The 136,662-nt window shown below is 39.8% G+C and overlaps 6 protein-coding genes across 6 annotated transcripts in view; 4 read left to right on the plus strand and 2 right to left on the minus strand.

Annotated features, from left to right (window-relative positions):
- The window catches only part of ADGRV1 (adhesion G protein-coupled receptor V1), a gene marked incomplete at both ends in the record, with an annotated part of 263,072 nt that extends 228,931 nt beyond the window's left edge, over window positions 1–34,141 (minus strand). The window contains 18 exons of the mRNA XM_080362309.1: window positions 1,273–1,399; window positions 3,976–4,242; window positions 5,533–5,656; window positions 6,243–6,406; window positions 6,984–7,164; window positions 8,048–8,233; window positions 8,320–8,446; window positions 10,131–10,163; window positions 16,521–16,744; window positions 17,807–17,983; window positions 21,301–21,630; window positions 22,409–22,679; window positions 23,955–24,520; window positions 27,697–27,810; window positions 29,416–29,520; window positions 31,535–31,630; window positions 31,995–32,144; window positions 33,959–34,141. Coding sequence (XP_080218435.1) covers window positions 1,273–1,399; window positions 3,976–4,242; window positions 5,533–5,656; window positions 6,243–6,406; window positions 6,984–7,164; window positions 8,048–8,233; window positions 8,320–8,446; window positions 10,131–10,163; window positions 16,521–16,744; window positions 17,807–17,983; window positions 21,301–21,630; window positions 22,409–22,679; window positions 23,955–24,520; window positions 27,697–27,810; window positions 29,416–29,520; window positions 31,535–31,630; window positions 31,995–32,144; window positions 33,959–34,141 — 3,425 coding nt within the window. The remainder of the gene's footprint in view (window positions 1–1,272; window positions 1,400–3,975; window positions 4,243–5,532; window positions 5,657–6,242; window positions 6,407–6,983; window positions 7,165–8,047; window positions 8,234–8,319; window positions 8,447–10,130; window positions 10,164–16,520; window positions 16,745–17,806; window positions 17,984–21,300; window positions 21,631–22,408; window positions 22,680–23,954; window positions 24,521–27,696; window positions 27,811–29,415; window positions 29,521–31,534; window positions 31,631–31,994; window positions 32,145–33,958) is intronic.
- A 27,108-nt stretch (window positions 34,142–61,249) lies between these two features.
- Window positions 61,250–66,294, plus strand: LYSMD3 (LysM domain containing 3). Its single transcript, XM_080362914.1, has 3 exons — window positions 61,250–61,282; window positions 61,398–61,676; window positions 64,421–66,294. The coding sequence occupies exons 2-3, from the start codon at window positions 61,413–61,415 to the stop codon at window positions 65,027–65,029; spliced, it is 873 nt and encodes a 290-aa protein (XP_080219040.1). The 5' UTR covers window positions 61,250–61,282; window positions 61,398–61,412; the 3' UTR covers window positions 65,030–66,294.
- A 2,034-nt stretch (window positions 66,295–68,328) lies between these two features.
- Window positions 68,329–83,112, minus strand: POLR3G (RNA polymerase III subunit G). Its single transcript, XM_080362915.1, has 7 exons — window positions 82,596–83,112; window positions 80,419–80,548; window positions 76,330–76,386; window positions 75,873–75,923; window positions 72,508–72,578; window positions 71,532–71,660; window positions 68,329–71,075 (listed from the first exon to the last, which is right to left on the minus strand). Exons 1-7 carry the CDS (start codon window positions 82,713–82,715, stop codon window positions 70,989–70,991), a joined length of 645 nt encoding a protein of 214 aa, XP_080219041.1. The 5' UTR covers window positions 82,716–83,112; the 3' UTR covers window positions 68,329–70,988.
- Window positions 83,113–87,625: 4,513 nt separating this feature from the next.
- Window positions 87,626–95,734, plus strand: MBLAC2 (metallo-beta-lactamase domain containing 2). The gene is made up of 2 exons (XM_080362399.1): window positions 87,626–88,120; window positions 92,208–95,734. The coding sequence occupies exons 1-2, from the start codon at window positions 87,676–87,678 to the stop codon at window positions 92,588–92,590; spliced, it is 828 nt and encodes a 275-aa protein (XP_080218525.1). The 5' UTR covers window positions 87,626–87,675; the 3' UTR covers window positions 92,591–95,734.
- An 8,095-nt stretch (window positions 95,735–103,829) lies between these two features.
- On the plus strand, window positions 103,830–115,851 carry CETN3 (centrin 3). Its single transcript, XM_080362571.1, has 5 exons — window positions 103,830–103,954; window positions 106,436–106,571; window positions 108,323–108,437; window positions 110,142–110,333; window positions 114,731–115,851. Exons 1-5 carry the CDS (start codon window positions 103,938–103,940, stop codon window positions 114,772–114,774), a joined length of 504 nt encoding a protein of 167 aa, XP_080218697.1. The 5' UTR covers window positions 103,830–103,937; the 3' UTR covers window positions 114,775–115,851.
- On the plus strand, window positions 115,473–121,204 carry LOC308051621 (uncharacterized protein; the record flags this gene model as incomplete). Its single annotated transcript, XM_080362180.1, has 6 exons — window positions 115,473–115,492; window positions 117,085–117,218; window positions 117,991–118,169; window positions 118,683–118,806; window positions 119,409–120,445; window positions 121,111–121,204. The coding sequence occupies 5 exons, from the start codon at window positions 115,473–115,475 to the stop codon at window positions 120,206–120,208; spliced, it is 1,257 nt and encodes a 418-aa protein (XP_080218306.1). The 3' UTR covers window positions 120,209–120,445; window positions 121,111–121,204.
- Window positions 121,205–136,662: the final 15,458 nt, after the last annotated feature.

A 136,662-nucleotide genomic window follows, 5' to 3' on the forward strand; every position in this document is an offset into this window, starting at 1 on the left:
AGCGACTCATCTACATTTAACCACAAACATTTCTCCCTTTAGCCACCAAACCTCCTTAAAGTTTTTCTTATATTGGTATTAAATTTGGGTTATGGTCTAAGTCCTTCAGAAATTTGTGGGTATTCCAGATTAAGGATGTAGTAAATGAAAGCAAGATTTTATTTTTTGTATGGCTAACTGGTAAATCTAGTAAATCTATTCCATCAGTGAGGACTGAGCAAGGTTGTTAGATGTTGGTGATCTTGGTATCATGTGCTTCCATAAAGAATTTGTATATAAACATGTTTAGTTCAAATTATCATTCTTCACCACATCAAATCAAAAAGATTTATCCTGCAAATAAGATTATAAAGGACAAGCATAACAAAACAAAAGACACAATGTATTTAACATCCTCTTTTCTCCAGGTTTTCCGTTCTTTAGATATTTAACACAAGCATAAAGGCCTAATTCACACTCATAAGTAGCTGCTTATAGTACTTAAACAAACAAAAATATAAAAAATAAACAAATATCCCTAACTATTCACACTATCACCTTTATTGTGATCTAACTTCTCTTTATATCCTGTCTAGAGGTTTTCTAATAAAAAAAAAAAAAACAGTATCTCTGTCAAATTATAACCTCATCCTGACTTTATGGAACATAACAAGTAAAGATGCCAGGCAAATTCATTTATTAACCCTTCCTATTCTTGAATACCTCCCAGTGGCTGGAAGGAAAATACTTTCAGAGTTCAGACTAGGGAAGAATATTTTCAGTCTAGAAGACTTTGAGTATAGACTTCCATCTGTTATCAACAGATAGGAGAAAAACAAACTATCAGAAAAAATACAGTAATATAAGTTGTTTGTAGAGGAAGGCTTCAATTTAGGTTGTAAAAAGAACAACCACATAGTCATTTTTAGCTGTATTTTGAGAAGACTTTTTCTTCTCAGTTTGTCCAGGTCATATTCTGCTCAATCATCAAGACTCCTCTGTATCTAAAGTATACTGAGAATATAACAAAACAGCAATGTAGTAGTCTTCTTTATTTACATTTTCACATTCATTTATGTATACATTTTAATATGCACAGTCTACTCGAAAATAAAACAGTTGATGCCTTCAACATGTTCACAAATCATTTAGTCCAAAATTTAGTAAAGCTATTTTCCTTTAACACATTTTTATCAATGCAAATTCATACAGGATTACATGAAAGTTCTATTCACAATGTACCATCTGCATCAGTTCAAAAAATGTGTCAAGTACTGTTTTAAAGTTACTTACAAAAAATTGTTACTTTTCCCTTCTTCCACTTGCTTCTCTAAAGTCTCCAGGGAGAAAATTCCATTAGGATCATCATTTGCTTCAATAATAACTGTAGCCACGCCAGCCTTAAAGATGACAGTGTCCCCTAAAAAGAGGGTGATGAATTTTATCAAAATTCAGAAATTGATGTAACTCTAAAACCAAAGGTGGTTCCTTCTCACATCAACGGCTTTTATGCACACAAAGAAACGAACAGCAATAAAACAATCAGTGAAAACCAATATTTGATATATTCACTAAGGGGCAAATCAGAGTAAAAATACTTAAGTAGTATCTCATGCAGAGAGCAAAACAGAAGACCTGCAGGAAAAAATACATGTGACTTGACCTGAGAAGATGTCATTTTGAGCAGAAAGTATTGTGTGAGAGGTAGTACTTCATGTTTGATCAATTGGTTGTCAAAAGAAAAAAAAATGTGTATTCAAGGCCTCCAGCTCTTCTTTAGGCCTAGAATTGAAATATTGCACTTAAATGGAATACAAGAACAGTCTAAGAGTTTATTCATATCCATATCACAGCCTGTCTGGAAGGAAAAAACATAAGATTCCTGTGAAGTAGAGGGAAAGACAGTAGGATTTCTGTGCTTATTTTAGCACTGTAGGGGTATTCCAGCACTCTTCATATGTCCATAGACATACATTATGTTTACACCTCCATCCTATTTTTCACACTATTTAAGAGCATTATACAAGCTTTTGTTCCAAACTAAAAAATATGTTCACTGCTTTACCTTCATATACCTCTACCTATATGTTCTCTGAGGTGCAACAGTTCAACACAATTTTCAAGAGAGATGTAATAATCAAAGCAAATATATGCAACATATCATTTTTTTTTCTTTTAAGAATACGTATAGAAATATTATATATTATTAATGATTCTAGAGAGGCTGCATGATGCTGCGATCCTTCTTTGAGAAACAAAGGGAGCCTGGAGCCACCCATTCTTGTAGGACCAGTGTGCCAGAAGGAAAGCCATTATATGTTCCCAACAGAGTAGTAAGAGGAAATAACAGTAGAGAGAAGTAGAAAGAAATCACCAAAGGGAATATTTAACAAGAGAGAAGAATGGTTTTCTTCGATCCTTTCCATGAGGAAATGTTCTGGTGCTCTGCAGGAGACCTGAGTATCAGGGTGAATGCAAGCTGACCTCCAGAAACTCATAAACTACCTTATGCTCAAATAATTGCTAAAATTTCCCCAATAATTCTCTGGCTGCCTGCTACCAATGTCTAGGGCAGGATTCAGCTCAAGATTAATAAAGCCTGTGAGCAACTCATAGGCCAGCCACAGGATGGCCACTTTTGTGTAGTCTGACACACTTTCTTAATCTCATTGATGGTGAATCAGATAATTAAAGACTGCAATGAGGGCTAAGACACTTAGTATGTACATCTAAATGAAGAAATCCAATTTTAGATTTCCTTATCTTCGATGGAATACCTGGTAGGCATTTTATTTTGTGAATCTACAACACAATATAATGTGAAGGTAAAGTCTGATGGTTAATTGTGATAGTTTTCCGCTTCTTTATTAAATTACAGTCTTAGTCCTTGTTTTGATGGATTATTCAATTCAGTTTTGGTTTGCATTGTAAAGATATGCAGCCTGTTCACAGCCTGTTATGACCTCTCATCTAAAGAAAAATAACACCTGAAGGACAGTAAATCATTAAAATTTGCTAACACAGTGGTAAATGACTTTCTCACTACCTCTTTGAGTTTTGGCAGGGTTAGGCAGGGGGACAGTCTTTATTAAGCAGGCAGAACCCAGGCAAATTTACCTGTTTCTTATCTTTAATTTAAATTTTCTCATCAACATTACAATGCACTGATGACTTATTCTAGAAGACACCTATTTCAAAAATAGAAATATGCTGAATAAATTTGTATCATTTCCAGCTAAGAGGAAACTTCTCTTAAAAAAAAAAAAAATATATATATATATATATACACACATATGTGTATATCTATATATACATATGTCTATAGAGATATATAAATACATATGTCTCTCTCCTACATATATATATATATATATATATATACAAACAGTGTTATTTCTAAGATAGTAAAACTATCCTCTACTGGTGGTACACTGAGTAATTTCTAACACACATTTTTCTGCAGATTAAGCCTTGTAAAACTATCATGTTAGTCTGAAAAAAAAAAGATATGCATACATTATCCTACTACAAAAATAAAACAGAGACCAATTTACATGTTTTTCTCTAAAATAAGGCAGTTCTGTTTGTTTTTAGAAAAAACAGTCCGTTGTGTTGTATACACTGGAGCATGACAAAAAGTCTAGAAGTATCCCTTTTTCCTTAATACTGTTGCAGTACTAACATTCTTTGGCCTCATGTTTCTGTAGTCAAGTCAAAACCTCATCTAATTTGAAGCATTTACATTTGAAAAGAGACTTTCACTCCAGTTGTTTTTTGCTGGAAAGGTTTTAGCTGTATCACTTGATGTTTGTTTCCAATTAAACAATTCAGGATGAAAATCCAAACACATTGCGTACAGTAATCCTATAGAAATGCTAAAGCACACCTTATTCATATAACATTTGGCATTTGTATATTGACTTTGATAACATCAACCTGGTAAAAAATAGCAGCAAGGGAAGAGCTACTATACATGCATCAAATCATTACTTTTACCTGTAGAATTCATAAGGAAGATATAAAATGTTTCATCAGTTTCAGGGGTGTCATCGTCATTAATATACACAGATAAGTCCTGCTCTCTTTCTCCAACATCAAACAAAATAACACTGCTCTTTCCACTAGGAACAAAGTCTCCCTCTTCAGCCGTTGCGTCTCCATTAACAGTAATATACTGGACAGCAACAGCAACATCAGCAGATCCGTTCCTTACGACTGTGAAGTTTGCAACGCTTCCTTCTTTAACGCTCACTGTCACAGGCTCTGAAAATACACAAGCAACAAATCCACATGAGTTCAAGCTTGAGCTCCTGGCACATGGCCTATTTTCTTGATCCTCCCCAAGAAAATCCTCCTCCTCAGTGAAAGACAAGGCATATGTGGTAAAAGCATGGAAATACTTGCAGGTACAAGACAATATTGTTGTACTTAGCCATCTAACCAACCCCAGAATCAACAAAGAGAATAATGAAAGATAATTAGGGGAGGTTATGAATGAAACAAATACAAATTCAAGACAATAAAAACATGAGTATTTCATATGAGCTCTATTGGATTTAGGATTTCTCAATAATCTGTTTTGTCAATTAAATATGTTTGTGATAGTATACCGTAGAATCACAGAATGGTTTGGATTGGAAGAGACCTTCCCAGCTCCCCCAGTGCCACCTCTGTCATGAGCAGGGACATCTTCACCAGCTCAGGTTGCTCAGAGCCCCATCCAGCCTGGCCTGGGATGTCTCCAGGGATGGGGCATCCAACACCTCTCTGCCCAACCTGGGACAGGGTCTTCTTCCCTCATGGGGAATAATTTCTTCCTTATATCTAATCTAAATCTCCCCTCCTTTAGTTTAAAGCCATCATCCCTTGTGCTATCACTACATGCCCTTGTAAAACGCCTCCAGCTTTCTCGTAGGTCTGATTTAGGCGCTGGAAGGCTGCTGGAAGGTCTCCCCGGAGCTTCTCTTCTCCAGCTGAACAGCCCAACTCTCTCAGCCTGTCCCCCAGCAGAGCTGTTCCAGCCTCAGGTCATTCCTGTGGCTCCTCTGGCCCCTCTCCAGCAGGTCCATGTGTGTCCTGTGCTGAGGACCCAGAGCTGGACCAGCACTGCAGGGGGGTCTCACCAGAGCGGAGCAGAGGGGCAGAATCCCCCCAAACTTGCTGGTCACACTCCTTTTGTTGCAGCCCAGGTTACCATTGGTTTTACGGGCTGCAAACACACATTCATGGCTCATGTTGAGCTTCTCATCAACCAACACCCCCAAGCTCTTCTCCCCAGGCTGCTCTCAATCCATTCTCTGCCCAGCCTGTATTTGCGTTTGGAATTGCCCTGACCCATGTTTAGGACCTGGCACTTGATCTTTATGAGGTCCACATGGGCCCACCTCTCCAGGCTGTCCAGGTCCCTGTGGCTGACATCCCTTCCCTCCAGCATGTTGGCCACACCATAGAGCTTGGTGTCATCAATAAACTTGCTGAGAGTGCACTCAGTCCCACTGTCTGTGTTGCTGACAAAAATAATTTAGTCTACACTTAAAACCAAAGATACCTAACCTGCAAAATAAATGGGATCATCATTCCTTGTAATTTGTAAAATTGCACTCGTTATATTGCCCAGCCTGGCTCCACCAGTAGCATTGACTAAGGTGATGACAAATACTTCCATCTCTTCAGGTATCTGAAAGAGAAAGTATTACAAAATCAATTTCTTGCACACAAAACAATGAAGAAATTAAAATGATCAGCTGAAGGGATTGAACACCAGAGATTTCTGAGTGTTTTGTTTTGGTTTTTTTTTAATTATTGATTTTCAAGTGTGTCAAGGAGGATGACAAATGACAGTTCATATAGTTACACAGAAATCATCATCAACCTACAATCCCTGTTAAATAAGTCCCCTCATATTAACTGTTACACAGATGACCCAAAAGTTATCTTGCAGTTTCTTGCTTCTGATACAAATAACTTATTTTTTCAACTTCATTTATTTATTATTACTTATTCCAATCATTTCTCATATTACTTCTAATATATCAACATGAAAAATAAAAATTAGGATACCTGCTATCAAAACAATGGTTTTATTCAAATGAACTTTTCTTTAATTTAACCACATTCAATTACTCTGAGCTTGGAACTTTTTTTTTAGAGGTACACACAGCTTCTCAAATTCTTTTATGATTTGCTGAAGCAATCAGAGTTTTACCTAAGTATTTTATTCTTTGTCCCAAATACTCACACAAAAATCCTGTAAAAATGTTTACCTCATCTGGCAGTGAGTAAATGGTGATATTTTTTGAAAACTCCAGATTATCAAAGAAAACAGTCCCTTGTTCTGGATAGATGTCATTGGTACATGCTGGGTCAACAACCCAAGACACACTAACATTGCCATAGTTCCCTTGGTTCCGTACAACGCTGTAAGCAGCTAAAAACGCAAATATATACAGTCAGTGTGCATCTTCAGAACAATACAAATCAAAAAGAAGAAGGTCAGCAAAACTGAAACAAAGAAAAAAGAAATTACATGCAAATTCACTTATTGCAAAACTAATAATACATGAAAGCACTACTGAAAGGACATACAAAGATTCACCACGAAAACAGTTCAAATTTGCTAGTTTTTGCCTGTAAAAGCACTTGATAATTGAATAGAAACAGATCAGTTGAAGTCACCCATATGAGGATTTACTGCTATACTTCTCTCACATAGCACCCTACTCTTCGTGCTACTACCTACTCCTGGAGCTACTACCTCCAGCTTGCACTTTGCACATACATCAACACTGCATCCCTCCTGTCCGGAATATTTTCGAGCCATTTCTTTACTGGATGGGTCCCTCTGGTTTTCCAAGCCCATCCTGCTCCACTGCTTATCTTGCTGGCACTGAACCACTCTAGACCTGAGCGGAGACTTAAGTCAGATTTTGTCCTAGAAATGTGAATGGGGAGCAGCAGCCTTGCAGGGGCAGAGAGCAGATGAACTCTAATAACAAAAGAATTACCAGTGTAGATGATTTCTCCTTTACTTTCCTTTATTGTTACTGACAGTTCGCCAGGTAGAAACTGAATGACACCATGTGGATCATCATTCTTCAGAATGGTTATATTGACTGTTGTGGCATTCCCCATCTTGCCTGGCATTTCGCTGTAGCTACTGAGTACCACAGAATAGAGCTCATCCAGCTGGAAGAGGGAAACTCAGTTCAGAATAAAAATACGTGTTCAGTATTCATATCCAAAACAGATGGGCAAACACACACAGTCCCTAGTCAGGCAGAAAGAGATACAAGTTTAAACAGAAGAAAATCACACACACTTGCTACATGCACAGTGTGCTGGTACTTTGCCATCAGAACACAAAAACAATTAGATATTTCTGTCTCTGATAGGACCATTTTCTCCAAAATTCATTGCAGATATGAATTAACTTTGTGTACTTAACTTAGAATCACATCAATTCACTATCACAATATATATTTGTAATTCTCCCTGAAAGCTAAGGGTTTATTATAATTTCTGGCTTTGTAACAGGGAAAGCAAAGTTTTTAAAACCATTAACAGCACACTAATTTAGAAAGAATGTAACAACTTGTTTTATTAATCTAAAGGGACTTTGTCGTTATATGTTTCTTGAAAAAAGTTCATAGTTAATGATTCAAGGAACACTAAAACAAGTATTGTGTCTACGTATCCATAAGGCAGATATTAGTCTAGACTGGAGAGCACTGAGTGAAGCTAGCAGTTGATTACCAGGAAAAAGAAAGGAAAATGGTTCTTCAGTTAAACTATAATAGTCTAATCTACAGAATGTCATGGACGTTAAAAACTTACATGGATTCAAAGCATAACTGTTTACATTCACAGAAAAAAAATCACTGAGGACTACTGAACCCAAATACACCTGCTATTTATCCAGGCATTTGTGGTTTGGAGGCTGGAAAGACATTCTGGAGAAAAGTCATCACACACTGGTTCTGCTGTTATATATTTGCCTATGTTTTGATAAATGACATATTAATATGTCTAAACAAATACAATCTGAAGACAGAAGAATAGTAATTTTTACCTCTGGAATCCCATCCATCCTTGTCAGAAGAGTAATTAAGATCTCTCTCTCACCAGGTTTAAACTCCAGAATTCCTGTGCTTCCATAAAACTCATTATTGTCCCTTGGTTCTACAGTGTAGCGCAGAAACTGCCTGACAAGGCTTCCTCTGCTGCGGACAATCTGCAGTTCGACTGACTCCCCTTCCTGCAAAAAAGAAAATCCAGCTTATTTCTCTACCACTGCGCTTAAACTAAGTTGTCTGTAATGATTAAGAGAAATAACTCAGCTACCTTGATACTGTAAGGACCTCTGGAAGAAGGAGAAAATTCGAATACTCCTCCAGGATCATCATTTTCTAAAATAATTATTTCACAAGTAGTAAACCCGTATTTCAGTATTTGATTTTCCACGCTGACCCTGGGAAAGGAAGGCAAGAGGGTTTTTTAAGTGATAATTCTACTTGGCAAGTAAATCTGCACCTGCGTGAAGGACATCAGAATACTGATGAATTTTATTAATAAATTATGAAAAGAAACAATTACCTGCAAAGAATCAAATTAATTAAGAAAGACTTATAAGTATGCTTTATCCATTTGTAAAGAAAAAAAAAAGCAGCTTTGCTTCTGAAGTTACTCTGTTTTCTAATTAGTTTTTGTAGTTAGAGATCTGGGGTTTTTTTAGGCACATGCACACACCACACAGGAAAAGAAACAGAATTGTGCAATAAAAGACGAATATCCACTACTACTATTCATTTGGATCAAAAACCTAAAGGATAATCCAAAATCATTTAAACAAATAGAAATTACATTGATGAATATGTATTCTTATCCTCTTCCGCAAAACTTACTACTGATACAAGTAGGAAGAGACTTGCCCTTGAGATGTTTAAAAGACACGTAGATGAGGTTCTTAGGGACATGGTTTAGAGGTGGACTTGCCAGTGTTGTGTTAGTGGTTGGACTCGGTGACCTTAAAGGTCTTTTCCAACCAAAACGATTCTATGAATAGTGTGGGTTTCATCCTCATCTATGCATTAACCTGCCTTCTGTAGGATGTGGACCCTACCTGTAGGATCCAGTTTTGCTCTGGTGAGTGTTGAACCTACTCTTAGTAGCTCAGACTTAATTCTCTTTCTCCTCTCTTACTCACAAACCTGCTGCCTAAAGGCATTTAGTGAATGATGCTGCACATTTCTCATTAATTTCCTCAGATTTAATTTTCAAAGCCACTGATATAGTTCAGTTCATTATATTAAAAATGCCAGAAAATATACTACTGAAGGATTCATCAGGAACACAGCTTGTTTGTGGTTTATGGCTCATTACATGGAGCTTTGTGTATTTAGATTCCTGTGCTTCTTCCATGTTTCCTGGAAGGAAATTTCAACAAAATCTTTGTCCAACATATTGTAAATATTCTTATGGTTTCACTCCACTACAACCCAGACTTCATCAAACACTTTTTTATGTAGAAAGAAAATGTGATCTGTTATATTCAATATTCAAAATCAGTTTCAGAGCTGTTTACACAAACACTTCATAAATAATTGGGATGCCCCAGCTTACAAAAAAAAATGGATAGCAATGTATCTTTTAGCAAAGTCTACAGGCAGGATACTAGATGTAAACCAGGAAATATCTGTTTAATTGAATAATGTGACATGTTTATTGCACATTAAAAAAATACGTCAGCAGACACAATAACTCGTGTCAACAGATCTAAATGTAGGTTATTCAAAAACAAGATAACCGCTCATATTTGACCACAGAAAACTTCTTCTCTACAATTCAAGTGAGTTCAGTCATTTAGTTGCAGCAAATCATAATTGTGGGAGTTTAAAACAGCTACTCCATTTCTGCATCAAATGCTCAATTATCAAACACTGAACCATACATTTCTAACTTTCAACATTCAACAGATCCTGATTAAAGAAATGGCTTCAAGCCAGAGCCTCGTGCCATCAAATTAAACACCAAAGGGCAAGCGTGCATGCAGAAAATGTGATTCCTAAGAAGAAATGACAGATTCTGTCCAAACCAACCACTTGCAAAACAGAGCAGTGATTCACTGAAGACAAAGCAGAGCTTGCTGCACTTACCCAAAGTACACGACAAACCTTTCTGTCTCTACCCTGTCAGCACGGAAAGAAAGAAAAAATGGCATGGGGGAAGGAATGAAAGTGCAACTTGCTAGAATTCAATAGTATAAACTTAGAAAATAAAAATATAATTTAAAAAAAATATATATTAAAAATAAAAATGCTTTATTTCTCCTTTCCAAAAGCTTATAATGTTCTTTTTTATGGGACCTCTAACCGCTTGGCATTTTCCTGTTGACAAATGCTAGCTAGTGGGCAGTTCCTAGTTAGGAGAAATGACCTGAGGACCAATTCAGTGTGTCAAGACCTGTTCATAACCCACTCTGCCCAGCCCTTCCCCAAGAACTCAGTTGCTGCCAACCTTTGTACCTATTCACAACTGCATCAGCAGCCTTAATTTATAAACAGCCCTTCAATTAAAACAAACAAACAACAACAACAAAAAACAACCTACATGCTTCTGTAATGTGTTATTTCATCAATTTGCCAAAGTAATGATAAAAACAAGTAAGTATGGTGGGAATTACAACGGGTACATATCAACAACTACTTTGTCAGAAAATCATATCAAACTTCATTTTTGTCAGTTTTTTGGTTAACCAGATTACCAAAGTTAAATACCAATAGAAAAATATAACAAATAAAAATATCAAAATAAGAAAAGGGTATTTGCTAATCTTTTAATAGTTACGTTTTGGTCAAGCACTTACAACAAAACTATCGTATCAAGTCAGAAGAAAGGACAGTAATCTGCAATGATAATCACGCATTTTGACTTTCTTGATCTAAAATAAGTATACATGAAATATAAACCTGTATCTCCTATCAAAATACCATAAACAGATTACCGCCGCATTTATAAAGCAAAATTCTGACTTCATTAATCTCAAAAACAACTCAGATCCAGAATTCACGATGAGAAAAGTTTGCTCAAAAGTTTGAGAAAATAAAGGAAAATACATTATTTCAAATAGGCAATCTGAGCTAATATAAATTTCTCACTGATTTCCAGTGAGGCTACATTTTAAATACTATATATTGAGTCATTCTGTTTCCCTTCAGAAACATATGCAGAAGTGTTCCAAAGCCATCAAGGTGTTAACGCAATGAAAACATCAAGAAGAAAATTCCAAGGTTGGTAATGCTAAAATATAATTACATCGCTAAGCTGTTGGTAATACAATTTATAACAGATAACGCAAGTGAACCACTATGTCAAGGGAGTTTTTTGAATGTATGTACAAGCTTAAGTAGTTAAGACATAATAATTCATCGGAAAGTGAAAAGTCATGTAAGAAATAAAATCTCTTTCAGCCTCATGGAGTTAAAACACATGAGTCCAAACACAGCTCAACCAAAAACGGTTGTTTAAGGTGAATTGAAGAGTTGTGGTAGAATATAATATTGCGCTGTGATGCACAAGGGCACAGAAATCTGAGGAGGGCAGCAGACGTGCAAAGGCCATGAAGAATCATAAGAGGAGCATCTTGGGCATCTCCAGGTGTTCTTCGAAAGGACAAGACTGTCAATGCTTTATTACTTTAAAACAGTGACAGTGTAAGTCAGACCGGAATCTAGAAGTTAGGAAGCAACTAGTCAGATTCAGCCCATCCACTTCTAAAGGAAACAACTGTTTGGGAGGTTTCTGCACCCAAGGCCCATTTCTAACACTAGAATCACTTGATTGATTCATTGGTTGATTGATCTGACCATTTTTTCTCTGCACGACTGGCCAGACTGCTATTCACTGCTCTGACATAGTAAATATTGGTCACTATTCAAAAAAGGCATAAAATAGCCTAGGTGATTGTCCTACTCTGTGCTGGTGCAGCCTCACCTGGACCATTCACTGTATGCAGGGCTGAGGAACAGGATAAAGGAGATAAAGCTACTGGAGAGTGTCCAGAGGAGGCTACAAAGTTGGTGAAGGGTTTGGAGGGGAAGCCGTATGAGGAGCATCTGGAGTCCCTGGGTTTGCTCAGCTGGAGCAGAGCAGACTGAGGGCAGAGCTCATGGGCTGCAGGTTCCTCAGCAGGAGCAGGAGGGGCAGGGTGAGCTCTGCTCTGTGACAGTGACAGAGCCCAGGGATGGCAGAAGATGTGCCAGGGAGAGTCAGTGGGACGTGAGGAAAAGGTTCTTCACCCAGGGGGTGCTGGACACTGAACAGGCTCCCCAGGGAGGTGTCACGGCCCCAACCTGACAGTGTTCAAGAAGAGACTGGACAACGTCCTCAAACACATGGTGTGACCTGTGGGGTTGTCATTGTAGGGACAGGAGTTGGGCTCCATGATCCTTGTGATCCTCAGAACATTGATTCCATGACTTCATGTAAACAGAAGCACCTAGGTTTAGGTTTCCAACACAGAGGTGTTGTTATTAATACATAAGCAACAAACAGTTTACATAACAAGATCCCTTGTGTCTATGCTCTGAGGTACACACACATACATTCTCATAACATCCCTGGACCAGGACCCACTTGGAGACTTCTTGGTTCAACCTTGGATTTGTGTCCTGGCTGTGGACCTGCCTGGCAATCGCTGGGCTATGCCTAACCATAGTGACCATCACCTGCCCTAAACCAGACATGTCCTCCTGGCTTGACCTGCCCCATTGCCATGACCTTGCCTGATGCCCTGGACTTCAGGTTGCCCCGTTACCTGTCCCACTGGCCACATTATCAGGCTGAATTCCTGGCTCTACACCACCATACAGCCCCCAGGCCACCAGCCATCAGCCCTCACTGCGTGTCTTGACAACAGTCAAGAACAACATTGTGTTCATCTACGGTCCTTTCATCACAGAGTTGAGAAGCCCAAACTGCCACTCGGTACACAGGATCAGTTCAGTCCTGTTTCTCTCTTCACGGCATGTGAAACAAGTCACAGAATCACAGAATGTCAGGGGTTGGAGGGCCCTGGAAAGCTCATCCAGTGCAATCCCCCCATGGAGCAGGAACACCCAGATGAGGTTACACAGGAAGGTGTCCAGGCGGGTTGGAATGTCTGCACAGAAGGAGACTCCACAACTCCCCTGGGCAGCCTGGGCCAGGCTCTGACACCCTCACTGAGAAGAAGATTCTTCTCAAATTTAAGTGGAACCTCTTGTGTTCCAGTTTGTACCCATTACCCCTTGTCCTGTCCCTGGTTGTCACCAGAAGAGCCTGGCTCCATCCTCCTGACACTGCCCCTTTCCATCTTGATCCCCAGGAATGAGTCCCCCCTCAGTCTCCTCTTGTCCAGCTCCAGAGCCCCAGTTCCCTCAGCCTTTCCTCACACGGGAGATGCTCCACTCCCTTCAGCATCTTGGTGGCTGCGCTGGACTCTCTGCAGCAGTTCCCTGTCCTGCTGGAGCTGAGGGGCCACAACTGGACACAATAATCCAGATGTAGTCTCATCAGGGCAGAGCAGAGGGGCAGGAGAACCTCTCTGACCTACTGACCACCCCCTTCTAACCCACCCCAGGATGCCAAAACAGTCATCTGTTCATATATTATCACTTCAACAGATCAAAATGAATTTATCAGCATATGGGTGTTCGCAGATCCCAAAGCCAGCAGGTTCTCAGACTCACCCCCACATATTTAAGAGTTGCAAACACAACCCGCACACCCTGGAGGTCCTGAACACCAACTTGTGCCAATTGCCAAACGGTGATAGTTGTGTATCTGCACATTACTGAGGGGATAACAGCTGCCAGCAGGAGAATTCATTGTGCAGAAGGGAAAAAACAACAATCGGATTTTTAAAAATCTTATTTCTGTTTGTGCTTACCAGGTAAAATGAACAGCCCTAGTATGTATACAGCTTTCACAAAGCATACACACAATTTCCGTGGCCTGTTCCACCTACATTCATCAAGAAGACCAAGACCTTTTCTTTTTCATACAGATTGCACTACAGACATCTGCCTTTATTTATGCTTGGTCTCAATTCAGGCCTATTCAGATATGGTCAGGCACTCAACCTGAAGCTGCTCCTAAAAAATGAAAATATGAAGAAGCTTCAGCAGGTACAAGATTGACTTGCTTCTTTGTTACTCATCTATCTTATCTGGAAGCATATTCTTTGTGATATACATTGGCCTCCATTTTGTGGTCATAATTCAGAGATGTTTTTAATATCTACAGCCCATAGACAGAAATCATAGAACAAGGAAAGAAAATACTATTTTAAATGGCTTGGAAAGTTTCTCTCATAGTTATGGATGCTATTAAAGCTTGTTTAAAATGTTAGCTGTCTAAACTACACCACTGAGTTGTAAATAATACATCCTTGTTAGAACTAATTATTTTTATTATTTTATGCATGTTATTACTAATTACAATAAATAGAATGCTTATGAATGTATTTCTATGTCTATAGTTTCAGTAAGTTATTACAAGCTCTATTTTCCCACTGACTTATGCTACAATTTATAGAACAGAACAAGCATATCCACAGCACAGTGCATCTTTGTTTTTATGCCAATTCGCTACTGCTGTGGGGTGCTGGCTGCCAGCCTTGGAAACTGGAACCTTCTCTTCATCCAGAAAATACAAACTATGTATAAAGCAACACTACAAGCTTACACACATCACCCTGCCAGAATCCTTCAACCCTGATTTGAAGAGTCATCTCCAGTACTGAAAGAATGATCTTTGCAGTCATTTCATTCTTGGCTTCTGCTAATGTCATGGTTGCCAAATGTCACTCATAGCCTTTGGGGACAGCATCCAGGTCTAGAGAAAAGTTAAGATTTTATATCCTTCTTGTTTACTTCTTTTTCCATGCCAGAGCACCTGTTCCTTACTTCACTCTCTGACCTTGCCAAGTCTGGGAAAGCTGCTTACGGCTCACATGCTTTTTTGGTGACCAGCAGAGCCGGCTGCTCCCACCACACATCGTAACAGCAGAACAGTGGTCACGTTTGTCCAGCTGCCAGTTCAATCCTCATTGCAGCCATCAGCTCCAAGGCACAGCACCGGGTTACTACTCAGAATAAACGGCAGACAGCTGTAGTTCCGTACACCTGTCGAACCGTCAACTCAAAAAAGTCAACCTTTCACACCATCCGCTTCCTCTATCTACTTATTTATTTCTTATCCTTCCACCCCTATTTTTTGGCCACCTTACACAATCCCTTGACAACTTTCATCGTCATTTATAATCTTATTATAGTTTCACTCTTTGTGCCAGAGACGCTAATGAATTCCTTGAGATGAACCAGGAAAGCAGAGAAATACATGTAATACTCTCCCTTTATTTCTGTCTTGAACAGGATTGTCTTTCAATGTAGTGAGTAGCAAAGGTAGAATTAAAGATCTCATTCTGCACTAGATGCTTTCACAGAAGCAAGTAATTCTGCAATGGAATAACAGCTTTCCTGTGTGACAGAATATTGTTAAAAAACCTGATTTTCGGAAACAGGATCAGCAACAGCTTCAGGAGCTGGTTGCTGGTTTCTAGAGAGAAATCACCTTAGGTATTTGGTGTTGAAGCTCCCAAGAGCTATTTTGCACTTCCTATATAGGACAAAAATACGTCTGCATGGGGTAAGGACTGTGTAAATAGCAAATGTGGACATCGTTGCTGGCAGATTCCTATTAGTATATTTCCAGAAAAAGTGGAAAATTGTACCTTAGACTAGTAGGAGATAGTAGAAGTGGCGGTATTTCTAAACCATATATACAATTAAGTTGCTGGAAGCAGGGCAGGGAATACACTCCTCAATATGAACTATTTCAAGTATTGTGAGTAGTGTTCACATGGAGACAATAGCATCTCCTGAGATCCCTTAAGGTTTTAATTATCCTGTAACCCTGATATTGTGCAGGAGGGAGACTACAACGCTGTGCTTCAGAAACACCGTTTCTGTCTCTGTAGACAAAGAGTGTGGTAATGGTAACACCGGGCAATTTTTGAAGCCAGAAAGTATCTAATTATCAAGAGCAAGCAGTACAGAACGCACAGATCAAACAAAGAAAAAGCTGATCTAATTCTGCAATGACACACTAGCTATAAACCTCTTTCTGATAGAAAAAACAGTTATGTATTACTGTCTACTCTTCATTATGGTTTTCCCAATTGCCTCAGTAAATATTACTTTTCTGAAAAGATGTATGTTATGACCAAGAGCTATACCTAAAGATCAAAGCTGAAAGAACTTTATAAATAGCATATATTATTTTCATGAAACAAAATTAAGTCATTTGATGATAAACACAACACTGTTTCTTCCATTGATCTCCAAAGAAGAATCCATACATAGTCTGAATCAAGGGCCTAATACTCCATCAGGCACTTATCAACACAATATAGGCAATACCTCCTAATTAATGTTGTGCTAACTTGTTATACATCAATTGAGTATTGCAAACAACACATATGAATAGAGATTAGGGTACAATACCTGTCCAAGGTTAATAACACAGTTTCATTCATCTCAGGTATATCATCGGCTTTAATAGTAATGTTGATTGTAGTATCACTTTGTCCAGATAAGAAAACAACGGAGCCATTAAAAGGACTTATATCATCGTGTGTTACTGCCTTTTGATTGACACCAGATGGTTTCAAACTCCAAAATACAGTTGCTTGACCATCAGTCCCATCCCGATGCAACGCAATGGAAACCTATGAAACACATGAATCTGTTGTGACTTGTAAAACCAGATGCAGAAACAACTACCCCTTGCAAATTACCATTTGAATATGAGCCTCAAAATGTTCAGCTTGTTTTTTTACTCGTAACTGTGTATATGATATGAAATCAAAGACACTGCATCCATGCCAATATATACTGAATCTTAACCTCTTAACCACTTATCAGTTGCATACCTTGGCAGCGGAGATGACAGATTAATTCTATCACAAATCGCTACGCAATGGAGATGACAGATTCTTTATATTACAAACCATTAAACAATCATAAACATAAAAAGAATGTACAATTGATTAAACCAATTTAGTCAAGACACAACCCAGAATTTAAATATAACTTCTATAATTTTACTCTGGTACAGTGCAACGTCTACTCTCCTTAAGCTAACTAGCGGTTCTAGTCTAAGAATGAGAAACAAGCAATCTGATCCAGGATTTGTGGGGAGATTTCAGTGAACCCTGGAAAAAAGTAAAAAAGTATGAAAAAACATTTTTCCATGTAGGACTACAGCACTTGGATGGATGGCAATACTTTTGAAAATAACTCTTTGTGTTCTCAGAAACCTAAAAAGCACAATTGTTGGAAATAACGCCCAGCAAGCCAAAAAAATACATTCATGTGTAAGTCAGTCAACTGGAAAATATACAGATATTTACATGAAATGTAAGAGTGATATCAGCACTACTTTACACTAGTGACTTTGCAGTTGTTAAGAGATTAAAACTGTCTGCCACATCTTTTGTTCTGAGTGAACAAGAAGACATAAATGGTTTTAGATGCTTACAGAGGAAACAAACACCAAGCTCACTTTTCTGATAGTGACTAGCACATTATTCCAGACCTTAGTTTTACAAGCACATTTTGGTTTTGTTTTTGTTGTTTTTTTTGAAGCAAGGCAATATTTGGGATTAGATAGAACTTAGAGGAAGAATTTTCCTAACATTAACTTTCAAATGTTACAACAAACATAGCAAACTTCGCTTTCTCCAAATAATTTTTCCATATTAAAGGACAATACAAAAAGGTGTACTTACCACTGTAGCAGGAGAATCTTCTGGCTCAGAAACAATAATTGGAAGGTTGCTGATAAAGCCTATTTCTCCGTTTGCAATATCTGGAGTAATCCTTAGAGAAATATTTCGAATCTCACCTAATCTAGGGCTAACAGGTGGGATCAGTGGAATTCTATTCACCAGCTCAACTTTTTCAAGCTGTAGGAAAATGTAAGGAAAAGTTGAGAAATAAGAAACCTTAGTATGAAATTGGAACAATTCTGACATTCCAGAGTAAGTTTAACACGGAGGGACCAAAACATCTGCACAACAAATTTCTCTTACTGGCAATATTATTGTTACAAAGATGTGCAAATAGATATGTGAAAGAAATGAAGTGGATATCATTGAGCTTTAAATGGTCTGCCTCTCAGACAAATCATGTTTGTGTACACAACTAAATGTATGTAGAGGGAGAATGAACCTTCTAGATCAGTTGATTCATTGCTACACCTATGAATAATAGTATTGATTTGACACGTGGCTCAGGCTACTGTCCTAAGTTCATTTTTTGTCATACATTGACAAAAATCTGCTGAAGTCACAGCCTCTAATAATTTACAGCCTCTGATGAAGCCAAAGAATGATCCAACCTTCTTTCTCTTCTTATATGACTTTAAGGACTTTTCTGTTTAAAATAACTAATACATTAGTATTGCACTTGGAATTGAAAATCAGTATAGTATTTTAAACCAGTCCTATGTTGGGTGGTTTATTGATACTAAGAAGAAATATAAAAATGTTCACCCTTTCTTTGAGTGGGAGATATCACTCACTAACCACACTAGCAGTGCTGATGTAGTAAAACCAGTAGGACTTGCTTGTATAAATATCTCTTTCAAGCATAATTTATACCACACAATTTTGTCTACATTCATCATAAACGTTTCCATGGCTGATTTGCAAATAGTTCTGCAAACATTTCACTGGGACATGAACCTCCAATGACAATCATCTTTAACTCCCACAAGGGTGTTTTTTGCTTCGAGTTATCAGATGATATCATACAGTAAAGTTTTATTGAAGGAGGGGAAAGCTGCCTTATTGAAATCTATACAGTGATCATGAATCACCATTTTAACTGGTGATATTAAAAGTCCTTCAGTTCTTAAAACCAATCTGTATAAAATACTTGTGTGGCATCATACTTTTCTCCACTATTACTTGAGTAATAAAAATATTCATGCACATTTTATTTATGATAGATGGAACTGTTCTACAAATGATGTCTTCAGTAACTGATTCTCAACCATACTAGTTATTTATGGAGAACATGAGGAACAGATGGTGGGACTCTTTGCTTTGCTTGTTTTCTAAGCTTTCTTTTAAAGTCGGATCTGATCCTGCAATTAACAGTACACAGGTGGACCATTGTGTGGTTGTTAGCTCAATAAAGCTTCTGAAATACTACACAGCTGAAACAATTCACTTTGCTAAGTGCTTCTGGTCCCAGATAGTAACTTTGAGATTAAAGTAATAATTAACAAAGATTTTTTTTTTTGTTTTTCTTTCAGTGTTTCCTCTTAAAACAAATCAGTTCATAAGGAGAGAATACTGCATTGTGAATGGAATGATAATGACAACTAGTTTATTAAATTAGATAATCTTCCTGTCCAGACTAAAAACTGCACCTCAGACTACAACAGGTTATTTAATTGAAGATGTCACAGACAATGTTAATCTCCCTTTTCCAGTTCCTCTACCCAGTCTCCAGTCGTGTTTAAGCTTCCTTTCTTCCCCCTCTCCTCCTCCCCCAATTCCTGAGCTGATCCTTTATTGTGCCTCGTACAAACTCCGCAATCTTCTCATTCTAAACATGTTCGCTGTGATTATCGTTTATTCACAAAGTAGAAGGATTGTCATAGTGATAAATAGGGGTATTTTTCTTCCTTCTCTATGAGTTTCTAAATGAATTTCCTATGCTGGAAAGCCCCTCTCATTTTGTTTATTCAAACAAAAAGATTTTTATGGTTCATGGAGAAAGTACAGAACGTTGACCTCCCGCTGCCTCCCTGGAATCTGCAGTTTGAAAAGCCAGGCAAAGCGCCTGCATTTTTAAATACTCATCATATGTGTGTCTGGTCCACAGAACACACCGCAATGTTATTTACAGTGCATCTTTTAACAGGGGCTTGGAATTAAATATTTTAATTCTGTAGATCTTTCAGATCTTGTGTAGATGTAAAACCCACTAGACTGTTCTGCCATTCCAGAAGGCAATTCCCTGTCTAACTGCGTTCACAAAAGATTGCATATTAGTAAAACAATAATATGATTCTGGCAATTATTCAATTTTCTTTTTCTCTCTTTTACTTTTTAAGAGAATTGTTGGAGAACACAGTGAAACAAATAAATCTTTTCAAGATCACAGAAGTCATGGAAACACCTTTGGTAGAATATAAGTTAAAGACAAAACCTGGCAAGTTTAAATCTATGGGTTTAACATTAACATCTCCACTCAAAAACTCTGAAGATCTCCAATTTAAAATCTAAAGATTAATTAATTTAAAGGAACTGAGACATGTGTCTCTGATTCATGCTTTGGATGCACCAAGTAATCCCTCTCTCTATGTACCAAGATCGCTACCTGAGCTCTTCATCCCATTGGACCAGAGTGCAGTAGTTAATCACAAGAAATAGAGATTATGGAGTAGTCTCAACTGCAGATGAGAAAATAACCAGAATGAATACTGATAACAATGCCCAGGATCCTTCACGGGAGAATATCTTGCTAAAATGTAAGCAAACTTGGTTTTCTCCAGTGAAAAATGAAAGCATTCGTTGGAAAGTGGAAATTCTTTCTTTAAAGATTATTGCTAAGAGTCCAGTTTTCTGCCAAAGATATAGTTTTAGTGATTTTTTCCCAGCCAATTTTAATTAGCAATCATAGATGTTTCCATCTTACAAATTCACATATGAAAAAAAGGAAAAAGAAAGGAAAAACCCCAAAGGGCCTATATAGGGAAAAGTAGAAAAAAAATACTCTTCGAGTTCTTTGGCCAAATTTATACATACATGAAATATAATAGATCTTTGACTATATTCCATTTACATTTACTTGTTTGCAGTTTCTAAAACTCTTCATGCTTCTGTAATTTAGTTTGAAGAACCCTAAATTGGTTAAACTGAAAGCCAAGGGATAGGCAAATAAACATAACTTAAAAAGTAATGATCTTCTGCAACGCTGATTTCATTTTGTTAAATTATATGATTAATACCTGAATCCTGTTATAACAGTCATTTTTTTATTTTTTAATAGTCTAAGTAGTAAATAAGGATTAGGAATAAAGCTCTTAATGTCATATTTTGGAAGCTGTCTCCAAGTTTCCATAGCTGCAGAGCTAATAACTTCGTGGTTTTTCACTTTTTAAAAGGTAGGGTCATTTTAATTACATTAATAGGGAAAGAACCACTATTAAATTATGTATTTTGTATTACACAGAATAAAAACACACCGCAAAACACAACTGAGATACCTGTACGAGGAAATGAGCACCATTTTGAAGAAATGCATCATTTCTTATTGGCATATTTAAAGTATCTTGTGTTTTTCCTTCTGGAAACATGAGGATACTTCTTCTAGACATATTTAGAATGCCATCTTTTGCTCTGTCGGGATCCAGAGCTCCAGCTGGAATATACAGTGCTGTATAAACCAACTGCACATCTCCAACTGTTCCTCTCTCCCTTGCAAAACTCAGGGATAAAAAGCGTCCCATCGGATTGCTTTCAATCTTCTGATTCTCCAAAGGGTAAAACTTTATTAGGCCATAAACATCATCGCTGTCCTGAATGTAAAACAGAAGCTGCAAAACAGAAAACAGCATCACTTACTCTATGCTACAGTTACCGTACACCACATTTTTCATGCTTTCACAGAAGCACGTCCTGACTGTCACCATAAATTTTTGTCCTTAGTGTGTTGGCACTAAAGAAAATCAGATTGACAGCCCCAAAATATTCTTTGTACACAAGCAAAGCAACACTGACAGTGGCAATGTTCCCACTACGCATCTTCTGTGTGCCAGAATGAGCCCTGAATAACTGATTTTTTGGTTCAGCAGCCAAAGTGAATAACTTTAAAATGTTTCAGATTGTGAAAAATTTCATTTTATTCACCAAGTTGATTCCAGGCATTTTTGAGAAGGACAAAGTAGGGACTTGACTCACGAAACTGTCAGCAATGCTGGCCACCCTTTATTTAATGGTTCAGAGGTTACAGTCTTAATCACCAACCCCTCCTCTTGAAGTTGTTACTCGGTGCGAAACATTCCAATAATCATTAAGACAGCAAATGAGCAAGTGAAAATAACTTTCCTGCCTTCCCCTAGCAGGCGGTCATCTATGCGATGCTATGTACGTTGGGAATAATCTACTGTATTAAAATGTATTTTAGTATAGTATACAAAGCCAAATACTTTGTGTATGGCTCTATAGGCTAAGATTATATGAAGTATTAATTTGATTTATATTCAAGCCCAAACCCTTAAGCCAGTTTAGCCAATCGATGTTATCGAAAACAGTGAAGCCCCTAATTATTACATTTTAGTGCCTTCTTCAAAATAATTCTAAAAGCGAACTTACCTCAGATGGCTCACCGACTTCTGCACCTCCCTGTATTGTGTGAGCTAAGAGTTTCAGCAGGTAGGGTTCTGCCTCTTCTGGCATATCGTCATCAATAATGTCCAGAGGAAGCGTCACCAGCATCTGCCCTTGATCAAAACGTATCTCCCCAGTCTCCGGAGTGAGGTCTGTGGTCACAGGTGAGGGGTCGCTGCTGTTTCGGATTATAATCCAGGTAACAGAAACATTCCCATGTGTTCCACCGTTTCTTACAATCGTAATCCCTTCAAACCTGTGGTTTTCAATGAAAATAAAAACCCACAATATGAAATTACAATTGAGATTGGCTTGCTTAGTTCTCACTTAATTTACACTGACAAAACACTTAATTTACACTGACTTAAATGAAATAGATGTTAACTGCAGTGATTGACATTTGAGTCAGGGCTTGATGTTTGTGAAATCGTAATGCACATGTAATATTTTTCTTAGAGTGCTTACTCACGAGCTTTCTGTAATGTCCCTGCAGATATTTGTTAGGACTTATTTTGTTTACAGAGAGAAAGATACTGACAAGAGAAGACTAGGCATGTTTCACATCTGTCTTCTGCAATGCAAGTCAAATTTCAGATAACTTTTTCTCTATTAATTTCTACAGCATTTTATAAATTATGTCAAAATACAGTTGACAGGCATGAACACTTAAATAATGATTCTGAATGAACTATTTGCCTCTGTGCTGAAATATTAAGTTATCAATATTTCTGATACTGGACATGTCATGTGTTCTGCATCTGACAAGCACTATACTACAACAAAATATCTGGGAATCATTACTTACAAACATTTAGAAAGCGAGATTTATTTCTTTACTGTATATAAGACAGATTAATACTGAACTGCTGGGCTCTACATACTATAAAATATTCTTTTGAAATTGTTCATAATATGACAGCTGGATGCATTATTTCTCAGGGTGAAATACCATCAATAGTGAGCAGTGGACATTTTTATTGAGACTGTCAATATTGTTCATCAGTCCTGCCCATAAAATTTGTACAGAGCTTTGATTTTAATCTCTCTGTAAAATTACAAATATTTAAATTATTGTTAAGCTTAAGGCAAATATTTCAGGGGAGACATACAAGACCTTTTTTTTTTTTTCACAAGAGACTGATTTTATATATAGTAACCACAAAGATTTACCAGGGAAAGAAACCAGAAATCTATTTCCCAGTTGTATGAACTGGTGTGTGGGAGCACCACAACTTTATTGATCCTGCCTTCAGATTAATAGTTTTGCAGTGTTCCGATAATGTGATTAAATATTTACAGGTTTTATATAGAGTTCATAAATAATAAAATATTTCCTGTATAATCAGACATTCTCACTCCCTTGAAATCATTGTAGATATAGTTGATAATAACAATACCACACTAGGTGATTTCTACATAAAATTTTCAGTAGTGTTTTTACGATTATTTTCAATGAAATTCTAAGGATGCTTAACAATACAAAACAAATCTCTTAAACTGACTAGATACTAGGTTTGAAGATCTGTAGTACCTTGAAATTTGGTCTTCATCAATGATAACAGTCTGAGCAAACAGCATACTGTTGATTGATAGCACTCCATAGGGTTTATCATTCGGCTGGATGGTGACGTGAACAACATATGGATTAACCAAAACAGCGTCTCCCTGCAAAGTGTCCTTAAGAAGCACAATCTGAAAAGTCTCAGCAATTTCTGGTATGGCATCATCAAGGATCTTAAATTTCATATATGTTTCATGAACTAGAGGTGGGAAAACAATAGTTGTATTTGGCTGTAGATCTAGGAAGTCTACGTTAAGCTGTGCGTGTGCTGTAGTATCCCCAGTTACGATGGCATAAGTGACAGAGACTTTACATTCATCAGGTCCAATTAATTTTCCACTGTCGTCCTTACCACGAACCACTTGAATTGTCAGCACATCAGCTTCCTCAGGCACCATATAGGCACTCTGAACAAACCGCACAGGGCTGTCATTTTTCTTAATAATTATCTGAACGGAACTTTTTGTGTGGTTGATTTCAGCCCCTCCCTCCACGCTCCTCAGACGAACAACAAACAATTCATCATTTTCAGGTATCTGGAAAATAAATTTAAACAAATACATTAGCAAGTGGATGTAAGTCACATTTCAAATGCATGCAGAACACACTGAGGAGTGTGTTTTACATATTTTGCAGAAAAGGGAAATAATACAAGCTTGACAGCCCATTTGATATTAAAACAAACAGGTGAGAAGTCTTTTAGCTTTGGCTGAAATCCCTTCTCAAAACTGAGTATTTCCATTTCCTGCAACATACTTCTGTGCTCTGGCAGTATGACAAACAAAACGAAACCAAGAACCAGGCAATAGTCATTAAACAATTGACCTTTCCAGCTATGAGACTATGAGGAAATCCAAACTCTACTGTTGGAGGCCACCTCTATTCGGAAACAAGTGTTCCCCCTGTTATTTAGATTTATCTCTTGATTTCCTGATGTTGACACCAATTAACCTTTGTGCATGCCTGAGGGAATACAGGAACAACTTATGAACACAACCTACCTTGGCCCGTCTATTCCTATACACTGGAAAAGGAACACAACCTACATTCAGACACAGCCATGTCCCTAGAGAATATTTCAGTCACAGATCAAAGTGTTTTCTGGTGCTTAGCAATTGATTAATCTCTGCAATTTTGACAAGATGGCTGTTTAAAACTACATTTTACTTTTGACTGTTTCTTCTGCAATAACTGGTGTGGCAGACAACAAAGAATGGTTTGTAAACCACGAATTGCAGAACTTAAGGATGAGCTTTTTGCTTTATATTACTACATTTTATTGCGCAATTCTTGATCTGCTAAACCTATTTAACAGAAAAATAGGGCTGATTTATTAGTACCTACAGGTGAAAGGTAAATCTTTAAAAATTAGTTATGACCTCTGCATCTCATCCTTCCTGTTGATGGATGTTTCCCTCCTGGAAACTAGTCATATTTGCTTTTGAGAGGAATTCCAGGACAAAACTACTTATTTTTTGCTAATAGTTAATACTCTGCAATAAAGTTGACAAATCCTTTTCATGCACTTTTGTTTACTGAGCTAAAAAAGCTCTGAAAACCCCACTGTCCAATACTTCTTCTCTTTCACACTCATTTGTTAATTGGCCACCCTCAGATCCTTTTCTAGGGCTCAGACATCGGGCATGCAGCTGCTTTTATAGCTGATGCCAAATCTGTCCCATTTTCAGCTCTTGGCACTTAAACTTGCGTAGTGGTGTTGACTGATGCAGGATTGTTTTGTCAATGTGCGATTTGGAAGCTTTCAGTCACCTCTCTCCTATACTGAGATGCAACGGTTATTTTACCATATCAGAAGAGATGCTAACTTACGTTTCATTCCATTCACTAATTAATATGCCATAAAAATATGCATTTAAGAGACAGACAAAGTGTATGCGCAATCACAGTTGTAGTTTACATCTTAATATCTCGTGTCAATGGTGCATTCTGGAGTTCTTAATGGCACCATGGTTGACCAATACAAGAAACAGTCAAACTTCAAAGACAACGTTATAAAGGATTTCCAGTGCTGCCTTGTCTCTTTCATTTTCTCTTAACAAAGCCTCCATTATTTCTTGCTAAATAATGAAATGCATACAGTGAAATTACTATAAACATAGTACTGTAGAGATCAGATCTGAAGCCCCCTAATTTCACTAGGAAAAACGCTAGTCAATTCAGACAAATACTGGTTCTGTTGTTCTTCCTAACTTCAGATCTTAAAAGCTCAGACTAAGTTTTGAGGGTAACATTGGATTCCTATGAATTGCACCATCATCATCATCAACAACAAAGGCATTTTACACAAAATTCAGCTTCCATGAATGCTTGTGAAAGACTTTCACTGAGTGGACCAGCCACACCTGTACAAATCAAACTCTGAGAAATGCAACTTCAAGAGCATTTCTCAGAGGAAAACAAAACACACATGCTCTTAAAAAGCCGAACTGTTTCATTCTGTGCTTAGGTCACAGAAATATTACATCTAGTCTGCAAGAGATGCTTCTATACATCAGTTTGGCACAATCTCTTAACACAAAAAACATATGTAAAAAATTTGCTTTAGAGTTGCTCACTTCTGAGACATGCACTTTATCCCTATGATTTTTGTGTGTGTTAATTTCCTTATTAAGCTGCTCTGCATTGTCTTTAATTGTGTAGGTGCTTCTATTTTCCATCTTATCGTCATTATAAATAAAAATAAACAATAAAATAAAATAAAATAAAATATAACATGAAATAAAATAAAGTAAAATAAAACCATGTATAAGAAAAATTAAAATCTCAAAAAAAAAGTAGAAGAAAATGTTTTGTTTACTCTGAAATAAGGAGCATACTTTTTTTGAAGACCAATCCAAAACCTCAATTTTTTTAATTATCACCCAGTGTTCACGCTCTTCAGTGGATTGCATTTTTTTTAGGAATCTTATATATTTTTAGAATTATTATTTAAAATATGTTTCTACCCAGAAACATGTCTGCATAAAAACACACACATTTTTTTCAATCTATCTTTTCTCTGTGAATATTCGATGTGTTATATTCTTTCTTTAGTGGCAAACAAAACATGTCTGCTCTTCACATGAGTGAGAGGCTTTTAACAAAGAATAAACTGGATTCTTGTGCACTGAAGACAGAGGAGCTGCACTGGTATCGCTGAGAAGGTAATCACAAATTCATTGTGTAAGCAATGTTATAATCAGGTTCCTTTTGCCTAAACAATTAATAAAGACAAAAAGGAGAGCCTGAGTTCATTACGCAAGCATAGTTTGATTTGCAAGGCAGACAATTAGGGAAAAGCAGAGCACATTTAAAAAGAAATAGAGAAAAGTTAAATATGGGAGGGATAGTCTAAGAGATAAACCTACATATAGTTCACAAACATCATCCTTGGCCATACAACAAGGACCTCATTATTAAGTATAATGCTTTCCTGATTATTCATACACTTACTGCAGTAGCACCTAAAAGGGCTACGCAGAGCAGCCAGGATATATCCAGGAACTAAAAATATTCACTGATGAGAATTACAGAGGTCGCATTAGAAGGAGTAAAAATGAGAGCTCACAGATTTAACATCACTTTATTAAGCAGAAGCACTTTTAACCCTCTTTAAGCCAAGCATTTTTGTAACTTAGTACTCTAAGTCTCTCCCGAAAAGCAGTTACCCTTCTGCACATCCAAACCGAAAATGAAGTCAGCTTTTTCTTACCTGATCATCAAGCACGGTTAAATTATAAATCAGTACCGATCGCCCAGGGGCAAATGTAATATTTCCCCTGGCTGGACTGAAATCTTCTTCAGCTGGGTTTGGTCCATCTTCTATCTGCAAAGAATTGATTTGTACAATAAGAAATACATGAAACAGGAACACAAACGTAGTGCAAGTGCAATAATCAACATACAGTGTGTGACATGCATAACAAATTACTACCTATTCAGTCATCTCCTGCTCACAGGCACAGATTCCATTGTGAAAATCTGCCTTTTTTTGGCAGATGGAGTAAATCAGAGTAACCACTCTGAAAAAATTATGTATCGCCAGAAAAAGAGGAAGAAAACTATTCCATATAGGTCTATGAGGACTCTTTGGAGGACTCTACTGAAGCATAATTGACTCTTTTACATTACAGAAAGGAAATTCATTATTATTTAATTTAAATCACTAGTATTTCATAATAACTTCCAAGACAAAATAATAGTTGTTTCTGATCTTGTGTATTTTTTATCTTGATATGTGTTATGAAGGATATTACGTTTAATAGTAAAAGCTAAAAGACTAGGAAGCCACTTAGAGGCAATATGGTGATTTTTTTTTAGAAAATCTTGTTAATATTTTTCAACATATAAACTACACTGTGAGATCTATCTGATTGATTAAGCAGATAGCAACATTTAAGAGACCTTAAAATAAATAGATCTGAAATAAATTACACAGATAATAATCTCATTCTGTACTTTAACTATACATGCTATATTTAGTGTGCAATAAAATCCAGCATAAACCTTTCCAGATTTTGACAGGCCTAGATTAAACCCTTGATGATGTATAAAACTAGACAAATGATAGAGAAATAACCATATGAAAGAATTTGTATATAAGTTTAAAGTATGTAGTACAATCAGAGCTAGATAAGAATAGATAGATAGATAGATAGATAGATAGATAGATAGACAGATAGATAGACAGACAGACAGATACATAGATGGATAGATAGATGATAGATAGATGGATGGATGGATAGATAGATAGATAGATAGATAGATAGATAGATGAAGGCAATAACTGTATCACATTCAAATCAGGTACATAAATAATGGCCTAAATATTCAACATGAGTGGTTTCATTTCTGGGGATTCAAACTGCATTCTTGCAGATACAGAATTTCACTAAATACAGAGCTGTTATACTTACACGTTCAAAGGTGGCACAAGCATCAAAGACTCTCTCAGATGTTTAGTTGTAAAATATAGATAAAGTTTGAAGGAATATTAAATAAGACATTTCTTACAAACTTAATACACATGGGGTTTTGGTAACAACAACTAATGCTGCCTCAAATATCTTCCTATATGACAGAGAACACTCAGTTTTCTCTTGTACATCCTAATTTTCTCTTAATTAAACAGTCAGATAATTACAGTATTTTCCATTTCACGGGTAGTATCTTTGCATTTTATGAAACAGATTTTGCAAAAGTAGACAAAGGTATTTTCCCTCTCTTTTATGAACACCTCGATAAGTTATGATTTTGGCTTTACAGTTTAATCTAACAGATGAAGGTATGAAGCTTTTGTATATAAGTTATTGTATATATAAGTTTTATATATATATATATATATATATATATATATAAGTTTTATATATATATATATATATATATATATATATATATATATATATATAAGTTATTTTGTATATAAACTCACCTCAAAAGTTACGATGACCGTCCCATACGTTCCCCTCTCCCTAATTAGAGTGAGAGGCACAAATTCATTTCTGCCCCTGGGCTCATTCACTGTGATTAAGTCAGACTAATGAGGAAGAAAAGAGACAGGCAATCAGGCACAGATCAAATATCACAGCACAAGGAAGAAACTGTTGCCATAGAAATACCAAACTCCCACAGACAAATTAATCCAATCTGCAAACCAGTCGACTGATGGCATAGATTTCCTAGCAACCAATTAGTTCAGCTAATAAAAAGTTTCAAATGTTTTAGTTTAAAAAATTATCATAAATTGCACAAGTAGAGTGTTGTGTTTTTGGGTAGGGTTTTTTGGTAAATTAACACAGTCAATATACACGAAGCACTGGCATATTGGCACTGGCATTTATAGGAGTTGCTAACCCCATTAAAAATAGGTTTTCTCCATTAAAAAGTCATTTATTGGATAACTAGCTATAAATGGAATCTGCCTATCAAACTGTTGTAGCTGGGAGGTTTCAAAGAATGGCGCTAGTTCAGGGAGCAACATGGCTTAGTGCTGGAGTGCTAAAATTTCTCATGTTCTTGTGCTTTTTCAGGAAATTCACAGTATCACAGTATCACAGTATGTTTGGGATTGGAAGGGACCTCAAAAGATCATCCAGTCCAATCCCCCTGCTGGAGCAGGAACACCTGGGTGAGGTCGCACAGGAACATGTCCAGGCGGGTTTTGAATGTCTCCAGAGAAGGAGACTCCACAACCCCCCTGGGCAGCCTGGTCCAGGCTCTGACACCCTCACTGAGAAGAAGTTTCTTCTCAAATTTAAGTGGAACCTCTTGTGTTCCCGCTTGATCCCATTGCCCCTTGTCCTATCATTGTTTGCCGCTGAGAAGAGCCTGGCTCCATCCTCATGGCACTCCCCCTTTCCATACTGATCCCCAGGAATGAGTCACCCCTCAGTCTCCTCTTCTCCAGACTAAAGAGCCCCAGCTCCCTCAGCCTTTCCTCACACGGGAGATGCTCCACTCCCTTAATCATCTTGGTTGCCCTACGCTGGACCCCCTCCAGCAGTTCCCTGTCCTTCTGGAACTGAGGGGCCCAGAACTGGACACAATATTCCAGGTGTGGTCTCCCCAGGGCAGAGCAGAGGGGCAGGAGAACCTCTCTGACCTACTGACCACCCCCTTCTAACCCACCCCAGGTACCATTGGCTTCCTGGCCACAAGGGCCCAGTGCTGGCTCATGGTCATCCTGTTGTCCCCAGGACCGCCAGGTCCCTTTCCCCTACACTGCTCTCTAATATGTAATTTCCCAACCTATACTGGAACCTGGGGCTGTTCCTGCCCAGATGCAGGACTCTACACTTTCCCTTGTTAAATTTCATGAGGTTATTCTCCGCCCAACTCTCCAGCCTGTCCAGGTCTCTGATGGCAGCACAGCTTCCAGTGTCACCCACTCCTCCCAGCTTGGTGTCATCAGCAAACTTGCTGATAGTGCACTCTATTCCCTCACCTAAATCGTTAATGAATATATTGAATAATATATTCCTCGACAAAGATTAAATCATCATAATTCTGGCAATGAGGCACAGTTTCTCTTTCTACGAACATAAATTCTGTTTTATTGCAAATATCCTCCACACCACTAGAGTCACACCAGGGTCTTCTGCAGAAGGTGCTTTACAATGTTTATATCATGATACTGTCCTCTCAGTTTGAGAAGTACATATGACATTGCTCACTGACAATGGGAAATGTATATATTCTCAAGATTTCCAAAACGCATCTTTAAGTTTCCTACGGTGTTACTCCTTACTTCTTCCCCACTGTGTTTCGATCTTATAGAAGAGAGACAGTGGGACCAAATAACTTTTAAAAGTTTTATATTTAAGATAAGCCATATCAATATTCATCCAAGTGTGAAGGTGTCAGACTACATCTCAAAACCTAAAAAAGTCTAGAAGTATTAAAGCTGCATATATGTATTAATTACATGCATACGCATGAATTACCTTAGAAACAGTTCTCAAGGGATTTAGTTGAATAACTAACCAGCATCTTTGAAAATTTCACCTTTGTGTTTTCTAATATTTTCATCAGTATCATATAAAAAGCCATACCATGTTAAAAGAAATTATTCCAAAGGCATTGTCATTTGATAAGATTGTTACAGTGACAGACTTGGGTGAGCCAAGCTTTATCCTTGCAGATGGTTTCTAAAATTAAAACAAACAAACAAGATATTAAATATGGTGATGGGCAAAACCCACACATTTCGATTATAATGTCTTTTAAGGGTGTAGCCTAAAATTGTAGGTCTTTTTATTATATATTACAATGAAAATCATTTAAGCCAATAGAATATATCAAAATAATTCTTAATTATTAAGGAAAGGTGATGTACACAGCCAACAACAAGGTGCTTGAAGTAAACTTTGTAAATGATCACTCATAGTTTGGCAATCTGTTAATGACACAATAGCAATGGGGAACACATTGAAAGCTATGGAATGCCACTCATTTAGGCCAGATTACCCATCATTTTCCAAGAAACAGATAAATTGAAAGATTGAGACTTACTGGTAGTGTCAAGTAAAATGTGAATGTCTCATCAGCCTCTGGAAGATCATCATCACAGACAGAGATATACACTGTTCGGTTTGTTTCTGTGTCGGGTATAAATGCAGCTGCATATGTGTCGAAAAAGTCTCCTGTGTTTTCCCCATCAATCTGCAATAAATACACAACTAAATGCCATCTCCTTCTTCCTCACTGTCTTCCATAATATTTTTCTGGACTCATTTAACATACTTCTTTGGTCAGAATTCTTCCTGCAATTGCCCCTGTTGTCATACAGCTATTTTCTGGACAGAAGGTACAGATAATAACCCCTTGTATCCAAGCTGAGTTACCAGGATGAAAAAGGAAAAAAAAAACAAAGCAAAACAAAACAACCACAATACTTTATTCGGAATAATTTATGATGTCCTGCCTTGCAACTGGTTATCTTTTGCATACTGCATCATAAGATCAGGTTTTTAATGGAAAAGCTAGTCCTAGCACAGATCTGTACACTTCATAGTACCCTACTTGAATTAAATTTACCTTAAGATGTAACGCCCTCTGCTTTGCCATCTAAGTCTAGGGACTAGAGGCATCCTAGGCTTTTAACCTAAATTAACATTTTGATTGCCAAATCTGGCAAGATGATTCTTCTATAATGAGCATCCCTGCTTTTATTTAAATCAACAAAAGGAAATCCCACTGATTCCACTGTAAGAAGGTAGTTTGAGGTGAGATTACAAAGGCAGCAGTGTCAGGACAGCAAAGCGTCTGGGTTAAGTTCACAGCTGGAATTTGAGACTAAATGGGAAGATACAACTCAACCAGAACATCTGGCACACCTGAAACTACTGTCACACAAAATCACAGAATCACAGAATCTTAGGGATTCCTCAGTCACTATAGGTTTTAGTGAACCATTGTGAATAAGGCTATTCCTCATTTGAGAACAGTGAAATTAGAAGTTCAGTGAAGAGGAAGAAAAGTAGGGAAGGTATTTTTGTGGCTCTCACCTACCACTGGACATACTGGTAACTACATTTATGTATCATCTGATACAACACCAGACTTAACAAAAAGCCCTTAAAAAAGCAGGCTATAAACATCTTCCTAAAAAGTTGCTCAAAATACATTAGAAACAAATCTTGAAATTTCAGGTCCTTAATACGGAAACTAAATTACTCTGCTTGTTACAGCAATAAAGAGCATTAGTTTAAAAGTATGGTCACATTTTCTCAAGGTTTGCTCCTCAGATGTTCACAAAGTGTGAAATCCTTACAGATCAACCTCTGTTCCTTGTAATTTCTAAGGCCTATGGGGTTTTTTTCATATTTAGTTACAGCTGAATAAAATGTTGTGTGGGAACATAGATAATTTCTTATGTTTACAGACTGTAGAAATTCATAAGCAGTGCATCTCCTCTGGGACACTGGTGTGTTCTCATGCACTACTCGCACCACATAGCATCTTACTCCATACACATATAGGATAGCGCACTCTAGGGAGTTTAAACTTTTAAAAGTAATTACGGCTAATAGCAGCTAAGAAATAGAGGAAATAATATAAAAACAGTAACTCCGATGTCCAAATGAATTGAACAATGAAATTTTTTAAATTCAAAATGAAAGCTGACTCAGTGGAGCAGCTATCAAATTGCAGGTTCTATAGCAATCTGGAAAAGGGAAAATTGTTGTATATCCACATTTTCAGCATGAGCTCACAGACACAATAAAAATCAAGCAAGTATATCAGCTTGGACATGTACCTGAGCTGTAGGATATATTTATACCATTATTTTGAAGCTGTTGATGCCGCTGGCTAGAATTTACTCAGTTACAGAAATTGGGTGATGCTGCTTCTAAGTGAATCATTGTCCCAATGAACTACAACCCTCCTGCTCATTGGCTTGACAAAAACCACCAATATTAAAAACTTCAGAAATATATTAATATTTACCAAGAAAAAAAGGCATAGTTTCTTACCGACACAATTGCTGTGATGTTAGCAGGCTTCCCTGTCCGTTCAATTACAAGACGTATGACAGTTGTACTTGTTTCATTAACTACAAATTCTGTTTGCCCGCTGAACCTCACTTCTGTTTCCCCAGATGTGAAATGGATGAGTAACGCTAAAAGCAAGTAAACTAATAGAGAAGTAGAGGGCATCCCTGTAGAAAAAAAATAAAAGAATACTTAATAAATTTTGAATCTGAAATACATTAAACATTCCCAGTCGACATTACCAATCCAGTCAACCCTTCTCAACCTTTTAAATACCGTGATTATCTTGTGAGCTTCAGAAATTAGATGAAAACATGCACAAGTCTCAGCTATAATCAACTTAGATAACATAGTTATCATCTATATTTAATTCTATTTTAACCTAGTGATTTTCTAGACTTTTTTGAAGTGGAGGAATAAGTAACTTATTTAAGAAAAAATAATCATGTTGCCACAACTGTTTTCATTTCCAGCCAACAAATAATTAGCTTCAAGGTTGGCAGTTCTATTCCCACTCTTGATATTCTTTAGAAACAAACATGAACCGGCAGGACGGGTAAAGGGATATTTGCAGCCATCTCATAGACCATCTTCTGATATCTGGTGGACCACGAAATGTTCTTAAACATTTGCATATTTACTTGAGATTCTTTTCACTGCTTCTCTTACTCCATGATTCTTTCATGTTTTCTTGTCACAGAGAATCACTGTGGCACATTTTAATGCCATTGCGACCATTGTATGGCCAGATCTTGATTTTCATTTGTTTCTGCACTGTGTCTAGTTTTCTTTTCTTGTTAAGAGAAGACAATTTAACACTAAGGTGGTTTATTTCTCTTTACATTGGAGTCTAACTTTTTTAATGTAAAATACAAGTTTAAGTTCCAGTGAAGTCATCAGGTGTCAATACTGTGAAAGACACATTTTTAAGAGGTTCTGGAGCAACAAATTGGAAGCAGCTGCTATGTTATGGATATTGTACTGTGCTGACCGGAGCTGAGAACTTGGGTGCTTGATGGAGCAAATTTCTGTCATTTCTGAGCAATTTTTGAACAAACCAAGAGAAAAAAGTTGTGCCCTAAACACCAAAAAGCTTTACAGTGTGGGTCTTTAATGGAATTGGTTTATTTCAGCGGGTTTCTTTCACTATTTTACAATGTTACTTAAAAAAAAATCTCTACAAAAGACACAATGTTATGTAATTACACATATAAATAAAATTTCACTTTGCTTAAAATTATGCTTCGAGATGTTATGCTTATCACACAAACCTGGTCAATGATGGCTGGATAAACTGTGCAGAATATATTACTTTAGTATTTGCATATCAATAATATTTAAGCTCTGCCATGTTTGCAAAGCACTTGTTTCCATTGTTTATGACTGGCAGTAAATGAATATTCAGTCACAAGTGGTCACTGAAACATAAAATGCTATGCATTTATTGAACTGTAAAGTGCGGATCAAATTTGTAATCAGAATATATCTGAGGTTCAGTGTAGATTCTGAGTGTTTTCTGTACACAGTCAGGCAGCTTTAATCTTGCAACAAACAGAGAATAAAATAGGCTTCAGTCCACTAAAATTAACACACACTAGAAAGACTTCAAGACTTTGATTCATCTTACAATAAATTCTGTCTGGGCAAGGGCCAAATTTATATTGTGTAGACTTGGAATAAACTATTTTGAAGCAAAAATTATCCAGAGACGTGCCATATTAAATAAGATGAAAGTACAGTCAAGAAAACTACCAGTGTCTCTCAGAATTCCTATAAGCAAAGGCTGCTGAGATGACAAAATTAGCCAGTTTTAATTACTTATAATAAAATATTTACCTAGCCTTACTCAACACCACAGAGGAAACAGGGGAGCAATGTGAGTAAGTGCAAAAAATCAGGACTAAACATTTTCCCTATCAAAACAACTAACCATTATACAACCTCTTTGGACAGCGCTTCATTATTTCCAACAAAAATGACACACAGTAAAATAATTTCGCTGCAGAACTTCTCATTGCTATAAACTTTTATAACCATGATCACAGCCCTGCAAGGTATCCATGGCCCTTGTTGAGAACTCAATGCATAAGAGATTTTCAGAAACAATGCTTGATTCCTATGTATCTATCTATTTAGTCATTCTAGTGCAGAAAAAACTTAAAGTAAGAAGCAGAGATTATAGATAGATAGATAGATAGATAGATAGATAGATCGATAGATAGACAGACAGACAGATAGATATAGATATACACAAAACCCCTGGGATCTATAATTGTCAGTATTCCAAAGTTGACTGCACTAATGTGCAAGATGCCTTTGTTGTTTTATATGTAGAACTGTTCTGAAATTACGCTGCCCATAGATCCAGGAATCGTCGTACTAAACTGAGGAATTTGTTGACCTTTTAGCTTCAGCTGTTACCTTGTCATAGACTTCACAAATATCTTCCCACGGTACATGCTTCTAGTAAATAATACTGAAAACATGATCCTTGAGGGCAAATTACAAAGTTTAGAATTACTTGAATTCTATTACTTCTACGAGAGAGCCTTCTAAAACTATAGGATTACCCTTGTGGAACAAGAGAGGTTTCACAATCATACCATCAATTATTCAGCTGGTGTGTATTCTTCCTTGTTACATTATTTGTACTAAAATTTACTTTGTGCAGCCTGCCAAAAGTAGTTTTTATGCTGTTTGTACAAACCTAACTTTGATGAGCATTATTGTTTTTAAAAATTGACATAAGATGGTAAAAATAGCATAAATTAATAGTTAGAGAATGCAGAACAAATTTATTCAAATAGATGAAAAGACATCATTGGTCACAGTATTTTACTTTATTAAATATGAACTCACTTTGTCTGAGTTCAGTTCTCTCAATCCAGGATATTCAGTCAGGCTTTAAAATAAGGAGTCAAAGTCATGTAACTATTTTTGAAACAAGAAGCAATGGGATATTATACAATTGCAGAGTACATACAAATCAATGGGACAACTATTCTGTCACTATGTTCTGACTAAAGCCATTTCAACCAACGATTTGTAGTATCACTGGTAGTTTAAAGAAATGCTACATACTGAGGCCTAAATTATGTTTTCAAGGGATTTATAATACGCGTTTCTGGCATCAAAACCAAAGGAAACTACCTCTCGAAAATTATCTAGACATCGTAATGGTATTTAAGAACCTTAAAAGCTGAAAAATTACATTCTTCAACCATTATTTTTTTTTTTAAATAAATGTAACGCTGAATTCTGAGACATGATATCTAACTAATATTTTCTTTTAGTCTGCATTTTATGGCACTTTTTGAAGTATACTTGTGTTTCCCCCAAAAACACAGGATCCTAGTGTACTCAGCAAAGCACGTGCTGATTCCACACAGCTATTTCCACAGTAATATCATAAATTATGTGAGGAATACCATTTCGACCCATTGCCCAGCGGGAGCCAAGGAGAGGTAGGTTTGTGAAACTGGCTTTTCTTGTAAATGATAAATCACCAGGATTTCTTTTCCCCCCTCAGCTTCTGAAACAAATTTCACATTAAGATTTTAAAGTTTATAAAGCATGTGTGGTCTTTCATGCAGACTTCTATAGCGAATTAGAAGTCTTTATCTACAGATTTTTATACTGGCTTCTGTGCTCAATCAATCAAAATCCTTCAGAATTAAAAGATATGGGTTGTGTTTTTTTCATTGAATGGTGGTGGAACTTGTGGAGAAATCAAAGGTTAAATGAAAGATTCCAAATCTGAAATGAAATGAGCGTAAAATGTCAGATATGGAATGGGGAATAGCAAAATTAAGCAGAGCTCACTAACAGATAAACAGGATTGAGTACATTGTACCCCAGTTGCTGGTCAGCAGAAGTAATGAGTGATTATGCTGGAGCAGCTACAACTTGGTTACTACTGCTCATCACCTACAACTCATTGTAAATTACTAAGGTCCACGGACGCGGCGCAGCAAAGCAAACGCGCTTCTCACTGCCCGTCCTTGTCTCTTCTCCCTGTGATTACAAACACCCAGACAAGCAGAACATTCGGAAACGGGCAAGCCCTGCACTTTGCATGGAGCACAGCACTGCAGCCATCAATGGTTGCCAGAGAGAAGTCTGTTCACAGCGGAGATGTCAGTGCCCAGCAGCATCTTTGGCTGGATACAATGGCAGGGAGATGCGTGTGCTCTTTCATATGTAAAGAGGGGATTCTCTGCAGCGCGCAGGAACAGCACACAGCAAGAAGTTCCACAGGGTCATTGCTCTTGCTGCACCTGTTGTAGAAACATACTAAAAACGTGTATATTTTCAGCATTTTTTATTTTAGGCGTTCTCAAAACCACCGTTATTTACAACAGTACTGGAGAAGGAACTAGGAAAGTAATAGGATTTATAACAACTTTGATTTACTAAACTTCTATGTTGCCATGATCCTGAATTAACAGAGAAATGCTTTATTTCAGGCTGGGGTTTTCTTTGCCTCAAAGTTTCCACAGTTCACACGTACACAAAGGAGGACACAACAGCTGTGTCCGCAAAATCTATAATTTGTATAGCGGGTATTGCCCAAGTCTGCTGTGTTGGTTGTTGTTTCTTTTTTATTTCCATTTTGCTTTTTTAGATGTGGGATAAGTGTCTCACTCTATTAAAGACTGGAAAAGAGGTGCAATTTCAAAATAATATCTTCCTATATCCCTTTTTTGCCTTCGACCCATTTCAAGGTGGATAAAGCCTGAGAATCACAAGTCACAGCAACAGCTTTTTCTGCATCCCAGGACTGCACTAATATTGCAGCATTTGGGGCAAGAGTCTCATCCATTTCCATGCACATTATTGAGTATCACCGATGCCTTTGCTTCCAATTCTTCTCCAGGGTCTCCTGTCTTTCTCTTTTCTGCAAAGATATTTCAGGTGCCTGCAAATCGTCCCCCTCATTACTAACATTGGAATGTGGTAGCCAAAGCACGAATGCAGAGTACCAGGTGCTGGAAATGCCTTGATCAGCTTTCACTGATCAAGTTTTTGGGCTCAGCTGCTTGCTTACATGTTCACGACTGCTGCTGTGACAAAACAGCAACACAGCACCAGCCCCAGCTGCTCAGATGTGTATCTGCATTTGAGATTAATGACACTGACACAGATCAACAACTCTCCTGATAATTTGCTTTACAACAGTTGCAATATTTTTTTCAAAAAATAAAAACTGTATTATCCATGACCATGTGTGTCACCAGGAATGGTCAATTTAATGTAACCTGAGCAACATCTCCATAAGAAAATTCTTGCCCATTCAGTTGTGTTCCGTTGAAAAAGGCAGATGCCCCGTAACATAGACAGCTTATCCTAAGGAAGAAAAGATGCTTATGCTGCCTACCCTTGTATTTTCACTTACTAGTCAGGAAGGTAAATGTACCACCACAGCCAGGAAACAGTACTGGAGGTGGTAAACCTGCAAGCAGAGGCCTGAAGAGAAATCCAAATCATGACGTCCCATTTTCAGAGGTCACTGAGTGGTAAAAACTGTAATAATCCCAGAGCACTCCCTGTAGGTTTTCTGGCAGCTTTTCACTTCCTCAGAAGACTGTGAGTAGATCTAAATCATATCCTTAAACTTTAAGTTCTAAAGCATGTAATCATCATTGGAGAACCAAGTTTTATCTCTTAAGCCCGGTATTGCCAGAGGATTTCTGAGGTAACCGCCTGCTCTGCTGTTCTCACTCTGGGCAGGGAATAAAGGCCAAAACTCTCAAGCAGTGCTGAATCCACTATTTCTGTTTGCTAGCGACAAGCAGAGAGAGCGCAAACCTCTTCTACAAACATTTGCAGTTACCTTATAATTTGCTGGTCAAACAGAGAACCAGACAATAATTTTGACTAGCTGTAAGATCCAGATTACTCTTACCCAGAGCTCCTCCAGTGAAATGACTTGGATTACTTCATATTTAGAAAAGAGACCAGAGTCTAATGTAAAATCTAATCTTTGGCTGAAATTTGCTAGTTAGCAATGTTAAGAAATACATCAGTAGGAATCAGGAATTGTCCTCATTTGTACAAACAAAACAACACTGATTTCAGCTGCAGAAACTCTAACTTATCTCATGCAATTGACAAGACTCTATTGTTATCTAGTTCTAACTATATACTGTAAAAAAAACCCACAAGATATTATTTTTTATATAGTATAGGTTTATGCAAAAGGTAAATACAGTTTTCAGCACCACACTGGAAATCTCTCTTCACCTATACAGTTCTAATGAAAGCAGCAGACACCTTTCACTAATAGAAACTATCTTACAGGGTTTTCTAGAAGCAGGGTCTAGCTTTTTACCTTTTTGCCCCAGGTGGAGACACTGTAAGTATTCATACTCTATTTCAAACAATTGCTTAAACAAAAAAAAAGCAAGTAGATTAAAAAAAAAAAGTTAAATTAGAATGATATTGAGCTTGCCACAGGACCAGGCTGTTGCACATGAAGAAATCCAGATCAGGAAGATCCGCAGTCTTTAGTGAAGAACACTCACTTATTCTACCTCAGTAGTTTCACAATAATTTCCATTTGTAGCTCTACTTTGGAGGTTTCTCTCAGGTCCTCAACACTTCATTATTTAACCTATTTTCAGAACCTATGAGCTGAGGACAAAACTACGATGGCTTCAAAAATCTGGTATTATGGCCTGAATGAATAGCATATATCAGGAAAAATAATCATGGGTTTCTGCAGTATAGTAGTTATTTTTCTCAAAACCAAAAATTTAACAACCCGTTTTACAATAGTGCTTCACACATAGTAATTTCACAGTACAGAAAAAAACAATCTGTAAGGTATAGAACAGTAAATTATGGCCCTATAGTGGGGATTAGGTGGCATTATTTCAGGTAAGCTGACAGAAGAATTACAGTGGATTCCTGCAAGTTAATATGCATGTATGAGCCAAACAGAATGTTAATGTATTGCCTAATTATTAGAATAATTGCTTCAGTGAGTTATACTTGAGTTAATAAAAGTTAATTATTTAACACAAAAATCTGTATCAACTATGTATGTCAAATTGAAGGCATATATCAAAACAAGTTTCATTTCTACAGTTAAATGTATGCATTTTCAACTAGTTTGCAGCTAAGAATGTTGGTTTTATTATAGATCTGTATTTTACAAAGCCACCCCGAAGACTTCTTTCTGCAGAAGTAAAAATATATTTGAGTCCTTTTGAGAAGATAAGCGTGTGGGCCTCACTCTAATCTACACCGTGAATTAATTTATTTAATCTGGGAAGTCCGTTTTTAAATAAAACATAAGATAAAGCATTTGTGTGGTGAAGAGAAATCCTCAAGCAAAATTTGTTTGGATTCAAAGACATCTCCCACTACCTTTATCATGTATTGTGCTTTCCTTGTCTTTCTAAACCTTTTAACCTATGCCACAATTTAATAATCACTATTTAATAATTATAATCATTCCCTTATTAACTGGGCATTTCTTTTCGTTCTCCTAAGGCACCCCGTAGCTCAAGACAAGGAAATCTCTTTGTTGATTAGTTATTTAAGACCAGCAACAATAACTAGGCTGGAAAGAAAGTTGCTTTGAGAGGATTACACAGAGCTAGTTCTCAACAGCACCAAGCCGAGAGCAGCAAATTACAAACCCAAGGACTTCATTGCATGTAACCAAATTGGCTGGTTGAAATGCTAATTGCCTTTCAGCGAAGCCAAAGGCAGACGGGGGACCCTGTGCTTCAGAGAATGACATGCATTTTTTACCCCACTTCTGCACCATTGTCTTGCTGAGAATTATTCAAAATCTATTCATAAAGGTAGCTCTTTTCCTAACCTTTAAAAATGTGGGAAATTTCTAAAGCTCTGACCGATACCTCGGATCTGCTGGTCTGCCAAACCCATAACAGATGGCTGAATTAAGGCCATGTTAAATCCTTAATGAAGCGAAGCTTAAAACGGTTCAGAGCGGTAACATATTGGACCAGTTCAGGGCAAGTGACTGAGAAGAAGGATGTTTCTTCTGCCATCTGAAAACGAGAATAATAACTGTAGCCTAACTAATAAATCTGTACTATATACAAAATGAGATATCAAAACAAAAAAATCTATTGCTATATGAAAAGATATTGTTATAACCTTCTAGAGGGAATTCTGTCTTCAATTAATTGGAAAACACACGCACAGAAGCTGCAATGAACATGGAAAGCATCTTCTCCGTTGTTTAATTTTGACAGCGAAATTTAGCCCATCAAACAATCCTGTTTAAATAAGTACAACTTTATCCCCACAGCAACCTTGGTTCAGACTTTCAAATTGTTTCTGTAGAAGGAATTTAAACAACTTTAATTAGTGTTATAGAAAATAGTCATAAGCCTATCTATGAAACAATGTTTTTCATACTATACGCGTACTTCAGAACTCCCATTTTCCAAATTCTTCCTGCAAACAACCACAAGTTCTCATGTATGGAGTAAACTCAATCTTTAAAATGTTTATTTACAGCAAGTATTTTCCAGTGAGGTTATTCACTCAGAGAGTGACTTAGGCAAAAGAGGCTTTACAGAATTAGTGTAATTTATGATTCGGTAACTTTTTTTAGACTAAAAATAGTTACAGTGGGTTCACCTGGAATAAGATAAATGGCCTTTAACATTGACTCCACCTGTCAATATATATGTATTTTTTTTCCTAGGAAACAGTAATACAGCTGCTATTAGACATAATTCTTAAATTTCTGGAACTACAGCAAATACCTACAATCGACAGCAATAGTTCTGTAAGCTTAGATTTGATGATAGTGATGTTAAATACCATCTGTGTCTTAATATGCATTGAAAAATGTATTCAGATACTATGCATTATAATTTATAGTGAGGATAAGTGTAATATTTAGTGTTATACACAACAGTGACTACGACTAAATTGGCCAGTCTTGCAGTGCTGAAATGCAAGCACAATTTCTTCAAATGAGTAAAATCAATCAATAGGATTACACATGTAAAAACAGTTACATATGTGACTACACCTTTAGGAGGTCAAGCTGTAATACTCCCTGAGCAAAGAATTTCAGCATATCCTTTGTATTTTCTCTAGCCTACCTACAATTTTGTATTTCTTAGTGAACAACTGAAAAGACCCAGTACCAATAACACACTGGAAGGGGCTGACCAAGAAAGACAGAAAAAGACAGACAGCAGGGTTGTCCAGCAGGAAAATGCGGCTAAATTGCATCAGATACCCTATCTCAAATAATAGGAAGAGGCATTCTACCATTTTGGTGCTTCCAAAAACACCTTAGGCTAAAAAACTTCAGATGTAGTTGAGACAAATTTTATTTCTCCCTTTCTTTGAAGAGTGATGCAAAGACATATACTTCCATCAGGTTTTCAATGAAACAATCCAAAATTAAAGTTTTGTTAAGCTTGTAGACTATCGGTATGTACTTTCACAGATATAATTAATAATCACCTCATTGTTACCATGCTGTATTTCCGAACAATTATGGTAGTAGCATAACAATGATGATGATGGTCTGTGGGTCATAAAAATTTTTCTCCCAAATTGCCATAAATTGTTTGTACCCCATGACTGAGATCCTTACACACCTCTGTAGTGGTATTCTTCTTTAGTGCTATACATTAAAGGCATATGCTTTCATAGCTTTCCCAATAGTTCTGTTTCAGTTATCAGATTCACAGGTTAAGTAAGACACGCACATAAGCATTTTCAGACTTAAGCACTCTTATTTTTAATGGAATTCCAAAAGGAAATAAAAAACCCTGCAAGACAATAAGCTTAAATAACAAAATTCCCTGTATATTAGAGGTTTCAGTAACAGGTTATGATTGAGACCGATTCTGAAACTTTCATTCAAATAGAGATCAGAACAATTTCCAAGGGAAGCATTAAACCTCAGCTTTGAATGCAATAGGACCAATCTCATTCACTAGTATCAACTCTTTAAAACTCACCCAGTATTATTTTTCAGCCTTAAAAATGCCAACAGCACAAATAAAGTGCTCAGCACTAGTTCTCACAAAAGCAAATATCATTTTTCCCATTGACTTCCATGTGAGCAAGACATGGACCACAACTACAAGCTAATAAGCATGTGCTTCCATTATCAATGTTAATTAGTTCACTCAGATGTAAATTTAGTAAGTACCATTGATTTCCTCATGTAAAACTATGAAAACAAAAGTATTTTAGGAAGCTAATAAAGCACAAAACAGCCTGTTAGAAATCAAGAACAACATAAATATTAGTAATAACAAATAAGAAATTAAAAACTGTACAACATTGAAATACATTAGCTTTTACATTATCAAATGTTTGGTGATTTCAATTCTAAGCCTAATAAGCCATAAGTTATTTTATTTCCATGGGGATCTGGTTCTTCTTTCCACATAGAAACACTGAATACATGTAGTAGGAAAAGGCTTAAGGGATAGATAGACTAAATATATAACACTCTACCTTCAGTTATTAAACTGTCCTCATGGCAGATTCTTAAACTGCTTAGTATGTAACTAAAAGATTCATTTTAGAAGGTGTGTGTGAATTATTACTAAAACAAAACAAAACACTTTTGGCTTCTATATAATAAGAATTTTTAAAAATCACATCTTATTTCACATCTGCACTGTAAAGCATTTATAGGCTCATTAAAAGAGAATGATTGATGTTTGGCAAGCAGTTCCGTATGCAGTTGATCTTAACTTTATCTGGGCTAGCCAGAGTGCATTATGCAACGTCTTATACAGAATCAGCATATCGAAAGCAAGAAGGATGAGCAATACTGCCAAACACTCACACGTCAGATTTTAATATTTAACACATTTAAAACTCATTCCTTATCAGATGATGATTCGAAAAACTCATGCTTGTATCTCACTCTCCCTCACAACACACAATGCACACGCAGCTCCTCCAGTTTGATTTGCACCTAATTTAAGCAGCCAAATTGACGTTTTGTGCATTTTTAAGTTAGAAACTGCCAGCTAGGACACTTTAGACTGAGTTCTGTGCTGACATGATCCCCTGCGAGCAGGATTTTCCATTGGAAAGACTATTGTCTGCACCTGTCCTGCTCCGCGGAGCAGAAAGAGGAGCTGCTGGAACAAGGGAAACCTTATCAGACTCTCACCACCCAGCAGCCACTCCGGGGTGAGTCCGAACCCTCTCCCCACCGCAACAGGTGTTGCTGGAAGAACCCTCCATCCCGACGGCCAGCACCTCTGCAGCTGATACAGGATGCTCCCCAAGCAACCACCACAACAACAACCACAACAAGCCTACCTAGAGCCGGGGACATGGACATCAGCGTCTCCTGGACCCAGCCAGCCGCCTGCACGCTCTCTGTCACTCACGCATTATGCATTCCCCTCTGCTACTCCTCCCTCCGCCCTGCGCAGCGTCCAGCTCTCTCCTCCCTCTCCCGGCCCCCGCCGCCTTCCCGCTGCTGCCGAGATAAAAGGGGGTGGAATTGAAGAGGGGAAAGTGTTTTCAGACCCCTGCAATTGCTCCGGCGCTGCTGTAGTTGAGACAGAGCGAGCCCCTCCGGGCTCTGCCTCGGCAGCTCTTCCCCTTCCACACGGGTGGACACTTATTTCTTGGAGGTAGCAAAACTGGTAGGGCTTATCACCGAATTATGACAGGTTTTGGGTTCGTGTCCTCGGCTGCACCAGGACACTCGGTCCTCAGCAAGGAGAAACAATTTCCAGTCCTAGATCAAGCGTTCTGCCTCAGTAGTTTCTCTGATTAACATCAAATTCACATTTTCTGGTCACCGCCGTTCCAAGCAAATCCTGAGATAAAAGACACAAAGGTGGCACTCGGGTGTTGGCTCCAAAATCATACCCATTCTCCCATTTAGTGTTAAACAAGAATCAAAATTCATACTTATCTAATAAATGCTGATGTGTGTAACCCCCAAAATGTAGAAAACAGTGAATTTTTATGGAATTTTATTTAGTCCCATTTACACACTCCTCACTACACTCCCATAAACTGTGAGATAACTACTAGATCTTAAAAAGTGGAAATACTATTGGAAACGAATGCAGCAGCAGCACAATTTAATGTATCTGCATCCCATTAGATCCATTGACAACCTCACACTCTCTGCATCTCTCCTACAAATTGAAATCATTTGATCAAATTTTTAAAACAGCATCAATTCCAACTCCGAGGAAAATCAACTCCCAATAAACTCCTAATCTACAAGAGTACAAAACCACATAGTAGTTACGTATAGCTTGCTGAATCCTTTTTCCTTTGTCCCAAAACTTTAGATTGTTCTCTCAAAACAGTACTTCTATCTAGCTCTAAAAATCACGCATCTGACACAACTCATTGCAAAATGAATGTCACAACCAACATGCACCTAATGTGATGTTTGAAAGACTCATTTTTTAAAATCCTGTATTGCTTATTAGTGTTGGATACACAGAATCTATTGTAAATGGCTATTTTAATACATATTAGCATATAAGTATTTAGAAACAAATCCAGATATAACTCTAGCCTAATTTTAGATATAATACTCACAGCTTTAGTGCATAGAAAGGCCAGATGGAAATGCTAAGAACAAAATAGGATTCTGCCCTGAATGAAAGCAGAACTACTTTTACCCTTGCTATAGTTTACTGAGAAGTCATGCATTTCAAATGAGCTTCTTTTGCTTTGTTTTTAATTTGTTTGGAGTATATGGAAAAAGCAATCACTGATAGAAACCATAGAGAGAGGAAGCACTGATTCTGCTAAGACTAATACAATGTTTGCACGTGGAAGGAAAGAACACAGCACACAAGTATTAGGGCCAAATAAATGACAAGATTAGGACGCTGCCTTCTGATGGCATTAGCCATGTCACGACATCAACACCGTCTTATGGAGATCACAATTCGGGAGTGATGTGAACAAATCGGAAAAGGCAAAGGAGGTGCTTTAGAACGATGAAAGGCTTTAAAAGTTTATTAGTAAAAGACAAGGAGACCTCAAGAAGTATTTTGCTTATAAAAGCGATGTTTCAAAGTAGAAAGATTTCCACCTAACATAAACCATCCAGTCTAACGTAGTCCTGTAGTAGCATGGGATGAACTGCCTCTAAGAGGGGCTTATTTCTGTCCTCTGAGTATCTTAGACTACCGCCTAACTTTTTGATAACGACACTAGGTTAATGTTAGGGATTAAGCTCTGCGTTTAGTCTGTAAACAGCAACAGGGAAAGTGAACGTTGATAAATAATAATCTGTAGTGCAACTGATACAGGTATAGATGATCTAATATGCAGACACAAAAGTAGACATAATAATAAGAGAAAACTCCCATTCAGAGGAGTGAATGGAAAAAAACACTAGAATGACTCACCAAACATTATAATAAAATTTATCTTTAAAAAACCCACACGGTCTATTTTTTTCTTTTTTTTTTCTTTTTTTCTTTTTTTTTTTTTTTAATAAAAAGCTATATTGTACACCCAAAAGGAATTCAGCTGGATGTGTATGATAATATGTGCCATATACCAAATCACTCCTTGCAGCAGCCCACATGGTTTTATTTATGGCTATATTTTTGATCAGTACTTTATTATACGTTATTCCCATGCAGCAGTTCCAGTTCTTCTGTACTGAAAAGGGAGCAAGCAGTCCTTCAAAGGCCTGTACTATCAGCTTTGCATTGGACAGAAAATCTATGAGGATAAGGGACAAGTTGTATGTTTTTCAATACCGTATCATTATTAATTTCCTATCTCAGCCTCACAATCTAGATCCCATATTGTTTTCCCTCGCTGGATCAACAGGTGGAAAGGATACTTGAGGTATAAAATTGCTTTTATATTTTATTCTATAATGTTTTTCAGCTTATATAAATTACTTCCTGTTGTCCTTTTGTTGTCCGGTTTCTGTGGGAAGTTTGGCTCCCACCAAGCTGCTCAGTATCAGAGGGGCTGCCTTAATAGCCATCAGTTCTCAATTACAGCATACCCGAGCACATTAAATGTTGTTAATTACTGAGCTGGAAAACACAAGAAGAGCGAGAACTCAACACTAATTCGCATGGCTACTTCCACGGAGTCTTTAAAAAAACAAACCTGCATTCAAATCCAAAGCAAGTGTAGCTTTGGCTCCTGTCTCCCAATCAATGCGTGGAACTCCAGGTTTTCTCCCCATACCTGACATTTTCTCGATTACTGTTTTATTTCATTGTACCGCTTCAAAAACATGCACTTCCCTTTGTTGCACATGAGACAGAGCTCCCACAGGATTTTGTCAGCGTTAGTGCACAACCAGCTGGAAGGTTGTTGGTGATGGACAAGCGATGCTCTACATGCACTTTTAACAATTCTGCACACTGCCCACTCCAAACAATCCAGCCTGGTACTGGACCTACACTCTGGCATTGCGCAGAACTACGCTTCCATGTCAGCCTTAATTTCTCTTTTTCAATAAAAGCAGTAAATAAGGTGCAGTAAATACACCCCTCAATTCCTCATTTGTTTGGATTTCCTTTGTTTCGGATCCATTAAAACTCTGCAAGTTAGAAATGGCTCTGCTGAGACTAAACCAATATTGAAAGCAGCAACAAGAGAATCAATGGACTCTAGTTTGTTTGTTTGTTTTGAAATCTTGCCTTTTCCCTTTATTGGCATCATCTGAAAGGAAAGACCAGAGAAGAGGGAGTTAGAAGATGAAACAAATCCTTAAGAAGGAAAGCAGGACTTAAAGGAACAAGAAGGAAAAAAAATCCAAACAAGGGCTTTCAGAAGACAGTATTTTATCTTCTTGTTTGCATTTTTGTTTCTATTAAGGAAGATTTTTGTGTTGTGTGAAGGCCATTTGGTTTTCAGTCACAGGTATTGCAATCTTAATCTACTAATATTAGAAATCAAAAATCAATGCTGATGATACATTTTTCTGAATATCTATAAATGCCACTAAAATCAAGATTTGTTTTCACCTGTGGCATCGAAGCTTTGAAGTTCTAGGCTGAGCACTTATTTGGGTACAAGTAGCAAATACGGAGATTCTGAGAATTTTGAAATTTTGGATAATGACACTAGGTTAATGTTAGGCAAGATTAAGCTCTGCATTTAGTCTGTAAACAGCTACAGGGAAAGTGAATGCTAATAAATAATAATCTGAAGTGCAACTGACAGAGGTATAGACCATATAATATGCAGAGATTACCACATTGCTCTGTCATTCAGCTTTTCTGCTGCTTCAGCTGAAGCAGAATGAATTATTCAGAATGAGGAGTAATGTGCATAGCTGCTTCATAGATTGAATTAAATTAATTAAAATATACCAGACATAAGTTTCTTGTTTCTTAACAAATTATATCCCACATGACAAAACATTTCAAAAATACATAACATTGACCACTGTTCTGATTAGTTCCAGTGTATAGGCAGAATATGAAGGCTGATCTTGCTCCTCTCTTCACAGAATAATTGGCAAGATACAGATTATTTCATTGAAAGAAATTAACTTTGTTTTGATGGCCCGACTTTTTTTGAAAAGTGGATTTTCCTTGAGGTGGTGAAGATTTCTGCAAGATAGAAGAAGTGTGCTCAGCTCAGAGCCTGACTACTCTGTCTCACCGGGCTTATGATTAAGCTTGTGTTGTCTGTTCTTCAAAATGTGGAATGAGGTTTCTAATCACTTTCCTGCACTCCCTGGAGAGTCCAATCCAGGTACTCCATACCGAGGAAATGCACCACAGCCATCAGGTATTACCCGATGTCTCTTTAGCAGTACCAGGCACTTGCGCTGTTCTCTTTCCTGAACTGCTCCGCATCCTTCTTGATGGGCTGGGAATGTTTTAATATTAAAATCTTGATTTTACTGCCTGCTTTCCTGATGAATAAACAAACACACACAAGAAAAAGCGCAGAGCAAATACAAATGGTACTAATAATCTGAGAAGACCGAATGACAACACTTGAGTATTACGCTTCTGACCCAACAGTTTATGCTGGACTGGTATATCTGCAGATGGATGTAGATAAATTCAGGTTCTGATTTTCTGTTTTTCAGAGATGTCCAAGATTTAGGAAACTGAAAAATTACAACTTGCAAGCAAGTTATGCTCTTTTTCAAATGGACAAACATTAATTTGTTTATGTCTCCTGTGATCGGCTTGGCAAAGATTAACCTTTTTTATGGCACAGTTCCATACTGATAAAGCACACTCATGCTAACATTTAAAAGGAGCTTTTAACTGAAAAAAAATTGAAGTATTCCTATTATCAGGAAAAAAAGTAATTCCCCGGCACCTGTTCGTGGGAGGTTGCTATATTTTAACACACATTACAGCAGAAATGCTATTTCTATAATCACAAGATATTTATTACTGAACATAGTTACAAATATGACCAGACGTTCAGGAAAAAATATATGACTTTTAGAAAATGTTAATTTTAGTGTGTTCAAGTGCAAAAAAACCCCCAAACAATTAATGAGAAAACAACTTTGTTTCAATTTACTGTGTCTCAGATTTGGATGATCAAGGCATGTAATTTTGACACAATTTCTCCCATTTTGTGTCATTATAATGACACAACAACTTTTGTGTCATTATAACGACACAAAAAGAATGTCATGTCTGAAGAGACAGTTTGGTCTTACAATATTCAGTGGCTTCTTTCCAACTACAGTGGATGCTTTACTGGCTTGTAGGTCACATGGAGGAACAGCAAGATGAGAACTTGGCAAGAATTATCCGCCTGCTCCTCTTGAGCGATTATTGTTGCTAAATAAAGTTGCAGCCTTGTTTCTCCCAATGTGTCCAGCTCTTCATTTGCATCGTGCCACTGATAATTTAGATAGTACGCGGCAAATCAGAAGCTTTCTCAAAAACATCCATCAAACTACCGAAAGCACTCAACTTCAAACCGTGTCAAGCACTAGACTGCAAATTCAAACAGAATTATGACTGCAAGTGCATTTTTCTGAGGGTAAAACGTAATAAAAATATTAAAAACTCTCCATAATGTCTTGCATCTAGACTGCTCTTGATTTCAAAGTCCTCCAAAAGTATTTCAGGCTAACAAAGATAAAAGAAAAAGGGTTTCAGCTGCTCCATACGACTTCGCTTGCCTTCACAGTTCACAGGTAAGTATTTTGTTTGCTTCCATTCAAATGAGGAAAAAAACAACTTGGAAACACAAATGGCTTATGTTTTTCAACTTAAGAGCTGACTCTTATCTGAAATTCTTTATCTGTTGCTTACTTTACCCGCTTGAGATCAAAACAACACTACTCAAGTAAATGCGAAATTAAGTACCTACAACAAGTGTAAGCTTCCAGAGGAAAGCCATAAGGCTGGAATTTCTGTCTCAGAGTCACCATCCTCCTTGTTTATGAGTTTATTTTCCTGGCTGTGGGGAACCCTGGCATCCATCCTCGCTGTAAAGTTGTGTCTACAAAGGGGCACTGGAACACCTCAGCATTCTGATGCTGAGATAATGATTCTGGGGACTGTCAAGCATGCAGAGCAAACAAAAACCTAGCAGATACTAATGCAGAGGATAATGAGCTTTTTCAGAACTGGCCTGCAAGGGAAAAAAGATGCAACTAATGTTGAGACATCTGCTTCAGTTTAATTTACACTTTATCCTGAACAAAACCTAAGGCCTTCAGGATTTCGTTCTCTGAATGTAATACCTGACCCACAATATGCCATTTTTATTTAGTTTTAAGCTAACTGTATGCCATTACTTTTTCCTTTTTTATGTTTTTTAAATGAGACATCTATGAAGTTACATGTGATCTCCCTCTTCCTTGTGACACCTGAGATTTGAGTACATTAGATGCAAGGAGACAGAAAATCAAACCACTTAATTATGTTAAATTACTGCAAAGCACACTAAAACAAATGCACATAAAAGTTCTGTGCTATACCTGTTTCATTATTGATTGTCTATGTAGTGCAGAAGCCCACAATGATGCAGCAGAATCACTTGATATAAAAATACTCCTTGAAAAACATAACCCATGTAACACTACCATAAAACACACTTTCACAAAACCTTTTAATTGATGACTTTGCAAATCGAAAGTGAGAGGTGGTTCAGACAAGAAATAAAAATGTTCCATGAGAAAGTGATATATGAAGGAGAAAGTACTGAAATGTATGTTTAAGGTATATGGTATGAATCAATAAAACCCATATTGTTTAAAATCTGTGCAAGATCAGCTAACTTGATCTTCTAAAGTTGTTCCCAGCCTACGCCCACCATGTGTGGTACTTCCCTGTGGTTTGTTATTTTACTTCAGAGGCAGAGGGAGGAAACCAACAAAGCTCGGTGACCATACTGCATAGCACAATGTAACCATGGAAGCATTTGTCCACTTGTCAGAGCCTCTCCAGAATGATTCAGCCATTCATTTCATTGAATCAATATTGAAGCTTTTAAGATTTATTACTTGAGGGTGGAGGAAAAACTAATAAAACAAATTCCTTGCTGCTTCCCATTAAATACATCTTGTCACAGTGGGCATATTAATACCTTGTAAACACTTTACTGATGTTGGGTGGGCTGTGTTACTGTCTCTTCTTACGGAGGGATTACTCATAACGTATTTGCATTAACATGCCTGATACTCAGTGAAAGAACTTAAAGCTTTCTGATGCATTCTGCTGTCCTGCATAGAAGCTGAATCGAATAGAAAGACAAATGTTGTAAGAAAACAGGGGCGGTGGGAATCTGTTTTAAAATTCATGAAAATCCTCCCGTCAAACAGTTTCTGTGTCTACTAGATCACAATCTTACTTATGCCATAAACTGCACATTTGTAATCATACTTCAAATGCTCAAAAAAGTTGAAGGGGATTATTTATTTTACTTCCATACTTGTTAAAATATGCTGTAGTTATCTAAAACTGACACACAAAGATAAAGGCAAATCTGAAACCAGCAGGCTTTGTGTGAGAAACGACCATTTATTCAGCTCTCTGCTTATAAGTATTCTAGATTACAATAGCTATACTACATGGCAATTTTTTTGGTTTTTAAAAATCAACTTTATACCGAAAATTTGAAAGAAAGGATAGCAAGTTATTTCAGTACCATTATTATTAGTAACATCAGGACCAGAGAGCATTAATTCAACAGTTTAATTTACACTGGCCTGCTTTTATAGGTGAAAACCAAAGGCACCTCAACTATTTATCAATATAGCTGGTTTTGAGCGCCACACCTGCTCGTATAGTAAAGCTTTTCAAGACTCTGAATCAGATCCTTTACCATGAGATCGTCTCCGTGCTCCTGCTCTAACTCCCTTCTGCTGTTCCCTCTCCCCATTGTAAAAGCTGTTCAGCATTCCCCACGATTCCAGCCACGAGGAGCTTAAAACAAAGGATGAAAGTGATGCGTAAGGGCACTTTCCCACTCAGTGGAGTGACATCAAAGGACTGTTTGCCAGTAAAAGCTTTTCTCGGTTGTAGGTAGCAATGTGCCAATACAGAATATATCTGCAGTGAAAAACTTGTGTGCCGGAGGGCTTGTAACCGGGGAAAAGTCCGTACCGATAAAGATGCAACCATTCCAACACAGCAGTGGCACCAGTAAGAGTGAATTATCAGTACCACGGAGGCCAAAGAAAGCTCCAGCCACAGCTGAAATCCCATATAACACTCAACTCCTTCCTGTGTGGGAAAAATAATCAAAATCGTTAAGCTTTTTATTTTCCAAACGAAGAATAAGATTTTACTAGAGTGACAAAAAGCCAGTATTCTACGGTCAAGAAAAAACATTTGAATAAGTATGCATCTTGGTGAAATACTATAGCAAAAATTCATTCAGAAACAAAAAATAATAAGTATACAGGCTATGGAAAAAGGGACTAGAGATAAGGCATTTTAAATTACACTGTATAAATTATAGAAGATTAAAGATATAAGGGAAAAACACTGGGCTGGCAAGACAACAAGCTTAATAACCATATTTGAGATGTACCTAACAACCAATTCCAAAGATATAAAAGGAAGTTTAGACTATAAATGCAGCCTGACAGCAAACCTAGCCAAAATAACGTAAAGGCTGATATGGGATTTCACTTATTAGAAGGAAAAAGAAAGGAATGGAATAAATATGTGATATTATACAAACAGTGTGATTTGGGTTACAAATTTGAATGACAGTAATTGTGGTGACAGAACTGAATAATTTGAGGACTTTTTAATCACATTACCATCTGATAAAGACACGGTACAATGCTAATAAGCACTGCAATGCTGTGAAATGGATTAAAAACTAGCTGGTAGACCTCAAAAAGCATTCTTCAGAAAGAGATTATCACCAAAATACAGATTTAATTATAAACAAATAAAAATAATTCTGTTATGTACTTCAACAGGGATTACAAATAGATCTCCTTCTCCTCCACCCTCTCTCCCTGTAAATAGAAAAATCAATGTTTGCGATGTCAGTATTAGCAGAAAGGAAATGAGAGTATTATAGTGATATGGCTCACCTGGTAAGCTGGTTCTGTTAAAATGAGTCATGCTAACTTTACTGAATACTTTCAAAATCAAAATATAGGTTATACCTTACAAATGGTCTCCCGAATCACTTTCATCTGAAGAAACCAGCTGAGAAGCTCACCACAAGTGTAAAATCTAATGTTGTGAGAAGGAAGAAAAAACAGTTAGTTTGATTTTCAGATATATCGATAGTATATTAGTGACAACAGTTGGGGCTGGGGTATCATTTACCTTTGTTTGTAGCACTGGTGAGGTGGATACTTGAAAGTTCATAAAGTTCTGGTGCCCACATTTTAAAAACACTGAAAGTCACAGAGGATGCAAACAAAGCAAATTCCCCAAAAATAGAGAGCTAGAGAAAGCAGAGAGCAAAAGTTAACAATCTCTGAACGTTAAATTAATTGAAAGAAAAGCAGGAAAAATAAATAAATAAACAAACAAACAAACAAACAAACCCACTCAACTACAGTGCAAAAAATCCCTCAGGGAAAAAACAAGCTGAGCACGGAAACAGTTCCTTAGTTTATTCAGGGAAATCATGTGATAAAGTAACAGCTATTCCTGGACTTAACTACAGATTCATCCAGCTAAAACTGGAAATAATCTACGACAATCTAAACAAACAAACAAACAAACAAGCAAGACAAACCAACCAAATAAACACTTTACTTGTCATGCTGCATGTCTTATTCATCAATATTAGTAGGAATTCAGAATCTTATAGCAAAATGTCTGTGAATAATTTGAAATAAATTTTCAAAAGTATGTTCTCCATTCTTGCATGCTGTCTTATCATAACTCAATGGCTTCACTGGTAGATTTTCTTATTTAGAGGAGACCTGAGCTAAGCAAAGTGAAATGTAAATCAGAAGCAATTATGCAGCTCTTTAAAGATTCTTGAAAACTAAATATCAAACAACCAATGCACTCTACTGGCTGTGTTATGGAAGGTACACAGCACATTTCTACTATGAATGCATATTAAATTTAAATAAAAGTAACTAAAAGGTCGTGGCAGTCAGACCCACGCCTATAAGTTCCAGAGCTTTCAACATCACAGAATCCCAGAATGTCAGGGGTTGGAAGGGCCCTGGAAAGCTCATCCAGTGCAATCCCCCCATGGAGCAGGAACACCCAGATGAGGTTACACAGGAAGGTGTCCAGGCAGGTTGGAATGTCTGCACAGAAAGAGACTCCACAACCCTCCTGGGCAGCCTGGGCCAGGCTCTGACACCCTCACCCCCAACAAGTTTCTTCTCATATTTAAGTGGAACCTCCTGTGTTCCAGTTTGCACCCACTGCCCCTTGTCATACCCTTGGTTGTCACCGAGAATGGCCTGGCTGCATCCTCCTGACACTGCCCCTTTCCATATTGATCCCCATGAATGAGTCCCCCCTCAGTGTCCTCTTGTCCAGCTCCAGAGCCTCAGCTCCCTCAGCCTTTCCTCACACGGGAGATGCTCCACTCCCTTATGGCAGCTCTTTTCTCCTCTCACACTCCACCATGGACAGGGTCCTCAACCAAGGAGGTGCCCCAGGCCCAGAGAAGCCTCTGGACCATGTCCATAGATGCCCACGTCCATGAATGCCCACAGCCAGATCTAACAAGGCTACAAACGGGGCCCCTGCTGAAGACCCTCAGAGCAGCAGGACTGTGATCGGAGCCCTCCCCTTAAAGAGGGATGCCGTTCAAGGAGACTTCCCAGAATTAAGAGCCCTCACCTCCTCCTTGGTGAGAAAGTACTTCTTCTGGATATATCCTTGACTGACCGCTTGCCTCCTGCCCCAGCAAGCAATTATTTCTTCTGGGCACTCTTGAGTGAGAGCAGTTTCTATTTCAGTGAGTGTGTGCAGGCTCTGGATCATCATTCTCATGTGGTTGTGTGGTAATAATATCCCCAACTAGAAAACCTGAAGTTTATTACATATCGTTGGAGTGATTTTAGATTAACCCCCTGCTTACACTGCTTTCTGTCATTTCGTTTCAGTCTATCATTTGGCTTCGGTTCCAAATTAAAGTTGGTTTAGGCTTATTATTTGCTTGGAGTAATTTTGGGGTGTTTCTGTGACAAAAGTAAGCAGCAAATACAAGAAATTTGAAACTGGGAAATCAGAGTCTCAATCCAAAGATAAATTTGCATTTATTCTTATTAAAACCACAACAATACTTAATTAAAAAAATACATGTGGTGGTCATTTTTAACACATTTTAAAGTGAAATTGTTGGAACCTCACTAACTAAAAAGGGTTTCTGCTAATTTTGAGGATCTAGGTCTAGATTATGATACTTAGAGGGTTAAATGTATATGTGCAAATATTTCCCCTAGAGAACAGACTATTCTGCAAGTGTCTGCAGATATAGCATTACTTGCATGCATGCTTTTATAGTTCTTAAATAGCTTCTCTTAATGCATCTGACACATCTTTCAGTCAGACACTGCTTAATAACTTCGGATTTTGTTTAGATTCCTTTGGAGCTTCAGATCTACCTTGACATTACTATTTCCTACAATTTTAGTACGATCTGTAAGTAGTAAGCAGGGAAGCAGAGACAAACAAAGGCTGCCCATTTATTTCTGTGTGAATCTTTTAATGAGTCACAGCTTATCATGTCATTAAAACATCCACTGAGATACTTGGCACTAACTATCTAAATGTAAACCCAGCCCTGTGGTTCCAAATCGTAAAATGACTTAAAAACTTACAAAAACAGTGGTGGCACATGACACACAAGTAATTTCCAGACAGAAAGAAAATGCGGGGCTCTTTTTGTGTGTGGTGTTGTGCGTTTGTTTTGTTTTGTTTTGTTTAAAAATTAAAAATTACTAACAAGTTCTATCAGCCCTCCAACATCTCATTTATAGTTCCTTTCTATTAATTCCTTAAGATCTTTTTAATATTCCTACTCACATACTTCCTAGCTCTGACCAAGGCACAGCAGATATAACATGATCAAGGGGGATACGGTAGAGATCTCTGCAGTTGCTCTTGTAATGCTACGGAGTGATTAACGCTGACCCTGTCGCTCACGGAGAATGCACTATTAGGATATGCAAAGTAACTTACACGAGGATGGAGAAAGGCTGTATTCCTATTAGCATTCATGGGAGCTATGCAGCTACAGTCTTGTTCATCAAGTTTGGAATATACCCTTTTGTTATTGATGGGAAAATGTCACTAGTTACAAATGGTTACACACAGGGGTGTAGCAGGGTCAAAGCAAACTCCAATACTTTCTTTCCCTCTCTCAGGCAGAGTGCTGCTTCAGCAGTTCTTTTTTGACCTGATAGTACACCTCTTTGGATAAAAGAAATGGTGAAATTCCCTGCCCTGACCTTTTTGCGCAGCCTCCCCACCCAAAGTTTAAAGAAAACCTCCAAAAGGATATGCCATCAGCGGCATATGATGGGACAATCATCAGATGCCGCTGCGGGCATCGCTGCCTATGAAGTCTGCCTTCAGACTTCTCTCCAGGTCCACCCACAGCTCTGACCGGCCTCATAAAACAGTCTTTCAACAGCATGAATAGGGTCTGAGTCATCAGTTTCCCAGCTACAGACAACTACAGTTGCTTCACTTCTATTCCTGAAAGCTTCCTTTAAAAAACAAAACAAAACTGGTTGGAGCTGCAGATATTCTTTGCCAGATGTGGCATGACACCTCTGAATGGGTGGAATTCTCATTCACTAAGTTATAATTACTTCTTGTCAACTTGAGATCCCACGAGAAAGCTTAGGGTTTTAGGGGAAATTAATTCAACTTTGTCACCTCCAATATCGTTCTTGCTAGAAATAGTTGGTGGAAGAGTCAATCTACTTATATTTTGCCATCCACAGAAACACAAAATCAATCTGGGACCCCTACGAGATGTTCGTACATTTGCCATGTAATCTGACAATCCAAACTTCTCTTTGTGGCATTGCGGATTCTATGTAAGGCAGTATCTAAAGCTTCCAGAGCAGCGATGATAATTAGCACAAACTGTGCATTTGGCTCATAATAAATATAGAAGGCTTATTTCTGAGCAGGCTTTGACTGGGAAGATGCTATGAAATGCTTTAGAAATAGTCTCCAGACTCAGAAGAAACTTTGGCTGGAGGGAATTCTAATTACACTTGGCATCTACGGCAAGATCTTAACAATTTCAAAATAAGAAAGCCTGCAAATTAGCTTTTACTAACTGTGCCCAACTTTGTGTTTACACGTTAGTACCGTTCCACGCTCCTCCACCAAGGGCAGCAATCAGACATGCCTAATCAGAGCAGCTCATATTTTACACCTACTGACGACTTCTGCACCCAAAATTATTTATATTCTTTCATGCAAAGTTTCTTTTACTTATCACATGGAACTTCTATGCTCTTGGCAGAACACCTATGCTGAAATATATTATTTTTCTTGTTGATGTTATTTACCAGAAAGTACTCAGACAGCCTTAGGAATACTTCAGTTTTACCTGATCCACAACAGAGCACTACTGTAAGGTAGATATTGAAAAATAGATACATTTAGTCTTTAAAACGAGACACAAAACCAAACTGCACCTTGGTAGCTTATTTTACAATGCCTAGAAATGTGTCTTCACAGTTCTTTAGCTCCCGTGGGTGTCAAGGGTGACTGTCAATAGAGCTACATGATCATTTGCTCTTACGTTTATGTCTTCAAACTCATTTAGTTTTCAAAACTATGGTCATAGAAGAATTCTGCCTTTGTTAACAGCAAACACATTTCTAACCTCTTCACTTGCTCAGGGAAGTCTGAAAACACCGTATAACAAGGCTCTAAAAACAAAAGAAAGATAAATTCCTTACGTAAAATTACTTTCAAGGTTAGATTTAATCTGTTGAAGAACCAGACTCGAAACTGCATTTGTCTTCAGCAACGAGGCAATCATTTGTTACAACATGTTCAACATAACCTTAGAGCTGCCAGCTTCTGTAAGAAATACTGTACTTGCTCCTGCTCTAATAAAAAACTTCCTTCTAAGGCCGTGTCAGAAGGAACCCACATTAGATTAAATTCACTAGTTACACTCGTAGGTCTCCCTACCACTGCCCATTGCCCCAGCAACTGCAACAGCTGCCAAGAGTTAATGGCGAAAATGGCTCTATTAGGGAAGGAAAAGTTCAAATAACAACAGGGCTTAATTTATGGTTTCTCTCTTGTGAAGAAAAAATACATTAGCACAGGCTGAACACCTGTATCTCTGCAGTACTAGTCCTGAGGGGGGGGGGAGGCATGAAGGGGTAAAAATAAATTGCCTGGGAACTTCTCAAGTTTTAGATCCTTATGGCTGACAAGAGGGAAACAGAAGATTAATGTACCCATTGCCCCTTGTCCTATCATTAGTTGTCACTGAGAAGAGCTTGGCCACACATTGTTTAGAAGCAGAGTGCTTAGTTTATATTCAACTAATAATTAGTAGATATATTGTAAGTGAGAAACTAAACAATTATAACTAACATCAACAATTAATTCTTAGTATAGATATATGTAAAAATTTTCAAAAATTGTAATCATAAGTAATAATTACGTGAATATAAGCAATGCAAGAGCATCCAGTCTTAGGAGCACTCATGGAGGATGATCCCCAGTGTTCTCCAGTGCTGATAAAGAATGCCGCTTAACAGTATAATTTGCTCTGCTGTTTATTTCTGCTTCATAAACACCTTTTAAACCCCTCCAGGGATGGTGACTCCAGCACTGCCCTGGGCAGCCTGTTCAATGCCCCACAGCCCTCTGGGGAAGAAATTGTTCCCCAGATCCAACCTCAACCTCCCCTGGCGCAACTTGAGGCCGTTTCCTCTGCTCCTGGCGCTTGTTCCTGGGGAGCAGAGCCCGACCCCCCTGGCTCCAAGCTCCTTTCAGGCAGTTCAGAGATCAGAAGGTCTCCCCTCAGCTCCTGTTCTCCAGCTGAACCCCCAGGTCCCTCAGCCGCTCCATCACACTTGTGCTCCAGCCCCTCACCAGCTTCATCACCTCCTCTGCACTCTCTCTGGAGACAGCAGGGTGACCATGAGCCAGCACTGGGCCCTTGTGGCCAGGAAGCCAATGGTACCTGGGGTGGGTTAGAAGGGGGTGGTCAGTAGGTCAGAGAGGTTCTCCTGCCCCTCTGCTCTGCCCTGGGGAGACCACACCTGGAATCTTGTGTCCAGCTGTGGCCCCTCAGTTCCAGCAGGACAGGGAACTGCTGGAGAGAGTCCAGCGCAGCCACCAAGATGCTGAAGGGAGTGGAGCATCTCCCGTGTGAGGAAAGGCTGAGGGAGCTGGGGCTCTGGAGCTGGACAAGAGGACACTGAGGGGGGACTCGTTCATGGGATCAAGATGGAAAGGGGCAGTGTCAGGAGGATGGAGCCAGGCTCTTCTGGTGACAACCAGTGACAGGACAAGGGGCAGTGGGTGCAAACTGGAACACAGGAGGTTCCACTTAAATTTGAGAAGACACTTGTTTGGGGTGAGGGTGTCAGAGCCTGGCCCAGGCTGCCCAGGGGGGTTGTGGAGTCTCCTTCTGTGCAGACATTCCAACCCGCCTGGACACCTTCCTGTGTAACCTCATCTGGGTGTTCCTGCTCCATGGGGGGATTGCACTGGGTGAAATTTCCAGGGCCCTTCCAGCCCCTGACAGTCTGTGACCCCGCGTGTGACCCCGCGTGTGACCCCGCGTGTGACCCCGCGTGTGACCCCCGCGCTCTCTCCCCGCAGCAGCCGCCCCCGCGTGAAGCGCCGCGCGGCCCCTTTAAGCGCGGGCGGGGGGGGCGGGGCCGCCCTGCGGACGTGGCGGCGCGGCCGCCATTGCGGCGGCCATGAGGAGCGGCGGCAGGTAGGGCCGCGGCCCGGGCGCTCCCCGCGGCGGCGGGTTGGAAGCCGGGTCGGGGTTTGGCTGGTTCGCGGGAAGCTCCCGCGGAGGGTGTCACGCCTGCGGTCTGTTCCCACAGAGCCCCCCGCGGAGAATGGCGGGCAGGGGCGCCGGCCGCGGCCTGCAGCCGCCTGCGGTGTCGCCGCCGCCTGTCAGCGGGCACCTGTTCCCCTTCGTGAGCGCGGCGGAGGGCGAAGGCCCGGAGGAGGAGGGCGAGGTGTCGGAGCTGCGGCCCCGAGGCCGGGAGAAGGTGCGGAGGAGCGCGTCGAGGGACCGGCTGGACGACATCGTGCTGCTGAGCAGGGATATCCAGGAGGGGGACACGCTGAACGCCATCGCGCTGCAGTTCTGCTGCTCGGTGAGTCCCGGGCGCTGCCCCGCTCCGCTCCGCCCGCCGGCGGGATGGGGCTCCCGGGGCTCTGCCTGCCAGCGGGGCCGGTGCCGTGGCGGGCTGGGTGGCTGCAGGTGTTTACTGTGGAGACAGCGAATCAGAAGCGCCATTCGTAGAATCGCAGAGTCATTTTGGCTGGGGGAGACTCTCGGGATGAGTGAGTCCAACCATAACCCGCCGCTGTCACTGCCCCATGTCCTCAGAACCTCATCTCTGTGTCCAGCTCCTCCAGGGATGGTGACTCCAGCACTGCCCTGGGCAGCCTGTTCAATGCCCCACAGCCCCTTGGGGAAGAAATTGTTCCCCAGATCCAACCTCAACCTCCCCTGGCGCAACTTGAGGCCGTTTCCTCTGCTCCTGGCGCTTGTTCCTGGGGAGCAGAGCCCGACCCCCCTGGCTCCAAGCTCCTTTCAGGCAGTTCAGAGATCAGAAGGTCTCCCCTCAGCTCCTGTTCTCCAGCTGAACCCCCCAGGTCCCTCAGCTGCTCCCATCACACTTGTGCTCCAGCCCCTCACCAGCTCCGTTCCCTTCTCTCAACTTGCTCCAGCACCTCAAGGTTTATGTTGGTGTGAGAGGCCCAAAATTGCCCCCATGATTCGACGTTTGGCTTCCCCAGTGCCCAGCACAGGGACGTTCCCTGCCCTGGGCCTGCTGGCCATACCAGTGCTGGTTCAAGCCACAGTGCTGGTGGCCTCTTGGCCACGTGGACAAATGCTGGATCATGTTCAACTGCTGTTGATCAACACCCTCAGATCTTTTTCTACCAGGAAGCTTTCCAGCCGCTCTTCCCTGAACGTGTAGCACTGCTAGGGCTTCAGAAGTTCAGAGTAAGCTGGCATTCCAGTTCCATAGACTTCTGTGGATACATGGATACATGGGTTTGTTTGTGGCAGCGTCTCTTGAAGCGTACATTCTATGGTAAAAGTGACATTCCTGCATATTCACATGTGGATGCTTCTCCTAGCGCTGTCTCTGCTGTCAGAGTTAGTCATGAGAAGGGTATTGCTGGACTACTCTCGTGGTTTTTATGCAGCCTTAACTCCTTTAAGGGAGAGTGAAAAAAAGAGAAAAAGTTGTAGTTGCCTTTTAATTCTGCTAAGTTGCCTGTGTATTTGTCAGCACCAGGACGTTGTACTGCTGGGAGGTCTCTGTCCACATGCCCCACGCTTTCCTTTCTGGTGCTCAGACCTCATGACTTCTAGTTAAGAGCTCTTAAATTAGTCTGGTGAGTGTCCTTCCTACCCGGTACTTCTGTCTGGCCAGTGCTAATTAAGGCAGAGACTTCTGTCTCAGTTGATGTTGGCCTTTGCATCTGTGCAGTTTTAACAGGAAATCAGCTGTGTGTGCTGGTGGACTGACTGCCAAATGTGTAGTTTTCAAGAGGTCAAATTTAGCCAAATTCAGAATCCTTATTTACGGAAGTCTTGCTGTTACCCAGTTCTTCAGGCAGAAACAAAATGAGGGGCCTCCTATCAGGAGCTTAGGTATCAAAGTCTTGACATAGCAATTTCATAATCATGACAGACCTTGGCCTCATTAACCAAGTCTTGGCTTCAGAACCCACCACAATTCGGTATTTTGAGCAGCCTTACTAGATCAAGCCTCAAATAAGAAATAGACAGTAGCTTGCTATCTTTGTTGGAATTCATGGAAATTCGCTAATCACTGGGGCAAAGGCTGCATTTGGCAGTCTTTTATGCTTATCTGATTTATTGAGCACAGTACACATAACAAGTACAGCGTCACAGGAACTGAAACACTTTTCCATGTTATGAGGTTAGTGCAGGCAGTAGGCACTGGTGGCCCTAAGTTAATTTTTGTGGCCACGTCTGTTTTGTAAGTGAACAGTCTGAGCAAAGAGGGTCCTTGACTACTTTGTTTTCTGTCTGTAACTCCTCCTGAGGTAATTTCCTCCCAGTGAGGACAGGAAGGATCTGAACTCAGGTACTGTGCATCTTGAAAAGGACGCAATTCCTGTGTGCTTACCAGGTGCTGCAAAAAAGTACTGATTTTTAAGTACTTCATTATGGCGAGGTTTCTGGCTGGGCCTTCCATGCTGAGGGACTTACTGTCTCAGAGTGAAGCCTCCAATTCTCCAAGGGCACTTAAATGCTTGCAGAGTATTTCACCTTAAATTTAGGTTCTGAATTTACTGAGAGCAAAATGAGATTAATTTTGAGCAAGAATAAGGAAAGGGGAGAGCTGACTTGAGGTAGGATGGCAGTTTGAAGTTAGTTAGTTTTTGCCTTATTCCCCAGAAGTAGAAAGAGTATCCAAACCACTGCTGCGGCTAGATGAATTGGAAGCTTCTAATTTTTAATATTCCTTACTCAGAAGTCTTCAAATTAATTAGGAACTCACAGTAATGTACTTCATTTGAAAACACCGAGGTGAAGTCCCATTCATTTCAGATAGTTGCGACTGGTAGATGAATGTACCTGAAGTGTGTGTGTGTGAAGTGACTTTCAGTCTTATGAAGTGAGGAGGTTTGCTACTTCGTAATTACCTTCTTGCTTTAATATTGTTCAGACTTGGTCTTTGACCTCACTTCATACTGTTTGAATGGGTATTGGTTTTAAAAAAAGGTGAAACAGGCTCTGCCTTTGTTTCATTAGGGAAGAATCGTATTTCTCAAGGATGTAGTGATCTCAAAGAGTTTCACTTCAATGGAGCTCTGATATTTAAACTTTTTTTATTATTGTTATTTTTAGGTTGCAGATATCAAGAGAGTTAACAATCTTATCAATGATCAAGACTTTTTTGCCCTGAGATCTATCAAAATTCCAGTGAAAAAGTTCAGTGTGTTGACCGAAACACATGTCACTCCAAAAGGAAGACCAGTCCTTCGGCCTGCTCACTGTTCCCCGGAAGTGCAGGAAGCGTCACCTTCTGATAAATTCTCTGCTAATGAGACTGCTGGCAACTTCTTAAAAGAACTGGATCGAGATATAGAAGAAATAGTGAAGTGTAATGATACAAAGAGAGAGAATCTTAATGAAGTTGTTTCTGCCTTAGCAGCCCAGCAGATCTGCTTTGAAACTGATGGTAAAACTAAAAAATGCAAGGATCCTTACTATGGAGCAGATTGGGGTATAGGATGGTGGACAGCTGTTGTGATTATGTTGATTATTGGCATAGTAACTCCAGTTTTTTATCTCCTGTATTACGAAGTTCTAGTGAAAGCAGATGTCAGTCACCATTCGACAATGGAATCTTCCAACGTGTTTGTCACAGCAGCATCGCATCCGAAACAAATAGAAAATGGAATTAATCCGGCGAGTATTATAAATGTTGATAATCAAGGAGACCTTCAGCCTTAACAATGGTAAACCCCAGGCAACCGTTATCCATAGACACATAACCTAGCATTAGATAAAGGGGAAACCACAGAACGCAAAATACGTATGGAAAGCGGAGAAAACGTGTACTCACACACTTGCCTTTTTGGGTAGTGTTCCACTTCAAGGATATTTCTGTGGATCATGTAATCTCTGAATATGCCTGACACAGGAGATTTTAATGCAAGATTGGGATATCAAGGTATAAAATTGTCTCTGAAGCTTTGCACTTTTTTCTATTTTGATAGGCATATGTTTTTTTAATTAATGATGAGATGAAAAAATGCAGTTTGAACTAACAGATGAAGAGTCTCACTGTACCTTTTACAGCCCTAAAATGGGCATTTGGGGATATCTAACTTTTAAACATCTTGAAGTATTTATAGATTGCATAGCACACTTGACATTTTAATATCGGGTTTACAGTTGTCAGTTAAAACTGCGTTTTCATAATGCTATCTTTTGTATAGAGTAAGATTTTTTTAAAACCAAATCATTCCATAATTAATTGCCACTGCGAAGTTCTTTTTTAAAAGTGACTTTTATAGAGGCAGTAGCTACTACTTAAGCTGGAATCTTCAAATCTTGTGCCTGTGGTTTATTCATTTTTCAGTACTTTTCAGTATAGGCAGTAGGATAATTTGTGACACTGTGCCTCAGCACAGTCCAGCTGAGAGTCTTGCTGATCCTTCCATGGCATCCTACTGAAAACTGACTGGGCTGCACTTCTCACCTGGTCAGCTGTGTATAGAATGAAAGAAGTGCAGATGTGTGGCACTTTGCTGTGATGGCTTCAGTAGTCTTTATTTTATGCTAGAGGATTATTTTTTCCACCTCCAGTTAATCTCAGTTCAGGACCAACTGATTCTTCAGGCAGCAGTTCCGTGGGTACTAACTGTGCTAATGGTTTTGTGCCCATTAACCTCAAACACTAACTTTTTCCTGGAATCTCCTAGAGAACTTCAAATGAGATTTAATGACTGCTAGCAACAAACTTAAATTGCAGCAGAACAGACCAGGTGGAGCTTTAGACTTGGTTCTTTATGCAGTAGTGTATTCATTAACCACTCTGTTCTTGGATGTTTCACTTGGGCTTTCCTGAACAACTTTGTTTTTCCTTTCTTTTCCTGACCTGAAAATGCTACAAGATAAACAAACAAACAAAAACCTGGACTTCTCCTACAGAAAAAATGAGGTACTTGTGTACTCAGAATATTTTTAAATAAAAACTGAGATGCTGCCTGCTTTTTTTTTTTGTTTGCCTTGTGTAGTAAGATTTACAATGCCCTGTTCAAAATACCAGTTGTTATCAAAGCCTAAGATAATAGAATACAACTTATAGAGAGAAATGGGAAAACAATCAGTGCCCTTTAAACTATTATAAGCTTTCCTTTGAGTGTCTTGACTAAGTATATTCCTTATGAAGAAATCTGATAAAGTGAATGTTTTGTAACTATTTGAGCTATTCCAAAGTGCTTTATTAACTTAGATTTTAAAAGACTTGTGCCCCATCTATTGCCTCAAGAAGTGGGGTAAATACTCTTCACTGCCATGCCAGTGTATGAACATGAATTAGATAACTTTTAATGTATTCTATAGAAATTGAAGCAGGCCAAAGCTTGAAGGGAAATGCTGTACTTGGATCTGGGATCTATGATCTGTGGCTCTTGAACCCTTTGATCAAAGTGGCATCTGTGGAGACAGTGAGACTGCTCATAGTTTCCACATAGGGATTGCAAACAGGCATGAACGTCATGTTTCACTTAACGCTTGCTTTCAGAGTCTTTTAAAATATTAGTTCTTCCCATTAAAAGAACATGCCAATAACAGAGGCATGAATACTGAAGTACCAGTTCTGCCTAAGGCTGTATGACAAACTGCATTGCAAAATACTTTATGGTGGCTAATGTGAAACCACTTCTGTGGCTTGAACTTTAAAAGGTGACTTGCTCTAGTCCAGATAACAGAGTTTTGGCACATAAACAAATTATTTTTATGTAGGATTGAAACTTGGTACATAAGGCATCAGGTTTTTGCTGCAAGCTTGTTCCTGATTTGCTTCTTTCCCTTTCTGTTTCCGAAGCCTCAACATTTTTAATATTTATCCTTCCATTTCTTACGAAGTTCTGAAAGAACATGAAATTAGCTATTGTGATGATGCAACATAAGCCTAATTTACTGTAGATACCTGAACTGATGGGTATTAAATTGCAATCGGTACAGAATTGAACTCAACGTCAGCTGTGGTTTGACTTGGTCAGGAAGGTCTCTGCTGTTGATGTACGAGTAAAGAGATCAATGGTTAACAGCTGGTTTTTGTCCTGTGGTGGTACAGCCAGATAGTTCTTCAGTGTTATCTCAGGCTCTGGGCTTTCACAGCATTGGATGGCCTGTGGCTTATTGTCACAGAGTTAAGCCTACGGGCCTTTATTTAGTCATGAGAAAAACACAAAGGGATAGCAGTTTTATTGTACCATGTTATACTCTATCCAAGAGCCCTGCGTGCTTCTATCATTTTATGATGTAGCATATTTTATACAGCTTGTTTTTAATCTAGAGAGCTGATTTATCTGAAGATACAGTAGGTCTCTTTCCAAGATTGTAGGACTGCCAGTACTGGTAATCTACAGGCATCAGCTGCTTGGCTTTCTGCAGGATGCAGGGATCTTTACTGTTTTCTTCTGAAATCCAACACAGCTGGCAATGCATCATCATATGTCAGCCCTGAATAAACATGGTAACTGCTCTGTATGGAACTTAAATCCGATCTAAATTAAAAATCTGTAAAGTTAATCTTTTAGAAACTGACTTGTTTATAACAAAACAAACAAACAAAAAAACCAAACAGAACTGAGTGGTAAATCATGTTTTAGATGAATTACAACACATTGTTGATCAGGAAGTTGGTTTTCAATTGAAGTGCATATTGCACTGTTGGATCATATAAAATGTAAATGTGTTAAATCTGCTATATTTTGGGCTATGTTGTCACAAATAGTCTTTGTATGACTACTTTATAAAGGCTGAAAATGTAACTTTGTAAAATAATCCTGAATGAGGACGCAAGTCTTATTTTAAATACTTCTGCTCCTCTGCTTTTAGAAGAACTTAAGTAATATAAGTAAAATAAAGATTTTATTTTAGACTGCAGTGGAAGTGGTGCATATAATGTACTCTTAGCTCTATATACTTTGCATGTTTTCTTACAGGAGGCCCCTACTTGTATTTATTTTGGCTAGTTTTTATGTGTTATCTAAAATAAAAATCCTTGGCCAGCAAGTACTTTGTTGGCAGTATCTGCATATAACATTCACATCTAGCATACCATAACTGGAGCCTTAATGGTTTATCCTGTGCACACCCTGTAGAACTTGGAACTTTTCTGTGAAAGTTAGTTCTGTGAAATGAAGATTAAGAAATAGGCATAAAAAATTAAGGTGGTGATCAGTGAAGTCGTTAAGTGGTGATGTTTCTATGCACTGAAAGCCATGCCACCTTGTATGAAGCAGTGATGTTTTTCTGCTAGGCTGTTAAGATACGATTTGAACATAGACCTGTTGAAACCTGAAGTTTGCTGAGACCCAAAGAGCAGTCTAAGTTTTATCAGTGTTATGGTCTTGGAATAAATTCTAAGCAGTTGGAAAATCAGCTTAGAAACAGCTGCAACTGTTGTTCCGCTGGAACAGCACAATCTCATTTTGTTTCAGAAGTTCCTTTGCACAGAGTTGCATCAGTGCAGAACTCTGTGTGTTCATAGGCATTTGCCTTAATTGCCATTGTTAAACTAGAGGGCCTTAGATGTTCCATCCTAAACTCTGCAGTTCCCTCTGGAGGACAGAGGTGACCACAGTTCAACTTTTTAAGGTCTGAAAAAGACCTTTTTTCTTCCAGAGTAGTATTTTTCAACAGTACAGTCTCTCCCATTAGCAGTATGATGACTGAAGAGTCATTGGTCCCCAAGAATTAGTGTCTGTTACAAAATCAGGTATTGTACCTGTTCAGGCAAGGCGCAGCTTGTGCCCAAATGGTAACTCCGGCAGTAATACTTTTCCAGTGTTGGTTCCTTAGTTCTGTCTTTGGCAGAAGCCATCTATTTGCATTCCTTGTGTGAGAGGCAATGAGCCTTGTTTACCTTGCACAGGGGGAAACAGCTAGTAGGAGATAATACTAGCTATACTTGAGGCAAGCACATTTAATTTTCAACATGCTTACCTTGTTCACGTCTTCTGGTTTTCTCTTGTATATCACATGCCAGAAACAGGCACACCTGTTCAAGAAACAGCTGCTGGCATGTGTGACGTTAGAAGAAAATGATCAGATGAAATCCGTTTCCTATGCAATGCAGCAGAGTGTTTATTAAACTTTATTTGTATAGCTATGAACACTTCAAAATAAAATTGGTATGCCTCTGAGGTGTGACCTGCATAGCATTTTAGTTTCACTTCCTTTACATCTGATAGGAATTTTATCAGAACACTTGAAAGCTACACCTTAAGGAACAAATTCTTATTGCACACAGAAGTTTATAGAATAATACAATATTATTTTCCAGTCAGCGTTGAGGTAAAGCACTGCTTGACAAAATGCCAAACTTGCAAGGAAAACTTTTGTACTTTCCTTTGCTGATAAAATAATTTGTTTTAAAACTCATCTTTCATTAGATCTGATAACAGCATTAGTTATCAGTAACAAAGTGCTTTAAAAAAGTAAATAAAAAAATCAACCCTGATCAATAGTAATAACACTGATCAATAATAACACTAATCAATAAAATTTTGTATCATCAAGGGACAATGGGACACAGAGAATGCTCTATTATTTCCTCAAGTTTCTAATCTCAGGAATAAGTTTTCTACACTTCAGCTGTTGGTTCTTAAATAAAATTAATGTTTCCAAACATCCTGGTTTTGCTATTCTCAGTATTCTTGCCTTGTTTTCCTAATTAAAACCTCAAGCATCAAAATACTTCACCACATTTATTTTTCTACGTTTTTGAGGTTTTTTGTATTGATTGTTAGGTTTTGGTCTTGTTTGTTATGTAGGAAAGTAAATAAATGCATTAACAATTCAATGGATAACTATCATCTGCCATCTCAACAGCTCTGTGAGGAAAGTTAGTATCACCTTAAGAGGCAGCGAAACTCAGACAACTAAAATTCTTGTCACTAATCCGTGTGCCACTAGTGAAAACGAGGATTCCACAATTTTTCAGTCTTAAATTCTACCATATATTCTTTCTAAATGAAATTAACCTTTAATTATTACTTACACTGGTTCATAATGGTAAACACATGGTTAAATATTACAGTTCCTTCTTACAAAGATATTAAAAAAAATGAGTTCAAGTAGAATAATAGCTCTTCAAAATGCTCTCATTATGTTGTTTGTCCATTTTACTAAGGTCCTTTCAAGTCAGTTTATATTAAAGTGCTTAGTGGTCAATTATTTTCAGTCACCTGAATTCAGAAGGTACGTAAATTTCTTCAGAGGCATCAGATGCCAAATACGAGCAGCTTATGTCCATAAAGGCCATATATCTTTTTGCTGCACTCATCCAGGAGCTTCACTATTCTTTTCAAGATTTGACTGCTAAAGCATAGAACTGGCTAGTGCAAATGCTTAGGCACAATTTTGATTAAAATGCATACATTCTTCTTCTGTGCAATACAATGGCATATATAAGCTTATTCCATCAGTAGGCTTTCCAGAGAACCTTAGAAAGGTGCGTGTCCACAAAACATTTGGCAAAAGAACAAAACAAAGGATCCCATATCCTGTTTTACAGCATAGTACAATCAATAACAATTGCTTAACCTTTTCTTTGGAGAGTATACTTAAAACCAACAGAGCTAAAGCATTAGTTCTGTTGATACTCAGCCTACCTCCGGAATTCTGCTTCAAGTAGTGTAAGGCTTGAGCAGTGTAGACCTAGCAGCAATAGCTAATATGTTGCTTCATCCATATTGTCATCACTGCCAGCACCGAAGTCATCTCCATCTTCAAAATATGAAGAAATATAGTCATTTTCCTAAACAAAACAAAACAAAAATCTATCACTGTATTTGTGGAGGAGACAATTTATGAAGGAAACATGCTTTAAACTGCACCCACGTTTTGAAAGAGTAATAGGAGTTTCCCCTTCCTTATTTTCTGGGAAAGAAGGAAAATACTGTCATGAAGTTCTATTATCTATGAAAAGAAGAGGCATCACTTTTTCAATGATGAAAATTAATGACTGCATGTATTGGTTCTGGCAGGACACATTCCTGCTTAAGAGATCTTTTTTCAAAGCTCTTTGGTAGTAACAAGTCTAAAACACCCACTTAAATGAACTACAACACATTGTAGTGCAACAAGAAAAACTAATGCAGTACAACAGTCCCTCAGTGTCAGAAAAGCTAGGGACACTTCTTTGGTTGGCAGCCAGCACACTACTCAATGAGTACGATCTGACTTAGTGTAAATAGGAAAACTAACATCATACCTCTTCATGCTCCTCTTCATCATATTCCTCTGGTTCTTCTGCTTCGTCATCATCTTCACCTTCTTTGTCTTTCGTTTTGTCTTTCTCATCTTCAGATTTTTCTTCTTCATCGTCCTTCTTTTCCAGCTCCTGTCACAAGGCAATCTCCTTTACAAGGTAATCCCGTGTTAAAGCAACAGCATATCCTCCATGCTACTAAAGCATTATGCTGCATTTAACGGCAAGACAACTCACATAACGATACTGTGCAAATGTTTTTTGTCAATATTTAAAATATGACGTGAAGCGCGAGAACTTCATAAGGGCTTTATTTGATCAAGCATTAGCCATCGAACTTGAAGTCTAAAAGTATGTCTTGTGTAATAAATTGAGGTGATTTCTCTTTACTATCCACTGTTGGAGTTCCTGACAGGTAGATATGTCATACTTGATAAAGCAATACCACATACTGTATATAATAATGTACCTGCAGTGAACTGATGGATCACCAACAAAAATACAACACTGTTTCACCTTTTATCTTCCCATTCCCACATGGTGGGTAGTTGCCTCCAAACCTGAGGTCACTTTCTTCCAAAGTTTCTCTTTCTGTGTGTTGCTTCCCTCTCAACTTATTAAACTGCTTAATTTCCAACACCAGCAGATTGGAAAACAGCAATAGATTAAAAAGCTCTGGCACCAATTTCTCCTCCAATAAGCTCTACTAGTAGCTCTGCTGTTCACAGTGAGACTACATCGCTACTTAGTTAAGAACAATTGGTCGTTGTGTTCAAACAGGAGCAAAGAAAACAGTTTCCCCACAGCCAGGCTCTATTATTATCCTCTTCCTTGTGCTAGCACATTGCAGAACAGTTGTCTGTCAGAGTAACAAGACAAGGCCAGAAAAAAGGCCATTTGTGGCAAAAAACATACAAAAGGTTTCATTTTCCTTCAGCAATTTCTAATGTACAATTTAGGAAGAGTAGGCACATCTTACCTCAATTTTTTTCAACACATCCAGATTACTTTTAGGCTCAGAGCTTTTTGCCTTATTTGGTTTTGCACCTGCTGAAATAAAATACATCACTGTTTTTATTTTTAATATGGAAGAACATATGGTTTTACTTGCTCTTAAGAGCTTATATCTTGAGTATGCCATGGAAACACAATACTTTCTGTATTAAAATTACCTTAGACTTTGAGCTACATCATTCATGGAGGCGTAAATGCTTGACTTACGTAAGTGATGCCTACAGGGCCAGTCTGAAATTCACTTTGAACACACAGTTAACCAAAGGTTTGGCCAAAGTATGACATGCAGCTTCACAAAATACTTTTCATCTACATGCTCACAATATGTTAAGAAACTAGAACAAAATCTAAGTTTTTGGTTTTTAACATCTTGAAAGATAAAACTTCATTAGTGTTACTAATTTATGCAGCACATTAATGACAGCTGGGTGTGTCAAATAGCTAAAAAAAGGCAGACAGCAGTTTATCATCTCCAACACAGCAGGTGTGGTTACTGCAGCTACGTGGCTTTTGGACAACTGGCTCTTGTCTAATGAGTCCACAGGGCATATTTCCACCTGCTCCCTTGACTCACAAACATCATCTTTATCAAGTTACTCCCTACAATCAAACCCCATTATGCTACTTAACTATACGGTGGAGTGAACGTCAAAAATAGCACTCATACAGCCCAGGAAGAGCTACCTGAATTGCAGCACCCTAAACTGAGGTGAGCAGGAGTGCAATTTCACCACTAGATGAGGAGAAACAAAAATGTTTCAGAGAGACAGAGATGTTGCAGCATTTAGAGAGCTTTGTGAGCCATCCCGTTTCCACAACATAACTGTCTTTTGTCCCTTCTGCTATATTCAGCACGACCACATAAAACTTACAACACAGGGCTGTACCTAACACGGATTAGCTCTTCTCAGCAGAGTAAAACTGCCTGTGTAAAATGCAATATTGGTGTAGCTACATGGCTGCAGATGGACAAGGCAGCTTCACACAAGCTAGCTTAAGTAACTTATATCTTTTTTATGCTAGACTGTATTAAGTGGTATCAGAAAGAAAAATTTATTCATTGATGGAGGGGATATCCTTTCTGGAGCAGAGAGTGTCCCAATATGGTTATACATTTTATCTGGTCTAACACCTAAGGAAGCAGAACACTAAGAGCTGTTAAGAAGACAGCCATATTTTGTCAAAAGCATTTGTCATAAATAACATTTTCATTTCAGTGCTTAGCCTAGGTTTGTGATATAGCGTAGATTGTGTGACTAAAGCACTGCACAGAGCTGAAGGAAGTCAAGCGGCTCTGTAATAACATATGAACAGCGTCAAAGCAAATACATCCAGAATGAAGCAGGCTTTCAATGAAAATAAGTGGAAAGTGAGATTCACAATTACCACGTTTGCAGAAACCCCTGCAGACTTTGAGAGATAATGCCTATAGAACAGCCTGGAAATGAAAACAAACATGCAAGATCTTTCCTTAAATGCTGGGCCTCTCTGGAGCTTATAACATTAGAGACACTGACCCATCGTCAGTAGAACGTGAAGCAAAATAGCCCTTTAGATCCACGTAGATTAGAGGTGCAATGGAATACAATCTAATCTTTTCAAATATCTGTTCTCACAGTGTTTGGGCTTAAATGCATACATCTGATTGCTATATACATATGCATATAGCTGACCTACAAGAGCTGGACCTAGTCAATCTTAGGGCTTTTTTTGGCAGGTAGTGCTGGTATTTAGGACACTGTGTTCCACAGCCCAGGTTAAGTGTGGGGGAGATGTGGAATTCTACCCTAAGTTTTGTCACTAAGAGGGCAGGTGGTCAGGTCTTGGGTTAAAACATTCGCGGAAAACAGGAAGGAGGAGGGAGAGGTGTGTAAAAATGCAGCCATCCCTGCAGATTTAACTGTGTAGGGATTCCCAAAACACTCCTGCAATCTAGCCCCCAGAAGGGCTAATGTTTCACGGATCAGCTATTTACAAACCTGAGTCATTAAGACTTTTGTGGGGCCTCTCTGTCATCAGGATTGCCCCAAAACCTCCTAAACCCACAATTTTTGCTTTTAGAAAAATGTATTTTTTTTAAATAAAATCAAATTCTGAGGTCAGCTGATCTTTGTCATTAAAACTAAGTAAGAAAATATACTTTTAAGAGCAAACAGAGAAACTGGGACAAAAGGAAGGAAAAATTCTGCACAGTGAGCAGTGATTCTTTCTTGTTTATAATAATCAAATTATTGTAACAAGAAATAATAAATTGGCGTTTATGATTTAATTGGATCTTGGGGAGGTAATAATTGCATCTAGGCTCATAAAAGCCAATGCAGTTTGTTCTTTGCTTTTTTTCTTTTTTTTTTAAGGAAAAAAAGGAGGTATGTACTCATTTATTCTTTAGAGATTTTGCAAATAAGTCTTTAATTTTCAGTTGAATCTTGCAGTCTACCTTTAGTACCGTGCTTCTCTATTACACTCTTAAAAGGAACAAAGCTTTCAGCTGAGCCGGTATCCATGACTACTGCACATTGCCTTTTCTTTTTCTATTTTATCCTTGAACTGAAAAATGATACATGAAGGACTTTGACAAAGAGAACAATAAAGTAAACGATTATACATAGACAGATACAGGAGGCCAAGTGTCATTTCACATCAACAGAGCAACAGACTTCTACAGAGAACTGAAAATAACAGTCATGCATACTAGAAGACACTTTTAAAAACAAATACACATATGATACTGTGTAATAAAGGAAGTTTTTTTCCTGTAAGAACAACCAATACCAGCTCTAACTGCTGTTGAAGAATCTGGTTCACAATTCTGCAGAAGAAAGCTGAAAATAAAGAAAAAAATAAACCCATGGAAAATAGAAAAAAAACCTACATTAAATCACACATGAAAGGCTTGAAAAATGCAAAATTCAACCAAATCATGAATAAGATAATTGAGAAACCCAGGGCAAAAGGAAATCTAAAGAGCTAGCTATTCATTGAATAGAAGGGTGAGTGTTGATTAAAGATACAAGCTTTCAAAACAAAAAGTTTTGCATTTTTTTTTAATCTTTCACTGTTATATATCACATATGTTAATATGGTACATCAGGGAAGGAAGCAGGAAAGGAAGATAAATATGCTCCAGTAAGTTAAAACATCCTACAGAAGCAAGGCAAAAGCCACAAAAGACAGGCAGACTAGTAAATTATTTACAAAAAGTCTGCCTAAAGCCCTAATTATTCACACTAATTAACATTTCCACCATTTATTTTCCCTAACTAGCTCCAGTATTTCTTCTATCACTGAACTAGTATGTACTGAACGCTCCTTAAAAAATATTCAACCTACCTTTCTTGGTCTTCTTCCTTGGCTTCATCTCTCTTGGGAGTCTTCTCCAATCTGTACAGAAAATAGCTTTAATATATATGAATGATGATTTAGAGCAGTAATCCTCCTCCTGCCACCCACCAAGGAAAGGCAGGAGCCTCTGTTATGCTTGATCCTACTTCCTCAGAGTTTTACCACACAACAGTTTTATTGAATTCTAGATGCACTTTAAATTGAGGAACTAGAGTGAGGAATGGCATTTCACCCACTTAACAACAATTGGCTTTTTTTTTGACAAAACAATACTTGGCCTTGATCTGAAAACACTGAAAGGGCATAACACTCAACAAGGACTACATGACTTGCTAAGGATTTGCATACTTTTTTATTGCTTGAAAAATAATGAATCAAACATTTAAAAGAGCAGAACACTTCATAGGTTAATAAAGAATTAGCCTTTGATAATCTCAGATATTACCTGGGGTCCACACTGCATGCTTCTTTTCACTGTACTTTTTACTGTACCTCTCAATTGCTATAGAGAAGGATATAAAGAGTTATTAAATTCAGTTAATTAAAAAAGGCAATCCCAAAATTGTCCTTGTATTTTCCTATAACTAAACATACTGTGTATTTTTTTATCCCACATTGAATACTTTCTTGGGCTGTTGTTGAACAGTTTAATACCACTGCTATGAGCAGTTCTTATGCTAATTCACAGGATTAATAATTTGTTAAGTACTTACAAGATCTGGATTTTATATCCCCCCAAAAAAGCAAACCCACCAAATATTGCTTTGCATTTTTGGGATATCTCATTTCAATCAACACACTTCTATCAACACATTCCTCCCTATTCCCCTCCCCCAAACAAACAAACAAGTAAGCAAACCAAACACAAAACTTGAAAACTGTTATCATTTATACTTCTATCCTTGGAAAGCATGAAAACAGAAAATGCAGATATAGTCAGGGAAACAATGCTTAAACATGAAATGCATGCCAACTTTACTACTCTTCAACAGTTTCACAAACCTTTGCTACAAAACAAGCCAGTGACATTTATCACCACAGTGCTAATCAAAAAGAGTTATCTAGAATTCCCGGGTCTCAGAAAGCCACATCTCAGACTGATCAGCTCCCAAGACTTTAAGGACTTCTGCAATGGCAAAATTTCACAGTGTAACTGAGATGTGTCCAAAGCAGCAGCAACATATTTTAGTCCACTTAACCTCTTTCCAGGCACACGAACTAAACTGAGAAGTGCATTGTAAATAATGAAATAGTTATATCGTGAAAGTACATCCAAAAAAAACTTCCTTGTACAATCTCCAGTGACAAAAGTAACATCAAAACTTGAGAGTTTTTAAATCGGTTCCGTTTTTTCTTACCAAAGTACCATGCCCAACAGCAAAATTCACTCAATGCAAAGTTACTGATTCTGATTGCACTAATAACTCATTAACCAAACATGGATATTTTTTGTGAGTATTGCACAAAAAATGGTAACAAAGAGAGACTGTGACCTTTATAGTCACTTCTAACATACCCATCAGAGAAAAGGAAGGGGAAGAAAGACATCAGAAATGAAGCTCCGTTTCAAACTTAGTTATGAAGAGGACAAGCGGAAGACCTACTTAAAACTGTGCAACACAGAGCTTGCATTTATATTGAGAGTGTCTCAAGGGGCATTTAATGCAGGTGGCCTTCACAGATGCTGTAGGAAACTGTTGGCACAGCAAGGGAAAGAAACTAGTAGTTTTGAGTTCAGCTCAAGGCAATTCAGGGAAGAACTATTTGCTGATGTCACCAGTAAAAAAATATGTCTAACAGGCTCTCGCCACTCACAGTTAATGAATTAATTACAAACCACTGCCAAGGTGACAATCACCCAGTCACAGCATATTTACCTACAGGAAAAATATTAATGATTCATAGCTTATGAAGTGAGGAAAACAGAAAACTTACTCTAGAATTTGCTTGCTACTCACTCAAAGTGAGCGTTGAAATGAATGATGAAAATCTGCTCTGTATGGCACACTAATGCATCAGAACTCCCAGGTAGTATTAGACGTGGCTTTCATTTACTACCTGATTAATGAAAGAAAGATAGCTAGCTATGTCCTAACTAATTACAATGTTTCTCTTCTCACACTTCAAAGGACCATTTGGCTCACAGATGCTATGCTGAGGATTTAGAACAATCCATTTGTTCTTGTAGCAAAGCCAATTGGAGAAGTTCTTGCACACAGTCCCCCGCTTGACAGAAGTTTTGATGAAATAAAGGGGAGAAAAGGGTTGTAAACCAGAAACCAGAAAAGATCAGTTAAAAGTAATCTATCTGGGGGTGAAGAAAGGGATTTTCTTAAAGCACTTCTGCCACATAAGGCAGGCCCAGAGACAACTTCATACTGTGACTGAGATGAAAGCAAGCTTTTTAAACTCCAGAGTACCACTGATGTAATTATACCCCACCCCTCAGATTAGGCACTTTTGTACAACTAAAGGTCCAGAAAAAGTTACCTCAACTTACCAATTTACCCTTAAGGAGACGATGAGAACATCAGAAGCATTATTTGAGTCTATCAAGTAGCTGTCTGCCTGCTTTCCCTGCAACTGCCAGTTTTTGTAGAAAAACAGTCTTCAAAGCTGGAAGTTCTTTTAAGAAGCACACTCAGCAACAGAGAGAGATCGCTCCAACTCAGAAAGAAGGCTGCAGAAACAAAGGCGATTTTGAGGTGAACACTAAGAATGATCACGTGAGGTGAAGTTGGTAAAGAGAGAGAATATGTTCTCATGAAGTGACTGGTTCCTTGGAAATAACCCTGACCCACTCTCAGGCAGAGCCATTTCCTTTTCTGTGCCTCGAACGGAAACAGCAAACTTCAAGTCTGACAAAGATTAAGAGCATGGCAAGCCTCTGCTGAGACAAGAATCCAAAGAGACTGAAATTTGTTTACTCAGAAGATGAAAGAGGAGATGTGATAAAAGAGCCATTTGAAACTCTTCTACCACCACAAAGGGATGTAGAAATGAAGATCAGATCTGTTCTCCTTGCCTCATAACCAAGGTTTTGCCTGGCCACAGCGTCAGGGTCCAACCTGGGCTGTAAGCTTGTCCTGCTTGCCAGCTGCTCCTGCTGCAAGTTGGAGGAAATACTCTGCTTTTTGTGAGCCACAATGTCTGTTCAGCAGCGTGTTCGCTGCTTACACTGCAAAGTGCTGCTCCATTTTAAACAGTGCTTTACAACAAGTGGACAATCAATAAGGTGTGTTAATCAGTGTTACATTCAAAACCTAATTAAAAAAAAAAAATGCACGCAGTCTCAAAAACCTTTAGAATTCACCACTACACCATGAACAAAAATTACTAAAAATTCAGAGGGGATTGGACTATGTACCTGTATTGTATCAGCATCATGAATATTCAATCAGAAAACATTTGGATGGATTTATGCTGGAAATATAACCTCATGTTTTTGAGTTCAAGTCAGCTCCCATTATCCAAAACCAGCACAAGATAGCAAGGAAAAGATTATGCAGTGTTTTGCCACTTTGGATTTCTGAAACATTTTTATAAAGCTTTTTAGTGACTGCCTGTTGCACTGACTGGGACTAACACATGTAGCAGTTCCTAAAATGTTGTATTTCTTATTTATACTATTCAGAACAAGCACTCAGGAGGTTGATAGCACTTGGCAAAAATCACAAACAAAAAGAAGTACTCCCTACAGTAATAACCTCCTGTGACTGCTAGATTTACAGCAACCCCACAGCAAGGTAAACAGACATTGAAACCTTCCTACACTGCTCCACTTCTTTCCCAGTAGCTCAGTTTTCTGCATGTCAAGTACAGCAGAGCGTTTATGGTTATCAAACAATAACAAAGCTGTTATTTTTTAATTACATGTAAGCAAAAGACATTCTTAGGTCAAGAAGAATACGATCAGGCTTTGGCTTTTAACTTAGCTCTGCTTCTGATGTACACCTTAGTAAATCACTCAGCTCTATCTTCATATTTCAGGTGATTTGCCATTAATACTTACTGATCCTTCCTTAATTGACTTAAGTGGAGCGGGGAGGGGAGTGGAAACTAGTACCTTTTAGAATGTCAAGCTATTACATATAACATTGATTATTTTAAGTATGTCTTTACACAATTTAAATGCAAGCTAAATTTCAACAATGGTATTTACTATGTATTTATTTGCTCCAATGCAAAAATTTCAGGGTATTCTAACATGCAGAAATATCTATTTTGCTTGTATTTGTTAGCATAGAATTGAAAGGACTGCATATAGTTGGTGTGTTTCTTACTGTATATCAAATGGCATAGATGTTTGATACCTCTTTTTTCACAAAGTAGTTGCTTTCCAGTTACAGCACTTGTAGGTGTAACCTACAACTACAGTAAAAGCAGAAAAATTACCTGTTATCTTCACCTGCCAATTTTTATTCCTCATTATCAGTACAAAACACATCTTCCATACATGCATTTCACTACATCATCCTTCACGGAATAATATCTACTGAAGATACAAATAAAAATAAAAAGCACACAAACAAACCTTCACAATCTTCTTCTACTGCCAAAAAATAAGGCATTCTTTTCATAGTTCCTCTAAGATCTTGTTTTAAGGCCAACATGTAATCTTCATCTTCTCCTGTTTTCAGAGGCACTGGCTTATTATCTGTACTCTGTACAAATTATGTTTATTATTTATGAGGTCTTGATATCCATCGAATATACAGGAACACTAATTAAAGCTCCAATAAACACAGCTAATCATAGAAGAGTGCAACTATGCATTATGCTACTTCACAAGTATATTGCATTCTGACATGCATGACTATGTTTACAACTAAATTTATACCTTTTATGACTTTGCTGTGTCTTTCTGCAAAAATGTATAAAGAAATCAAGAAAAGACAATTATTAAAATGGTGAATTAGTAATTCAGAGTCACATTAAGCTCTTAATTGCCAAAAGCACTCTTTCATACCAGTCTAGCTTACTCAGAAACCATTGTTTGTCTGTTCAGGGTAGCACTGGTCTTAACCTTTTTTAGAACAGTGTTTTAACTACATTAAGTATGATTACTCTGAATAACGTGGACAACCTTTCCATGATTATTGTCACAGACACAAGCTGTGTTGTCATACAACCAGGTAGCGCAAGGCCCTCACACAATTTAGTTCCTGTCAATTGAATTAAAATTAATTGTTAAAGTTTATTTTTTTTAACTATGAATTTTGAAAATGGGAAAGATAAATAAGTGAAAACAGTTTTTAAAATATACAGAAAACCAGAGCCAGAGACAGAATTACAGAATGGATGTTGGTGCGCAATCAATATCTTAGCAGTCAGTTGCAAAGCACAAAGTGCCCTCACAAGTCCCAAAGCTGGATCATGAAAGGAGTTTACTGCTTCCAGCTGTATTTTCTAGCTGCCCAACACTTCATATCGTTAATGTTGCTGATGGTAAGCTGATGCTCCTTAATTAGGTTTCTAATTGCATTTACAAGAAATTTGTAAGAACTCACAATGTGCCTATTAGAAATATGCAACGGCAACAATTCACTGCTTAAAATAATTTCACTCTAAGTCAGTCAACATCTGTAATACATTTTTGGTTACTGCCCGATCACTAAATGTAACTCCGGAAATTTTTACCTATCCTAGTTATGGGTTAACTATGATTTTTTTGGAATGGCACTAGATCTCCCCTGACAAGTTTAACTTAGTTCTAAAATGTTTTTCACAGGAGGAAGAAAGCATATTTAATTTTTCACTGTATACATTAGATACACCAGGGCTAGTAATTCTCCTACAGGGCTGCTCCACTGCTGACTGTAGCTGCAGAAGCTGTAGTTCACACAGAATTCAGTGTCCTCCTGCTAACAAGCACACTGCAACATTCACATTAGGAATAGTTACAAATGGCTTTGTACCAATGAAATCATGCAACCTAATTGTAAAGGTGGACTAAGAGGATATATAACATCTCGTTCGGTAAGTTAAAACCATGGATGAAGTAATTATCCAGAGAAATCTCAGCACAGCACCAATTACATGCCAAACTTGCAAGTTCTGTCTGCATTGTAACACGTGAGATTGAGAAAAAAAATCATGCACCTGGATCAAATCCTGACGTAACTGGGAAGTTCTCTTATGTAACACTTCAATGTTGTAAGACTATTTTTCCACCGCAAAATTGTCGAAGCTTCCCTGAACAGCAAAACACGGTCAGAAAATGCTCTTTCTTCCTCTTAAGTTTTCAAATACATCCCAAAGTCAAATCTCAGTTCAGTTTCCTTAATTACATAAAATATCTTTCAGTTATATGCAAATTATTTTCAAATGTTGGCTTCTGAGGTACAAGATGATCATATCTTATGTTTGCATCAACCGTAAATTTCTAAAATCAGCAAATCCATTCACAGCTTCAAAGACTAGCGTAGCTTCATTTCAAACAAATTCAGATATCCAGTTTTTCTGTTATTCATGATGAGGACTTAAGGAACGAACACCTTGCAAGCTATCTAGTTAAATATGGGATACAAGAGTTGGCAAAGGGACAGGCAGTGATAATAAAAAACCACACAATTATTTACATTAAATAGTTCAGAACTGTCCTGAAGTGTTTAGGGTTGTTCATATATTTAATTACATTACTCAAACATGAGAGTGAATACACTGGATCTGAATACAGAGAGTGCTCTCTCAGAGACCTGCTGTACTTACAGGGAATGGCGGTGGAGGCTGACAGACGACATCGGGTAAAGCTGCACCTTTAGAAAAGCCAATAGCCCCAATGTCGAAGGTAAAGGCAGCACGTCCTCTTCCTCGACCTGACCCGGCCATGTGCAACTACTGAAAGCATTACTGAGTTTTAAAGATTTATTTTTACTACATATATCAAATGCATGCATATACTACCTGTAAAATAAACATCCAACAAAGATTGCAATGATGTTAAAACCACTCTCAAAGATAATTTTAAATTGCAAGCCATTTTTAATGCCCACCTTAGGTTCTTCCACATACTATAAATTGGGTACATGCCTAAAATCAAATGCATTCCCTTATTTCTGTCAGCCTGAAATGACCTCCTAACCTAGGAATTTTAAACTTCCTTCTTCTAAACCTGAGATACTCTGAGTTGAGTTCAATCGGAGTAGAAGAACCAGAAACACGATAATGAGGGAAAAAAAAAAACAAAACACACAAAAAACCCCACAAACAAACCAACCAAAATCGTTCAAGGACCTCGAACTTTCTGTGAATACATTTTGCAGTTTCTTAATTATTCTTCAAAATGCAGTTTGTGTTTTTCACTTGTGGCTTCTTTGTCCCTTCATTTTTTTTTTTTCTTTATATTTGTAAATAGTTTGGGGTACTGATAAAGAGCCAAAAGCAAAGAGGCTCAAAGTAAACGCATCAAAGGACTCCAGGATGTCTGCAAGCTAACTGTGGATAAAACGAGGTTGTTTCTCGCTAAAATATTTCACTAAGGATAAAGAAAAACAGCCTACAAAACTACACTTCCAGTAACATCTCACCGCCTTCACTGTTAGGCCACTCTTCATCTCAAGACTGTATGACCCATGTGTCAGCAAGCAAAGATGAGTGAAACACATTTTTTGCAGGGGAAGATGTCAAAAAAAGGGACCCAAGAGAAGCCCGGCTGATGCAATGTGCTTCTGTGCGCTCCCCAAATCACATAAAAATACATTCAAGGTCCCAGCCCAGAAATCTCATATTCTGTTTGACAATAATTGCAAGGTTATGGTATTGCACCCTGCTTGGAAAGAATGTGTGTGCTGCAGACTTACTGCTATACCTGATTCATCACATCTATTCCCACCATTAGCGTGTGGGTGGGATAATTAGCTCAAACAGGAAATAAGAAGCAGCACAATACCTACACTTGCCTAAAGTAACACAGAATTCAGAGGAGAATTATTATAAAGGAGCAAAGAAATGCATTCTTGAGATTACGATCTTTTATGATTCCCCTCAATTGAAGCAATGGCCTTTCTATTAAATGCTAGAAACGGGTTGATGCAAGTATTTTCCTACTTATTGTCTTCAACACAAATAAGCTCTGCTTGGATAAAACAAAATCACATTACATATTGCCACATCACTCATCAGCACAGAAAACTGTCTAAAAATAAGCAGAGAGACCTAAATAAATCATTTTAAGAAAGACAACAAAGCAAAAGCTAAGCCTGACTATTAAATTAACTGGAAATAAACAAACAAACTAAACTAAACAAAAAAAGAAAAAGAAAAAGAAAACTCATTTGAAAACAAGATTAAAAAAAACAAGATGAAAAGCAATATGTGAGCCTGGCAGAATGAAGAAAGATAAAAGATACTGTAAAGCCTCAAACATGAGCAATTATTTTATCTAGATGTGAAAAAAGGGAACTAAAACTAGAAGAAAAAAAGTTAGGGAGATGTCCAGCTAGGAAGGAAAGACACATTATTTGCATTAAATTTAGTTAATATAAATCTCCATTTTAAAAATGCTGCTTTAATATTTACTCTCGGTAAGATTCTCTTGAAATAGCACATTAGTCTGATGAGCAGCAACAAGATTTCAAATCAGTGGCGTTTCAACTCCACGGTTTTACTGAAACTCATTATTTTTTCAAGCATACTAGCTTAGAAGGTTTATGTCTACTGACATCAGAAAGTGAGAGATGATCAGAGAAATCACGAAGGAGAAGTTGAGTTGTACAACGAAGTCACCAGAGGTGACAAAGTTGCCAGGACAACTAGTGTTTTAGCTGCCACAAGGGATGGCCGATAGAGCAGCTGGATGCATTTTTGTGTTTATGGATAGTTTCTGTGCCATTTACACTACAAATGTGATGGTGAATTTCAGAATTAAGCTTTTACAATTCTTTTGAAACTACGTACGCTGTTGCTCAGGCAGTCAGTCAGGCAAAGGCTGCAGCAGTCTTCGTGATGGAATGACCTGTGGAAATGCGGTCCCTGCTGGCTGCAATGGAGGTGAGACAGTGATGGGTGTGAGGAGGTTCTTGTGTGTCTCTTCCTCAGAAAACTCTTGATTGTATTCAGATCCTTGATTTTCAGACGCAGGTGCAATCAGTGGAAGCGAAGAGCAGATAAAGGACTGAAATTTAAAATCACACAATCAGAGAATCATTTTGGTTGGAAAAGACCCTCGAGATCATCGAGTCCAACCATTAGTTTAACATTGGCACTGAACCGTGTCCCTAAGAACCTCATCTCGATCTGTTCAACCCCTCTTGGGACGGTGACTCCATCACTGCCCTGGGCAGCCTGTTCCAATGCCCCACAGCCCTTTCCAGGCAGAAATTCACAGAATCACACAGAATCACAGAATGTTAGGGATTGGAAGGGACCTCAAAAGATCACCTAGTCCAATACCCCTGCTGGAGCAGGAACACACAGATGAGGCTACACAGGAAGATGTCCAGGCAGGTCTTGAATGCCTCCAGAGTAGGAGACTCCACAACCTCCCTGGGCAGCCTGGTCCAGTGTCTGTTACCCTCACTGAAAAGAAGTTTGTTCTCAAATTTAAGTGCAACGTCTTGTGTTCCAGTTTGAATCCACTACCCCTTTTCCTACCATTGGCTGTCACCAAGAAGAGCCTGGCTCCATCTTCATTACACCCTTTACATATTGATAACCTTAATAAGGTCACACCTCAGCCTCCTATTCTTCAAACTAAAGAGCCCCAACTCCCTCAGCCTTTCCTCATAAGGGAGATGTTCCACTCCCTTAATCATCTTTGTTGCCTTGCAGTGGACTCTCTCCAGCAGTTCCCTGTCCTTCTGGAACTGAGGGGCCCAGAACTGGACACAATATTCCAGGTGTGGTCTCACCAGGGCAGTGTAGAGGGGAAGGAGAACCCAAGATCCAACCTCAACCTCCCCTGGTGCAACTTGAGGCCGTTTTCTCTGGTCCTATTATTTGTTACTTTGGAAATGGGACCAATACCCCTCCATGCTCCAACCTCCCTTCAGGCCATTCAGAGATCAGAAGGTCTCTCCTCAGCTCCTGTTCTTCAGGCTGAACCCCCTAGGTTTCTCAGCCACTCCCATCACACTTGTGCTCCAGCTTCTTCCCCAGTACTGAGATTTTGTGTTTATTTTGACCCCCGCCGTGGTCAAATATCCCCCTGGTCTCCTCCCCCTCCCTCTCCCCTCTAGCTGCACCGCCACCCCAGCCCTGAGCTGCCAACACCCCGGAGAGTCCCCCTGCTCTGCTCCCCACTCTTTAGTCCCTGCTCAGTAGACAGATCCCGGCGGCCTGCCTGGCACCGCCCGGCCCTGTCACGACAGAGAAGGGGGTTTCATTCCCACGCCCCTACCCACCCTCTCATGAAGTGGCTGAGACCCCCTGGTCCCCTCAAGGCTTCCTCACCTGCCCTTCAGGGGTCCCTCCCCTCAGGGGTCCACACACCAACCCCTCAGGGCTCCTTCACCTGCCCTTCAGGACGTCCCTCAGGTATCCTTCCCTGCAGGGGTCCCCTATTCCCCCCAGGGCTCCCTCACCCGTTGCTCAGGGCTCCCTTACCCACCCTTCAGGACACCTCTTAGGTACCCTGAGGTTATAGGTCCCGACCTATAGGTCCCCTATTCCCCCCAGGGCTCCCTCACCCAGCCCTCAGGGCTCCTTTCAGGGATCCCTCTCCCGCATCTCAGGGCACCCGTCAGCAATCCCACCCTTCAGGGCTCCTTCACCTTCCCTTCAGGACGCCCCTTAGGTATCCTGAGGCTATAGGTCCTGACCTATAGGTCCCCTATTCCCCTCAGGGCTCCCTCACCCAGCCCTCAGGGCTCGCCTCAGAGCTCCCTCACCTGCCCCTCTGGGCTTCTTTCAGGGCTCCCTCACCCAGCCCTCAGGGCACCCATCAGGGATCTCACTCCTCAGGGGTCCCCTCACCCACCTCTCAGGGCTCCTTCACCCGCCCTTCAGGACGCCCCTCAGGTACCCTGAGGTTATAGGTCCTGACCTATAGGTCCCCTATTCCCCCCAGGGCTCCCTCACCCAGCCCTCAGGGCTCCTTTCAGGGATCCCTCTCCTGCACCTCAGGGCATCCGTCAGCGATCCCACCCCTCAGGGCTCCCTCACCTGCCCTCAGGGCTCCTTCACTTTCCCTTCAGGATGCCCCTTAGGTATCCCGAGGCTATAGGTCCTGACCTATAGGTCCCCTATTCCCTTCAGGGCTCCCTCACCCAGCCCTTAGGGCTCGCCTCAGAGCTCCCTCATCCGCCCCTCAGAGATCCCCCCCGCTTGGGGCTCCCTGACCCACCCCTCAGGGCTCCCCTCAGAGCTCCCTCACCTGCCCCTCTGGGCTTCTTTCAGGGTTCCCTCACCCAGCCCTCAGGGCACCCATCAGGGATCCCACTCCTCAGGGGTCCCCTCACCCACCTCTCAGGGCTCCTTCACCCGCCCTTCAGGACGCCCCTTAGGTATTCTGAGGCTATAGGTCCTGACCTATAGGTCCCCAGGGCTCCCTCACCCAGCCCCCAGGGCTGCCCTCAGAGCTCCCTCACCCGCCCCTCAGAGATCCCCCCTTTCACGGCTCCCTCACCCGCCTCTCACGGCTCCCTCACCCGCCCCTCAGGGCTCCCCTCAAAGCTCCCTCACCTGTCCCTCAGTGATCCCCCTTCAGAGCTCCCTCACCCGCCCTCCGGGCTCCCCCGCTCGCCGTCCCTCCCGCCGCTGCCGCAGTGGGCCGGGCCTGTGTCCGCCCCGCCCGCCGCGGCGCCGTGCAGCGGGGGGGGGGCTCGTCGTCTCCGGAGTGGCGGCCCGGGCCATGTCTGCGCTGGAGTGGTTCGCTCACAAGCCCCTGGGCGACGGCATTTTCTGGATCCAAGAGCGTTTCTACGAATCGAGCAACCGGGCCAACATCTGGCTGGTGCGGGGCTCGCAGCGGGACGTGGTGATCGACGCGGGGCTGGGGCTGCGCAGCCTCCCCGACTACCTGCGCGCCGCCGGGCTGCTGGCGCCGGCCGACGGGGCCGGGCCGCGGCCGCTCATGGCCGTGGCCACCCACGTCCACTTCGACCACTCGGGCGGGCTGCAGCACTTCGAGGAGGTGGCGGTGCACAGCGCCGAGGCGGCGGCGCTGCTGCGGGGCGATAACTACGAGGCCGTCACTTGGCTGTCGGACCGGGAGGTGTCGCGACAGCCGCGACCCGGCTGGCGGGCGCGACAGTTCCGCGTCCCGCCCGTGCGGCCCACCCGGCTGCTGCAGGAGGGTAAGGGCGGCCCGGGCTGCGCTCCACGCCGAAATTACTGTTCATGTGAATGCCTGGGCTGAAGCGATTTAAAATATATATATGTATGTTTTGAGTTCTGTGTCGCGGAGTAACGCCTTGCTTCTGTTTTCGTGTGGCTTTACGGGTCTCCTTTTAAACGGTGTTTTTTCACTTTGTAGCAGAAGTTAAAGGGTGGATGTCTGACAGGCAGGTGACACCTTTTGCAGAGGACTTGTTTTCTTCTTGTCTGTTTTAGATGTGAGAGAATTGGGGTGTTGAGCCTGCAGAAGAGAAGGCTCCGAGGAGACCTTATTGCAGCCTTTCCATACTTAAAAGGGGCTGATAATAAAGTTGGGGACAGACCTTTTAGTAGAGGCTGTTGCGGTAGTGTTGCCCCAAAAATCAGGGTTCTTTTACCCGGTGTGCAAAAAGCAGGACAGCACACAGAGTGGAGATACTTATTTCATGTCTATGCTGGGTGGTACCTCCCCAAAGCTAGCACACTGGCTATCACACAGTTAACATGTATACATCCTGGGCAAGAGTTACCAGCACTTTTCACGGGCCTCCTTTTAACGGTGTTTTTTCACTTGTATTCACTTCTGCAACCCACTTTTCGTAATCTACAAGCCATCCCCAATGTGGTGGCTCAATTCTTAGAAAGTTTGATGTTACGTTTAGCCTTTAAGGATTTATATTGTGTAGAAAAACTTGCTATACATTCATAAGTAAAGTGTGACTTCCTTTAAGAGCACAACAGGAAGACAAATGAGAAACTTGGGGTTTTAGTGACCAATAAATCCTGCAAGAGAAACTGTAAAAATGGATAGGAGAGGAACATCCTGCCACAAAAAGAATTAACAAGCAGGATGATTGCCGAGAAGTATTGAATCAGCAGTAACTAGGGGAAGGGTAAAGATGGTAGGGGGTCGCAAGATGGGACAAAATAGATATATAATGAGTTAAATTCCAGTTTCTGCCAGTTTTGGAAGTATTGACAGGGACTGAGAAACATGTAAAAATGCCCTGGGCTTGCCTGATCTGTTTCCCTGTTGATACAGGATTTTTTTGTTTTTTCCTTAGAATCGCTCAGTGGTAATTTGAGTGACTGACTAATATAGCACCCTGGGTTTAGCCTTGGGCTTCTAACAGTGTGTCATCATGTCAGTCAGTTCTGGCATCTGGTGACCTGTATTATTTATAAACTATCGAGGCATAGCGATGTAAGAACAAAGCAATTTATTGAAATATGTACTGCCAAGAATTAGGATATTGTTTTACAGAATGTACATAAATGTAACTTTTACCGAAGTGGCTTGTTACAGGTAAAAATTTCCACTTAGTCTCTCATAGGCGACAATGGCTGGGTTATTTTGGCAACAAATAGCCTAATTGTACAATAGGGTGTAGCAGAAGTTAAAGAGTGGATGTCTGACAGGCAGATGACACCTTTTGCAGGGGACTTGGTCTCTTCTTGTCTGTTTTAGATGTAAGAGGACAGGCTGAGAGAGTTGGGGTGTTGAGCCTGCAGAAGAGAAGGCTCCGAGGAGACCTTGTTGCAGCCTTTCCATACTTAAAAGGGGCTGATAATAAAGTTGGGGACAGACCTTTTAGTAGAGGCTGTTGTGATAGTGTTTCCCTAAAAATCAGGGTTTTTTTACCCAGTGTGCAAAAAGCAGAACAGCACACAGAGTGGGGATATTTATTTCACATGTATGCAGAGGTGGGTGCTAGGTGGTAACTCCCCAAAGCTAGCACACTGGCTATCACACAGTTAACATTTTACATCCTAGGCAAGAGTTATCAGCACTTTTTCACGGTTACACTTGGTCAACCTCATTCCTGTTGGTTCTGATTATACCCGTCTCCAGGGTGCAGCGTGCTTTAAATTTACGGTACAAGCTGAGCAAAGCCGGTGGTATAGAAATACCACCAGCTCATGATGGAGCGGGGTTTCCTTGAGCCTCCACCTCAAGGTCTGTTTGTTTCCTTCTCTTTGTTCCAGATGGCTCTGCTGTCTCCTCTGATTGAACTTGCTCAAAAGCCTGTGTTGTGAAAGACTTGTCTTATTAACTTTTCATCAATAGGACAAGGGGTGATGGTTTTAAACTAAAGGAGGGAGATTCAGGTGAGACATGAGGAAGAAATTGTGGCCCCTGAGGGTGATGAGAGCCTGGCCCAGGTTGGCCAGAGAGGTGGTGGATGAACCATCCCTGGAGACATCCCAGGCCAGGCTGGACGGGGCTCTGAGCAACCTGAGCTGGTGAAGATGTCCCTGCTCATGGCAGGAGGGAACTGGGGGAGCTGGGAAGGGCCCTTCAACCCAAACTATCCTGTGATCCCACATAGGTGCTTGGAAAAGCAGAACTGAACTGACTGAAGATTTCAGAGATCTGATCTGGCATTCAACTAGCGTCTCATTTCTGTGTGTGGGCCATTGCTGTGGAGTGAGGATACCGAGTAATGCTGAAAATACAGAATGGGGCAGGGACAATATTCTGCTACAGTCCAAAGCTGCAGCTTTTACTTAAACATTGTTTGCTTAATTTGTTTAGGTTTTGCATGACCTTAACCTTACTAGGTCTTTCAAGCTTCTTTCATTTTGGCCCTTCTAGCTAAAATAGCATTTACTTGTATTGTGGCTTATCATTTAGTGTTTTCCTAGTCACTTGTGTCTTGTAAGACTCACAGTTCCCTTCAGCTGTCTCTTCAGCCTCATAATTTTAAGAATCTTTCTTAAATTCTGTACATTTCTTCTTTATTCTTTTTTCTATGCCATACTCTGTATCTTTATATTCTTTTCAGTGCCAGAGCAGTTTGACACCCACCGAAACACTTTCCTCCGTTAAGTTCACTATCTCTACTGTAGCTTCATTCACCATTCATTGCACAGTCTTCTCAATAGTCAGGTCTGTTTCTTTCTCCTGCCAAGGCTTCCCAACACTTCCCTGAAAGAGAATTTGGCTAAAAATTCTCTTTGGTAATTTTGAAACTACCTGCTTCTCCAAATGTAGAGATCCATACCCCTGTTAGGTGCAACATGGTCAGATGTTAGTTTTTTTTGTGACTTCCAGATGTTCTTTTGGCATTTCCTGCTATCATTTTCAGGTGGATACCAAAGGTCCTGTCACAAAAGGTCTGCCTTCCAAGAGTTAAATTGCTTTAGGCTTGCTGACTCTTGACTAAATGTGTGGCATGCCTGTCTCTGGCCTGAGATCCCTGTAACTTTCAGATTTATAATACAGTAGAGGTTTGGTTAAGTTTTTTCTTGTTCTCCTTGGAACTTGAAACACAAGTACCACTGTACAGTGGTGCTGGGTGCTATTTCTTTTAGAACTGTTTCATATAGTTGTTAAGCAAGTACTTCTGAGAAGGTTGCTTATACATTGGTCATCTTTCCCTACAAAGCCCTGAAGTTTACATATTTACCACCTGCAAATAAATGGTTTATAATTAAGCTGGCATTACAGATAAAATCAACAGCAGGCTTACTTGGGCTGTTCTCCATCCCTAGACTGACTTTCTGCAGGAAGTACCAGGTCAGTGGCCAGTACAGTGAAAAGGCAGTCGCATTCCAGCTGGCAAAAATGACCAAATGTTAAGAAAGTTCTGGTTTTATATTTCTGATTGAATGAGATGAAGAAAGTGTGTAGAGGCCAGTCTTGGTTCTCCTCCATGTCCTGTCATTTTGCCTTTCAAAACTAACGGCAGCGGAATTCTGTGTGAATTGAGGGTAAAATTATAATAAATTGTGAAACACTCACTTGGTAAACTTTCAAAGGAGACCCAACTTAGATGTGTTCTGTTTGTTTCCTGCTTTATTTTCTCTGTCACATTTGTTTTCACATTGTTTAGTTTATTAGGGTGGGAGTAGATCCAGTTACTAGAGCCCAAGCCTGTGTTAACTATCATTGGAAAATACCCTAATGTCAAGTGTATCTTTCAGATGCATTCACCAAGAAAATAAACATCCCACTCCCATTGTCATGCATGTATAAACTCTCAGCGTATGGGTAGGTCATACTGTTTGTGGTGTTTAACATACATGATAAATGCATATGTTTTCCTGTAACACATTTGTTTGCAGGGGATGTGATCAGCCTTGGAGACCGACAGCTCACCGTCATGCACATGCCTGGTCACTCCAGAGGCAGCATTTGCTTGCACGACAAAGACCGGAAGATTTTGTTCAGCGGAGACGTGGTGTACGATGGATCCATGATTGATTGGCTTCCCTACAGCAGAATAAGCGACTACGTTGCAAGCTGCCGGCGCCTCATGGAGTTGGTGGACAGAGGCCTCGTGGAGAAGGTACTGCCAGGGCACTTCAACATATTTGGGGCAGAAAGGCTGTATTGGTTAGCTTCCAACTACATTTCACAAGCTGGAGTTTGTCACAAGGTTTCTACTTGTGCCATGAAATCCATTGCAAGCATAGTGCTTCACGTTACAAATTCCAGAGGCACTTAGTGACCACATTTTGGGTGATCTGTTCCCTGCTGAAAACGCAAATGGCTTGTGAAAGCATTGATGCAAGCAAAAGCGGTACTTGTTTGTTGAGAGCTGGCAAATTGATGCAGATGAGCTGCAGAAATTTTCACCTATTTTTGCCTACTTTATTCCTATTTTTGTAAAAAATATGTAAGCTAGTAGCTTTAGCTGAAGCTACCATTTTTCTTGCTTATTTTTCAGGGCATGTTTGCACATGTGTTGTGATGGAAATATATTGGTTTATTTTTGTTATGATTCTAAGAGATGCATATATGCCCAAACGAGAGTTTTTACATTCGTGCCTGAAACCTTGTTAATGTAGCACTATGTTTGTGACTCTTCACTCAACTCCTGCTCAGGTTTTGGCTTAAGACAGCTCGATGGGTGTGTGCTGGGAGCAGCACCATTAGGTCAAAGCAAGAACAGCACCTGTGCAGGACTTGGTGGGCAGAGAGAGGTGAGGGACATTCTGCAGCCATTGTCACTTGCTGCACCCATCATCACCTGCATCTTTGCAAGGTAGCTGTGTGGCAGTTTCTTTATAATCTACTAACATATGAAAATGCTTTAGAACAAACTTCCAAGCTGGAAAGTAACATGTACATCAGCTTACCAAAAAGGTTTTGATTTGCATCGAACAGCAGACTGAATGTTGAGGATTTTGTGCCTGGGGATACCTGCACCCTGACGGGAACAAGAATGAGCCGCCTCACCGTCAGCTGGGGAAGTGTTCTTATGGGCATGAGAGTTAGAAATTAAGAGAATGTGTGAGAACTAATTAATTGAAGTGTTGGAGTAGTCTGTACAAGGTCGATTGAGCCCTTGCTTGATGTGTTTGGTGTTTTTTCTGAGCTCGTAAAATAAATTTTATTTACAAAGCACGTTCTCTAAATTTGAGAGAACCAGGCTACTTAAAGGTTTTACTTGTGTTTAAGACTGTTTTTATGTGACTGGATGATAAGTTGTTTGTTAATGGTCTGTGGTAGTGGGAGAATGGAGGTTTGAACATTACTTTGTCCTGCTGCAGCTGCTGGATTAAACACCTGGTGCATGTGTTCCCGCAAAGTGAATGTAACTGGAACTGCTTACTGTTTGCCTATGAACTGTTTGGCGTGTATGGTTTTTATGAAAAGTGCATTGCATTTGGCTGTGTTCCAAAAAAAAGTTGAATACATTCAGAAATGCTAAATGATGTTGTAACTTGCTTATGAAAGTTGAATGTGTGATATTTAAAAGCTGTTGAAATGGTGAAAGTTTGTGTAATTATTCTAACAGTATATATAGATAACTTTTTAAAAGGACACTGTCTGATGTTATTTTTGTATATATACATACATACTTTCCTAAAAAGAGTGCCAATGTTTTCACAAATTTTAGTAGAGTTTAACTGCATTTGTTTGGCTTTCACTTTATGGGGAAGCTTTTTTCCCCCCTCTTATCATACACAACAAAAAGGGAGTCCAAAATATGGGCTCTTTCTAAGGAGTAGGGTAGTGGAATTGGTAGTTGTCTTCACAGGTGTAAATTCTGGAGAAATAAAAAGCATCTCTGTCTACAGATTACAGAAGAGAATATCTTACGTAATGCTTTTCTCCTTTCACGGCTCACTGCATTCCTGCCTTTACTATATTGAGTATATTCCTCACTAGGATTTGTCCTGATGAGTTGTAATGAGCCTAGTTCTTGTTTGCGCTAGCTGGAGAAAAATGTTAAGCGGGCAGGAGCAGTGTAGCAGTGCAGCCCTTGAAAGACCTGTTATCACTCGGATTGTAGTCTCTCTTTTGGAGGAATCCAAGTGTATCTGTATTACATCGGGAGTGTTTGATCAGTGGGTCGACTTCTGTCATAAACAAACCTAGGAGCTTTTTGTCTTGGCCTCAGTTGGCCAAGACGAAGAAACACAGAAGTTTAGCCTGGAAATCCGAAAAAGCCCTCCAGTGAGCAAACTCCAGGGTGTGATGCTGCTGTTTCTTTTTCTTATTTACATAGCAGTCCAGACACTGTTCTCAATAGCCAGAGTTTCACAACGGGCAATCACAGATCTGAGGTGGCAAGCAGGTAAAGTCAGAATGGTTCAGGAAATACATAGCATTGAATCTTACACCAGTTGTCCAAGTGAAGAGGTGGTTACCTAACAGTAATTGATTGGATTCCTGCAAATTAGCCACCTGTGGTGTCATACCAGTAGTAATCTTGCTCTACACTTTTCCAAAGGCTGGTGATAACCACATGCAGCAGTGTGGACAGAGAGACCTCGTCTGTCTCAAAGCCTGCCGATACATAGGCCAGTTGCTAAAATTTTGCAGTTGTTCATTAGGAGAGCAAGATCACATTGAATTAGCATTTTGTCTTATACCACTATCAGTTTATTTCATCCAGTATTATAAGCCCTTTAGCCAGATTGTACTGGATTGTGAAAACAGAGCTCTTAAGGAGAAGACTCACAGGCCAATTCATAAGGCAAGATATCCTCCATCACTTGTATTTAAATGTATGCTCAGTATCAGCTACAAAATCCTTAAATACCCAAATCTCCGTCAAAATGCCCTATTAAGCCATGCTTAAGTCTGTTAAGTGTATGTAGATAACAGTAATTGCCTGGTTTTTTTTGGTTTGGTTTGGTTTTTTGCCTTCACCAAAACCTAAGGAATAATTTCGTAGTTCAGAAGTAAGCTTTACATGAACATGGCCCAAACAGGGCTTGTTAGTCAACTGCTGCTACAGTCCAGTTGGAAGTAGTTTTTGAGGGTCTCTAAATTATTTTTATATTATAAGAAATTCACTACTAAGTAAGTATAAAGAACTGTCTCTATTTTTGTTAAGAATTACCAAGTTTTAGTCATAAGAGTTTGGCAGTGTCCCTTTAACACTTCTTGGGTTAAATATTTAATTGTAAGTTTAAATATTGCAACATCTTGAGCATTTGTACTTTGTACATTGAGTACTGTGTTGATTGATCTGTAAAATCTAAATGTGTGTTAATGCAATTTTCAGTAGACTGGGGATATGACAAAAAAGTCAGATGGGGAGTTTTGCTCTGTAACCTGTCAAGACTTTTGTGATGTTAAACAACATTTACATATAAAAAATAATTGTATCATAGATAATAATAAAAAAGTTATAATGCTATGCAGTCCAGTCGTGATTTTTTAAGATACTTTTCCATTCATTAAGCACTTTTTCATTCTAAATGGAGTGTAAAATCTTTAGAGGTGGCCAGCAGTGAAGAAGGTGTAATGCACCTATTTATTTAAAGATGAAGATCTGCTTCCTTCCAGACAACTGGACTTCAGGGCTGTGTGGCTCTTCAGTTAATACGATGCATTTGTCTTTCTCCCAGGGTTTCCAGTGTCAAGGTGCAGTTTTCAAGTCAATCTCTTTGCATACTAGCACAAATATTATTTGCAAAACTCATTTACCTTGTTTAATTTTGAATTTTATGGGATGATGAGGACAGCACTTGAAGGCAAATATAGATAGAAAGACGATAATTTTATGAGAGGGATGAATGAACCGTGAAGTAATTGTGAGGGAAATGTGGCAATTAAATGAAAATAATTTAAAAATATTACAACATTGGTTTTATCTAAAGGATAAAAAGCCTGCGAACAGCCAGCTGGGAGGCTCCACTTCTTAGATTAAGATTTTGGGGTGTCCCACCCAGATTTGTTCTTCTGTCCATTTTGGTGATGCAGAGGAGTCTTTTATCATATAACCAAACAATCAGAAATAATGTAGCTGATCAGGTGTCATCACTTCAAAGTGATGTACAACTGCTAATCAGTGATTCCCCATTACACTTCTAGGAACAAGGCGACTTCTGGTAAAGTCAGACACCTCAGATCTGAGTTTATAAAATGTGGCAACACACAACTTCCACTCTGGGTCAAATAAAAGACGTGCAAACCCCTTCTCTGTCATCTGAGGTCGGTAATGAGTTCCAATGCACAGCATGAGTCACCACAGCACAGGACAAACAGATTTTGGTGCCCCAGTTACAAGAACTTCGCCTCCTGTCCTGCTTTGGCATTAGAAGCAGAAGCACTTGGAACTCAAGGTGTCAGCAGAATCCATCACGGTCCCTACTTGTTTCTCAATAAATGGTTTTGCCGACAGGTGTTCAAGGAAGTTCATTACATGTGCTGTGAAAATTATAATATTTGACATCAGATTTGATATGGTAAATTGTCCTAGTAACAAGAAAGAATTGTTTTGAAGTGGTGTTTAGCAGATAAGGGCACAGGTTTTGTTTGCAGATGAGAAATTGAATGCTTGATTGCACTTTGCAGACAAGTAATAAAGAGGACTGAGAAAGCCCATCTTGAGGTCACCTAACACCATCTTTATGCAGAGAAGCAGAATGTTTGCTTAGAACTAGAGGTTCCCATGTCTGCCTGCCCCCACTTTGTCCAGTTTTCTGCCACTTTTTCATTTTCTGGTCCCCCAGCTGCCTCATGTTTCTGGCCTATTACAAACCTTTTCCTTTTGTCCCACGGCCTCTGCTACTGCTTCCTCCCACATATCCAGACTTATGTCTGCACCTCCCCATGAGTTCCCCCATCTTTTTCACCTTTTCCTCGCCTCCAGAAATCTTTTCCTTCACAATATCTGAAATCTGCCATCTCCATAACACAGGAAAAGAAACCGAACAGAGAAGTGGCATCCCTGTGGCTCACCATTGGCCATAAAGGTAATTCCACACTTTTCTTCGTATTCAAATCACCCTTTTCTGCAAATTAAGATGTTGTTTTAGGATGCAGTGTCTGTACATGTTCTTACATTGCAGAAAACACTTACCAGTCAGCTACTATAAGCTTAAGAACATTACTTTTAAGGAAAGATTTAGTTCCTTTGTTTTTCCTCCCCAGACCTTTCCAGTTTCTTTATTTCTCTTAAATTATGCCCCACAAAACTGTACACCACTCAAGCTTTGCCAGCACCAAGCAGAAAGGAACAGGTTCTTCCCTGCCTTACGTGTTTGCACCCCTCCGAATACATCATATTGTTGATTCATATACCTGGTTCCTTGTAACCTCCAAGTTCTCTAGTAATAGTATTTTTTATCCAGTTACTTCCCATATTGCATTTCTGCAAAGGAGCTTTCTCATATGAAATAAGGCACTGTCAACTTGCCGTCATTACATTTTGTTTCACTGATTCCTGACCACCTTGTCAAATTTGCCAAAATAGTTCTGAATTCTGATCCTGTCTTCCCTCACGCTTGTGACTCCTCCAGCCTCTGCGTGGAGGGTGTACGTTGTTGTCCTCACAGCTTACCAAGTGGAGAAGGAGCCAGAGAGTCTGAGGAGGCTGCTTCAGTATCTTTTGTAAATATGAATAGCCTTTAGACTGTCTTATACCTTCTGCTGTGCCTTCATCTCATATTCAGCCTATACTCTCCTCATATAGAAGGGATTTCTTGAGAGCAATCAGTATTTTGCTTCATTAATTGGCACTTTGAACTTAAGTTTTAAAATGTAAAATTCTAATTTTCATCCTGCATGCAATCTGATTCCAGTTCCTTACTGGTTACATACCATTTTTATTTACAGCAACTATGAATGCTGCATTATTTTGTCATATTGAACTGCACCTTGTATTTTACAACAGATGCTATGCTGTGAGGTAGCTATCTCAGATGAGTAAGGCATCTTTGTAATAATCTAGTACACCTGGAAATTAAACAGTCATTTTAATTACTTCAGTACTACAGGATCTCATTTTATTTTTACATCAGTGAACATCTCTATTTGCTGTCATGTCACTATGAAAGAAACACGGGATGTTTCTGCTAAAAGGAACATTTTCAGGGACAGAAAAACAAACAAAACCAAACAAACCCACCAACATGTTTACTGCTAAATCCTAGGCTGTAAGATGCTGTATAGCAGAGCTCAGAATGAGCTTTAGAACAACTGCTGTTAAAGCCTGCTGTAACACTTTGCTTTTCAAGAACCGACATCTGTAGCCAAAGAGGACAAAAAATGGAGATCTGTTAGGAAAGAGAGAGGGAGGTAAGGGTGTAAAAATATATGACAAAGGAGGAATTATGAATATTTAACTTTCAGGATCTAGGGTTAAGAATTCAACCAACACTGTTTCAAGTTATTATTTATAATTAATGCATTTATTACTGCTATCATTAAGCAATATCTCTCATGTCTAACCAGTTTCATCCAAAACTAATTCTTCTTCTCACTCCCAAATCAAATTAGGAAGCACAGAAACAGATACAATTGAAAAGTAATCAAAAACCACTCATCAGGTTTTTATTTTAAATTTAAAATTATTTGAAGCTAAATATTACATCGGGGTTTTGCTGATAAAAACATGTTAAGTTATATTTACAATGTACAGACTGCTGCAGTACAGGGATATCCAGACTAGTCAGAAAGCAATCTTGTCCTCTGAGGTGCATTATTAGCCCAGACAAGTCTCTAGTGCGATGTTAAAATCACTTTACTACTAGCTCATACATTAACACAGTGTTGCTTTGTTAATGCTTCTATAGAGTATGTTCAGCTTGTTGCTTTACTTGAGAAGGTTCTGATGTTTGATCTGATTTTTAACAGCCAGGATAAGGTTTGTAATCTCCTGGACCCTCAAATTCAGCTTTGGACAAAGAAACAGTATAGTGCTGTCAAATATTACTAAAAATAGGAATACAAAAGGAAACTTATTAATTCAAATACTAATAAAATTAGGAATAAAAAAGCAAACATTAATTCAAAGGGAAGATATGGCTGGCAGACAGCCCCACAAATTGCCTTCATATAGCAACAGAGGAGTTTGAAAACTAATTAAAAGCTGAAAATAGAGCTAGTGATAAAGCCTTCAAGTATACCTCACATATAAAAAATTATTTTCCTTATTAAGCTGGCAATATATATGTGTGAGGAACGTGCTAGTGATATTCTAATTTATCCACTCTACTCCTACATGGTAATTTTAAAAGGTCTTTAGTCAGCCTTGAAAGTGTATGGGTTTGCACTTCACAGCTACCATCCCCCAAATCAAGTATTTATTTTTAGCTATTATAATTTGAGCCTGCCTTTTCATTTGTGAAGTCCATTTCATGCACAACATGAGCGCTGCTGCCAGGTTTACTAAATTTACAGTGGCATTTTGGTTACTGGAGCAGAACTTTTGCCATAGCATCCTGTTAAGAACAGCACCAGTTGCACTAGGAATCTGCTTGGAGATCTTCTGCCCTGAAGTTCTTACAGTGTAGCGCGAAGAATAACAACATCACTACAAACACCAAGGATTTTAAATGGTAAGATATTCTCCCTTCCTACACTTCCAAATGACGCTGGCTGGGAATAATAAAATTTAGAGGCAGAGGACATAGGGGTGTATTTATTCCTGTGGATTTCGTAGCCCCTAATTGTCCTTATCTTTTCAAGCTCACATTCACTGGTCACCTAACCAGGTTAGGGATGAGAAGTGGTTACCACAGGCCTGGCTGTGTGCTCCCTTCTGGAAACACTGTGGTAGACCAGCAGAAAAGCGAGGAGTAGGAGTCCTGCCTCCAGCACCTGAAGGGAAAATTTGCTCTCACTTGTTCAGTGAAGCACATAAGCACCTAGAGCCAGGATTAACAAAGCCAGCAAACTTCCTACTGTCCTGTAGGAAATGTGTGAGAGGACAGCTGTATGTACCTAAAGGCTAGAGCAAATTTGTTAGTCAGGTGTGCATCTCTTCTCATTAGTCTTGGCAAGCTTCTTGGCCTTGGAGGTAAAAAGCAATTTTATCTGAGCAATCTTGTCTGAGTTTAGAAACAGAGATCTGAACATGTTGTCTCCCATTCTCAAAGGGTCATTCAGTATCACAGATATGAGTCCACCTGCCATGGAGGAGCAAGGACGGGTTTGCTCCAAGAGGGAGGACAACCTGGATGCCAAGGGCAACCACAGCACAGACAAGGACAGTGACATCCCCGCGAGTGCAGGGATGGTGGCAGTAACCAGACCTGTCTGCAGTGACTGCCAGACAACTGCGAGGTGGTGGCTCATGTTCAACGCCAGGTCACAAAGCCCAGTCAATAAGCCAAGCAAGAGCAGCATAGAGCAGGAGGACAGGTTTATCTCCAGCGCAAGGATCAAGGGGCTCTGGGCTAGCTTCAAGACCAGTATGCAGAGGGGTACAGGTCCCAGGTGAGACAGGGCAGTTTGGGCTTGCTGGTACACACAAGACCCTGACCCCACCTCCTCCATGCTCCCAGTGAGCATTCTCACCATTCACTTAATGCTCTCCTTTTCTCTGGCCACATAAATATGTTGCATGAAACACACACAAACAAAACTTGTGGTTATATGTGCTTGTTTGTTTACTACACAGTACCTACGGCCTCAATGTGACCAGTACGGACTGACTGCACAGCTACTGGCACTAAGATACATATTCAGGACCCGCACTCAACTCCTCACCTCAAACAAGTGAAAAAAAAGATTTGAAAGCATTCACACTGTTGCTCAGATGAATGCATCTATTTGCAAACATATCCAAACAGCAAGGAGTTAAATGAAAAACCTCTAACCAAAAATCTCACTACAGCACACATTGAAGATCAAACCTACCAGTGGTTTGTGCTTTTATTTACAAAGCTAGAATCTGTTAAGAGAGGTCAGCTACAAACTTCTCACAGTGCCTCTGCCTACTTGATATGCAGACTAGAGACAATATGGAGAGCCAAACAAGACTCATCTCTGCTTGACTTTATTCAGGAAAAATGTGTCTTGACCACACCTACTGAATCCGGCTCTTCAGATCCAACAGTGTGTACTGGGGTCAAGTTGCTAACAATTAATTACTGGAAAACTAGGTGTCTGCAGATGCCAGACACCTTCAAGACATGCTATGAGTCCCCAAGGAAGCTGGTCTGAAAGGCCTGAAAGTATTTTTCACTGCCCAAGTTTTTCAGTGAATTTACCCAGGCTGCTCAGTAAAATATCAGGAAAAATTTGAACATCCATATTGTCCAGCTAGTAAGGCTGGACTGTACTGTTTAAGCACTTGTTATTAAACAGCCCTGCCTGCTCAGGGCACCCCGAATCACCAGGCACAAGAGGCATCTGTCATGTCACAGATCACACCACCAAGGCAGCACTTTTTCTGTTTTTTCTTGTCAGCAAAATGAGTATTTTCACCACCCACACAATACACAATGTTCGTTCATTCGCTGGCTTGCAAAGCACAGAAATATCCATGGCAATCAGAACCGGGACTATATAGGAAGGTCCTCCATTTTCAGGGGATATACAATGCTTCCCCCTGAAGTTTTTAGGAGGGTAAAGTCAATACACAATCAGAAAGACTTGATAAAAGTGTTCCCATATACTCTGAATATTATGCCTGCATGTATCTCCATATTACCAAGAACGTGCTTATGTATTGTAGGAAACTATCATCTTACCACTATAACAGGCCCAAGCAAGATCTCTCAGCAAAGTGTATTTTATTAACGATTTTGCAGGACCAGGTGTTATCCCTAAAGGCAGGGACACAGGATAGGGCAAAAAGCCCCTGATGATATCCCCCACAAATTCTGGCCACAAATTCCCTCCCCTGCTCCCCACTGGTTGGTACTGCAGGGTTTAAAGACTACCCAATGCCTGCCTCAGTTATCTCATTCATCTAATTCTAACAACCCTCTCACCTTATTGATTTATTTAAAATAAGGATTCCTCTTTGGTTACCCTTCCCTGCAGCTTAATTTCTAAATACAGTAATCAGTATGCATTCCAGGATGAGTTCAAATAGATTTTGGTTTTCATTAAGAATACATAGTCTGATGTCTCTCAGTCCTTGCCCCCCCTACCGGGGTCAGGTGCCAGGTCCCCAGTTTTGTAAAAACAACATTCTTTCTTCAGTGGCTCCTTACAGTAAAGGCTCCCCAAACATTTCTGCATGCCTCAAGGGTCAGTACTGTGACCAGTACTATTTAGTATATTCATCAACGACTTGGATGAGGGAATAGAGTGACTGTCAGCAAGTTTGCTGATGACACCAAGCTGGGAGGAGTGGGTGACACTGGAAGCTGTGCTGCCATCAGAGACCTGGACAGGCTGGAGAGCTGGGCGGGGAAAAATTTAATGAAATATAACAAGGGCAAGTGTAGAGTCTTGAATCTGGGCAGGAACAACCCGAGGTTCCAGTATAAGTTGGTGAATGACCTGTTGGAGAGCAGCGTAGGGGAAAGGGACTTGGGGGTCCTGGGGACAGCAGGGTGACCATGAGCCAGCACTGGGCCCTTGTGGCCAGGAAGCCAATGGTACCTGGGGTGGGTTAGAAGGGGGTGGTCAGTAGGTCAGAGAGGTTCTCCTGCCCCTCTGCTCTGCCCTGGAGAGACCACACCTGGAATCTTGTGTCCAGTTGTGGCCCCTCAGTTCCAGCAGGACAGGGAACTGCTGGAGAGAGTCCAGCGCAGCCACCAAGATGCTGCAGGGAGTGGAGCATCTCCCGTGTGAGGAAAGGCTGAGGGAGCTGAGGCTCTGGAGCTGGACAAGAGGACACTGAGGGGGGACTCATTCCTGGGGATCAATATGGAAAAGGGCAGTGTCAGGAGGATGGAGCCAGGCTCTGCTGGTGACAACCAGTGATAGGACAAGGGGTAATGGGTGCAAACTGGAACACAGGAGATTCCACTTAAATATAAGAAGAAACTTCTTCATGGTGAGGGTGGCAGAGCCTGGCCCAGGCTGCCCAGGGGGGTTGTGGAGTCTCCTTCTGTGCAGACATTCCAACCCGCCTGGACACCTTCCTGTGTAACCTCATCTGGGTGTTCCTGCTCCATGGGGGGATTGCACTGGATGAGCTTTCTAGGGCCCTTCCAATCCCTGACGTTCTGCGATTCTGTGAGCTTTTGTGCCACAGCCCAGCGCACGCAGGCTAGAGAGGGGCGAGCGCAGGCGACACACCCGCTCCGAAGTGCCCCTGGGAGCCCGCCAGCCGCGCTCAGAGGCGAACGGAGACGAACGGAACCGCAGCTCCCGCCGCCTCCCGCCTGCCATCCCCGCCTCAGGCTACAGGCGCCGCGCAGCATTGTGGGTAACGGCACCTCACGCCGAAACCCCGCCCCGGGAGGACACGCCCGCTCTCTCTTGAGTGGCAGCTATTCAGCCAATAAGCGAGCGCCCTGCGCTCGGGGAGGCGGGAAGATCTCTCCCAGCGCCCAATCAGACGGCGGAGGCGGGCGCCGGTTGGCGGGTGCCGGCGTCGCGTTTCCAAGGGGAAGGGTGCGCGGCGGGACCGAGCGGCGGAGACTGCGGTTCGGCGCGGTGCTGCCCGGCCCGCTGCGGCCCGGCTCAGGGGCGGCGGCAGCATCATGAGCGTGGCCTTGAGGTCGGTATGAGGCGGGCGGTTCTTCCCTCGTCCCCTGGAGCGCGGGCAGGCCCTCAGGGCCTCGCTGTCCCCTCAGGGGGCCGGCGGGGAAATGGCGGAACGCGAGGTGAGGGGAAGGTCATCGGCAGCCTCCAGCCGCTTCTGTCTGATCCTTTGGGGGGGGTTGGGGGGCGGATCAGGCGCTAGCCTGTGGGTTGTGGTAGGAGTGAACCTCCAAAAAGCCTTTTAATAGGTGTTAAATTAAGCTTTTGTGTTTTGTTTTGTTTTGTTTTGTTTTGTTTTGTTTTTCTGGTTCTGGTAGCTGTTGTGCAAAGCGTCCCAGCTTCTCAATTCTATACCTAGCAAATCCTTCGTGTATAATTAATACTCTTACACGGCATATGCAGTCCTTAATTTTCAAATCTGAGAACATCACTCTTCATATGCTAAAGGTGGTTGTAGAGGTGGCACGAAGTTACTTCCATTTAGGTTCTGCTGTGTCTTTTGAAAGAGAATATTTTATGCTAAGCACTAAACAAACAATTGAGTAGCTGGATCCTTCTCCCAGGAGAGTTCAGCCTTAATCTGCTTTCAGACTTACAAGTGGATTTTGTCATCGCAGCTCACAAAATGTGGGTTCTCTGGATCTGAGCTGCTCTCCCAGTCCTAATTAAGTCGCCAGCTCAGAGTTATTTTAGTCCTTCCAAAAGCTGTAGTAACCTGAAGCCAGGGCGAAAACACGCTGTCTCAATTGCTCTGCTAAGGACTTCTCACTTGGAGGATATTGCAGTCTGAGGCAGTTCCAGCTTGTGCAGCTTGTGCTTTTCTTGCCTATATTTGGAATTCTTCCTGGTGTAGCTTCAGTGGTTGTTGAAAGCTAAATCTCAGCTCTGTGTTCAATATTTGTTTTTGATTAAAATTATCAAATCCTTAACAAAGGAGAATAAAACCAACCTCATTCCAGGAGGTTTGGAAAATAAGTATATTTGAAATGCAGTTTTCTTTTCACTCATCAGTAATTTTTATGCATTTTACTGTAGGTGGCACAGCATGTATTTTGTGCCTGGTGCAAATAAACAAATGAGTGTAAAAAAAACCAAAAAAACACCTTTCCTGAGAGCATAACTTAATATATACAATGATTTAGGTTAGAAATGGCTTCTGGAAGTCATCTAGTCCAGCTTTCTGCTGAGAGCAGGTCCGACTCTAATATGAATGAGGTTGCTGGGAACTTTTTTCAATTGAGTTCCAAAAATTTCTGATTGTGGAGACTCCTCAGTCTCCCAGTGCAACTGGTCCAACACATAAACACTTGGCACTGGGAAATTGTTTCCTCTGAGATCCAGCTGCAGTTTCTCTTCTTGCATTTTGTAGATGCTGTCGCTTGTTCTTCCCCGTGTTCCTCTGAGGGGAACCTGTCGCTGTCTTCTGTGTAATAACCCTCTAGACAGGGTTCTGTGCTTTCCTGTTGTTCTGGGTCCGGTTGTGGACACCCAGATATGTCTGATGTGGCCTCATGATCACAGAATGGAGGGGATTTACCATGGGAATTAGCCACACTTGTCACAGTGACAATATGCTGCTTCTTCCAAGAATGTAGCTTGAATACTTCAACAGTCTTAGTTGATATCACCTGTTAATCTGAAATGTATGTTTTTTTAAGAATTCTTGCTGTGAAATGGACCAGGCAATTACTCTGGATACAGCAGTCAGTCTCACTGATGTGAATAAAGCACTGTTACAGCATAACCCTTTACTAGCTTGGTCTGAATATCTTTAATCAGTGCCATCCTTTTCAGTTTTTTTCAGCTGTTTCCAGTATATGCATCATGTATTTTCTTTTTTTCTGAAATTCTCTCTTATTTCTAGACTAGCCAAGGAAGAGAGGGCTATCTTTTAGCAAGAATTGCTGATATGGCAGGGCTTGTCTCTTTTGTGGAGAAAAAAGATTTTAGAACAGTGTGTGTGTGTGTGATTAAAGGATTTTTAAAAATCCATAAATGCCATTTATCTTTGTGGGCAACAAAGCCGATTGGTGGCACCTAACACCCACTTTAGTAGCTGGACAACCCAATTGTCTGGCCTGGTTAAGCCTCCGGCAGCCTGTCTGTCTGAAACTGCTTTCTTCTAAGCTTCAGTTTAGAAATAAAGTGTTTTCAAGAGTCACATCATTTCAACTGCTAATCTCTTATAGTACATAACCTCAAATATTCTTTTTAACTGGTATTATTTTTATCCTCTCTTGTTGTTGTTATTTGTTAATCAAAACTCCTGTACTGATTTTGGTTTGGGTGGGGGAGTGGCTGTGTTGTTCAGCTTTCACAAGGGAATTGTCTGTTTCAAGTGTTACTTTAAATTGGGAGGGCAAACTGGGAAAAGACTGAATAGAGAAGGTGGTGATCTATGCAATTATAGTGAGTTTCTTCTTGGTGGAAAATGTTATCTGCAGTGGTATCTTTCTGGTAGAAATGAATTACAGTTAATATATTTTTTCTTGCATAGGAATGAACTTTCAGTAGACAAAACTAAAAAGAAGAAAAGAAGAGAACTGACTGAAGAACAGAAGCAAGAAATTAAAGATGCCTTTGAGTTGTTTGATACAGATAAAGATAGAGCAATAAATTATCATGAATTAAAGGTAAAAGTTTTTCAACTTAAACAATTTTGTGGCAGATAATATATATCTGTTTCTCAGCGAGTTTTTAAGATATTGGCTGTGTCTTTAAATATGCTCCATGTTCAAAATCTCTTGCTGAACTAAAGGAAGGAGGATATTTGGGGGAAGGCAAAAAAATCAGGAAATACTTTATTGGTGTAAGAACGAGCTTTTCTTCCCGCACCATATACTTGACATGGTAACAGAATTATTGTAGCAATAACACTGGTCTGAACACTTCCCAGGGTTTAGCTTGGACAGATGACAAAGTGGGAAAAGCTCTTGGAAAGCTGTTTGGTTCTTTGTAAAGGCACTGCATAACCCCTGAAAATCCACAGGTTTCATATATGTAGGTAAGAGATATGAATCAAACTTGTAAAACTGTTGACAAGCCAGAGTTTACCCACTTGCATTCTTCAGCAGGGAGCCTGTGGATTGTAGGAGTGAGGTACAATATTCGCTGTGTGTGTGTAAGGCTCAGCAGTTGTCCTTCCCAACAAAGGCTTCTCTTCTCAATAGCTATTGGCAAATGGAGGTTAGTGTGATAGTCTTGCCTAGCGAGTCCTCCTGTCTGGAAGTCTCTAGAAGTAGCACACTAAGTTTACTAAAGCTTCTTTAAGTCTTTAATGATATTTTTAATTCTGATTATACTGCATCAAGAATAAAAAATGGCTTTGGAGAGGCAAGTGCTTCTGTCACTTATTGTCTGAGGTTCTTTTGGGAAGGAATATCATATTCAACTTGCTGGCTCCACATTCTGGCTCTACCAACTAACTCTAGGAGAGAAAAAAAGTCTTATTTTTTCTTTAATTTCTGTTACAGGAATGTTCTAAGTATAGGAATTCACTTATCTTCATTTAGGAATTGAGATATTTTATTTTTGCTGGAATCCACAGTGAGAAAGGTAGTAACGGGAACTGTTTTGAGACTGTTAATGTGCTTTTTCCAGTTACCGTACACTTTGAATTCCCAGCTGTCATGATTACTTGCAAAGCTGTTTCTTAGCTGTCTAACTAAATATTGTGGCCCTGAAGATAATACTATGGAAAACCAGAGATATATAAACAAAAGAACGATCTCCTTCTCTACAAAGTCAGCATATAGCATAGGTTTTTGAATGACTACATCCAGTAGCATTTTGGTTTTCCACTTGCGAGTTAGCGTATTTTCATCAATTTGAGGCAAGTCAAGGTAGTGTGTGCTGAGAAATTTCCAGTTGAAACAGGAAACTAAATGAGTACTGCTAACCTAATGGAAAAATAAAAAAATGGGTTGGTTTATATTGTCCACTGGAAAAGCAGTGAAGTCACTTGTAAGAGGACTCATGAACACATGAACACACACTTAATGTGAATACTGAGGAAGAATAATTTGTAGAATGATTTTCAGTTTTATCTTTGAAAAAGGGTAAGTACTTGCAACATTTTTAAAAGTGAGGAAAATAAATTTACTTGTCCTAGGAAGCATTTTCTCCAGTCTGTGAAGTGCTTGAAAATGCAAAGGCTACGGGTTTTTTTCACTGTAACTTGATGTTCCATTTGCTAATAGTAATTCTAGGAGATTTTTGTCTTCAAAGCTTTTTTCCTCCTTTAAATTGTGTTTATTATTGTTGCTGAACCACTGATATGCACCTTCTCTCTTGGTCAAGAGGGTAATTACTGAAAATAAAAATAAATTGTGAAATCCGTATTTTAATTTTCATATATGGTTGCACTTCCATTTTATTCCAAAAGGTGGCAATGAGAGCCTTGGGTTTTGATGTGAAAAAAGCTGATGTACTGAAAATACTTAAAGATTATGATCGAGAAGCAACAGGCAAGATCACCTTTGAAGATTTTAATGAAGTTGGTATGTGTTTGATTGTGTACCTTTAGAGAAATTAAGCCTATACAATTTGGAAGCAATACTTGTGTATTTTTTCAGTTGTCTGGTACTATTATGATATAGAACTGGGAGATTTTTTTCTTAATAAGAGCCAGTAATGGAGGAATGTAAATCTTTGTATTCTGAATATGCAGTATGAAATGTAGAGATGAATGACAGCCAACATATTAAAGGAAATAGAGTATACACAGTCCTAATATTTTTCAAACTTACACAATGGAGTAAGTGCTAACCTAAAATGTCAATAAGTGCTGTGGGAAGCTAGGAAAATTCTTCCAGAAAAGTGCAATATATATTTGGAAAGGTATATAACCTGTCCTAAACTTGAATTGGATTTGAGAGCTGCTCTGATGCAATAAGACCTTGACACAGAATTAAACATGATATCACTTCTATCAGAAAGATAAGGGAGTTAGACAAAGTAGGTTATAGGAGCTTTAATTGTGAAGAGCTGCTGAATATAGCTGAGCAATTATTGAGCAGTGTCATATTTTGAAGTTATTTATGGTTTTAAATGTAGGAATAGCCTATCTGACACTTATACTATTACATTTTGTCTTATTTTGTACAATCATGTAACCTGCAGTATTTAGATCCCTTGTGTTTCATTGTTCTTCAGCTGACGTTGTAGTTGTCTTTTTGCCACAAAAGGTAGAAGTTTTCAAATTATGGAATACTGTCATGCAGTGTAGTTGTTTTAGATGAAAATATTCGAATTTAGTATAAGTCTGAGGGATTTCTGTAAATATAGAAACTTAATTTCTGTAGTGAGCTCATGTGAGCTTGAATCTAATTTTTGCCTTTCTAGTTCGCTAAGTCAGGGCAGGCATTCCAGCTGCAGACAGTAGCAAATGCTAAGTGGTTCTTTATGCAGAAACAAGGTTGATGTGCTTTTAATGACTTGATGAAAGTCATAAGTACCAAGCCCTGTAATACGACACTGGCAGGTACAAAGATGTGAAGATACTTACGACTGGTTCCATAAGTGTCTGAAATAATTACTAGAAAAATATTTTCTGTGGCAAGTTTGTCTTTTCCGTTACAGAAACTGACAAGTGGTTGTGATAAAAAGAATAATAAAGACTAATGAATCCTTTGAGAATTAACATTTTGCAGTTCATAGCGGTGTCCTTTTCATAACCCCAGGGCTTAGGGTTTTTGTTGTTTTTTCTGTTTGTGTGGCTTTGTATGTAAAAGACAGGTTCCATGTGAATACTTTATAGTATTTTTTATTAATTTACTTTTATTAGTTTCTATGTTCTCTCCAAGTCAAAATTCCATCCTGATCAAAATATATGAAATTAAAAAAAAAAAAAAAATCACATGTCTGCATCTGTCAGAGGTGATGGTTTTTCTGAATGTTAAGTTTGAAGCAGAGTAGGCATGTGTATATTTTTAGTTCCTATTGAAAAGTGTGTTGAAAACCTGACCGTGTCTAAATTGCCATGTAGTTTTCCACTGCAACAGGTTTGTCCCAAAAAGAAACTCAGCTTGGGAAAAGAAAGATAGGGAAGAGAGGTCAGGTAACAGCCAAATATGCATGCTGAATTGAAATAACTAGAAATGAAAGAACAGGTGAAATCAGAAGTCTCTGTTTTTCACCTAAGGTCATTCTGAGTTTACTTTTTTTAGAATTTTTTTAATCTAACTTACATGTCCTTCTTACAGTGACAGACTGGATATTGGACAGAGACCCACAAGAAGAAATACTCAAGGCATTCAAATTGTTTGATGATGATGACTCTGGTAAAATAAGTCTGAGAAACCTGCGCCGGGTTGCTAGAGAATTGGGTGAAAATATGTCTGATGAAGAACTACGGGCTATGATTGAAGAATTTGATAAAGATGGAGATGGAGAAAGTACGTGTTAGCACAAAAACCCATACAGTCTGTTCTTAATTTCCTCCCCTTTTTAAATGTTGGTTTTTGGTTTTTTTTTGGTGAAGATATCCTCTTTGGTTTCGTTCTAAATAACTTTAAACTCAAACTTAATTTAATTAATAGTTGTTTTTGACAGCTGTGAGTCCTGGAAACACATGTTGGAGTCTAAAAATCAAGTTGATTTCTCAAGTTGATTCACCACTAACTCTTATTCAACCAGTGTCTGTTAAAAGATTGGTGAAAATATAGTTCAAGGTGGAAGTAATTGAGCATGGGAGATACCATGTACCTACATTACATTATTTTTTCCTTCTAGATCAGTAAGAGGATTAAAGTGCTAAGAACAACTCTTTGATTGCCCAGTTAATATTTCTTAAGTGGTGATGTCGATGTTGCGATTTCAGTGTGTTAGGTGTGGAGTATTAAGTTAATAAACCATGTTAATGGTCTGTGTGGGATCAGCTTGGATGGACCTTTAACATACTTAAGAGTGCTTAAGAACTTAAGAGTGCTGAGGAACACAGTGTGAAAAATCGCTCAGGGCAACTGACACAAGGTCCATACAGAGTGGGCTGCAAAGGGATTTCTTAGCTAGATAAAGAATGAATTAACAAATCAAGTTTGATACTGTGCTTATTAAACCTTTGTGAGCGCTGAAACTTAGATTTTTTTCCATTAATTTGAAAACCCCCGTATGTTTACACCAAAAACCTTAGCATATGAATTTCAGAGACTGCTTACTTGAGACCATGTATATAAACACTTGTATACATTGTCATCAAAACCTACTTTTGAGTTTTTCTTTCAGACTCATGTCTGAGATTTCCTTAGCAGTTCATCAACTTTTCCAGTTTCAATAGTATTTCTGCTCATGAGCTGCCACCTGTTGGACTCAAAACTCTCACTACAAGTGGAAAAAAAAAGAAGTGTTGTCTGCCTTGTGACAGACACTCCTCCTCTCTATGTTGCTTGAGATAGGTGCTGTTTCACACTTTGGAGTACAGTTATGTGCTGAAAGAACCCCTTTTCTTTCAAGAGGAAGAGCAGGACATTTTAAACATGATCAGTGGCGTGGAAATGCAAGACTTTTGTTCCATTGTAGTGCTGTAAATAGGATGCCTGGAGACAAAGATAGTGAAAAATCAGTGATTCAACTTCCAGGAGAGAGTTAATGTTGACACTGATACCGGTTGAGAAAAGTGTGTGATTTCTTTCCGTTTGGAGCTGTTGTTTTCTGATACCTTCCTATGATCTGAGGCCATGGTTCCTTAATAAATCCATACTGCACAATTCTGATGTTCTGCCACGCTCCCAGCTGTGTCTTCCCACCTGTTTCTTGTACTGGCAGTATCAGATCCCACAGGTGAGATGTTTAAGGGGGCTGAGCCAGGAGAAATTATTCGCTTAGGTTTTTAACTGTTACTTTTCTTGCTGCCTAGATCCCTGAACTATCTTACTGCTTGATCAGATTTTCTTGGAGCTGCATCCTGAGAAAATGCATCTCATTTTTTTCTCAGTGTTTCCTATAGGGTAATTGAAGCAGGTTAGTCCAGTGAAAACTGAAAATCCTGTTTGCACATAACCGTGCAGTGACGCAACAGCATTGCAGCGGTGAATTCCGGTAGACTACAGGATACCCATTTACTTCCTTTTTATTAGCTGTATAGCAGGCAAGGAATCATGCCTGTTTTTTCAGTCTGTTAGATTGATTGCTAATCTAGGTAGATACTTTAATTTTCAACTTGTTTTGCTTTTAAAAGGAAGAATGGTAGGGACATTGCATTACTAGCTTTACTTTTATTTTCAGATTCATCTTACTTTTTTTGAAGGTGTGGCTTTAGAGATGAGTGAGAGTACAAGTCATCTGCAATCACATTTTGTTGCCTGTCACTCTCCTGGAGCTGCCAACTGAGATGTCAGAATCACAGAAGGTTTTCTGTCATGTGGCTATTTGGTCACTACAAATTGAATGTAGACCATTAGCTCCTTTCAGGAAGGTTCCCAAGTCACGATTAATTTCGGTCAGTGCTACATTTTTTAATTCAAGTTGATAATCTAAGAGTGGGTGGCTCAATTTTGTGTTATTTATGTATCCATTCATTCTCTAGAACAGTCAAGTATGAGATCAAATATGGAAGACTGACAGCATAATGTTTGTGTATGGTGCTGTTTATCCTTAAGGTTCTGTATGTTTTCTTCAAAGAAAACTGGTGCTGTTTCTAGCTTTTTAAGATGCATTCTGAAAAAGTAAATAATCCTGTGAATCACTGTTCTACTGAGCTTCAAACATCTGGGTCATGTAGCAAAATCTTGCTGTAATCTAATTCTCCTTTTCCTGCCAAAAAGAAAAGTGAAACTCTTAGTTTGTGGCGTTTTTAATTGATACATCAAATACAGGAATAATACCGCTTGTGGTGTAATACTATTCTTAGATTTGAGAGATTGTTTTACTCATAGTAAAATAAGGTCTGTTGTATGATACTGAGACTACTTGAACCCTTGTGTTTCCAGTGAAACCTCTGAGCTGTGTATAGGCTTCTATAGAAAAAAAGTATTTTATATATATTTCTGTCTTCTGTAAAACGGTAAATAGTCTTATTTTCATATTCCTGGTCTTAGGAATTGATTGTTTTGGATTGTGACTATTTTTAGAAACTTGGTGCTCTCAGTTCATGCAGGTTTTGTCATCTTTTGTGGGTACATTTGTAGAAAACACTGTCCAGTGTTAGGTCTCAGATTTTGGCACAGAATTAGGAAAAAAAAAACCCTCCACTGAAATAGTATAGTCCTTTAAGTCTCCAGAGTCCAAGTCAATATTTTCTTCATATTAGTTTGTGATAGTAGTTCATTCTTTCTTGGACATTTATGTTGTGGAATTACGGGAAATCTGACCCTAAAAAAGACTGTGATCTCTTCTAATTTCAGTGTGCTTGACTTGTGAACAAATGCTAAGTCTGAGGATGATTAACTAGGATGAACTGGGTTACTGGTAATTGTAACTGTGCATCTCTTTGCAGTTTGTGTGAATGTTACCAAATTTGCTTGTAGTTATAATACTGTATTTCCACTTTGCAGCATTATTTAACACAGATGTTTTAAACCAGAGAATATTTTGGGGAGGATGTTTGTATTTTTGCTCTTACTGTGTTGTTACCTTGATAAAAGTGTGGAAATGCTTTTTGAAGTCATACAGACAACGCAGTGCTTATGTGAAGTACATTATGTAGCTATAGGATGGACCAATATTTCAGAGTATAGTGTCCTAAGCTATACTAAATCTACTTCTTTTTTTTTTTTCCAATGTGTCACAGAAGGGCAGATGTAGGTTTAATTTTTTATTATTTAAAATCGTATAATTTGTTTTATTTTCTTCTAGCTGTGAACGTAGCTCTTGCTTTGCAGTGCTTTGTTTAGGAATAGTGTGGACACATTGACTGGGACAGGTAATTGTCAGGGAGAATTCCTCATATGTGTCTGGTCTTTTCCATATCACAGACTTATTCTAATCATTCCCCACTACAGTAATTAGTTGCAGAGTGAACATTTTCATTGGTTAACTCTTTTACGGTAGCTCTGTATTAACATATGAGTAAGGTCAATAGCTCAGGTATAAGTGCGGCAAAATAATTAATGACTGCTAATTGATTTATTATTATAACTTAATTTCTTCAAGTCCGGTTGTGTAAAATATCTGTTAATTATCACTAAAGAATGTTGAAAGTGCAGATGGGGAAAAGTCCATTTTAATTCTAGCTATTTTATGGAATCATTAGTAAATGATCTTTAAATTCATTTTGTATTTGGCAAGTGTTACAGATTTGAGAGAGAGAGGACTACCATGGTTGGGCTGTGGGGAAGATTGGACGTAAATGTCTGAATCATGATTTTAAGAAAAAAACCAAGTTTGATTGTAACTGGAGCTGCAGCATTGTTGTTTGAGATGCACTTACTTAACAAAATCTATCTATAATTTTTAACATTTTCATACATCTTTAAAAATCCTAATAATAAAGTGATTTTGCATAGGTGTGTTTTTGCATACTTTTCTCGGTGCTTGTTTCCGTGTTGTATTAGAATATGTTCACTTTAGTGATGAGAGATGATAGCTTGTTATAGTGAGCTATATTCTGGCTTAAATATTCTACATAATTTAGATTTCATTATGAATTTTCCTTTCATATGGAAAAAGTGCAAAATCTGTTGTTCTAGAAGCAAAAAAATCCAAACTTGTAAAGCCTGATTAGTAGTGGATCAGACACAACAGAAACTAACTGGGAGACCTTTAAGTAAAAAAGTATAATACAGATATGTGTTATTTTCTTTTATGGTTTGTGGATGTTTACTGTTTGTCTAATGATTTTTCTCTTTTTCTACAGTTAATCAAGAAGAGTTCATTGCTATTATGACTGGAGATATTTAACATCAGAAGAAATGAACCCAACACAAAAGGGAGGAATCATTGGCAGCTTCCATTACCATGTTTTGTATTTCCATTCATTTCTGTAGCTGGAGTGATGCAGAAAATTACTTTCCTTGCAGGACCAAAGTAGAGACAGGTTATATGCACTGATAGTTCAGTATTTTGTATCATTAAATATTATGACTAGAATAATTGATACAATTTTAGAACAAGTAAGTAATGCTGCATTTCCGAATGTTTGAGTACTCATTTGTAAAATAGCTTTGTATAGGGTTTCTAAATTGCTTCATATTATAAGAACCTTTTGAGGTTGACTTTGTGTTAGCATTAGCTGTGGCCTTAGTTTTGATACATAAGGTTTGACAAATTTCAATTTTAATAAAATGTTCTTTACTATTGCTACTTGAAAGTCTTATTTTTTAGTTTAATCTCAACTGGACTATAACATAAAATCGTTTGGGGAAAATGATTGTTTTTTTATTTGTAGGTTTCCACTGTTCTAGATGAATGTTAACTTTAAATGAGCAAGCATTTACATCCCTTAAGATGCAGTTTATTAACTCTGTGTTACCCCTGTCTGATAGCAAAGGGCAAGCAACTATGCGTGATGATAAACTGTATCAAAAATGTGCTTAAATCATCCACTTGTCAGCCAGCAACTCTCTTTAGTATCTACAGCTCTCATACCTGTGGAGACAATGACAGCTGTTTATGATGAGTATGTCCTCTCTCTGCATTATCTAGCTAGAAGAAAAGCATCATAGGGAATTAACTTTTAAAGTAGTTGAAGAGACTGGATGTATTTCTAGTTTGCCAGATGTCTTCGAGTCCTCATTGGTTCGTCTTCCAAATTTCCTGTCTACTAGTAATTATTTCTTCTTTTTAAATTTTGCTTTCCTTATCTATCAAAAGATGTAACTTTAAATTTTGGCTAATCCTGTGTTCATCTTTACTGTCAGAAAAGCAGCTGCTTTTTAACTGTAATCCTGTGGTTCTGAACAGGTTTGGTCTGCACAAAAAAATCAGAGCTTGGAATTTATAGGAGGCAGAAGTTAAGGTCATCCAAGTTAATAAATTTTTCCGATTATTTTTTGAGTGTATATTGTAGCATTCTTATTTGTATTGCTCTCTATTAAGCCATCAATATCAGTCTATTCATACAGAAAGTTAGAGCAATTCAGAACAACCAGCAGTGGCTCCATATTACTGACCAAACCATCAGCTGGGATTGACATGCCGGATAACTTTTGTTTAGAGAGACGTCTTCTCAAAAGCTTTTGCTAGAAAAGGACATGCTTCCTTTTCAGATACTTTCATTTTGATTATTTTCAAAATTAATGATGAAAATATAATGGGGGAAAATGGGAGGGTTAAAATTAACATGAAATTTATGGGAGTGAAGGAATTAGCCAGGAAATTGCAGTCTTCTTAATGTTTGTTTAATGTCTTAGTCTTCAAGTTTGAGTAAAACTTCCTCTGTGCTGTATCAGAGGCAGATTTTATATGCACGTTCTTGCTCAAAAAGTAAATATAATGAAGTATTTGCAGGATGAAGATTGGTGCTTATGGGGCAAAAATTCTGCTATATACAGTATGGACATTATTTTTTATATTAATTTCAGTATAATATTTGGAAAAGGGGGAAAATAAGAGTTAAAGCATTCTGCCATGCAAGAGAAAATCTTGCTTGGAAATAAATAGAGCAAACTTCTTTTAGGTCAAATAAAATGTTTCAGATTCCAATAGCAAAAAACACCCACCTAAAATTTAAAACTTAGTTTAAAGAAACCTACCATTAAAAAACTTGCAACAAACCCACTCAGTTTTTAACCAGTATTTTGCAGTCTTAGCAGATTTGTTTGGGAGGTGAATATTTAAGGGAAAAGATTCAGTTTTTCGGACCAAGCCTGTGAACTGCTCTTAACAAGTGTTTTCTAGGAACACTATGGGTATTATTCGCTTCAGTATTCTCTGGCTTTGAATTTCTTATGTCAACTATTTCAGAGACACTTTTATTTTCTGCAGACAGTGGAAGTGATAGAGAACTTAAAAGGTCCCTTAGTAGTCATCAAAAATTTCTTCCCCAAGAATAATAGCTTTATTCTGAATGTGCCACTTTTCTAATACTCGGCTGCAGCTGTTGAACAACTGCCTTTTACAGGGATATTGGCATTCTGTTCTTCTGTAGGTGGCTGGTAATTATTTCTTGATAGAGGTCACTTCCAGCAAGATGCAATTTCTCTCTTCTGGATTGAGGCCTTATTTTCAGCATTTGCAATGTACTTGAAAAATTGTAGTTTATTCTTGCAGATGTGGCAGCACTTGCTATGGGCCAAATCCCGATAGAGCAATGCTCCCTAAGCACGGCCCAGTCAACTGGAGCGGTCTTGAAGGTTACTCAGACTGTGGGAGTGGCACAGGCGAAAAAAGAAACCGTCAGCATAGTATTTAGTCACATTGTCTCCATATTTGCCTTTTTCTCTGAATTTCATTGTTTGGGAGACTTTTACATTCCAAAACCAGGCATGTTTTGTGCTATTGACCGATGAGCTTCTTGCTGTTTCGTGTACTGGGCGTGTTGCAATTTACGTTGGCTTTTCTTGATATTCACCAACCAACAACAGTTGCAGTTTTAATGTATCTTACTGTAGCAACAAGGAACCTTGGCATATCACTGAAAAATAATGTAACACCTCTTGAATTTTGACATATACGCTATGTAAGTTATTGATTCTTGTCCCCCCTGAGTGGCAAGGTACAACCAGCAGGAAAGCGGCAACGAGTGGTATTGAAAACATACAGAGAAGCAGAAGAGCGGAGTTGGAGGACTGCAGGAGCAGCGACAAACGTGTTAAGTGATGTAAGATTGCTTGTTTTGAAAAAAATCCCAAACATTTATGATGGCAAACTTGGCATCAGAAGAAAATGTCCACAGAGATGTCCTAGAACTGGTTGCAAAACCAGAAAAATATTGAAATGAGTTCCAAAACATTAGTGCTTTTATTGGACATTGGTCATCTATATCAGATACTGACCTTTTACATTTTGTTTTATCGTATTGCATCCCCTTGTACTCACAATAGGAACTGCTGGAGCATTACATTACTATACTGCGAGTATCCAGAGTCAGACAAAGTGTTTCCCCTGTTCTTTGTTGATGAAGGGTAAACTACTCGGGGCTTTTCTGTAGGGCTGTTTGGTCTGGATTGGTTGTAGGGTGCCGGGGGGACACCAGCAGTTCTGTGTGTGTGACACCAGCAGTTTCACGACTCACAGCGCTCAGCAGTTCTGAGACTGGAGCAGGTGTGCGTGCTGGAGCGCTCCTGCAGCTTGGGAACTGTGTGAAGCTGGGATTGAAACACTCGTATATCAATGGGAACCGTGTCCACGTGAAGGTGAGTGACATTGTAAAACTCCTGTCACCTCAATAGGACGTTTGACATGATACTTGTAGTACAAGGCTTTTCCAAATGTGAAGATGCCGACAAGGTTTTCCTTGGCAGTACCTGAACGTGGCATGTTACATGAAATCAAGGAATAGAAAGACAAGACAGTGATTGTATTAATGATGTTGCTTTATAATCAAGAAATAATGCATTAAATGATCCTTCAAGCTCAACTAGCAGGTTTTGTAATAGTTATTCAGCTCTTTTCACCTGAAAAGCATTTCAGTGATGTGCATTCTTTGTCTTATGGTGTTATGAACACATGAATTTAGAATAAGTGAAAATCTTTTGCATGCTTCTCATGAAGATGAAGAGGTGCCTTTATATGCTAGTCTTTTATCTGATCTCTTACTTTGGAAATAGAACACCTGTATCATTCCCCACTTGCAGTAATCCTGTTTATTTGTAAACCCCTGAAATTCTTCTTCAACACCAAATTTGTGTTTATCTTTGTGTTTTTAGACAATTGGAGAAACAGAACATTTCAGTGTATGTTTGAGGGAAGACACTGAAAGCATGGAGGCAAGTCCATGTGCCTCAAGCACCAAGGAGGGTGTAGGTGCCGAGAAAGATGACGACAAGGATGGTTCTACAACTAAACAGCGGCCGGCTTTGGAAGAAGACACAGAAAAACTTGACCAAAGGTCTGAGCCACAGTCTTAGGAGCTGAGTTTTCTAAAGTTTTTTAAATATGTTGGATTCACCTTCAGAGGGAAGAAGGAAAAGAGGGGAAAACCAAAACCAGTTCAACTGGCTTTTACTGTAAAAAAGGAAAGATGAGTCCATGCAGGAGCAGATGATCAAAAAGAAATTAGTTCAGAAGAAATGGGGAAACCTGAGGAAACACCCTGTGCACAAGGAAACACCAAAGACATGCAGAAAAATGGGAAAACAGCACAGGAATCTCATAAAGAACCAGAAGCCAATGAGCTTTGTTCTCATTCAGCTGCTTCCACCACTGCTTCCACATCCTGATTCAGAAGATTTTTCACTCGGATGAACTGCATTTCAAAAAAAGAGTTTTCAGAAGCCTGGAAAAGGTGAACTCCAGTCTCGTCCCATTGAAGAAGAGCAAGAAAAGGCATGGTCAATGTTAATAACTGCACCCAGTGCAAAGGAGAAGAAATGTGAGTTTGAGAAGCTGAGAAGAAAATTGTGCCAGCAATAAGTGTGGAAGTGCATGAGAAGGAGCCAGAGCAGCCTGTGGCAGCAGAGCAGCTGGAGCCGATGAGCAGGAACAGCTCAGCAGGCGTGAGGAGCAGGGACCAAGAGAGGAGGTGGCAGCAGCTGGTGTTCGGGAGAGGGTGAAGGAGAAAGCAGATATAGAAGCGGATCAGGAAGAAAAAGTAGTGCAAGTGTCAGAAGATCTTGGTAAAAGGGAAACAAAAGCTGTAGAAGGAGGGAAAGAGAAGGAGGTGCCAGAGAAACTCCTAAACCCAGATGAAATAAGTGCAGGAATATGTCCTGAAGAGGCTGTTGCAAAGAGGCCTCCAGGAGGGATCACTAATGATGCTGAGCTGCTGTCTTCTCCAGAAACAGCTGAACGACGAAGCAGCCCTTTCAAGGGTACAGGATTCAAAAAACTGCCTTGGAAGAAGCCAAAGGCCAAAAGAAAAGAATTTTATTCAGGGGAACAGGGTGAACCACATCAACACTTATCAACATGGGAATCATTTAAAAGGTTAGTGACCCCAAGGAAGAAATCCAAAGGTGTTCCTGTCAAGGCACCTACCCAGAGAGAAGGAGAGATACCGGGTAACGAACAAGAGCTCCAGCCATCAGGAACAGTGAAACCTGCTATGAGAATAGAGTCTGCAGAAATTAATGCGGCTGCCGGAAACACCAAAGACGTGCTGTTGACTTTGGAGATGCTGAAAGATGGACAAAGTCAGAATCCTTTACCAATTGTGACCAGCCCTGAAGATATCTCAAGGGAAAGTGTGAGACTTGAGAATTCAACACTGGAACTAACTGTGACAGAAGATTAAACCAAAGACCCCCTAGACACAGACCCACCTAAATTAAACAAAAAATATGTTGAGGAGATTCTGGAAATTCCAGATCAACAGACAGGTCAGCAAGCTTGCAGAGAAAGTGAGGAAGAACAATCTCACCCTGTAGTGGAAGATGGGAAAACACAGACATGGGAGGATGAGACGTGCCAAGAAGCAACATCTTGTGATAGTCCACAAAGTCAGAGCTCAGCGGCTCCTGAAGCTTTGAATGTAAGTAACGTTTTTAGCTGACAACGTCTTTCTTTTTTCAAAAGAGTTTTGGGAGGCTCTAAAACTGTTGTGTCTCTTTTTTAGTTTTAGTTTTATTATTACTCTGCTGAAAGTCAACTGCTCCCCAGTTTAAGCAACAGTCTACAGATACATGTACATATATGTGTATATATATATATTTTATTTTTTTCCCCCTCACTGTACTTCTTCTATTCTGGCTACTCAATGCCTTGTTTATTTTCTGTACAACTACCCTCACTTTAATGGACTTGGACTTGAACTTGGCCTGGGGTTTAGGGTGATCTTTCTGGGAGGTAGCAAATGTGGTTTCCAGCTTTGCTAGGTACACACACATATGGCACATGAATAACGTGTGGGATTTAATGCACAAACAGCTTCCTCTTTAACAAAGCTCTTTTAAAAATCCTGAAGAATGTGAGCATTGCTGTCCACAATAAACCTGGAGAGCCCCACGGGCTGAAGCTCTTTGCAGTGAAATTGGAATCTGAAATGATGGGTATGGTCTCTTGGATATTTACTGCTCTTGCTTAACTAAGTCGTTAAACCTTTATCTCCGTCTTTGAGAGCTGCTTGGGAAAACAATATATTCTTAAGACAGTAAGTTTTCATTCATAAAGCTTTTTTTACTGTCATCTTTCTTTCAGATGTGCTAAGCACCCATGTGGCCTTTGGAGAGGTGCTGATCATAGACATCAACTTACAGTCCTGCAGCCAAACCAGGAGCTTTCTTCACTACCCTTTCTTCTTGCATGTTCACTTTTGCTCTTTTGAAGACTTTAACTTTTTGTCATTTTAATTAATAAAACAGCGTCTTTAATGTTGCCTATGTCTACACGGGTGTTCCATTCAAAGAGCATTTTCCCTTGCCCGAAGTACACCATTTGGACTGGAGATGCACAGTGGAGGGAATGGACAGACCACTAAAATTTGTGCCATGGTTGTTACCCCACTTCACATATGTCTCGGTAGTCCCATCTCCTTGGATCTCTTCCCTCATCCCTCAATGCCCCTACCTTCTTTCTGCAGTCTCCCTCACCCCCAATATCTTCCATAGCTGCCTTGATTTGAGCTACGAGTGGCCGGAGATGCTGCTCCACTCATGTGTGTCGGGGGAGGAAGGCTGACTGATCAGAGCACATGGGACTAATGGCCGAGTAGCAGACGTGTCTTTAACCAACAGCAGGAACAAGGTCACGCACAAAGTCTTGAGCAAGATTTTCAAGTTTGCTGCCTTGCAGACCCTTTTGGGTATCTGTGTCCATCCTGCAGCTGTATCTGTGCAGGCTCAATTTACTCAGAAATGCCTTCTCCATTGTAGCTTGAGAGGAGACTGAAAATGCCCTCCTTCTGTTGTTCCAGACTTTGGGCCTTAGGACTGGACTTTGTTGTGCTGAATACTTATGTGTATGTCTTGAACCCACTTCTCATTTCAATGTAGAGCTATGATACTTCTGTGCTATTTAGGTGTGCCCTTTTGTTAATTTTTTTAGAGTATCTTGGAGTGAAAATTTATATTCAAGCAAAAATTGATAACATGGAGTTTCGTATTTGTTGTTCCATGTTTCTTGCATTGTAAAATCTCTCAAGAACAAATCTCTCTTGCTTTGAATGTTTATATCCTAAAACCAGTTCTCATTTTAAGGTACAACTATGATACTTCTGAAGACAAAAGAGCCCTGACCTGTGTCACATCCAATCACTTTTACTTGCAGTCTTCCCTCGTTTGTGAGAATCCTCCACACTTAACTCTTCCCTGCTGTCTTGCTCATGTAACAACCCTCAAATCACACCCCTCTCATTCCAGAATCTTCTAATTTCTGGACACTACCCCATCCAACCACAAGTTTCTACCCACACCTACACCATCTAACATCCTTCCTCCTTTCCTAACTGCTGCCTGAACCATTTTCCTACCACATCAGGTAGAAGAGTGGGAAGGACCTGGCGATGAATTCTGCCTTGGATTGCAAAAAAGCAGATGAGAGTTTTGAGGTGCTGAGATCTTAAAAACCTTCATGTTTGGTGGATTAGAATGGCAGCAGCTGTAGACCAGAAGGAGCAGGGTGATTTAATGATAGAAAGAAGCCCCAATACTAAGAGTGCTGGCATGCCTGTCCCTAACAGGAGTTGGTCCTCTCTTTTGTTGTTTGAAACCAAACATGGGGTACAAGTCCATACTTTCTGCTCTGATTTGTAAAGTGAAGATTACAGATCACACTTTGTGAAGCTGATGCCCATCAAGTTGAACAACAGCTCACTATCCTACCTGTATATTAATTTATTTTAAAAACAAGTGTATAAAGGCTCATGTTATGGCTGGTGTTTTCTTCTCCGTGAGGTTGCATGTACAGCAAGCAATGCGACTGGTGGCACTGGTGTGATTGCACCATCTCATGCTGCCCTGCATGGAAGCATAGAGATTTTTTTTCCTTATCTCAGAGCAAATCATATAAATATTTAAAGACCAGCAACGTGGTTTTAGGCAATCCAGCGTATCTCTGTCCATTCGTAGAGGCAGCTTCCCCTTGTAGCTTTGGGCAATTCCAACAACCTCGGTTGGTTTCCACAAGTTTAAGTTGGCTTGGAAGTTAATAGTGCTCTTAACAATACCTCACGCATGTTGCACAGGTTATACGAGTTACCCAAGTGCAAATGTCTGAGTTTGTACAAACTTTTTATACATATATATATATATATATATATATATATATATAAAGCCCTATTGCAATAACTGCAGCAGGTAAAATCAAATAACAGTAGCATGACCTGTGTAATACTGATCCTTACGTTTGTAGCTCCAAAGCTGTTAATAATACGTAGTTAATTCTCCTCTGAAGCTCATTTAAATAAAGTTAGCTTTACCACAATGTAAGTTGTCTGTTGGTAGTAATTGGACAGGTGAGTGCTTAAGCTTGCCTGTTTTCTCCATTAATCCAGGGCCTAAGTAAGCAATGCAACAAACTTAACATGAAGTTTTGTATTTGTTTTATAGTTATAACTGACAGCTAAAGAAATAGTGCACCCGATACCACGCTAATGGTGCAAAGGGCATGCCTGTGGATAAAAGCACTATATTCAGTATTTTGCTTTGGCCTCTGAAACTCCCATTTGTGACTGTGATTTCTGGTTTGTCCTTAAGAGCTTGAAGCATTCTCTAACCCAATATACTGGGTTACCCAATTTTATTTTATATTTTTAAGGTATATTTTCATTGATTAAATTAAAAAAAGCTACAGATTTGTTCTAAAGGGTGTACATGGTGGGGTTTTTTTTGGCTTGCTCAGTGCAAATACTTTTCTGATGGTTGTTTCATCTTCAGAGTTAGGTTTGCTCCTGACAGTTCATTTGTTGTTGACTGACATTCAGCCTTTGATGTGAATTAAATGAACTGATTACAGAATTAAACTGTGTTTTGGTTGTAAGGTTCTTTAAAATATACCTACTTCAGAACAAGTAGTAAGAATAAGGTACTTCAGAACACTGTAAAGAAAAAAAAGCCACTATTAGAATTCTAGGTAGGTAACAGTATTCAGTGAGCCAGAGTGAAAAATTAGTAATCATATGCCTTGCTGGTGTAAATGAAGTATAAAAAAACCCCAACAATAAAGTAACTACAAGAAAGTTCACAAAAAAATTGGCGTAGAGTAGTAGATTAAGGACCTAAGGCCCGTAACTGCTGTCCTGTAGTCTCCCCCACTCCTCATGGCACTGAGCATCCAGAGGTGCTTCTGATTTATGTTCACGGACCTTGGACTTAAGATGGGAAGTTTCTCCAGCCATCTATGTTTTATGGCTAAAATGTTTAGCAGCATTTGTATCTCAGAAGACTCGTGTTAGATTTCACTCCCAAACTCATTTTGTAAAGCTACACACCTTCCTATCTCAGCTAAGATGCTGAATCCAGCATCTGCAAATACCTGCACTGGTCACAGCAAAATGCTGGGGGATGCCTGTCCCTCCTCTTGCCTTTGTGTTGTGTCACGGGGTTGTGCTGCAGGTGACTGGATGACCGTGTAGGGAGGTTGACTGCGAACTGGCTGAAGGGAAAAAGCCAGAGAGTCGTGGTCAATGGGGCAGAGTCCAGTTGAGGCCTGGATCTAGTGCAGTGCCTCAGGGGGCAGTGCTGGGACCAGTACTATTCATCAATGATTTGGATGAGGGAATAGAGTGACTGTCAGCAAGTTTGCTGATGACACCAAGCTGGGAGGAGTGGTGACACTGGAAGCTGTGCTGCCATCAGAGACCTGGACAGGCTGGAGAGCTGGGCAGGGAAAAATTTAATGAAATCTAACAAGGGCAAGTGTAGAGTCTTGAATCTGGGCAGGAACAACCCCAGGTTCCAGTGTAAGTTGGGGGCTGACCAATTAGAGAGCAGCGTAGGGGAAAGGGACCTGGGGGTCCTGAGGACAGCAGGGTGACCATGAGCCAGCACTGGGCCCTTGTGGCCAGGAAGCCAATGGTACCTGGGGTGGGTTAGAAGGGGGTGGTCAGTAGGTCAGAGAGGTTCTCCTGCCCCTCTGCTCTGCCCTGGGGAGACCACACCTGGAATCTTGTGTCCAGTTGTGGCCCCTCAGCTCCAGCAGGACAGGGAACTGCTGGAGAGAGTCCAGCGCAGCCACCAAGATGCTGAAGGGAGTGGAGCATCTCCCGTGTGAGGAAAGGCTGAGGGAGCTGGGGCTCTGGAGCTGGACAAGAGGACACTGAGAGGGGACTCATTCCTGGGGATCAATATGGAAAGAGAGAGTGTCAGGAGGATGGAGCCAGGCTCTTCTGGGTGACAACCAATGATAGAACAAGGGGCAATGGGTCCAAACTGGAACGCAGGAGGTTCCACTGAAAGAGGAGAAGAAACTTATTCGGGGTGAGGGTGGCAGAGCCTGGCCCAGGCTGCCCAGGGGGGTTGTGGAGTCTCCTTCTCTGCAGACATTCCAACCCGCCTGGACACCTTCCTGTGTAACCTCATCTGGGTGTTCCTGCTCCATGGGGGGATTGCACTGGATGAGCTTTCCAGGTCCCTTCCAACCCCTGACAGTCTGGGATTGTGACTGATCCCACTGCTCGGCTCTGCCATCGGGAGGTGTAGATCGAAACTGCATCTCCCACCAGATTTGTGCTCAAGGTACACCACCCTCTGCTGGTCCTTTTGCAGCTTTTGATCATTTGTAGTGTCCTGTTACTGGTGAACGTGATGTCCATAAACAGGCATCAAAACAGGGATTGGAGACCAAGCCTCTTGAATGAGAGGTTTGTGTGCTGCTTTCTCTTTTTTAACACTGTTTTATCGGCAATACCTCAGGTATCCTGCGCATTAGCTCAAGCTAAGGAAGCAGATTTAGCTTTCCCATTCAGATACAGAGCATATGGGAGGCAGCTGTGCTCGTTGAGAAACCTGCACAGCTTGGATGCAGCAAGCGCCTGGAGATGGGCAGGCAGCTTGCCAGAAGCACGGAGGATTCCTGAGATGGTCCTGTCTGGATGCCAAACGCTGGATCTTTGTCACTCACACTGCCACATGGAAGGGGAGCAGACCTGAGGAGGCTGATAGCCCTGCAAGGAAGGATGTGGTTTGGAGTGAGGAGCAATGTGGAGCAGCTCAGTTTTGGGCCCCTCAGATCAGGAAAGAGATTGAAGTGCTGGAGCGGGTCCAGAGAAGAGCAATGAGACTGGTAAAGGGACTTGAGCACAAGCCCTATGGGAAGAGGCTGAGGGAGCTGGGCTTGTTCAGTCTGGAGAAGAGGGGGCTCAGAGCTGAGCTCAGCACTCTCTAGAACTACCTGGAGGGCAGTTCTAGCCAGGTGGGATTGGGCTCTTCTCCCAGGCATCAGCAATAGGACAAGGGGCCATGGGCTTCGACTCTGCCAGGGGAAATTGAGGCTGGAGATTAGAAAGCAATTCTGTGCAGAGAGTGGTCAGGCATTGGAATGGCTGCCCAGGGAGGTGCTGGACTCACTGGCCCTGGAGGTTTTTAAACTGAGATTGGACATGGCACTTAGTGCCGTGATCTGGTCAATGGACTGGAGTTGGAGCAAGGGTTGGACTTGATGATCTCTGAGGTCTTTTCCAACCCAGTCGATTCTGTGATTCTGTGATTCTGTGATTCCGTGTGGTTTGGAATGAGGAGCAATGTGGAGCAGAAGGCCGGTGGAACTGGCAGCACAGGGTTTAGAGTCCTGATTTCAGGGAGATGGACGAGATGTGGTAAAAGACTTCAAGCTCTGTGAACATTTTAAAGATGCTACTAAGAAGATGGAAGCTTAGCCACCACAACATTGATATTCAGTGGTGCCCAATGACAGGATGAGGAGTAATGGGCACAGACTGAAACACAGGAGGTCCCGTTTAAACAGGAGGAGAAACTTTACTCTGAGGGTTTCAGAGCCCTGGAACAGGCTGTCCAGAAAGGTTGTGGAGTCTCCTTCTCTGGAGACATTAAAACCTGACTGGACATGGTCCTGTGTGATCTGCTCTGGTGAACCTGCTCTAGCAGGTAGGTTGGACTAAACGATCTCCAGAGGTCCCTTCCAACCCCAACCAGTCTGTGATTATGTGATCTAATTGAGGCCTGATGTAGTTTATAGTTGGATGCTATAGTTGAACGCTAAATTTAGTCTTTACAAAAGTGAGAATGGAAGACTGGGGTGTAGCAAAGGCCCATAGCTGTTCTGCTGCAATATCCTTTTGAAAAAAAGTAATAAAAAACTCTTTAAAACTGGAGGAACAGTTTTAAGTGTCTCCTGTTCCTCCTTGAGGATGACATCCATTTCCAGAGCCTGAAAACCTCACGTCTCAGTCCTTGCTGCTGGGACTGGCAATATGATGAAACAAGGGAAGCAGAAGTCTAATATGACATGTCTTGACCCTCTCCTCATGATCTAGCCTACAGATCTATCCCACAAAGGCACCTGACTATAAAGAATAGCCAGCAAGATGCCTTCTCCTCTAAGCAGCTAGACAAGAATGGAATTGTAAAAATTTGCGGGGAGTTTACAAGCCAGATGCTGTCTTCAAAGAGAGATGTCCCACAAAGCCTTTGGGAAGCAGGTCAACAGCAATCCCAGTGCTACTGTACCCATCTTACCGTCTTCCATGGACCCTCAGCCTTGCAGTGCCATGGCCTGCTGTCGAGGGTTTAGATTGCAGGGTGACAATAAAACCATGGCAGATGTATTGTTAACCTCCTCCTCCCCCCACTGCCCCTCCCTCTCCCCCCTTCCCACTCAGCACAGGCGATCGGGAGGGAAAGAAGGACAGGGAGAAGAGAGTTGGAAAAATGAACAATGTTTTACTAATGCTACTAATAAGAATAGAGAAAATAATACAAAATACACAAAACCAATCTTGAAAGTCTCAGCAACTGCAGAGCCGGCAACCGAAGTCCTGGACTGGACTCTGCAGCCAGCCGGAGCTGGATTCAGTCTCTCACTAGGCCTCAGTTCCCAGGGACGACTCGCAAGGTCCTCTCCTAATGTTGGCCATAAGGAAAAGGGACAAAAAAAAAGGAAAAGGGACGAGATCCTCGTGATCTCCCACTTTTATATGAAGTATTCACGTGAATGGGATGTTATACACAGTTGGTCAGTTTCTTGGTCATCTATTTCTCGTCGCCCCTCTCCCAAGATGTCCATCCATGCTTATCAATAACCTCGCATTCCATTGCTCTGTTTACCAAACCATGTATCTGGTTCTCCAGGAAAATGCAGCTCACATGAATCTTTAGCTGACAGGCAAATTCACTAAAAGAGAAACTTGTTTTTTAACAAAACCAGGACACCTGCTCTCCCCTACTTGAGCTGTCCATCTCTCTGCTTGGTCAGCAGGTTCCTTGAGAATTTATAAGCTCATTTCTGAGAGGTTTTCAGCAAACAGTCCTGGGGTTGACATGATGTAGTCAGCAGTGCCTGTTGCTTCCCATGGAAACAGCTGTATGAAGCAGAAAACTGGACACACAACCTCCCATATTAACAGTTCTCCTTTCCACCTTCCTGGGGGGAGCCATGAGGCTCGTGGAGTAAAAGACAGAGAGAGAGGTGGTGCTCAGTCGATATTTGGGAGTAGTTCCATGGGTAGGGCCAGGGAGCTTCAGGCCCAGACCCAAGGCCACCCAGACAGAAAGAGAGAAAACTGAAATAGATTAAGATCTCAGAAGCCGGATTTCACCACTCCAAAGGTCACTCAATCCAGCAACAACCTCTGTAGCTCTCTTGGTGGTGAGTGCGATGAAACTACATCTACTGGTGTCCCAAGTGAGATGTGTTTTTATACTTCATTTCATTTGCATGAGAGGTAGGAAAGGGAGGTTTCTTCTCCTCCCTCTGCTCATGCTAGTTAAGGAGGTTGCTCCAGAAATACGTCCGTGGTCCCACACATAAGTCAGTGATCCCAGAATTGCCCAGAAATGAGACAGTTGGTCCTCTGTGGATAGCTGGTGATTTGTTATTTCCCCCAGCCGGTCAGTGATCACTGAATGACCCTGCCTTTGTTCAAGCCCAATTAACAAGGTCTCAAGGAAGAGATACCACTACTGAGGCAAAGAATAGAGAAGCCTCAAGGAAGAAACATCATTAATGCCTTTATCTCAAAGACTGCTACTTTAGTTTTACAAAGAAAGGTAGTCCTCAAGAGAAACATAAGTCCTGTTTCCACAGCACTTATATATTCCTCACTGCCAGAAGTTGCAAAAACCAACTATTTAAAGCATAATAAGGTGCATACCAAGCCCATCACAGCCCAGAACCTCCTGCAAGGCAGCGAGAGAGGAGGGCAGAGATGGGGGAGGTTGACCTCGGGATCTGAATTTCACTTGCTTTTGTAGTTGTTGAGGGAAGTGGCAAAAAAAAGTTTGCAAAGCTAGCTTGCTAAAGCAAAGGAAATTGGAGAGTTACAGCTCTCAGGGAAGGCTGTGCATGGGGAAAGGTAGGGCAAGAAAGGAAATGTTGGCCAAACTCTTCGAGATGCTGTCTGGAAGGGTAAACTTACCACAGTCCCTGGCTGCCGTATAGGTGTTTATTCAGAGGAAACTTTTCTTACCCCAAATCTATCTATATCTATCTATCTATCTATCTATCTATCTATCTATCTATCTATCTATCTATCTACCTATCTACCTATCTACCTATCTACCTATCCTATCTATCTATCTATCTATCTATCTATCTATCTATCTGCCTATCTACCTATCCTATCTATCTATCTATCATCTATCTATCTATCATCTCCCAGATGGTGTTTCCACCATCATTTGATTATAGCAATTAAGAATTACAAAGATAGATACGACCTGCCCATTATTCTGAAGCGGGCACAAAGTTTTATAAACTAGCCTATTTGCTGAATAGTTGTGAAAATAGCACTATTATCTTTGGCATAAGTCTGCCTGCTGGGGCAATGCTTTTATTGGGTATTTGCATAATCTGTCTTGATCTTGCAAGTGGATTCAGGCTCATACATCCTCTGAACTCCCCACAGCAGAGCCAGTTAATGCTTCGGAGATGCAGGGGGGGAACCTGCATCAGTACGAAAGGTGTGCCAAAGGCTGGATGTGTTGCTTACAGTTCTTCACGCAAAAGTATATTTAACTTAAAAACAAACAAACAAACAAACCAAACCAAATAAACATACACAAACCCCATGAAAAACAAATGAAAAAAACCCAAACAACAAGACAAAACAAACAACAAAAAACCCCCACAAAAAGCCTCAACAAAACCAGACAAACCCTTTAAGCCAGCATTGGTATTGACTGGTAGAAGTAGGCTCATATTTACTGTGGCAGCATATTGACTATGTTGGAATTACTATTTTGTTTTCTTTCACTCATAACCAGTCGTTGCTCAGGGAAAGAACAGATACAATACTTCCCCCTGAAATAATTTCTTGATGTATCTCAAGGCTGTGGACGTTCATGCTATTTATTAGTTATTTATTTGTCCAATAAAAGGCACATCACATTTTCTTTCCTGTGAGAAGCCTGGGTTACTGAGGAGGATAAAGCTTTACAATCTAAGCAGTAGAGGTGTTGTTGCTTAAAACTTCAAAAACTCCTAGTTTTGGTTGTGGCTAATGTACAAGAGCACAGTGATGGTGTGCTATGGCAAACCAACCTGTTAAACTATGTTTATTATAAGTCAAATGTATTTTCTATGTCACGTTATTATCTACCAGGATGGTTTGCGACTTGATTGCTTAATAAAATGGTTCATTAGGAGTATATATCACTATGGCTATGATTTAGATTTTTAAAAAATTCACAAAAGTTAACCATATTTTGTCGTGCCCACTTTTCTACAAATGTGACACATTACAGTGTTAAGAGAAAATCTGAAAAGATAAAATTCGTCAATTATGCGTTTACCCACTAGAGGGACCCATTGTAACGACTAAAAAGTGGATCTGACGTTTTGGGGGAAAAAAAAAAAAAGCGTAATCAAATGTCAGGTGGAATTTTTATACCAGTTTTTTCACTCTCTTGGTGTGTACAGACACCTTAAAAACCTGTGGGCATCTTCCACCCGTGCAACAGTGATTTACCGACTAAGATGCAGCTTCTACTGGAGGGAGTCCAGCAGTGGGCTACGAGGATGATGGAGGGTCTGAATCATCTTTCTGATGAGGAGAGACAGAGAGAGCTGGGGCTGTTCAGCCTAGAGAAGAGAAGTAGAGAGGGGATCTTATTTATGACTCTTTTGAGTGGTGCCCAATGGCAGGATGAGGAGGAACAGGCACAGACTGGAGCACAGAGTGTCCCATCTAAACAGGAGGAGAAACTCTTTGAGGTGCCAGAGCCCTGGCCCAGGCTGCCCAGAGAGGTTGTGGAGTCTCCTTCTCTGGAGACATTCAAACCCATCTAGACATGATCCTGTGTGATCTGCTCTGGTGAACCCGCTTTAGCAGGTGGTTTGGACTGGATAATCTCCAGAGGTTGCTTCCAACCCCAACTATTCTGTGATTCCATGATTCTATGCAGGACAAGTTAGAACCGAGCATCTTATATGCATGGAAATCCCGTGTTTCTATGTTGAGCAACCTTCAGCTCTATTCTGAAATAAAAATTGGCAGAAAAAATATTTGATTACTTGTGATATGCAGAATTCACTGTGAATATATATACTTGTTCAAAGGTGTGCTAGTCATTGTGTTTTCTTTTAATCCTGGGTAGGTGGACACAGCTGTTCCTGTCCTGACAACCAAATCACAGAATCCCGGAATGTCAGGGGTTGGAAGGGACCCCAAAAGCTCATCCATTGCAATCCCCCCATGGAGCAGGAACACCCAGATGAGGTTACACAGGAAGGTGTCCAGGCGGGTTGGAATGTCTGCAGAGAAGGAGACTCCACAACCTCCATGGGCAGCCTGGGCCAGGCTCTGCCACCCTCACCATGAAGAAGTTTCTTCTCAAATTTAAGTGGAACCTCCTGTGTTCCAGTTTGTACCCATTGCCCCTTGTCCTGTCACTGGTTGTCACTGAGAAGAGCCTGGCTCCCTCCTCCTGACACTCACCCTTTATATATTTGTAAACAATAATAAGGTCACCCCTCAGTCTCCTCCAGACTAAAGAGACTGAGCTCCCTCTCATCCCTGTCCACATTTTTTCTTTCCTCAAGCAATCACCTTCCTTTACTCTGGGGTTTGCAACCGTGTGCCCTGCTCTTCAGAAGCCTCCTTCCAAAACCACCTCGTGCCCACATCTCGCCCGCGTTGGACTCAACTTCACCCCAGCTGTGCTGCCTATTACGCTGCTCTGCCTCTGAGATGCTTCACCAAGCAGGGTCTGTGCTGCCCCCTCTTATTCTTTCTATGGTCCTGTTGGCTTGTGTCAGAATGTATTTGGCACCCGAGCCCTAAAAAGTTGAGGACAGCATGTTTCTTGGGTGTGCTAAAATAAAAGGCAATGGAAAATACTGCATATTGCCTAGGGTGAAGTTGGTTTAGTGCTTTTTCTAATGCTACAAGTAACCATGCTTTTTCTCAGAAAGAACGCAGAGCTTTATTCATTCTTGTTGTTTCACACATTTAATATTTTAAATTTTTCTCCTAGGTGTGACAGAATACTATGCAGTAACATTTTATTTTTTTCAGACAAAGAACGTTTTTTTATTTAAATGTGCTTGGCTGAAAATTTATCTTGAATTAGTGTTTACTTCTGTAAAATTTCCACCCCCCCCATAAAATACTGGTGAGAAATTGTGCTGTATGACCATTTAAAAAGGTATTTCAGCAAAGTACCTATTTGGTTGTTTTCAATGACCCTTTTTGAGACATGATGCGGAGATTTGGGATTAAATATTCAGATCACATCCGAGTAACTAATAGATCTGCATCTTGAATTCCATGGTGAAACACAGGAGGTGGGCATCTCAGTCACTGGGGTCTTGGCCCTTGAACGTCAGGGCCTTGTAAATCCCTCTGCTACCATTGAAAATTAAGCACCAGCACACCCCTCGGAAGCTACTTCAACTTCCTAAATCTTGTAGTTGTATTTGCAATTACTACCCTAATCCTGTGCAGGAATCTTGATATTCTATGTGTGGCATAACTCCAGGTATTTTTATTTTACTCTGTATTTATTATTCATGTGGGTTTAAAAAACAGTTAAACTGCAGAGAATTTGGTGAGGCTGTGATGCTGTTGAAGGAGGAATTTGCATCCAGTACTCCCCTATTGATATTAAGGTACCACTCAGTGATGGACCTGATGCTGTCTGTTGTGTGTTAGTCTGTGCATTCAGCACAAATAATGTTAAATATGGGTGTATGAGTATGTTGCACCTCATTGGCAGCCCCAGAGATTCACAGAGAGGTTCTGGGGGCTCTAATTTTTTGTATTGTGATAATTTTAGGGGCTTTCCTGGGATTCTTCTGCAGAAAAAACCCTGACAGCAGGTTCACAGCTCTGCACTGAGCTCAGCAGGATAGTTCATGTTAGGACGTGGGCTTAAATGCAAAGAAATGTATTAATTCAGATTCTGTTCTAGAAAAAAAGGACAATAAATGCAGTCTAGTAGGAAATCGTTAACTCTGGAAATTTTTAAGCTTCTGTGAAGATCTGTGGTCAATAAGAACTTGAGATATAAATTAATAAACAATCTGTAATACCCCAATAATAATAATAATATGTTTTAATTCAGCGCAATCTAATAACATTTCATTTCTTATTGCTTCTGATTGCTAAATGACCACCCAAAATGTGCAAAGGGTAGGTATTTATACCAGATTTCATTTGTGATAAATTGAAAGGTTGTTATTTATTTGCATTGGCTGATCTAAAAATCAAAATCACCTAAATGTGCCGTTAACCTGCTTTGATTGCAGTCTGTAAAATATGTGTTTAAAAAAACCCATTAGCTGCTTCTGAGGCTGTTTTTTCTTTTCAGCTTTAGAAAGAAGTATTTATGCAGAAGGGTAATGATGCTAAAATTAATAAACTAAGGAATCTTTGCTCCAGAGAGACCAAAATAAACTTGTGTGTTCTGAAATTGATTAAAATGCATTCTCTTTGGCTAGAACTGAGTTGGTGCCACAAGAGTGGCCTCAAACTTATGTGGAAGATTTATTTTGTTATTTATTTGTTTGTTTGTTTTTGTAGCTTACAAAAATCTCTGTGTAAATGAACAATATGCCCTAAATCCAAATCATCCAGGTCAACAACACTGTTTCCTCAGCCCAGTGTGTACAATTGAAAAAACTAATACAAACAAGAAAATATTTATTGCAAGTGCTTAATATTTTTTTGTAAGCTGTTCCTGGTACCTGATGGTTTCCTACCCTTATTTCATATTATGAGACAAATATTAATATGGCCCAAGAATCCCTCATTTTAATTGCTATAATATTAACTGCATTTTGAAATAAATACAAAGTTTCATAAACTGTAGAATTACTTAAAATTCGCTGCTTTCCATGAACACCTGCTTTTCCTGCTCATTAGAAGAAAGCTTTGTGAATACTAATTGGCATCCTTGTTCAGTCAGGAGCGTATGATGGATTTTAGTTCTTCATTATACTTGGATTTTAAAATCCTACCTTAGGAAAGAAAAGCAAATGTAAAGGTTGGGAATTCAGTGAAAGGAGTCCAGAAAACCCATCAGGATCTACTAACTTGCCATTTCATCTAAACATAAAATATGCACAGCAGTTATACAACTGTATGTTTATAAGCAGCTCTGCATTTTTGACTGAAAAAGAGAGCTTTCTTAATATAGCCTAAAGTGTGATTTGGCTTGGAGAAGTGAATCTGTAAACTTAACTCCATGTTTATTGTCTTAATGACTTTTCAAATTCAAGACTTGTTTTGTACACTGGCACAGCAACTTGTTTATCCTGACTACACTCTCAGTCTGAGGTCAGCAAGTCTAGTTAACTTCAAGGGTCTGAAATTTATGCGATATGGCACATCTGTGGGAACGGTTGCATAATTCAACATCTTATCAAGTCACCACATCAATCCCGGGTTGCGGTATACAGGACTATAAAAATGCCCCAAGTTTCTCCACCCTGCCTTGTGTTTTCCTGTCCTCCTCCCTTCTGTTTTCCACACAAAAGGGAGTTCACAGAAATTCCTGGTTTGCCCCCAAACGGCTAAACTTTGAAAGAAAGACTGGGGAAGCAGTGAGGCTTTCAAAGGAAGGAGGTATTTGACTTATCTTGTTTCTAACCTAAGGCTGGGTTGTGTTAAAGGAGTGATGGAATCATAGAATCATTTAGATTTGAAGAGACCCTCAAGATCATCAAGTCCAACCATTAGTTTAACATTGGCACTGAACCATGTTCCTGAGAACCTCATCTTGGGCTGTTCAAATCCCCCAGGGACGGTGACTCCAGCACTGCCCTGGGCAGCCTGTTCCAATGCCCCACAGCCCTTTGGGGAAGAAATTGTTCCCCACATCCAACCTCAACCTCCCCTGGTGCAACTTGAGGCCGTTTCCTCTGCTCCTGGCGCTTGTTCCTGGGGAGCAGAGCCCGACCCCCCTGGCTCCAAGCTCCTTTCAGGCAGTTCAGAGATCAGAAGGTCTCCCCTCAGCTCCTGTTCTCCAGCTGAACCCCCCAGGTCCCTCAGCCGCTCCCATCACACTTGTGCTCCAGCCCCTCACCAGCTCCGTTCCCCTCTCTCAACTCGCTCCAGCATCTCAAGGTGTATCTTGGCACAAGTGGACCAAAACTGACCCCAGGATTTGAGGTTTGGCCTCACCAACGCCGGGCACAGGGGATGGTCACTGCGCTGGTCCTGCTGATCATACTAGTGCTGATACAGGCCAGGATGTTCTTGGCCTTTTTGACCACCTGGGCACATGCTGGATCATGTTCAACTGGCTGTCAACCAAAGGGTCATGCAACAGTAGCAGCATCCTTCCCCATGCAGCCTTCTACTGCCACCGGCTCCTCTCACCCTGTGAGACATCCTCAGACATCCCAGTCCCATCCTTGGGAACGTGCAGGTTTGGGTCAACTGGAGGGATGTGTGTTCTTCGTACCTGAGGAAACCTTGAAGTCTTTGCTGGCAAGTGCCTCCACAAGGCATGGAGACCCCGTCTGTGATTCCTTCTGATGCCACTCTGAAGACAAGTGCAAGTTACCATGTTTTGTAATGCTGTGGATGAGTAATGCTCTCATACACAGAACTTTCGTCATCCATAAACGTGATGAAAAATAGTTAATTCAGGCCTTGTGAAGGGGACAGTGCCCTGAAGTCCTGGCACCGTGTAACCCCAGGCAGCTCCGTGAGTGGAGCAGATGCTTGAGCACTGGCTTGCTACCATTGCAGTCTTAGTTAGGATATAAATGTCGTATTTTTAAATCAATAAATGCATTTTGAATGACATGACAGCATGCTGCCTCAGCACTGTGTAATGTGATCAATTTGGTTCCAGATAGCAAGAGTTAAGCATCCATTATGCTGCAGGAGAGCTCGTGGATGTCCTGCCTAACATCTACATCAGAACGCTTTTCCATTCCGTGAGGTTTCGTTGTATTTATGGAAGGGTGGAGTTAGTTTGTTTGTTTGTTTGTCTACTTGGGATTTTTTTATTATTATTTTTAGGTCTTTTTATTTTGTTTTGTTTTTTTCATACCTTTCTTTCAGAGCGCTGAAAAATCTGAAGAGAAATTAAGTTGTTGCTGAAAAACCAAACAGGCTGCCATCCCTTTTTCTTTTCTGGGCTAAAGTCCAATTTTGCACAGCAGTTGCAAAGGAAAAGCAAACGC

The sequence above is a fragment of the Nesoenas mayeri genome, assembly GCF_963082525.1.
Source record: "Nesoenas mayeri genome assembly, chromosome: Z".
Taxonomy (NCBI): domain Eukaryota; kingdom Metazoa; phylum Chordata; class Aves; order Columbiformes; family Columbidae; genus Nesoenas; species Nesoenas mayeri.

Coding starts and splice junctions, on each gene's coding strand:
- LYSMD3 (XM_080362914.1), top strand. CDS start 61,413: ATGGCGGGCAGGGGCGCCGGCCGCGGCCTGCAGCCGCCTGCGGTGTCG. Junction 61,677..64,420: donor CGCTGCAGTTCTGCTGCTCG/GTGAGTCCCGGG, acceptor TGTTATTTTTAG/GTTGCAGATATCAAGAGAGT.
- MBLAC2 (XM_080362399.1), top strand. CDS start 87,676: ATGTCTGCGCTGGAGTGGTTCGCTCACAAGCCCCTGGGCGACGGCATT. Junction 88,121..92,207: donor CACCCGGCTGCTGCAGGAGG/GTAAGGGCGGCC, acceptor ATTTGTTTGCAG/GGGATGTGATCAGCCTTGGA.
- CETN3 (XM_080362571.1), top strand. Junction 106,572..108,322: donor TAAATTATCATGAATTAAAG/GTAAAAGTTTTT, acceptor TTATTCCAAAAG/GTGGCAATGAGAGCCTTGGG. Junction 110,334..114,730: donor TAAAGATGGAGATGGAGAAA/GTACGTGTTAGC, acceptor CTTTTTCTACAG/TTAATCAAGAAGAGTTCATT.
- POLR3G (XM_080362915.1), bottom strand. CDS start 82,715: ATGGCCGGGTCAGGTCGAGGAAGAGGACGTGCTGCCTTTACCTTCGAC. Junction 76,387..80,418: donor AGTAGAAGAAGATTGTGAAG/GTTTGTTTGTGT, acceptor CCTTCTCTATAG/CAATTGAGAGGTACAGTAAA. Junction 72,579..75,872: donor AAGGAAGAAGACCAAGAAAG/GTAGGTTGAATA, acceptor ATTTTATTTCAG/CAGGTGCAAAACCAAATAAG.